At 39.4% G+C, this 140,030-nt stretch overlaps 6 protein-coding genes across 11 annotated transcripts in view; 2 read left to right on the plus strand and 4 right to left on the minus strand.

Annotated features, from left to right (window-relative positions):
* Positions 1-5,877: 5,877 nt before the first annotated feature.
* Positions 5,878-30,494, plus strand: BEST3 (bestrophin 3). 5 transcript variants are annotated; one of them, XM_008926509.4, is made up of 10 exons: positions 5,878-6,030; positions 9,696-9,865; positions 11,551-11,645; positions 12,205-12,438; positions 17,559-17,713; positions 18,413-18,490; positions 18,898-19,050; positions 22,361-22,441; positions 23,759-23,910; positions 26,249-30,494. In XM_008926509.4, the coding sequence occupies exons 2-10, from the start codon at positions 9,714-9,716 to the stop codon at positions 27,156-27,158; spliced, it is 2,010 nt and encodes a 669-aa protein (XP_008924757.1). In that variant the 5' UTR covers positions 5,878-6,030; positions 9,696-9,713; the 3' UTR covers positions 27,159-30,494. The 5 variants fall into 5 exon arrangements, with proteins under 5 accessions (XP_008924757.1, XP_017936071.1, XP_017936073.1 ...); XM_018080582.3 differs by lacking the exon at positions 18,898-19,050; XM_018080584.3 differs by lacking the exon at positions 9,696-9,865 and having other exon boundaries at positions 11,565-11,645.
* Positions 30,495-32,398: 1,904 nt separating this feature from the next.
* On the minus strand, positions 32,399-41,088 carry LOC103760055 (cathepsin E-A). Its single transcript, XM_008926510.3, has 9 exons — positions 41,006-41,088; positions 40,666-40,843; positions 38,528-38,645; positions 37,910-38,028; positions 37,249-37,448; positions 36,471-36,593; positions 35,457-35,601; positions 33,069-33,167; positions 32,399-32,977 (listed from the first exon to the last, which is right to left on the minus strand). The coding sequence occupies exons 1-9, from the start codon at positions 41,086-41,088 to the stop codon at positions 32,798-32,800; spliced, it is 1,245 nt and encodes a 414-aa protein (XP_008924758.2). The 3' UTR covers positions 32,399-32,797.
* Positions 41,089-45,632: 4,544 nt separating this feature from the next.
* Positions 45,633-46,469, plus strand: LRRC10 (leucine rich repeat containing 10). Its single transcript, XM_008926511.3, has one exon. It carries the CDS (start codon positions 45,633-45,635, stop codon positions 46,467-46,469), a length of 837 nt encoding a protein of 278 aa, XP_008924759.1.
* A 2,515-nt stretch (positions 46,470-48,984) lies between these two features.
* CCT2 (chaperonin containing TCP1 subunit 2) lies at positions 48,985-61,331 on the minus strand. Its single transcript, XM_008926512.3, has 16 exons — positions 61,301-61,331; positions 60,423-60,497; positions 59,885-59,950; positions 59,675-59,786; positions 58,739-58,815; positions 57,622-57,734; positions 56,870-57,072; positions 56,567-56,667; positions 56,359-56,486; positions 54,377-54,480; positions 52,753-52,872; positions 52,087-52,215; positions 51,891-51,994; positions 50,763-50,862; positions 49,952-50,093; positions 48,985-49,279 (listed from the first exon to the last, which is right to left on the minus strand). The coding sequence occupies exons 1-16, from the start codon at positions 61,301-61,303 to the stop codon at positions 49,249-49,251; spliced, it is 1,608 nt and encodes a 535-aa protein (XP_008924760.2). The 5' UTR covers positions 61,304-61,331; the 3' UTR covers positions 48,985-49,248.
* A 1,905-nt stretch (positions 61,332-63,236) lies between these two features.
* On the minus strand, positions 63,237-116,222 carry FRS2 (fibroblast growth factor receptor substrate 2). Of its 2 annotated transcripts, none has more exons than XM_018080662.2 (7): positions 116,112-116,222; positions 82,112-82,217; positions 78,603-78,694; positions 76,649-76,835; positions 73,496-73,654; positions 72,457-72,620; positions 63,237-70,905 (listed from the first exon to the last, which is right to left on the minus strand). In XM_018080662.2, the coding sequence occupies exons 3-7, from the start codon at positions 78,666-78,668 to the stop codon at positions 69,955-69,957; spliced, it is 1,527 nt and encodes a 508-aa protein (XP_017936151.1). In that variant the 5' UTR covers positions 78,669-78,694; positions 82,112-82,217; positions 116,112-116,222; the 3' UTR covers positions 63,237-69,954. The 2 variants fall into 2 exon arrangements, with proteins under 2 accessions (XP_017936151.1, XP_029819424.1); XM_029963564.1 differs by having other exon boundaries at positions 82,112-82,211; positions 116,112-116,133.
* Positions 116,223-135,919: 19,697 nt separating this feature from the next.
* The window catches only part of YEATS4 (YEATS domain containing 4), a 13,408-nt gene continuing 9,297 nt past the window's right edge, over positions 135,920-140,030 (minus strand). The window contains exons 3-8 of the mRNA XM_018080783.2: positions 139,863-140,027; positions 139,190-139,256; positions 138,975-139,069; positions 137,433-137,525; positions 137,268-137,355; positions 135,920-136,508 (exon numbers count right to left, since the gene is read on the minus strand). Of these exons, the coding sequence (XP_017936272.2) occupies positions 136,339-136,508; positions 137,268-137,355; positions 137,433-137,525; positions 138,975-139,069; positions 139,190-139,256; positions 139,863-140,027 (678 nt within the window). The 3' untranslated portion in view covers positions 135,920-136,338. The remainder of the gene's footprint in view (positions 136,509-137,267; positions 137,356-137,432; positions 137,526-138,974; positions 139,070-139,189; positions 139,257-139,862; positions 140,028-140,030) is intronic.

The raw sequence follows: 140,030 nt of genomic DNA on the forward strand, positions 1-140,030 counted from the left end.
TGTTGGTTCACTAAACTCACTATTCTTTTTTGGGATGCTACTTTCTCTTTTGTAGTCTCTTTTTTCCCCCTCTTAATCAACATCTGAGAAGTCAACAAATGAAGTTCTGAGGGAAATGTTTAGCATTGAAGTGTGCAAGGGAGGAAAGCCAGTTAGCTTTAATACAGGACTGGCAGGACCACCTGGCTCATGGAGTAAAGTCCTCAATTTTATCCTTTCCACGTGTGTATTAATGCTATTTTTAATAGCAGGAAGTTTTATTATGGTTCTCTGAAGTAAAACTAGATAAATAAGGAAAAGACCTCATGTGAGTTGCTCCCTTTACAAAGAGAAATTCATGGTAGTCGGCCATCTTGACATAATCCTATTTTATGCACAAATACCAATAATCCTATTCTCACAAACACAGCAACAACAACCATTCCAAGTTATTTCCAGACAATAACTAATTCAAAAGAACTTGCCTTTTCCAAACACTTTTCCTGCAAATGCTTTTCTGTCTGTTCTTAGCCATGATCTTGTTCTTGGAATCTCTTCTGTCTTATCTTTCCCCTTTCTCTCTCATACAAGCAGATACTCCCATAATCTCTCTGCCCAAGAGACAACTTAAGAAAATCCTCCATCCTTACAGTCCCCATTGCATTTGCTGGTAACATGACTAAATTTTGGGTTGAGGCCCCCTTTAATTTGAATGCAGACAGTGAAGGGTGTACTTTCTCCTGTGAGTTGCAGCATGGTTTAATCAGGCCTCTAACAGTGTTGTATATGGTAAAATGCACCACAGCTTTGTATCAGTCATTACTTCACTGTGTTATTATCTTAAAGTAGTGCATAATCTGGATCATCATTCTTGCAGGTGGATTTTCATATACACAAGTGAAAATACATTCGTACAGAGAATTTTTTCAAAAAATAAGCAAAAGCGGTCCTTATTAATTATTAAATGGGAGAAACAGAATGGTTTGGTTGTACTGTTATGTGTATTGTCCATTGTTATTTATTACTGTTGTTGTTGTTCTTGTTGTTGTTATTAATATATTTCCATGCAAAGAACAGGAGTTATCATTTGCTATTCTCAGACATGTAACATCACTCACTGAAAACCTGGCCCCTTAAGCCATAAAGAGTATGAATTTATGAGCTTTCCAGTGGTACCTCAAAAACCTTGACTGAGAACACAAATGTGCTTGTTGTACAAACAAAGATGCACTATTAACTCTAGTACAAATAAACACTTTTAGTGTTCTTATAAAATAAACATTCAAATGGGAGAAAAGATCCTTTTTTCTCCAATTTACCCGCTTAAGTAGTGCAGGACACATTAGTATATGTTATAATGCAGAGACCATAAGCCATCAGTATTCTTCAATGTCCACAACAGTACAGAATTTTTTAACAAACTTCTTCATTAGAAAGAATAGAAATTACAGTTTTGCAGCATCCTGCATATACAAAAGGATGATTATGCAAATGGCTGTGAAATCAGCTGCATTTTTAGGTAAGTAAATTATCTAATATCCAGTGCTTGACATTGTGCAAGAAGTTTTGAAACCCTGATCATCTTACAAAGCAGAATGACACTAACTTCAGAAAAGCCAGTGCATAGAGCAAAATCAAACACCTCTTCTTCTGTGATTGCCTTTTTACCATTTAGCTTTCACTTAAGCTGTTAGCATATATTAAATAACCCACCCAGACCATTTCATGTGAACATGATATGGAGCACTTTGGAGACGTAGGTCTTAAGTCAAGAGAAAGCTCTCCCAGTCAATCCAGGCACTGGCTTTTAAGCCCAGTTCCTGGACACCTCATTCCAGGATGCTTTGTTGATCTCATCTTCTGATAAATCCCATGCCATGACATTAGTTTACTTTCATGTGTCTGTGCCTTCTGGCAATAGAAGGAGGATTAAGGCTGATAATAGTCACAATAATAATATTTCTAATACCAAACTCAGCACTACTGCATAATAAATGATGTTTATTTCATGACAGGAAAGTTACAAAGGGAAGTGTTTCTGATCACGGTTTTACACTACTCAGAGAATTGATCTATTGGGACAGCAGGCTTTATCCTGCAGATGCATTCATTTGTAATCCTCTCAAGTATTCTACCATGTGACTTCAGGAGATAAAAGAGCCTCCTTTAAAGTGTATTTCCTTAACCCACATATGATGCTAAGTACAGTGGTATCTCTCCCACTAGATTAACTTCTAATTATTGCAATTTCTCTCATGAAAGAGACTGTGAGATAGCACAGCAACTCTCTACACATTTATTCTCTGGGCAGAGGACATTTTATGTTAATTTACTGATTTATTTTAGACAAGAATTACAGCAGCAAGTGACACTAAGTAGAAAAGTATAGCAAAACTCAATATAGTCTCATCTGAGAAAATCTGACAGCAGCTCCTTTAATACTGTTCTGTTCCCAGCACTTTAATTAGTCACTTCATTTCAATAAGAAAATTCTTTCATGTTGTTCAGACCACATTTCAGCCTACTTATTATGGCATTTCTTTGGATATTGGCATTATGCGTTGTTATTACAGATACTGAAGTGTTTGCTTGAAGCTTCACTAGCACACAATACGAATTAGTGTCTCTTCCAGAAATCTTCCAGTATAAACAGGTTCAAAAATCAAGAGGAAAGAGAAGCAGGAAACATAAATAAACTAAATTACTTTTATTTTATGGATTTCTACTATGATGGTAGTGGAAACCTGTCTAGTTACACAGTGCTAAAATGGTTTTGTCTCTGTGATTTAGATGTGTTTAAAGTATATCAAGAGAAAATGAATGCAATATACAGGATTATCAATGAACGTTAGTAGAACTGCATTTGGAAAAGAACTTCTGAAAACTATTTTTGTAAATGAAACCTCTTAAATTCTTGTCTACCTTATTCACTTGTTGAACAAAAGAACGTCTTTTTTTTCCTGTCTCATGATGATGCAATATTTGCTAAGGATGTCCATCAGAAAAGGTCAGAAAAAGGACAAGAAATAATAAAATTAAGATATTCATTGCAAATGGGAAATACTATTTTACGTATTTTGCAAATCTATCCTCTTTTGGTAACCTTTTGGGAACACAGTGCATACAAAAAAAATTTCTGCATGCTATCTGCAATATGACATGTGATAGCAAAGGTGTGAATACCTTAACAAAATCTAACTTATTTATCACGGCTTGAAGAGATCTTCATTTGAATTTGTTGTTGTCATAAGATTGCATGTAGCTTTTAAATTGTCTCAAATATCTGCAAAATAATTTCTTGTATACGAAGGCAAATATAATTAGTGGTTTATAATATAAAGAGTACTGGAGTTCCAGCAACAGTTTGCAGGTCTTTGCTTATTACTATGAGATGGTAAGAATTTGCTATAAAACTTCATTTGTTGCAGTGGACTCAGTTATGTTTAAAAATCAAATAAATGGTCATAGTTATCCTTTTTCCATATGGTAGAAATAATCACACAGATGATAGGCAATAAAAAGACTCTTACAGGAGTTTTCCTTTATTTTCCTTCAAAATTTCATTTCCTCTATTTTGTAGTATACATCAGCTGCCTATTAGACAGTTAATCAGCTGGCACCCTTCTTTTGAACATATATCTTCACCAAGTAGTGTATTAAAACGCTAGGGAATCACTCCAATTGCGCGTCAACATCATCTGAAACAAGAGGAGTGTGACTATCATTAACCAACAGTTTCTCAATTCTTAGCTTTAGCTGAGAATTTTGACAGAGACTGGGAAAAGCTTTCACTGCTATTTCCTTCCTCACAAGTCCCTGTCTTTATCCTCTGTCTCTAAAGCAGAATGAAGCTTCTAATGTTTTGAAAAAATGGGTTTTTGCAGAACTCTGTAGCTAGTCTTTTATGGACCAAAAAAACTTTCACACCCATTCTGCAATAAATGAGCTTTTGGAGGCTACCACCAATGTGTTGTTAATACTGTGGATTCAAAATATCAATACAAAGCTAAACCGAAGAGCTGCATGAAAACTTCAGACTACCTTAAAATTTACAGTAAAAGTCTCCACTCACTCATGCTAACACAGATACAAGAATCAGCTAGAAAAGGTAGTAAGATCATTAATTGGGAACATTGCTATAGCAATTACAAGCTGTTACTCTCTCTCCTTCCACTTTCAGGTGGACCCAGGTAATCTATGGGGACTAGACAAATGTCCCCTAAAATGAGAACCTCATTATCTGGGAAAGGATGTGCCCAACCAAGTCAATGGGTGAAGTAAACCACACAGCAGCCACTGTTAGAAAGGGCTTTACAGCATTCAAGTATGCTTATCTGTGGGAGGGTGGAAACAGAGGAAGAGAAATAAAAACATCACCTGTCTTCAGGAAATATCCAACAAGGAATTAGGGACATCTCAGTTATAGAAAAAGGAATACTTCCTATAGAACCAGTAACAATTGAGCTACACAGCTGGAAACCTACTTTTATTTCTGCCTCTGAAAACACAGGAGCTCTAAATCTCATGTCTTCTGCAAAACAGCTCAGAGCCAGCAGAGCAATCTCAGCCACTCCAATCTGCAGGAAAACTGAAGAGCTTCCAGGAAAACCACCTGATCCCCACTGACACACAGAGCTGCTATTATTTACTGCTCAGTGAGACCAGCAAGTGATTATACTCAGTGAAGAAAAATGTTTTAGGTCTAAGTAATTATTTTACCAATGACCTTAAAATATCCCTGTTGTTAGTTTTCCTTGCAGAGGTCAGTCTCTGTAATAGGATCAGGCAGTATGTTTCTTCATGCCAAGTCACTGAATGCTAAAATGATTTGTCATCTTTTGCCACAGGCCATTGCCTGACACACACATGCCACAGTCTAATGTCTCGCCTGCTTTGACATCAAAGTGCCTTCCTTCGGCCATTACCAACAAGAAGAAAGGCAAACAATGGCAGAAACTTCTGTTCTTTCTGAGAGAGTTTTAATTAAATAAATGGTCTCAAATAGCTTAGTGGGACTAAGGCAGGGGGAAAAAACCTTTCATCATAAAATGTATTAAATCTATAAATCTTGCTTACTCTCTCCCCATGCAATTTTTTTTATTTACTTCACAGTCACATTATTTCATTCTCTGTAGAGATTTATGACAACATTATATGACATCTCCTGGGCTTTCACAGCCTATCATCTTTTACAGCTCACTCATAATGCCATGGGCCATAAAAGACAGATTTCATCTCATTTTACAAAGGGGAAGGGGGAAAGAAGTCCTATGCAGATCCTCCAGTTGCAGAAAGGTTTTCACATGCTGAAATATACCATTTTGAATTGGTTCACTGAGACTTTTGGTATCAGCAACTCCACCTGTTTTGAGGGATGGGTGATTTCTACAGCATACTCCAGAGTCCTGATTTCCCAATTCAAATCAACAAGGCAGCGATAGAGCAAAAGGTGTGCTCCAAGGTGGGATCAAGGTGTAGCTGGGGCTGCAAAAACTCTGGTTTGGTGGTGTTGTCTTCGGTCTTCCTATTTAGATGTAGTTGGTCAGTGCTATTCACTGATGTGTCTTCACAGAGCTGGTTTAGAGAGCCCATACTTTTCAAGAGAAGTCTCATAACAAAATGCTCCCTTCTTGTCCATCCCATTTTGAGGAAAATAAAATGCAAAAAACTGTATGTGCCAGCCAAACCATTGCAAAATTCTTTATTCAAATGAAAGAGGTCCTTCTGATGGCAAGTGGCGTTATAATTATAGACTAGAAAAAAGCAAGATCAGCAGCTGCTGCTGCTGCTGCTGCTTGCGTTTGTTCCCTCTGTAACTGACAGGACAGAGTACTTGGCAAAAACAGGCTTCCAGAAGTGGAAAGACATTTTAACCCCTGTTCTTGTCAGTCCACTTCTCCTGGGGCTCGGCAGTAGCAACCCCTTGCTTCAGGTTAAGGGAAGAGCAAGGTGACTATTGCAGATCTGAAGGGGACTTTGTTTGGGACGTCTGAGAAAGAGGAAGGGTCCAGGATTTACTTTCGGGCTTGGATTGCCGAATCAAGATAGCAGGTCAGTGGATATAGTGTGAGCTTAATATGTTTTTACAGTTGGCTTAATTCAAATCTCTCTCATTCACTTTCTCTCCTATGCCATGAACCAAGAAATAAGGTGATACAACGACAAGGAGTAGGTCTGTGTAGAGGCACTATTTATTTATACATTCTGTAATGTGCCTTTCATGGTCAGTTAGGGAACACTGATGGCTGTTATTTTTTACTGTGGTTTCTCTCTGAATCCTAATATATCCTGAAATTCTCAGCTAGACAAAAATCCCATTTACAGTTGAGTTCAATATTAATGGGGTGGGACACACTTATATTTTTAGGTGTTTATGGCTAAAGTCTTCTGATGATCTTAGCAAAAGTGGAGGAGTAATATATAACTCACATTTCAGCCTGTGGTTGAGAAAGGTTCAGAGAGGGAATAAACACTGAGCAAAAGGAAAAGCAACATCACAGATATGAGTCAAGGTGTCTACAGGCAGCAAATGGGCATAACTTGTACTATGTCCCCAAAACTCACAAATCCATACCAGCCTAGCCCTACATCTGCTAATGAAGTTAAAGGCAACACAATTAATAGGAACATTTTTCCTAACACCAGTGTCTGTGTTATCTAATGTGCTCTGTCCTTCAGCCCTGGCCGAAACAGTACTCGGGAAGGAATGTGCCAGGGGGCATCATTGTGCTTTGCTCTTCCGGTTCGTCTCAATTTTAGCTTTTTAATTTCCTGTGGCCATAAGTAATGCAATGTTGGAAGGACTCTCAGTCGACATGCTGCCCATGAACCAAGGGCTTGGGACCACCGTACAAGGGCCAGGCTCAGCTCAAGGCTTTACACCAAAACTTCCCATTGCATGGGGAGGCCATACCCAAGTGGTTGTAGTTGTTTCCAGACAACAGAATTCTCCAGAATTCTATCTTTCATAGTTTTGTACAGTCCAAAGCATTCTATAATCACCTCATCTGACCTAATGTATATTTTAGGACATTCAATTATATTATCCTGAAGTCCTTATATGAACCTAATGATAAATGTTAAATAAAGCATTTGCTTATCAGGAAACTAAAACACAGTGCAAAGGCAAAGCAGGGCAAGGAAAGCAAGGTATCAAAGCCTGACATTGCTCTTACAGTCCCACTTTTATTTGCCCCATTTCAGAGGCAGAAAGAAAAAGCAGGGGCATCCAGTGCCTCCAAAGTTAATAAGAAGAGTTTCTATTCAGAGCCAATGGCACTGAGTTAAGCGCTGAGAGAGATGGCTGGGGTGTGATTAAGTAAAATGTAGTTGCTTGAATCAAGCAGACAAATGGATAAAAGCCTCATTTCCCAGTCCAGTGCAGGGAGGAATATTCTTAATCCTGAATCCTATTATCATTAAAGCTCTGCATTTGTGGCCAAAACCCATCCACTAGGCCTTGCAAAACAGGATTTGCTTCAGTAGAGGAGGAGAACTCATTTTGTCCAGCTTAGCTACTGACCAGTTACTGGCAGTTCCAGTCACTGGGATACCTGGGAGGAGTTAATCCTTCCTGAACCCCATGCAGGGGTGCAGAAAATGAGAACTGTGTTTTTGACACTAATCACTGCCTTCCTGCAGAGCTGCAGATGCTGCGAGGGTGCTGCAAGCAATCTTGTTCCCTCCATGATGCACAACAGAAGAAGCCACACAAAAAGTTTAACAGATACCCAGATACTAGGGGAGACAAACAGAGCCCTCAGACCCACCCCTGTGTGTCTCAGCTCTGGGAATTCTTCTGTCCAACTATCTGCTCTCAGCTTAAAGATCCTAAACAACAGGGTGTCTATCCAGTCCTGTGTTCTGACATTTAGTTGCCCCATAGTTAGCAATTTGTGTTTTGCTTCATCCTGTATTTGTCTAACTTCATCGTCTCATCATGGCACTGTGTTACACTGAGGGTCTGGGTTCCTGCTGGGTTGTAAGCCCTCACATTATCAGACATCTTTTCAAAATCTAAGAACTCCCTACATGCAGTCAGTCCCACTGGAGATTTCCATTACAAATTGCATACTAGTGGGAAGATACACACTCACTAATTATATGGCTTGAACACGCACACTCCACAGCATCAATGGCCACGGCCTAAAGTCTCCTAGAGCGATACAAGGAAACTCAGTGTATTTTTAAGAGTATTTTTCTACCCTATTCCTCCCCTATAGCCCAGCCACAGATTTCTTTCATTGTTTATAAAGCCCCATTTCTGATGGAGGATGGACATTTTTTCCATTTTCTTAAGCGTTGAATCCTGACCACAGAATTTTTAGCAGACAGGACTGCATTTCTGCATTCCAGTCAGCCAGTTTGGCTCCTGAATTTAATTTCATGGAGTACAGCAATGACAAAAAAAAAATTTAAAGGTCTGTGTTAAAGCTCAGGGAAAGGAAAGCTATCATTTGGATGCTAAAGAGTAAAACCCATGTGTCTTAAAAAAAAACAACAACAAAAAGTAATCTCCAATCCCAGACTGGTGAACCTCAAGTAGCCATTCTGCAGAAGAAAAGAGACAGCCTGTCAGTAGTACAAGGCTTATGGTGTCTTTCCCCTGCTGATTCCCTTGGCAGCTAAAAGAAAAAGTGGCGCTTTTACTGCTGAATTTTAATGGCATACTTTATGCTCTGCATCAGAGACAGAACCAAGTTGCATAAAATACTACCAAGTCATCTATTAACTAGGGGTTCAGATTTTTTTTCCCAAATATAAATGTCCTACAGTGGCATCAAGAAAATATAGACAAGAATCATATTTGTGAAACACAGTAACTATCTGGAGGTGCTCGTCTTAGTTACTCCCTTTTTACATGCTGTATAAAACTTCTTTCGCCCACATTTCGAGTTGGGATTTTTTTGTAAGCACATCAAAATTTCTGTGACATCTCCCTATACTGGGTAAGCAAGTAACAAACCCAGCACAAAGTATTTTACCTGTGTACTTTCAGTAGTACTTTAATTATACTGTGTTGTACCCTGCCTACCTGAGCAACCCTATGGCCTGTTTTACATGGCCATGCAATGCTGAAATATTGATGAATAAGTCTGGTAAGTCAAGGTGAGAAATAACAGAGTTGTCCAGCTGATCTCAGCTGCTGTCGTAACTGGTAATGAAAGAGGCAGTCTCCAAATCTCATTTGTTTTTTAGATTATTATAATTACCAAGCCAGCTAAAAATACTGGCTGGGGAGGAAGGTGCATTTGTGTAATTTAGCTTTATTTCTCTTACCAAGAAACTGAGAAGTTTTGAAAAAAATTTCAAGCAAATTTCCTTGCTATACTTTACTCGTAGCAGACTGGAGAAACCGAGAGTAACCAGAGACTTCAGAGGTGTAACATGTCTCTGCCGTTGCCACCCAGGAAAGTGGCCACATTCAGTGCTAACTATTGAGTTTGGGTGGTCTTTGAGGTAAAGCTCAAATACAGCCTTGCATCAGTCAATCTGCAGGGACAGACTCAATAGGGCTTGTAACTACAAGATTTTTATTTCTCTCTCTCTTTATATATATATATATGAATACACACGCCATGTATTTATGTACACATACTTTTATATATTTATATGTGCATGTATGTCTATGTATCTATCTATACAAGGGTGCATTCAGGCTAGGATATGCTGTCTAAAATGTTGTTGGTTTCCTGCTTCTCTTCTACTGTTTCTAGGCACAGCCTGCCAAGACGATGACAGTCACTTATTCCAGCAAAGTAGCAAATGCCACTTTCTTTGGATTTCACAGATTACTCCTAAGGTGGAAAGGCAGCATCTACAAATTGCTGTACAGAGAATTTATTGTTTTTGCTACTCTTTACACAGCGATAAGTGTATTATACAGGTACACTCTTTCCAATTCACATCTCATTAAATGTTATACTGCAGTTTCACACTTCCTAGTGTTAGGCTGATGAGTGATGGGGGGAGGTTACTACATAATTATTATCTTTTCCTTGGACTTTTTCTAATGTGCTTTCATTTCCATGTTTAGTTTACTGTTCCAGATAAAGTATGTAGAGTGTAAATTCTATCATATTCAGTTGATTGTATTTTCAGCCCAGCACTGAGCAACTATCCTACTGAAGTTACGCTAAATAAACACTCATAGCTAGCCTGGGTTATACAGCCTTTGTTGTTCTGATATTGAGCTGGAGGAGGTGAGTGTACCTCCCTGCTTTAGATGATCAGTTATTCTCCTTGCAGAACTCTTCAGCTAGTCAGTAGTAATTTCTTTAACAACCCCAAGAGGTAATAAGTTGAGAGTCAGGTTATATAGCCAGGAAAAGAAAAGTTTTGCTTAAAGCTAGAAAGGCATGCAAACCTTATTTTTAGGCTTGCAGAGAACCAAGGAAAACTGCATGGAAACCAGATATGGTTATTATCTGTGTGTCATCCAGCACTTGGGAGGATCAGTTAGAAGAGTTGCTTCTTCCACCAAGGTGTGAATTAAACAGCTATATGACAGATGGAATGCATCAATTAGTACAGTGAAACTTTTAATTGATGAAGTACACTACACAGAAGTATCAAAATCATGATTCAGTTCTTACCACGATCCGTAATTATACCTGTCTACTTTTTATGTGAAGCAAGGAGAAAATGAGCTTCAGTTTGTCATTAATCAGTAATTTTCCAAAATGTTCAGGAATCTATACCTGTAAACTCAGAAAGAAAATTACAGTATTAATATGTAAGGAAACAACAGAGTCTCACATTCATTTAAATTAATCTAGTTATACTGAAATGTCAGGCAATTGAAGACCATGGTAAATACACCATGGGAAGCTTTCTATATGTGCTCCAGCTTTTATTGCACAATTGTAAACAAATCACATCAAATATTTGTTATATGTTTCTTTTCTATGAAATCAAAGAATAACTGTAATAATATTCATCTATAAAATTTTAAAATAAGTTTATATTTAAGCTTGTATTTTGTACATATCTTTTCCCATGGGCAGCAGTTGACATGGTCCACTCAGTTTGCTATAATTTGGTGAATATTTTCCTCACTGCAAAATAAATACAGTTGTTGTATTTTTAATCTTATGGAAAAGAAAAATTTCAAAGGAGTCAGAGTAAAAAACTGCTGCAACAACATGACATTTTCAAATAGGAGCAATTAGAGATTGGTAAACTTTTGCAATTCAAGCAGACCTGAGTATTATCATTAAGTACCCCTCTGAAAAATGAGAGCAAACTCTACTTGCAGACTTACAGCTTACTATCATCTTTGGTCAGTATGAGACAGCAAACTGATTCTCCCCAGGAATGTTGATTCTAATTAGTAGTGCCAATCAACTTAGTAATAAGAAAACTGCAAAGAGCAGGGAATAATACTGTCTTCTCCTCCAGCTTCTTTAATACATGCCAAAAGTGTTCAGCATGTTACCTTTAAGAATTCACTTGAAGACATTAGCCAAGGTTGCTCCCCCTTGCACATACCTAATTATTTATACATATTTGCACTTTGTAGCTAGTGCCAGAATATTATGCAAGGACAAATACATTTTATTTTTGCTGCAGATTTTTTCTTACAGGTAGCCAAAAACGGTTCTTTGAAAAATTATCAATTTACTGTGACAAATATGCTGAACAAATCCCGGTAACTTTTGTGCTTGGTAAGTACCGGTTACATGTGAAATTATTCTCCAATACTGTCTCTGTTCATGCATTTTGTGAATGTCCATGCATGGAAGCATTTCAGAGCTGAGGGGCATGTGGGATGTTAGAGGCTCACAATAAATCATCAGCTTCCAACAGGTCTCCTTAAATTCAAGTTGCTTTTGTCACATCAACACTTATGCTTACGTTCTTAACATACCAACAAAAAAAGTTTCCATATACGTGTGTATATATATATATGTATATATATTGCCAAATAACACTGATAAGTTATGCCTGATCTTTCAAGGCACTAAATCCACTTAAGTTTCACTACGGAAGAGGAAATTTGGAGGTTCATAGGTCTGAGATACTCAGCTGGAATGTGCCATTAAGTTGCAGTGTCTATTAAATAATTAGCACTGATTGCATTCTGGGCTTTGACATGACTTACTGCGTTTATTCTGGGAAATGTAGCAGCTTAGTGTTATGAATAATACACTGCAAACTAAATCAAAGTAACCGAAGCAGAAATCCTGATAGGCACTGGACTTTTTTTTTTCTTCTAACCCCCAGGTTTCTACGTTACTTTGGTGGTGAATCGCTGGTGGAACCAGTTTGTGAACTTGCCATGGCCAGATCGTCTGATGTTCCTCATCTCTAGCTGTGTCCAGGGCAGAGATGAATATGGGCGCTTGTTAAGGAGGACTCTCATGCGTTATGTGAATTTAACGTCTCTGCTGATCTTTCGCTCTGTGAGCACAGCCGTGTACAAGAGGTTCCCCACCATGGACCATGTGGTAGGAGCAGGTATCAGTCCTGCTCACAAAATTGCTTTCCTTTTCCTCGGGGGGGGGGAGGGAGGGCTAAGGGAGGGAAGGAGTCAGACATTTTTATTTTCCTCTGTGGCCTCATGTGTGCCCCATACTAACCCATGTCAAAGCAGTCACCTTTTTGTTAGTGATTTAAATGACAGGACCTTAAGCATGCATCTTTAATACTCCTAAAGTCTTCATTTAGCAACACTATAGAAATCAAATGAGTCTAAGACTCTTATGTGAATCTTTTTTCAGACACAGTGGAGGCAATAGGTCTGCCCCAAATACTCAGGCATATGGAACAGGTATAACGTTCTCTAAAGCATGAAAAATAACAAAGCTGCAATATAGTATGATGCAGTAGGAGTGGTAACTGTACCTCAATGTCTAGGATACAACTTTTTCTCATGTAAGCACTTCACAAGTACAGCTTTATCTCAATTTATTTTAAGTAGACTGCATTTTAAGGAGATTGCACATTTTAAGTGTTGTAATTTACTTAAAAAAACCCTCAGCCCCAAGGGTTTTTTCTTTAAATTTAAAACCTTACCTCAGTTTTTCAGCAATAAGTGTCCTAAGTATAAGCATGTCTTCATTTTCTGTGTTTTGATAACACAGTGAGTGTGATGATGGAGAAGGGAGTTCAGTCATGTAACACTTCACTTGTCTATGAAGGACTGACCACTGACTATTTAAAGGCAAGGTGTGACACTGTGCCTTCTGACTGGCATAGTCAGAGGTAGAACACCAGTGCAAACATGTGGGGATCTGTTTCAAATAGGGGAAGTCATATATTTTTTACTGAATGTCTTTCATTTCTTAAATTTATTCCTCTGGCAGAGATTAATAAGCAAAGTTGCAGCACATTAAAATATGCAGTGTATATATACGTACGCGCATTTCAAATACGCATGAGAACCCTTGGATATTAAAAAAAAAGTCCAGGCAGGATGCACCAATCTTACTGGGAAAAAAATAATTTATTTTGAATTCATTGGATTTTGAAGCTCTTTTCCTTGTGCTCTGCAACAACAGTGTTTACCTGAGCCTGTGAGAGATCAAGGGAGCTTCTGTCGCTCTCCCCAGCAACCTGCTTCTACTACGCACTGGAAAATTACAGAATTTCCAGGCAGTTAATCCAGCTCTGCCTCCCTATTGCTAAAGACAATCTGTTCCAAAAGAGACAGAATGTCACAGTGTTGGACGAAAATTGTAGACTGGAAAACAAGCTTTGGTTGTTGAGTTTTTTTAACAGTGGAAAATATTTCACTATAAACTGTATATCTAAGTATTGGTAGTGGAGTCAGCTCTGGATTTCAGTCCTCTTTCTGTACGTTTTAATGCATATTGTGATGCAGAATTTTTATTGATGCAATATCGAGCACTTCAGGGTATATTTTGCTCCTATTAACATCCAGTGATTTAGACAATAATCTGCAATCATCCCCTCCCTAGCTCCCTGTGGCATTACATATCAGATTGCATGGGAGGGAGGCATTTAATATGAATGTGAGCAGCAGAATGTGATACTTACAGCACAGTCATCATTGAAACAACTTGTGACGATTTTGCATTTTGCTGTCAAACTGCGAACTGCCACAGCATAACTATTGCTACACATTTCTCTTTTCGGTAAATGAACTGCTTAAATTCATAGATTTTAAATCTGAGAACAGTATCACGATAATGTAGTTTGACTCATCTATAACACAAGACACAAAAACTTACTAACAGCATCCTTTATCATGTTGCAGTTTCTGACTAAGCTGTAATATCTTCTAGGAATAAAACCAGCCCAGATTTAAAATTCAGCTGGATATACTGGAGTCTACAGTGCATGCTAGGTGAACAGACATTCAGTGAATTTGCTGTTGAAGAGGGCAATTTTATTCTCAGTCTGAACTTACACAGTCATCTATTCACTGGATTTTGTAATGGGTTTGGGTTCTTCTTTTTTTTTTATTAGATGAAAACACCATTTTCCTCTCAGTAGTGCATAAAGGCTTGAATAGCACTCAGTAGCTTCACTAGATATGGTCTCTCTCTATAGGATATGGACTTCAGTGCTGGACCTTCCTCCTGACTCGTTTTTATATTCTAACATTTTCTGTGGAACTGTAGGCAGTAGATGCAGGCAGATTCATGATACTGTGATGCTGAGTGCTGCAGCACGTATACCATAAGTGTCAAATGCCTAGCAGCAGTCCTGAGCTAGCACTTCTGTTGGCTGCAAGGTGCAAGGGGGAAGCTGGATGCTCAAGATCACAAGTCTTAAAAAACAGAGAAAAGAGTGAGCCACTGGTCAGAGAGCCACCAAAAACAGCTGATAGGAAATGCTGAAGAGAAACATGAGGTGTGAGCTCAACAGCACCAATACCTAAAGATGGCTGAAGTCTGCAGTCTCAAATCCTCCACTGGAAGGAAGCATCTAGATTAACCCTTCCCTACATAACACAGAAGCAGAAAATGTAACTTTTATCTACTTGCTCATTGTTCCTTCTTCTGTAACTGCCAGTATTCAGAATATTTGATATAGGTACCCTGAACCAGTCTTATCTCAAACCGCTCAGTTTTGTGAGGAAAACTGAATACTCTTCTAATCACTTGAGGAAGAGCGTGAGTGATTTTTTTTTTTCCAGCCAGGTTTGTGTTCTCATCAATAATTATCCCATAAGATCTCTTTGGTTGGCATTGTTCACATTAGTGCCCTTTGATTCTTTATTGATTGCACCCCATGTCAATCTTCTCATACTTCCACAAGGATTCAGTGCCCTGTCATTCCTTAGATCATCCTTTTCAAGATCTTGGCACAATATTTGACAAATATTTCTGGTTTTCTGGAGCTGCTCCAGCCTTCCATTGCCTGTCAAATCCAGTGTTCTTTAGAGAGTTTCTCAGTTAATTCTTTAAATACTCCTAAAAACAAATAGTATGACCACATTTAGAAGCCATGTAATTTTAATAACTGAGGTTTGATATCCTCCCCTGTATTTGATGGAATATGAAGTGTTTCTTTACCACTGCAGTAACAGCAAGTGGTTCAGAGCTGCATGTTGTCTGTATTGCCGTCACCTTCACCAGTATTTTCTGCAATAGGAATACTAGGTCTAATGTCAAATTGAACTTTATCGTTAAGAGAACTAGACTTTGTTGAGCTTTCCTGAACAAAAGGTGCCCAGTTTCAGTGGAAAGCTGAACTGATCCTTTGAAACGAGCTTTGCCATTCTTTGTGACACCCCTCAGGCTGTGTCCTTCCAGATAATGACTTCCCAGAGCCTCCAAGTGACTTGCATCCAGTGTTTACTCCAGACTGTTATCCCGTCTGTCTGTTTGAGCCTGACAGAAACATCTTTTCCTGTCCTGTAATGATCAGGCTGGCCAGATAGAAATGGAAGGTAGCCTGAAAGACTGAATTTTAGGAGTCACAAGTCATGACTAGCAGGTCAATTTGTCTGGTTGCCTGATTATTTCTGTACAGTTGATTATGAGAACTGGCTACAAACTGCCCAGAGACCTTTTAAAAGCTTTATCTTATTCTGCTCTCAAATTCCAGGATACTGCAGGAGTACTGTCTTGCTGCTGAACATTTCCTCTATCACAGAATATTCTGTCCTGTCCTTGCCTTCCTTCTCAGTAGTTGCAGTATTTCAAATCTCCTGTGTTAACTTGTTGCAACTGCACAACAGTGACATCTTCCTCAACAACAGAATGTTTAAGAAGGTCACCGTGTTTAGCAAATCTTCTTTATCCTTATTCACATTTTTATATGACACAACTAAGTTTCTGTATATTTATTTTTTTGCTGCCTCATCTATCTTTAGCAATGTTAGCAACCATGGACATCTTCTCACTTACTAGCTGGAGTCTACTCTCAATTCCCTTATTGAATTTTCAGCATTCAAACTTGTAACTGACTAGCTGAGCCACTTATTTTGGGGCTGTCATGGTACTAACTTTGTCCCATTTCAGGGCTAATGTCAACACAGCAAAAGAAGCTTTATCCCTCCCCCCCCCCCGTTAGATGACACACACCTGAGCAAAAATTAAGATCCTCTGAACCTGAAGATTGCTCCAATCCCAGAAAATCCAGGATTTGGACAAAGGAAAATGGGAATTTTCTGAAGTTGCTTTTGTCCAAGGCTAGGTGAAAGGAGGACAACAGAGCAGAGCTTTCTGCTCCAATGGGGTAGAGGTGTTGCTCCAAAGCCCAGCTGCTCCCTTGCCAAGTCCCAGGCAGCAATTGGCTCTGATGCAGGGTTTGTCACACACAGCCCTGGCTCCCCTGATATCTGACCATGGACTTGCTTGCAGTAAGGAAAAGAAGGATTTCACAAGGCAGGGGAACTCTTCAGGAAATGTAATACCTTCCCAGCACCCGAGCAAGGCAAATTGCCAGGCAGAGAGCAGCTTCAGCCTGCAGCCCCACAGCATGTCACCTGGCCCAGTGTCCCATTAGCAGCGGGATTTCTGTTCATGATTCCCCCTCCATCTCTTTGCATGCCTTCATAAGCCCAAAGAAAACATGAAACAATCTGGCAGGGAAGTATTTCGCTAGCAGAAGGTACACTCTCTTGAGCTCTGTTTCATGAATGCACTTGTATCCTCTGTTGCTTGCTCACTGCTTTGCAAATTTACCAAAAAATTATCAGAATCAGAAGGTCATGTAACTGCCCTTACAACATATGTTGAGATGCTGCTGAAAGCTGTCGTTGCTGAAAAGTGATAGTTTTTTGACTGATATATCCTGTTCCTTATTTTTCTGAAAGCAGAATATGAATCTAGAGAGTAATTTGTACAATTCTTAACATTGTATGTATCTACAATATGTCAGCAGTCAGATATGAGAACACAGTAATAGCAAATTGTTGCCTATATTGGTAACGAAGAATTTTGCATAGGTAGTTAATGCAAAAATACATTGTTTCAAGCAAGATCTATCTTGGCAAAAAAAAAAAGCTAAAAAAAAAGGAGTAGGCTACTAGTTAGAATTATAAATTGTGTTTAGAAGAGTTCTATGCAAATATCACATGAACAGATTCAAACATATTCAAAATTTATAGTATCAGTAGCACTGAAAGCACAGAATAAATTGACTTTTTTTTTGGTAAACAGGTTTTATGACAAGATATGAAAGAAAACTTTTTGATGAACTTAAGTCTCCCCACCTGAAATACTGGGTACCATTTGTGTGGTTTGGAAATTTGGCATCAAAGGCACGGAAAGAGGGAAGAATTCGAGACAGTGTAGATCTGCAGACACTGATGAATGTAAGTAGAAAAAGTAAATCTACAGAAAACTAATCTGAAATTGCTATGTGGTAGCTTTTCACTTAAATAATTGATTTTATTTAATGTGCACAGATCTCCTGTGTCATCTAAATTATCTTACTCTGGATTTATCCCACTTTTGATTGTGTACCAATGTACACTCAAACACACACAGCAGCAGTCTGCTGGGATTCTTTTTATATGACTAAGAAGGTATTAAAAGAAGCAATAAATTGATGAATAAAATATTATTGTAACACCACTGTAAGTTCATACTTGTTCCGTTGCTGAGAATATGAGAAATGAGAATAATGTAGCATTTTGAAGATTTTAATATCAGTTACAGGGAAGATAATCTCCCTGAATATTTCATTAAGTGGTAAAACATCCTTTTTATGATATAATATATTCTCTTTCATGTATCACTAGGCTGGGGATAAGATAGAAACAGAAGATAGTTTGTGAAGAAATACATAATATACTAAGCATTCCAACTCCATAAACCAAGTGAATATTCAAAAGGAGTGCTGGATATAGTTATGGTATCAATTTATATATGCTAGACTTCCATATCTCCCTGTCCTTTTTATATGTGCAAAAATGAACGGTCACAAAATATTTATAATTCATAATGGTACCCCATGCAATTTTATTTTGTTGGAGTTTGTTGGGTTTTGTTTGTTTGTTTTTCCCCTTTAGGAGATGAATAAATACCGGTCTTGGTGTAGTCTTTTGTTTGGTTATGATTGGGTTGGAATTCCACTGGTCTATACCCAGGTACTGAGCTATTTTCCTTTAGTAAATTCGAAACACGATTTCCAGAAAGGGGAGGTTGGTACAAAACATCCATAGTCTCAACCAGAGTCTCTGAGCTGTGGAGCACTGGTACACTCCTGCGGGACCGTGGAGGCCTTGCTAACTATGTAAGTCATATTTAATGCAGAGATGTTTTGAAGATCTTGCATAGTTTGGAAGAGGGGAGGGAAGCACTGAAATGTTTCTGTGTTTCCTGGGTGTTCTTCCTGGCCATAATTATACCTGTGGCCTTTCTATTTGCAATACCTTCCTACAGATTCATAAATTACATGGCAAAAGGCAGTCACAGGCCTTTGAGTATGTGTTGCTTTGTGCATAAGATTGTATTATTCCAATGTATTATTTCAATGAAGTTTTGTTCTTTGCAGGTTGTTACTCTCGCAGTCTATACTTTTTTCTTTGCCTGCCTGATAGGGCGCCAATTTTTGGATACTGACCAAGGGTATCAGGGCCATGACTTAGATATTTACATTCCAATCTTCACACTGTTACAGTTCTTCTTCTACGCAGGATGGCTCAAGGTAAACCAGCTTTCTGGAAAGGTGATGGGGGAACCCTCTCTATGGGGCTCGTCAAGGTGTCAGATCTCTGACACACTGTAAAATCACCAGAGATTACTGGAGTTACACCAAAGCTGAATTCAGCCCTAAGTGTTCTGTGGTCATATAGACACATCACGCAATACATCTTTAATTCCACCTGATTGTACGGTAAGAAATGGTCATGAACCTGAAAGAGCCCATTTGAGTAGCACCAATGCAGCCACAACACCGCAAGGGAATATTACCCAAAAAAATCAGGTCTCAGGACCTGGCCTATAAAACAACAGATGAAAGATAAAAAAAAAAACCTTTCTCCCACTCCACTGTTCAGTGGGGAAATACTGCTCCAGACCTGGTGTTGGCTGAAAGGGACTGAATCATAATTTCTTCTTATAATCAAAGCCAGCCTCTAGTATTGGCTGTTAACCTCATCAGATGCAGGCAATTAAAGGTCTCCAGTTCCAGGGGGCTATGAAAGAATGCCAGCCAATATTGGCTACAACTCCACTACATAAAAACATTCATTAAAAACATTTATAGAAGGAATTGGCTGCTGCCCATCAGCCCATTAACGACTGCTAGGTTAACATATCACAATCAGTCCTATAGCTGAGTAATTAAACCAGGTATCTCAAGGTGATTCTCTCCTCTGCAGTAGACTAACTGGAAAAAAGTTTCAAATAAAAATCAAATTGGTACATAAGGGTCTGTGCACATTAATATTTCCTTTTGTGTTTATTTATCATGGCTGGAAACTTAGAGGAATCTTCTCACTTTTCTGTCAGAGGAAACTTCTGACTTTCCTGTTAGAATACACATTGCACAAAATTTGCCAGTTTTAGAGACCCTTCCCCCAGCCAGCTCCAAACAGTAGAGTAGGGAAGACAGCATACCAAGCTGGCAGGTTGTGAGGGAGGCTGCAGGGCAAGCTACTCTAATCCTGTGTCATAGGAAATCAGGGGGAAAAAGGGGGTTGCTGCATAGGAACCATCCCAGATAGGAGCAGCAGAGAGAGGAAGGGAGGCTAGTGCACTGAGGGTAGCAATTTCCCCTGGAGAAAAGTGAGGGTTTATCTCTAGGCAATGTCTTCCAGGGTTTTACTAGTGGGTCACATAACTAAGCTGTTCCTCTTGACTGCCCTTCTGGTGCTCTTGAGGGGCAATGGTTTCCCCTTCACCAGCACCGAAGGATGTTAGTAGCACCTCTTCCAGTTAGGCTCAGGGCTTGCAGCCAACTCCCAGCTACAGCAGGTATGAGATGCCATTGTAACTGAAAAATCTTCTGCATAAGGAAATGGAAAGGAGGAGAAGAAGTTTTAAAAAGCTAATTTGATATCAGCAGTGTTCCCTCAGACCGGAGGTTCATCCAAACCTTCAGTGCCCCGAGTCAGGATATTTCTGTCTTGGTTACAGTCGGTTTCCTGCTGAGTGTGTTGGCCTTTGGCTGCCAGGCAGCAAAAAGGGCCCTGAGATATTGACTTCCAGTAATTTGGCAATTCCTCAGAAATAATGGCTAAACTGAGCTCATTCCTTGGCCTCAAGCCTGGCCTGTTATACCCACAGTACAGGGCCAAAGTTTCCCATCAGGTGAGACACTTCTAAATCTCCATTTTCATTACAGGCATAGATGGACTGTCCAAATACAGAGTTTAGTTGACCAGCACTACATTCCTTTCTGGAAAATAAATCCGTGTCTCACATTCCAGGATCAGGTCAGCCAAGCAAAAGGTCACCAGTGCTGTTCCTTCTGTCCCTGTGCTGCTCACTTTTTTAAGCTCATGTGATAGGTTTTTTGAGTGGTGATCTCTGCTTCACACAAAGCTGATCCAGAGCCACAGCACAGACTGTGTTCTGGCTCCTTCCTGTTGCAACACTTTCATAGCTATACCCAGAACTTAATAACATAGGCCCAGTCAACGAGTATGAGCAGAGGTGCCCCCGTCTTTCTTCATTCCTCCTTACATGTGTTTTCATAGGTTTAGTGTACTCAGTAGGTCCTTTGTTATCTGCCAGCACTGGCCTGGGAATTGGTGGCCTGGAAGAGTCAGCTTACCCATGGGCACAACCTAGAGACACGTAGGAAAAATACCTAGGGAGCAACTACCTTACTGTTATATGTTATTTAGAGCATAGCTGTTCATAGTGAGGTTAATGAGCAGGACTGTTTAATCATGCAGCTTCTTTGCCCATATGCACATTAAATCAATGATTGATTGCTGCTTCTGGTCCTGGTGACCACTAGGAAGGTTTGGAAGGGTCATCAAGAATGTGATTGGCTTCAAAAGCAGGACTTAGAAAGATAAACAGAAGGAGAAAAGCATGGAAAGGAGAGGATATTTAACCTCAGCGTACCAAGGAAGTAAGAAATAGAGAAGCAGACTGCATTTCCTAAAACCTTTTTTTTTTTAATTTTCCTGTTTCATCCTTTTTTTTCCTCCCTCAGCAGCTATGCGCTTTCTCCCCGCTATGTACTTTGGTGATCATGGGGATGAAGAGGCAGTCTCTGGTTGTTTTTCTACTGGATGAGGACAGCCAGAGAGGGTTCTCTTCCCAGACTCATTCCCAGAATAAGGTGCCTCATCACCAAGGTGCCTGAGCTCACTGTTTGCTTATGTCCTCCACAGGATGGGCTTCTGCCCTGCAGTTTCAATCTCTTCAGGTAGAGAAACCCAAGCCAGAAGGCTAAATTAAAGAACAGACTCTGATTCTGTCTCTTGGATTTGGCTAGCATGATGCATGGAGTCTGTTTGAGTCAAGGTTTTTGTGGGCTGCTTTTCCTGAAAAGCTGTGGAAGGGTGCCATTAGGATTAACCCTGATAAAGAAGCAGGGTCTGAGGGCTGAGCTGGAGAGCCAAGCTCTACTCCATCCAGCAAACTCCAGCTGCGAGGCTTGGGAATACTGACCCAATGGGCTGGTAGACTACCATAGATAATAGTGCAGTAACAGAGCCCCTAGCTGCTAAACCATTTATTTAAATGAGCCAAAGACAACAGTAAGAAAAGGTAATGACTGTCTTATGTGACAATTACCATGGGCCAGATATGTCTCAATTCCCAGTAGGCCAGCACCAACAATCACGACTGACAGCACCAGCAAGGCAGAGAGTTATGAATCTATAGGGAAAGCGAGCTCTTCCTTTGCTAGGCTGGCAAAACCATCAAACGGGAAATCGAGCTATGATTGCAAGTGACAGGTAGGGAGAGAGAGAAAAATCCAATCTTACTTTCTCTGCAGCAGTAGTCCTGACATGGCATTCCAACCTCTCTTCACTGTCTCATTTTCTTTTCAGGTTGCTGAACAGCTTATTAATCCATTTGGAGAAGATGATGATGATTTTGAAACTAATTGGTGCATCGATAGAAATTTACAGGTTGCTGTTGTTATTTCTACTTCCCACTTTACTGTATGATAGGTTATCATTACATTTAATCCTATTTCTTAAATTGAGGTACAAATTAGGGCACCAAATGTCAGCAAAACAAATTCTTTCCCTGAAGGTTGTGATCCCCAGAGTTTGTTTCAGCAAGATAATTCATCTTGATTTTGGCATTTGGTGTTTATGATGCCTGACGAAACATGCAAATGGGTGATCTCAAATTATAAGATCACTTTATGCCTGGAAAAACATGTAATGTAGGTCAATCCTGCAAAATCCAAAAGCTGTTCCCACACAGATAAGAACACATTTTGCTAATCTGAATGTCTTGAGATTAAAATATTGCATGTGAACCTTCCTTTAAAAAAAAAGGCAGTGAAAATGCTAAAAAGACCAAGCAGGGCCCTGAACTAATAAGCAGGACCAGTACCATTCATCTTTTGATGCTGCCACCCACAGCAGCATCTGTGGTTGCCACAGAAGCCAGTGTCTTTATTGGCAGGAGTTGTGTGATGACCAGAGTACACATTTATTGCAGATACCCCCAATTCCCAAACAGCCCTGGCTGTTGTGCCATGAAGGAGCTCAGAGACACGAGAAGGCACCTGCTGCTCCCCTTGCATGGAGCCAAGCACAGGGCTGGGTGAGCTGCTGTGGGACTCCACTTTGGCTGAGGACCACTGAGACAGCAAAGCAGAGCCCAGGAGTTAGAGGGAGTAAGGGCAGGCCAAGCAAACCACCATATTAACCAAAGTAAGCAATGCAGATGTGCACAAGAGTGGGAAAGGACTTCATACTACCAAAGATGCTCTCTGGCATAGCACTACTTCAGGGTACTCATGCTAGAGTGCCTTACAGCCTCTTGTATAAAATATATCAGAAGGTCCTAGAACAGGATGGTCACATATTTGGTTCTGAATGTCTTAAAATGGGGATGAAGCTTATCAGAAAGATTCTTGACCTCCAGACATTTTAAGGAGCACAGCTAATACTTGACACAAACTTTTCATAACACATGGAGGATCACATTTAACTACATCACGCGTATGGAAAGGACTGCAATCTGACATAAATATCTCTGCAGTACAGAAGACTCAAGTTACAATAAAATTTACACTTTTGTGAATATAGGTGGATATAGGGGGTTTATTTTATAATATTGAGTCTCTTCCTAATGCCCAGGCCATCACACAGAGCTTATGTTAAAGGGTTTCTGAAAGAAATGTTGACCCAGGGAATATAAAGCAGATTATTTCATATACTGTACTATGCTGAAAGTGACATAATTTATATAAAAAAAAAAAATCTAAGGTCTCACTTCTGGCGGTGGATGAGATGCACATGAACTTGCCAAGGATGGAGAAAGATATTTACTGGAATGATTCCTCTGCTCGGCCTCCCTACACAAAAGCAGCTGCTGATTACTGTATTCCTTCATTTCTTGGATCGACTATTGAAATGGGGTGAGTGGTACTAAGGTCCTTAATGCCATCAGAAAGATCACCACCTCTACAGCCCACGCTGATTGACGGATAGTCAGCACAGGCTGTGACGATACTGCAAGCAGGGGAGATGGAAATGGAAAGTGATATTAGGAGGGAGTGGACAGGCTGGTGTTGGTGGGATGACGTCTCCAGTGGTCCATGTGAACTTACAAATCGTGTACACGTAGCTAAATCGTAGAATTAGTAAATAGAGCATGTTGCAGGGAGAGTTTATTGACAGTCTCTGAGCACTGGATGGCACCTGAAGACAGTGACTGACTTTTCTTAATAATATTTTCTTTACTACAGCTGCTTCATACACCCCCAATTAGCAAAATAGCTATTCCTTTGCTTATTTAGTTAGCAAATGACAGCTAGAAGCAGTCCAGATTTTTGTGAAGATCAACAAAAAATCGTCTTAAATGTTGTATGACTTTTCACTGACCAATAATCTGGGCATGCAAGTTGGAGCGGTCAGATTTTGTGAAGGGATGAAGAGGATTTATTTGCAGAGATCAACGTAAGAACCATTGTTACAAAGGATATAGGATTGCCCCCTGTTGTTGGGATCTATTTGAGCAATTAGTGATAGGCCAGTTGGTTTAGAAGCTGTTACTTTAAATAATTGTGACACACTGTAATATAGACAGGTCAGTAAGTGTAAATCCTATCATGACTGAACAAATACCAGGCAAGTAGATGTTCTTATCTGCAAATCTTTTCTAAAACTTTGCAGTAGCCATTTTGTTAACTTTAAAAATTATCTCAAGATGTTTACAATTTTCCCATCATTTCCCGCCTTTATCAAAATAAATGGTGCTTAATTTTTTTGTTTCATTTGGCCTCAGAATTGCTGGTTTCTCAGTTTTACTTCTCTTATTTTTTCATTTTGCATGCATTCTACTACAAAGGACAATGAGTTTATATGAGTTCCTCTTATTACAATCAACCTCTTCAGAATTATTTACTTCTGGAAAAACTATAAAATGCCAAAGAGTAAAGTAAAGAACAACATTTAAAAAGTAAAGAAGAAAAACTTATAGAATATAATTTATTTTACTGCAATTGCTAGGGGGGAAAGGTTGCAAAAAAGAAACATTAAATCTGCAAACAATCTTTTTAATAAGAAGGACTTCTCACAAAATATGAAGGAAGGAGTGAATAAAAAATAGATCCCTGTTAGCCCTGTGAAATGCAAACAGCTCTGATGTGTTCACTTTTTATTATTTTCTCATCTGAACTGTTTCTCTGTTTATATCTCTAAAAATAATGAGTAGTTCTTATGCAGACTTCAAAAACAAGTTCCAAGGATTCATCCAAGTCCAAAGCAAATATACAAAACTTGAGCCCAAATCCAAAGCCTTCTTCATTCACCTCAAGTAGACATCTGGAACAGGTTGCCCAAAGAGGTAGTAGATGTCCCATTCCTGGAAACATTCAAGGTCAGGTTGGATGGGGCACTGAGCAAGCTGATCTAGTTGAAGTTGTCCCTGTTCATTGCAGGGAGGTTGGATTAGATGGCCTCTAAAAGTCCCTTCCAACACAAACTATTCTATGATCTTCACAAATGCTGGATGAAATTCCTCTGTCCCTCCAGGGTAGTGTTGCCTTGCTGTGCTCCTTACCTTATATTAGGCCCAAGCCTCTTTGCCATTCTTGCCCTTAGGACTGATAACTAGGACAGTTTGGCTTGTCTTCTGGGGTACACTGAGTCAGTAATGTGTACTGAATTGACTGGCAGGTGCAGCAACAGTTGTTCTCATGAACCACCAAGGCTGTACAGGAGAAGAGCACCAGGTACAGGTGAGACATTCAGACACATTATCATGCCCCAGAAGTGAGATTTGGCCATCTGAGTAATTCCAACATTTTTTGAAATTGTTGCACTCTGCTTCCAGCAGCAGCTTTTTCATTGCGTTTAGTTTTGACCAAAGGATTCTCCTGAAAAAAACTACAGCATCAAGTAGGACTTCTTTCTCCCCTTTCTCTCACTCTAAGCACAAGCGTAACCATGTGGAGCTGCCTCAAAGGGCTGCAGCCCAAATATGAAATGGTGCCAGATGCTTGGCTGAATGCTCTCCCAGCCTGATCCTCAGGAGAAGAGGCACCTGGATGTTGAGAGCTCTCTGTGTGATCTGGCTGGTTCAAAGGCACAGGCACTATTTTCTGGCACTCTCATCCTTTTCACGCTCTTTCTTACAGACACACTAGGGCCTTGGTTCCTATGTCTTCCTGCTGAGACAGCAGGATATATGTGCATAAAGACCTAATACTTCCTATACATAAGTGACACCTACTACCTGGCTTTATTTGGCAGGCTGGCTGATACCGAATTCCTCTATGGGGAAGAGTGGCCCTGGGAAGAGGAGAAACACCGAAGACAGTATTCAGTGCTAAGAAGAGTCAAGAGATTTCTCAGCGTCCACGAAGGTCCTTCATACCCCACTCACCGGCGCTACAGTCGGCAGACAAGTGAGAATTCGGTGTTTTTCCCAGCAGATGAAAAGGGGCACATCAGACAGCTGCAGGAAATGCACAAAAGAGGGAGGCACTCTGCCTCGAGCTTCAAGAAGAAACATGAAGGAGTTGACAGAAGTAACAGACTTCATAATAGCCGAGATCTAGGACCCATAACTGAAACCTCAAGGAATGAGGCACAGTTTGGTGACAGTGACACCTCATCTGAGACAAACAAGCCAATTCCTGAGGTCATCATCTCTGAAGCCGAGGAAAATGCACTTGACATGCTGGACAAAGCAGATCTGCCAACAGAGCGCTCTGCAAGCATGCCGGAAGAGAAATTCCAAAGGATCCTAGGCAAGGCAAATGTGACTCTTCTGAACCAACCTTTTTTCCCTCTGGAAATGACTACATACATCCCAAGCTCAGAGGCGCATCAGTCACTTCCTAGTTTGATAGGAGAGCCCAAACATGAGCCCTATGGTAGTAACATTGCTGGTCTTATAACAGATCATGAGAGAAACCTTCAGCGATGGAGTTTACCAAGCTTCCACAGTCCTAGTACAGCACCCAGTACAGCTGACAGTGCACCACCTTTAGCAGATTCCAGGACAACTTCACAACAAAATACCTTCAGTGATGGAAACAATGTTACTTCTGCTGCTGCACCAGAGATGTTTGAGATGCAGCACTTATGGGAAAACATGGACAGTAAAGAAACAGCCATAGTAGAATTTTCTAATGAGGAAAGTGAAAGAAAACTTTGACCGTGCTTCCTCTGGGTTTGACTGAACTTCTTGTCTTCTCTTGAACGTAGTTCTCATACAGATTTGCTGAAAGTGCAGAAGGGCAGACTTGATGCTCAAACAAGTCCTGAGCAAGATCCAACAGAGGATTTGAGACCTAAATAAGAGGCATTGTGGTGACATACTTTAAGCCACTTGGTCGTTAGCTTGAAACCCGTGACCTTGTGGGGAAAACATTTACCAGGAGAACTGGGAGCCCCAGGGGTGGATGCAAACCATCAGTGCACAGAACAGCAAGCTGTGTAGGCTCAACTAGAGGAAACACTAAGGTTATCAGAAGAGTGGAGATGGTTCTGTCCACTTTGGATCCACACTGAACACTGCTGCTTTTGTCCACTCCATCAGGTTCAAGTCCATGACATCCTTGTAAGACCCATGAAGACTTTTGTTTTCTATTTGAGTGGCTCAAAGGCGAGGTGTGGGCTCAATTCCCTCCTCAGCTTGGAGAGATTCAGCCCACCATCTCTTACTGCCTGGAGGAACACTTGAAAAATCAGGCTCCTCATTTGTGTAAGACAATAGCCTGCCCCGCTCTTGCTGAAGCTATGCCACTGGAAAAATAAAAGGATTAAATGCTTAAGTTCATTAAGAAAAATGGAAGAGGTAAAATAGGTCATGGGAAGTCTCAGTCTTGGTCTTTGCTCCCTGGAGCACGTATGTGGCATACCCAGTGGCTGGTTATTGTAAAATGAGGCTCCCAGGTGGCCTCTCTCATGATGACAGGGCTGTGGCACTCTCTCAAGAGGTGGTGGAGCTGCAGGGGCAACTGAGCTTAGAGCTCCAGTCTTGTGGAGATCTTCAGCTGGAAGTGCACAGGTTGCAATCATCCCAGGCAGACAACAAAATGGCCCAGGACTAGTAGCAAAATTGCTTTCCACTTCCCTCTCCTGCCCCCTTCCCATGCTTCCAGACACACCACACACATTCTCCATTAATCCAAATCTGCGCCAGCATTAGGTGGCTCCTGCTGCTCCAGGGGTGGCCAAGCCACCTCCCTAAACCTCCTGGTAGTGACCTGGCCTTTCAGCTGTCACTCCTGCAACATGTCTCAAAGCAGGCTAGGAAAGCAGCAGCACCTCCTTGCTTTTAGCTCTTTATCCACATTTATAAAAACACAGTCCAGAGCATGTCACCAGCATTCTCCCATGAGTAAGTATCTAAGTAGATGGTCTCTCTGGAAAAGGGGGACACCAGATAGCTCAAGGGATGGAAAGAACAGAGAGAAGGGGAGACACAGAAAATTATGGGTCTGCAACAGCCAGCAAAAGCAGTATGGACTGTACAGACAGCAAGTCCACCCAGCTCTCTTGCCCAGAAGGTTGCACTTCAGACAATAAACCAGGACGTCTGCCAGGGTAACTGTAGCCTCAGTGGCTTCGGTGAGTCCTTAGGACTCCCTGAAGCTGGGAAGGAACTCCTGCTTCTCTGAATCACAGCTTAGGTGAGGAGCCCTTCCAGCAGGCTATCACATAGAGCAGGACTCTGCTATCTCATCTGGGTAGTCTTTGAACAAAAATCGACTACCCTTCTGCAGCAAGCCAGCGTTCCGTTCTCAACCTCCCACTTCTACTTCTTCCAGCATTATTTCAGTCTGGGAATTGGATCCTGCTAGTGTGCATTAGGCAGAGTATGAGCAGAGCCACCCTTTCAAATCCTTCAAAGACACTTGAAAAAGCACATGTATCCTGATCAGTTTAGGAAGCAGAGGACACTTGGCCCAAGGAAGAGCTGTTTAAACTCATATTATGTGAATTCTAGGTATGCAGAAAAGCCAAGCACAGTTTTCCCAGGCACCTTTGGAGGCACTTCTTCACACCATGAGATGAGGTGACACTGGTGTCTGACAGTAGCTTAGTGCAGTTTAATCACACTTTGGAGTGAGGCGTTCTGGTGCAACCTCACCCTTGCCACTACACAAGTCCTCAGGCAAATCAAGTTACTATGTTCAGATTTGGCCAACAAAATGAGGAACTCTGTAAAGTGAAATTATGTTGAAATAAACAGCATCTTAGCCTAGCAGTCCAATTTTCTGAACGGCCCTTCTAGGCAATACTCAGCTCTGGAAGCATTGCCTCTTTCCTCCTGATTCCCTGTTTCTTCTTGTAGCTGAAGCCATACTTTTCTATTCAGTATTTTCTCAGTTTAATTACATCTGCAACTGTCAAGGAACTTCATTTACCAATGAGGTTGACTTCAACAAATGGTAAATTTGAAGTATAAACAATACATTTTAAGGATACCCAGACAGCTCCAGCAGCACAGCTAGAAACAAAGTAACTGCTGCTCTCCTCTGTAGCACTTTGTTCAGGTCAGGAAAGCAATACAAGTTTCTGGGAAGTTTGGCCATACACAGTTTGGCTGTGCATGTATAGGAAGGCTTTTCAGCAGCTGCGAAGAAAGTCTGGCCCATTATCAAGCTTTCTCCTTACAGTACATAAGGTTGAGGAACAGTGCTTCCCACTGTAAGGGAATTTAAACCAAAAATCAGAGATGACTGTCAAGTGTCCACAACGAATCTGCACTGAGAGTCCAGTCCCATCACACCTCCTCACTAATTCTTCACACAGCTTCCACCAGGTTTTAAGGTGTTGGAGGAAAGTGCTCTTCCTCCTCAACCCAGATATCTGCATGTTTCATCCCAGCACTGCTAAGCATGAAAGAGCCTTCCCAGCTTCTCATCATCCAGCTCTGCTCATCTCCCATCATCTTCTCAGCCTGGTCACTGCCTAGGATGCACACTGCTGCTTTCAACCAGGACATTATACATTTCATTATACATCAGCAATGGTTTTACTGCCTCTCCCACTCACTCTGCCAGCACCCCCTGTTTTCATTCTTTGATGGAGGCTCAGAGTAGCCCCACAGCAGCCATTAGACAGACAAAAGCTTCAGACCTACAGATGCGACTACTAGACATGTAGACGTGTGTTAAATTAGGAATGACAGCTCTGAAGTCACACAGCACAATCTGCAATAAGCAACTAGCATTTCACACAGTGGACCAGCTCCAAGTTAGCTATAATATTGTGCTCATTGCTTGTAAAGAAGCTAATGCCAGGATGAGTTACCAGAAAAATTTCTTCTCATTTAGTCTGTTATCTCACTTTTGCAAACATCTGTGGACTCTGATTTGTACTACATTATCTTTTGGGATTATGTGCTCTCTTTTTTTGGTAAACTATTTGCCTTAGCATGGTAAATGGATTCTTTTAGCAGACCCAACAATCTACAGTTCACATTCACAGGTATAAGCAATGTTGAATTACTGCATGAATAAAGGCACTTTGAGAAATACCATCATCTTGATTGTACTGAACTCTCAAGAAGCATTTCTGACAAAGGTTTGACCTACCATGCAAGTCAACTTGATGTCTACCAGGAACAATCACACAGATTACAAAAGTTGGCAAAGCTAGAAAAGGAGAGAATAGGGCCAGGTTAGGTCAGAGCAGCAGCTTGCTCCTATCAAATGGTGCTAATCTCGAGCAGGATCAGATATATCAGAACAAAGAGAGGGCCAGTCCCTCTGCATGATGCCTGATTTTCCACCTATTTCTAGGTTGTGTTCACACTCCACACTGAAATTCATAGAGCCAAGACGTCAGTGCTGGGACTGATTGGTTGCAGAGACATGTCCCAACAACCTTAAAACCTTTGCCATAAATAACAGATTTCTGACTGCAAGCTCATGTTTGAGGAATATATAAGTATTTTAGAAATAATGGAAATGTATCAGAGTGTTGAGTCTGCCGCATAGTAGAGAAAACAAAAATACCCTGCTACTGTAAATGAGGGATAGAGCTTTATAGATGTTTGTTTGTCTTGGTTTATGACCAAACAAATGACATTTTCTAAATAAATAAGTTAGCTCATATAAGTTATCCATTCTTAAACAGTGATAAGGACAAAGGGGAATCAAGGCAAGATTGGCCTAAAATACATGATAACTTCACACAGCTCAGTCTTGTCTGCAGAAAGAGACAGCTGGCAGCAAAGTCTTCTTTGCTGGAGGTTAATAGCCTGGATGCCAAATGTGTAACACAATGTGGCTGCAAATAGAGAGTCATGAAAACAGGCACAGGAGAGTATTTCATACTGGAAGGCAAGATCAGTATGTCAGAGACATCTACAGGCAAACTGTCTTGCTTTAGTAATACTTATTGTGTTACAACTGAAGCCTCAAAATCTAAGGGGCTGTGATCATAATGCTGCCAAGGCCAGCAATGGGTGTTGACTTTAGTCTGTGCTAAGCACATCCAGGCAGATGGCAGCAGCAAAGCCCTGGGGGCCACAGACCCCTGCCCCAGCAATGCCACCATGGGGCCAGTCTCCAGCTCCCCACGGCTCTGCCCTACTGGGGAGGTGCCCAGTGTACAGGGCTGGGGCTGCGGACATTTTTTGGTTTTAGGAAGACATATGCCAACATATCACATCTTTCCACTCCAGAACACAGAGCAATATGAATTTTCAATTGCTGTTACACCCTCTCCTCCCCTTCCTCTCCAGCACTGGAACCACTGAAAAAAAATATAAAATGTAGCTGTAACAGCACTAGGACCAAAGCAGATTTTGCTTGTTTAAGTTTTATTCATGTGTAGTGGTGCAGTATCAGTTTTAGCAATCCCAACAAATGCTCCAATGGGTATCATTTTGGTGAATCTTCTTTTGCCAAATCAGTGCAACTGCCTGTGGCTGTTTCATCTGAAACAGCTGCCAAGGCTGACAAGAGGTGGCTGTGCAAGAGGCAGTAGATGTCTAGTGCTGGTGCACATCTGTGGTGGAGGAAGGGAACTGTGCTATGCCTTTGCATTGGCTGCTATCTGGGTTTTGTAGTGTGAATAGATGCAGCTCCAGCTGCTCCCACAACCAAGGGGCAGAGATGTCAGATGCTAAAAGCAGCATCTGACCTAAGGCATGGACATTAAATGCTGAGACCCAAAAGAAGAATAGAAAAATATCCATCAATAATGAACTTAAGGGAAAAAGCAGGTTTGAGTGATGATGTAAGGAGCAGGAAATTGTGTGCAAGGAACAGTAGTGAAAATTAGTGGTCACACAGGCAACAGTCAAATTTCCCTTTATATAAGCTGGTTGGAGCAAGATAATTCAAAGAGAATTTCCTTGGTACTAAGGAAACAAAGTTAAGTAGAATCCAAACCATGGAAAATGATGAGGAAAAAGAAAGCTGAAGGAAATGAGGTGGAAACTAGCAAACAAGAAGAAAAAAAGGATAGCCAGACCAGGCAGAACTGGGAGTAGTTTCCCCCACTCGTAACTGCTGTTTTGTCAGACTGGCACTGTTCAGCATTTTTTTCTTCCTGATCTTTTGCAAATCTGAGTGCTGAGTTTTTCTGCTTTATCCTGAGAGCTGCGCTGTCCATCAGTTACTCAGGAAATATTGTTTCTTGGTTATAAACATATAGATATTGAACCAAACTATATCATTTGGGACAAAGATCACTGCAAAGTCCCTAAAACCTGGAGGGGGGCAAACACAGCATGCATTTAGGTCCAAAGTTTCAGTAAAAGCCCTACTTCACACAGTATTGAAGATCATTACATTAACATTTTAGTTAAGACAGAATAGATGCTATTATGACTCAGTAGTAATCATTCCTGTGAACAGCTTTTGCAAATCCCACTCTGTCATTCCCACGGTCAAAAATGCAGTAAAATGCAGACATGAAGACATCTCCTAAAATCCATAGTGGGCCAGTGCGAGTGGGGATGTCGAGAGACTGAAAGCCACTCATGCAGAAGGTTTGGTCGTCAATAGACTCCTGAAAGGGAAAGCATGTGTCCTTGCAGCAGCCTGCTCCAGCCCCAGCTCGGGAAGCAAGGAATAGGGAGCAGGAGGCTGCAGATACACACCTTTAGGATGTATTGTTCTGCTGTCAGCTTGTACTCATGGTGTCCGATCGTGAAGCTTATGTGAGGCAGGCTTGACAATCTTCTGCAGTCTACAAGAAACTGTATGCGATGCACTGATTGAGATGAGATCAGTTTGTCTTTTTTTAATTATTGCCCTTCGAATTCAAGAGTTTTGCAGCAGGTAATGGTGAATTTACTACGGAGAAACAGCATCAGACTGACTTATAGCCCAAGACTGCCCTCCGGCTTTCCAGTTCCTGTACTTGGTCAATCCAGCCTAGCAGTCCAAACCACTGCACCAAAGCCCCTAGGGACCCAGGGCTGATGAAAATCCTTGCAATCCCAAAGGGAAGGAAGTGAAGGGGGACTCTGATGTCCTGCCTGTACAACTCAGAAAGAAAACTGAGTGTGTGATCCCCAGCAAGTCTACATTAGCAAGGTCTGCTGAGCAAAAGTCCACCAACACTCTGGCCTTGGCCGGACGGAGGGAGCTGCCTCCAGCCACGCGGGAAGCACCCTATGGCTGCAGCTCACCACATGTCCTCCTGTAACACCATCATTTTAGGGAAAAAATAAGCTAGGGAGGAATAGAGAACTTTATACTTATACTCTGCCTTAGAGTGGAATTTAAAGAGCAGAAAGACTAATTTCCATAAATAATACATTCACTTACAGTAACACAGAAGATAATTTCCTGGCCTTTCTAGTTATTTCATGAAACAACTGGTGTGTTAAATGGTCCTGCAGAATGCTCCAAGTCTCAAAGGGATCATTGTTATAAGCTGTAGTGTTTAAAGTCATTGTTTTAGAGGCTTCCTTGAAGGAAAAATCTGCTCTTTGCTGTTTTTCAATCTGCTTTATGAAACCATAACCCTTAATCTTGTGTACACTTACCAGGTGTCATACCATTAGAACAAAATAAACCATGGGATACAGAGGACAAGGGTAAAAAATGCCAGTATAATGGTTTGCAGGATACAAGAAGCAAGGCGTAATTCTTTTACATACAGAAAAAATTACAGGAAAGAGATGAAAGTTCTCATAAAATCACTGATGGATACACTCATTTTTACTGGGATAAATTTGAGCCAATTTACTCTGTCTGTGATTGCTAAAAGATCAGTCATGGAAAGTCTTATTTTCAGGATACTTTTTTTGCAGAATCTGAGATGCCAGCTGTGTTCTTATGCCAGCACTGGAGTATATAAACTTATACTGCAATGACCTGTTCCTTGTTTATATTATGCTAGTATAAGTACATTGGAAATACATATTTTATCTATATTCATTATGTGTGTACCAATATAAAAACAACTTGCTATCAAAGCATACTCTTTGGCATATGTCTGAAAATTTGAACAAAATCAAAATTAAAGGTTTAATTGAGAAAGAATCAGGAGCTTCAGGAATCACACATATGTCACTGGAGTCCTCCTATTAAAAAGCGAGGTGGATTAAGAGTCCACTTTCATCTTTGCTCTTTGCCCAGTGCACTGGGCAACTGTAATACTCTTCATTTTCTTCCGAGAGCATTTTTGGGTCAGGATAAAGACAAATGCAAAGTTAACAGAACCCATATGGGGCAGCTTTACTTGGGGCACTGGCGCTGTGGCAACGTGTTAGCGATCTATGGGAGTCAGCCAAGGGCCAGCAATAAGGCACAGTAGAAGTAAGTTGCCCTTTCCCCGGAGGCAGGGATAGGAAAGAGTGGTGGGGAGAGTCAACAAGGGGGATGCAGGAGAGAGCAGTAGGTAAAGAGGAAGACAGCAAGGGGTAAGAGGAATAAGGTTCAGGAGGAAGAATAAGAGACAGGAAGTCTTGTCCTGCACCCTGTGACTCATCTGCCAGGAGCCACTGTTGTGAGTGACAGTGACACGCACTCCTCCCAGGAGCCCTGCACGACACCACCTGCTCCATGGCAAGGTGACAATGAGAAGTCTTGCCAGTGAAGCCACAGTTGGGCTGTCGTTAAAATACCATTCCCTTTCCATCTGATGCTGAAGTGGCTGGCCATCAGCACCAACCCCCTCCTGTCTTGGGAGAGCCAACAGCTATAACTGGAGACATTGAAAATCTTCTGATCTTCCAAAAGAAAATTATCTCTCATGCAGAGTACAGATCAATTCCTCAAACAAATGTACTCCCTATTTCCTTACATACCAGTTCTGAGTATGGTAGAAGAGGTGACTGTTTGGGAGGAGGCCTGGGGCAGTAATGCAGATAGGTCAAAAACAGATTGGCTCTGAGTTCAGTGCTATTCTGGAAACAAGGCTTTTGTTGAGACCTTTCTAACCAATTATTTTGATTATTTTCTCACCCTATAAGCTCTTTGCACCAAATACCAGTTTCCCTTCCCATCTGGCTGTTTTCTGTCTGTACAGTTTTTACCTCTCCAGTATTTGATGGACTTGCCCCGATATACTCCTGTAATCGCCTGATTTGTGAAGAGGGTCCAGTGATAAGAGAAGTGCCTGAGTCAACGATGGCTTCACAGCCATGGGAGCAAAATGCCACCCGGCCCTGGATCTTTATACTGCAAATGAAAAACAAAGCATCTTTAAGCAAATGGCATATGCACTGTGACTGAAACATCATGTTATTGCTAGCTAAAGTACCAGAGTACAGACTGAAGTTACTCCAAGGTAAAAGTGACAGGGCAAGAGGAAATGGCCTGAAGTTGCACCAAGGTAGGTTTAGATTGGATATTAGGAAAAACTTCACAGAAAGGGTTGTAAAGCATTGAAACAGGCTGCTCAGTGAAGTGGTAGAGTCACCATTCCTGAAAGTGTTCAAAAGACATGTGGATATGGCACTTGAGGACATGGTTTAGTGTTGCACATGGTGATGGTGCTGGGTTGACAGTTGGACTTGATAATCTTTGAGGTCTTTTCCAACCTTAACGATTAAAACTAGCTGCCAAGCTTTGCTAAAGATAAGAATGTCTGTGGATCCACTTTTCTCTCTTGGGACTCCTAATCACTAATCATTTGCTGCCTGCCGACGAATTTGTCCTCACCCACAGACATGTATTCTCATCAATTTAGGCAGCATGCTAGAGGAAGAACAAAGGAACACTGACTGCTTGGACCAAAGTTAGCAGGAAAGATGAGAGCAGGACCCAGAGCTGGATTCAGTTTGTGGGTGCCTTAACCTCTTAACAGTTGAAATATACTAATATGTTCTCTCAGAAACCAGCCACCCATGTCACAGCAGATTTAGAGAGCTAACAAACCCCAATCTCATCCTATTGTACCCCCTCTTCGAGAGGCACAAGGGTAAAACCCTGCAGCTGAGTCCTCTGCATCTGCATCACTAGGTGTTTCTATCTCTGCAGGTTTTACATGGGGAGGCAGATTTCACCAGGTTTTTCATACATACATACATACATACACATATACATACTTGTTCACATGTATTTGCCAGTAGCTTTTCTCAGTGACTGGGACCCAGTGGATTGAACCTTTGTAGAGAGAATGGTCTATCCCCCCCAGAATCAGCTCACCACCATTCTCAGTGTCATCTCCTCTGAAAGCAGAAGACAAGGTAACACAGACATGGGAGTGTGCCAGCATGCATGAGATTGCTCTTAAAAAGCAAAAGACAAATCACATTCCTTTCTAAATTCAGATATGGATGGCTGAAAGGGATTATTCCTAAATTATCAGTGCATATGTCCCAAACAACATCTGAGAAGACTGAGAAGACGTCTGAGTAGGCTGCCAAGGTAGGTATCAGGAGCAGGTTGAGACAGTTGCTACTCTCACCTCAAAATAAACACTAGAGAAATTGGCAGAGTTGTGGCTAGGTCCAGAGTAGGGAACAACTTTTTTCTGGAATGTGACTACTTGGGTGTAGGACAGCATTGCTGTTCATCTTCATGGGCCAGAAGGAAACCTCTGGCAATAGACATGGTGAGTCTGAGCTGGGAGTTTTTCTTTTCTTTGAGACCAGCTCAACAAGAATAAATCTATCCAAAAAGTCATGGTCATCCCCATAACAGTTTTTCTTTTTATGCTATATTTTTCAGTGTCAAATTGGGAAAAAAACCCCAACATCAAGAACCAAAAAAATGGGGGAATTTACTTTCTGGAGTTGAAGCTTTATACAGAGGCACAGTTGTTTCTATCAACAATTAAAATAAATTTACTTCTTTTTTGGCAGTGCCATTTTAAAGACTGACCTTTTCAGATAGAAAGAGAAGACTGGTTCCTCTACCAAGCGCTGGTTCATGATGCTGTCAAACACAGGCAGAGCATTGCCCACTGCTAAGGAGGGGTAGCCTAAGCCCAGCACGCCATCAAAATGGGCAAGGACAAAAGTTGTTCCTGGCTCAAACACTGACTCGCCAAAGTCCTGTCCCTTGATGGAGATGTTACTTATCTGTTTGGTTCAAAAGAAAATAAATAAATAAATAAATAAGAACTTTGAAAGTAATGACACCATCAATTACAAGAAATTAGCCACATTTCAGATCCATATAAATGGATTCATTCAGTTTATAAAACCTGGATATCCTTGTGTGACTTGCATCAATATAACAGGTGCCCATTTGGCGGGTAGGCTGCACCAATTCCTTAGAATGCCTTACTTTTGAGGCTGTTTGTTCATTAACCCAGACAGACAAAGACCCAAGAAGACAAGTAGAAATGAAAATAAAATCTTAGGGATTTGTCTTGATAGCCCAAAGCTGGAGCAGCACCTACACCCTCAGTACATGGCTAGGTGGGACCTCACCCTACCCTTGCCTAAACTAGTCAAAGTTTTCCAGAGCAAGGCCAGTATCTGAGCTGCCTGAAAACAGTTGACCTGGAGGCTGACACCCATTTTAGGTGGATGCTCACCTGCAGCGTGTCTTTGCCAGCAATGCCCAGAAGCTGTCCCGAGCCGTACTGCAAGGAGAAGGCTTCCCCTCCGTGCTCATATGAATCCGACTTGAAGGACTTAAATTTCTGGTGCACCCCTACATGAAACAAATTATATCTTTGCACTGAGGGAAGGTCCCAGCAATGCACCTGCTCCCCAGTGCAGAACCAGATGAGATTTTTGCTTCTCTTATGAGAAAAGTATCTATAGAAATACTGCAGGCACCTCAGTTCCCCTGCAGGGCACACCAGTTTTTTTGTACCTGAGAGGTTATTTTGCATTTTAAAGACAAATTAAAACAAAAATAGGCATTTCCACCAGTTCTGGCAGCTCTCCCAGGTCTATTTTCATGCCTGTTACATCAGGCACCTTGTGGTCTGGAAGGACAGCTGGCAGCTGCAGCTGGCACCTGTCGTGGCTGCAGGATGACATGAGGGGCAGAGGCAGAGGAGAAAACTGGGGAGAGGAGACCAGCCCTAAGGGATGCTCCAAATCCTTCCCTTCCAAACCTCTGCTGCAGGCAAGCTCCTTGGGAAAAGAGAAGTGGTCAAAGTATCCAAGACATGAGGAGCACGAGGGAGAATAATGTTTCTTACTGCACGCCTCGCTGATGCAATAAGCAGAAGGGACCCAAAAATTGGAGGAGCCGGTGTCAAACACGACGGTGAACCTCTGTGGGGGCGTGCCGACATTCACCACTCCGTAGTACTGCGCCTGGGGGAGGAACAGCCCCGTCAGCTCCCAGCTGCCTCCACGGAGCTATTCCTGGGGAAGAAGCACACTTGGGAGCATCACACAATGCTTTCTCAGGGGGGTCTGTGCAATTTCATTTAAATGTAAATGCACACCACAGGCAAGTGTGTCTGGTTCCATGAGTGGCTTCAGGCAGCAGATTTCACTCCAGCTGAATGCACAACGGTGAGGCATTTTTAAAGCCTTTTAAGCAAATATTCAGTTGAGTCAACAAACCCTCTTGCAGCAGTTTCAGAGGTGGCAAGGTCATCCCCAAGACAAGCTCTCACATGACCATACAGTCTTTCAGGTTGTTCCTTACTGATGTCAGTAAGAAATCAGTGTTGCAAAGTCAGCACAATCTGACTCTGCTGGCTTCAGAGGGCTCTGACCGGTGGCACAAACAATCATATGTGACTAGCCTTTTTCCCTTGTAATTAGCATAGCTAGTCAAAAAAGTATTGTGTTGCACAAACTGTTCCTAATGTACTGAACAAAGTTCATCCAGCGGATGAAGAAACCACTGACCATCCCTGGATACCAATTGAGACTGAGATAATCTGTGAACACGTGAATGATGGAGTGCAGTGCTTATCCACATCCCGTATACAAGTGTTTAAGTGCTCCTATCTGGCCCTGGAAGAGCACTTCAGCATTAAGAGATCTATTTTTAGGAAGAGGCATTTCTGGAATTCAACCACAGATAGAAAAGCAATAGCTAGTGCCAAGCTTTGTGCAGCAATACAAATATTTGAATATGTACCTTCAAGTGCATACACTGAAGTTTCTGACCCTGCAGTTTATGATCTGAATGAGATAATCTTGAAAAGGCAAGCAAGCATGCCATTTAAGGGAATATCCAGTTATATAGCAGAATTTTATTCCCTCTTGTATTAAACCTTTATCAATGAATCTGTAAATTGAGGCAGCTCTAAGGGATGTTCATAAAAAAACCAAACAACAACAACAACCAACCAACCAAAATATCAACCAGAAAAACCACAAATACACTGCAATAAAACCTCCACGAAACTGTTCCTGGTGCTACATGGGTATGCTAGGGAAGGGGGTTTTGATTAATCATTTTGAGATTTATCCCTCTTTGAAATAAGCTTTAAAGCAGACTGAAATGTTTGTTCTTCTTCACATAGGTATTTCTTTAAGGCCCTCAAGTGTCAGTTCTTGCTGAACGAATCTGGCCTTCCCTTCCCTTCTGTTCTCTATTCAGATGCAGCCTTTACAACATTTCTGCAACTTAGTTTTCCTTTAGATAAGCACAACACAAGAACCAAGTAAAACAGAAAACAGAGACTATTCAAATGGGTAAAATGCTAAACCCAGGAAAGATACCTTACAAAATGGTTGACCTGCTGACTTGCCTGCCTGAGATCCAATGAATCTCATGTATTTTCTTTTTAAGTTTAGATGGTAAATTCAACCAGGTTAGTATGAGGCCCAGGTCAGTCTCCAGTATTTAATACACACTAAACTCCAGAGATAAAAGCCAAAAATAAAAACCTCTACTTAGATTTATTATCACTGACTCCACATGATCAAATAAATGAGTTTGGGGGATATTTTTTTTTATAACACACAAACATCCTAGTTTCTGATAAATAGAATACCACTAAGTGAAGAAATCAGGTTCTGCTACCAAAAACCTGATAGTTCACCAAGACTGATACAGGCAAACCCATTATTTCTCTGGGGACCCAACCAAGCTGAATACAGATCTATACAAAAATAAAACTTATCACAGGACTATCACTGCTAGACTACATCAGCTTTCTACCCAGGTCACAAGCTAACCTAGATCTAGATGTGCTTTGTTTTGCAGACTGGTAAACCGATTTTTTATAATCTAATATTTATAGCATAGAGCAACAAGACATCTCAAGCCCTATAATTTCATTGAGAGACTAGATTTGAAATGTGCTGGGAAAAAATCTGCCTTCAGTAGAACAATGAGTCCTAATGATTGCATTACCAAAACTGTACTTACATTCATGTAATCATACAGCCTTTCTGAAGCAGTTCCTACTGATAAAGCAATATCTGCAGGGAAGCAATGCAAATATCTTCGGGCAAAAACATCAGGGTGGTGGTTCCTCCAAAAGTCCTCTAATTCTCCCTTTTCTTTCAGCTGTTTCTTGATAGATTTGAATCGAATCAGGGGGATTCTAAGCAAATAAAATAAACACACAAAAAATAACTGGTTCTTCATTCTAGAACTCTCATACACTCTTTTCTTTAAAAAATGTTTCTTTTTTGAGACGAGTAGCAATAGGCACAGGTCACCCTGGGAAGCCAGCGGACACATAATGCCAGATGTGTTTTCTTACCGTTCCATGGCCAGGATGAATGGGATGTAAACCACAGCCAACAGTATCACTCTCATGGTTCCAAGTGGCTCAGAGTCTGACATTCCTTTGCTCAGAAGTCCCTTTTTTATGGCCTGTTGTCAGCAGAGGGCCACTCGCCAGGTCAATCAATCGCAGGAGGTCAGTGCTTTGGCAGAAAACCGATTAATTTACCCTCAGATTAACCACTGGATTGTGCAAATAGTGATGCCCAGTGGAACTACTCAGGCACAGATAACCAGGGCACAGTCTAGACCAAACAGACATTTTCATAACAATCCTTAATGTCTTTTACATAAATATGATATATGGGGTGAGCCTGGCTCCTCTTAGCATGGGAAAGAGGAAGCAGTCCAAGGACTTCATGTTTTTCAAGCTTGCTTTAGTGAGAAATCCCTCAGAAGTGTTCAACATGGACAAAGAGGACATAACATATAACCATTTCCCTTTTGCATGGAGACATTTCAGCAGGGCTGAGCAGACAGACGTTTGATGGGCTTGTGACAAGTCACCCCCTAACAGCTCATGTTTAATTCCCTATTTATGGGAGAACTCCAGTCTAAACATAAATTTGACTGCCACCCCAGAAAATGGGTCTTCAAAGTAAAAAACACAGCAGCCTGCAACATACAGTAATAAACAGCTAGAAGCTTTGCACACCTTTCAGTAAGACATTTGGAAGGGTTCGCTTTGATTTATTTTCCTGGGAGTTTCTTGAGGTTAGTGGCTCCCACCCCTGCTTGACACTTGGGTTCAAGTCAAGCCTTCAAAAAAATAACGGTGTCAAAAAGAGACTCTGAGCTGGCAGACTGCAACCCCAAACCTATTAGCTGCCTGGGAGGAAGCTCAACACTGAGTCTGCAATTTACTTCCAAGACTTTTTGAATCTTTCCTCTGCACAAGAAAGTGTGGTGAGCAACTGCATACTGCAGCCTAGCATACATTAAAGCCAAATTTGAATAAACAGTCATTTTTGTTCAAAGTACTATGGTAGGAGGCTGGGAAAAGACCAACAATATTCTTTCCCCTGCAACACACCATTTATTAAAAATAAACTACTCACCATGTGAAGGTGAACTGGAACTAGATAATCCTCCCAAAAGAGAGCAGATGCGCGACAGCAAGGAGCTAAGAGTGAATATCAAGGATATGGAGGAGGCAGGTGTCATCATCTAGCAACAATGCTCCAGTCAAGAAAAAACAGCAGAAAAAACAAAACACATGGTGTTTGTGAGAAAAGACAGGGTCTAAATGCCTGTCACAGACTTTAAAGAAATGCAATGCAAACGATTATCAGAATATCCTAAAGAAATTCTTAAAAATTGTTCTTTTTAATCTCTTCCCTTGTTATGTCAGACTAATTAAGAATGGGCATGAGAACCTTAAAATCAGTAAGTTTAGAGCTCTATTCATTAGTCCCCTGGATTTTGAAATACATAGTTTGCTTTTTCTAATGTACCTCCAAAATTGTGAGGGCTAAACAAACTCAGCAAAGGCTGAGCATGGTGTCATCACACAGCTGTGTGCAGAGCTCTGGATCTGAAAAAGCACCAGCATCTCTATTACCATATTTTGTTTCAAAAAATAATAGAATCTCAAAAATGCATATTGATTTCTACTTTATTGTGATTTTGTGTTCAATTATCTAGCTCTGAGTAATGTTACCCATTTCTTCTGGACTCGGGGGTTTTACACAAGTTATCAGTGAACATCCACATTTTCTGTCCCACAGTCATCCCAATCACTGAGCTGCAGGAGCTGGATGCTGGAAATGAGACTGGTCAGCAAAGATGTGGCCATTTGTGAACTTCCAGAAAGCAAAGGCATTTCTCAAGGAGACTCCACTGCCACCTGATGCACAGCAAGCCCCGGGGTAGGGCAGTGTCACTTTGACAAGAGTAAGACAATGTCTGTGCTGAACGCCTTTATCACTTGAACTTTTCCTCAAATGCCAAAAATGCTTCTGGGAAGTCATTAATGCTCATGTTGGAGGGCATCATGATAACTTTGAAGACGTGAAGTGGCTTTCAAAACACCACCTGGGCCTACTGAGAAGACTGCCTTTGCCTTAGAGGCTCCACTGAGTTCTTGATTCTCAGAAAGAACATGATTGTTCAGTTTACTGCAAATGTAGCCCTTTATTAATCCACATATGAAGGTTATTCTTTCCCAAATCCTCTGATTTCACAGTATGTTCCAAACAGACATTCATTTAGCTAACAGAGGTACAAAATACAGCAACAGAAGGTCATCATGACTTTTTTTTGATAAGCTGGAATAATGATTAAACTACAATCCAGAGGATCCCTAAGAAACAGTTATCTGCAGCTTAAAAGTTCCATTAAGTAGAAATAATTCAAATAGAAAAAATATATCCCCATTTCTGTCTATAGACAGAGTACATTGTGAAGTTATTTGTCTACATATGGATTATTGAGAAAAATATGCCTACGCTATATTATTAATATATTTGTACCTACACTTTCAGGTTGTTCTGATTAGTAGGTTATCTGAAAAGATTTGTCTAAGGGACATGTCTTCACCATGGATGTAAATTCATTATTATTTATGCCAAATGCATTTGGTTTTCCACAACTGTAACCTACAGTGCCTTAGGAGGAGGGACCCTTGCCTTTAGAAGGTGCCACAGTTGCTTAGAAATGAAAACAAATCCAACAACCCACTGAATGAGAATATTTTCTTAAATGTCAGATCACATTCCAGGGTAACTGCTTGGAAAAGGATGCCCTGCAAAATCCAGAAATTACACATTCCCCACGGTGCTCCTCTGACAGGGCACGTGGTGCTAGAGCAGTAAAGAAGGGACTGGTTGGAGATGTTTGTTCAGTGTGAACTGGCCTGTTGCTGCTGGGATGCCATGCACAGCACGTCCTGCCTTCTGTCACCAGAGAGGGAATTTTCAGCACCTCTCTTCCACAGCACCACTACAGATGAATGTGACATTATCTTTGTTCTCCAGGCTTGATTCTCTGCCCAGCTTTTCCATCCATGCCTATTTTATGGCACTCAGGTCTCAGGACTCATTGTTCTCCATCCTGCTGCAATACTGGTTCCCAGACGCCCTCCCTGTTGTTCTCCTCCCTGAGGGAAGCCCTCCATACATTTCATAGCATCACTCCTGCATGGCACAGCCACTCATCTTGCAGGGAAAAGGCTAGTAAACATCCTATAGCCTATATCCAATTGATAGCTATGGCCTGATTTACATTTGAAAACAAGTTATGGTAGAGAGCTCTCTATTAGATTTGACTAGAGATCCAGAGGCCACCTTAACTGTTTGATATTGCCTTTTTCTCAATCTTCTGTTTGCTCTGCCTTTTGTTTTTCCAAGACTGCGTGGCTTTCAGCAGTCACAGATTTTGGTAGTGTAGCACTTATGCCCAGAAAACAACTGCAGACTGAAGAAAATTTTCTCCCATCCAAGGTTCATGGTACAGCCATAGCCAACAGAGAGGTAGGACAATCATAGAATGGTTTGGGTTGGAAGGAATCTTAGAGATCATGTAGTTCCAGCCCCCCTGCCTTGGGCAGGGACACACATGAATCCCCAAGAAAGCCTAAAAGAGCAGCAGCTCAAGAAGTCAAACTATGCAGAGGTTCCTCCACATGGGAATGTTCCTCCTAGAAATCAGAGGTACTCCTGATCTGAATAGCAAAATGGGTCTTGATGAGAGAAGGAGGAGAACAGTTTACACTGTCATGTAACTTTTTAACATTATATTTATCTCACTCATAACAAGTGAAAATCTTGATGGAATTAAATCCATGGGAGTTTCTTGACAAGTTTAGGTACAGACATGGGAACTACAGTAGCACAGCAGAAAGGTATATGGAGAACAGCCTTGGCAGTTTGTGATAGCTCATTAAATAGGGATTGAGACAAAAAGTAAAACATAATGTAATGAAAAAGGCCAAGAGTGCCAGAGCCTATAATAAATACCATTAAATTGGGAACATAAATAGTAGAACAGGTCAAGATAGCAGTTTACCAAGTATCTGTGTTAAAACTTTAAGATAACTACCGGGTGGCAAGTTACACTCTGAAACTATGTGGCACCTTGCAAAATACATCCCTGAAAGTGCCATCTGTCTGGAAAGTCAGTCAGATATTGACTGGTATTTTAAACAATTTGACTGTATCTGACATTTCTGCTGAAAGTCTCATAAAAGTTAAACATTTGAGTTTAAAAATTTGGCTTTCTGTGGAATTTACTTTACCAAGCCAACCCCCACTGCCCTTACTGGCACACAGTGAGAACAAGAGGTAGGAGCTGGGGCATTGGGGTGACTGTTTGGGGCAAAATCAGAGAACACTTACAGTGCGCAAGAAGAGGTAAGAAGGAATGTTTTTGGAGGCAGTGAGTGGGAGTGTGGGCGAGAGAGGGAGACCTGTCTATAATCCCCATCACCAAACACTCATTCGGTTATCAGAAATATTTCAGAGCCCTTGAGATTAACGGCTGGTGCCCTGTAAACAAAGCCTTATATTGGGAAGACAGAGTTACTGGCAGGCTAGTGCACAGCAGGAGAAAACCAAGGTGGGCCCCTGTCCCTCACAGTCCCGGCCATCCCAAAACAAAATCCCAGGATGGGCAACAGTCTGAAAGCCATAGTTGCTTTTGTGCCCTCCAACAAGTGCCAGAAGTACCTCCTAGAAGACCTAGAAGAGATGCCAGTGGATAAAATGGTGGATCTGAGTGGCAGGCAGCTGAGGCGGCTGCCTCTGCACATTTGCTCTTTTCGGGAACTGGTTAAGTTGTACCTGAGTGACAACAACCTGAACCATCTGCCCCCCGAGCTGGAGCAGCTGCAAAACCTGCAGATATTGGCACTGGACTTCAACAACTTCAAAGCTCTGCCCCTAGTTGTGTGCACACTGAAGCAGCTGTGCATTCTCTACCTGGGCAACAACAAGCTCTGCAGCCTGCCCCTTGAGCTGCGGCTCCTGCAGAACCTCAAGACCCTCTGGATCGAGTCCAACTGCCTGCAGTACCTGCCCGAGGTGGTGTGTGAGCTCAGCCTGCTGAAGACCCTGCACGCCGGCTCCAACGCACTGCGCACACTCCCTCCCCAGCTGCAGTGCCTGCAGGAGCTGCGCACCATCTGGCTGTCAGGTAACCTGCTCTCTGAGTTTCCTCCTGTGCTCCTGAACATGCCATTTCTGGAGGTCATCGACGTGGACCGCAATTCCATCCGGTTCTTCCCCAGCCTAGCTCATCTCCCTGGCCTGAAGTTGGTGATCTATGACCACAACCCCTGCAGGAACGCTCCCAAAGTGGCCAAGGGAGTGCGCAGGGTGGGGAGGTGGTCAGAGGAGACTCCTGAGCCCCGCAAGCGGTCCGGGGCAGTGATAGATATCACGCTGGACGAGAAACCCTTGCTACCTCCTGCCGCCAAGACCAAGCCAGAAGCCGAGCCCTGCTGATGCTCAACTTCCCATTCTGGCGAACGTGGCAGCGCACCACACCACCGCCTGACCTCTTCCTCTTCCTTGCGTGCTGGTGTCCAGGCACCACCACACCGCCTGGCTTGTCTTCAGGGGTAGGTACAGCAGCTTGGAGCTGTGTGACAGCAAAACTCCTGTACAGACATGCTCTTTCACACAGCACCCCTAGAGCAGACTTATTCCTCCCTTTCCTCCTCCTCCCATGACGGGACCACTGAGTTCACGGTAGAGGTGAAGACTTACTTTAGATGTTTTCCATGGGTGGATTGCACGGCGCATGTATGGACTTGCTGCTCTTCACCCATGGGCTCATTCTTCTCACTTTCACCTTGCTGGTGTCTGAGCTCAGCTGGAAGCCACTGCTCAAGGTGATCACTCCTGAGAGCCACAGCTCTAAAGCAACAGCAACAGCATTTGTCTCAAATGACTTATCTGAAACGCAGCAACAGCTTGAAGATTCCCATGCCTGCCACATGGGAAGTGGCAGCGGAGCCCTGGCTGCACTATCAAGGAAACTGCACCGCACGTAGGTAACAGGGAGCTCTGCTCTTATCAGTGCTGCCTTCTTCCTGTAAAATTTGCAACTTTGTTACTGTCAAGCAGCATTTCAGATGATGGTGAGGAAAGTAGAGGCTTTGCTGCTAGTTTTTGTATCCAACAACACTGCCTGTAAGGGCAGCTGTACAGGACAAGTTTTCACGCAGTAGCAAAGAAGAAAATCAAAGTCTGACTCAAGTAGCAAAACCACAAGAGCAGCAAAGGTAAACTTGCATAATAAAACCCAGGGCTAGGAGCCTGCCACTGTAGGCCTGCACATCATCTGAAGCTGAGGCAAACTTTACTCAGTTGATTTCAGCCAGGTATTTCTCCAGGTTGCAACTCTGACCAGTTTAGATGCCCTTCAAACTGCACTGAACTAACTTTTCTTTAAAGGAAACTTTGCTTTAATCTAGTAATACAGAAATCTGGCTCAAAATGAAATTTTAAACTTTTGATTCTATTGAATTTAGTGAAAGACAGCTTTTGTAACGAGTGGAGAGCCCTTGGTGGTGCTCTCTTCAAGTTGAACTGCCTCACCAGTGCAGCCTGTAGAAGGGGCAGTTGACTTTCAAGAAAAGGTTTGATTCCATGCCAGTTTGTAACTGTTTAATGTCATCTGCATGCCTGAAAAACTATTTGGAGATATACAGATTCTGCTAGCACTTGCTGTCTTGTTAAAGAAAGTCCAAATGTGGATTTGGCTGGCACCCATATAGTGTGCTACTAGTCAAATTAAATAAAGTATATTAGCAGCTTACCAAGTCAAACCATACCTCTTTGGAATTAACAGAATTCTCTTTCCAACAATTCCTTCCTACAAAAGGAAAGCAGAAGAGTTTGGGGCTTTTTTAACATCCAAGGTCAATGTTTTATTTCCTACAGAACTGACCCAGTACTGTGTTTATCTGAGGGGAGGGGGAGAAAGTGCTTTCACGGGCTTGTCAATGGTCTGTGTTTCTCACAGCTCTCTCCAGACAGTATTGTCACTTCTGGAGAGCTGAAGAGAGTCTGTGTTGAGAGTTCAGGGGAGCATTCTGTAAGTAGATTCCCTTCACTTTAGGAAACCTAAGGGAGAAAAATGTTTGCACACATACTTCCTTATTTCAAATTAATGTTTCTGCTTTGGCAGACTTGCCCTGATGTTTGCCAGGCACTGCATTATGTGTGCAAGGGCCAGAAGAGTCACAACGCCTGGCAAGCACCTCTGGGCTTCCAGAAACAGGGCCTCCACTTGCCTGTGCTTACAGTCATCACAAATCCATGTACAGACTGCTGCAGGCATCACAGACTTCCTTATGATCATGGATAAAGAAATCAGCCCAATTAAGAAACACACTGCCTTTGCAGCAACTACTAGAATAGGAAAAAAAATATAAAGACAGGCTACAGCAGACATGAAAGGGGCGGTGTGTGTGAAGAGAATGCGAAGCAGCCTGAAACATTTTCTGCTAACTGCCCTCTATTATACATGTTTGTAGTCGTCCAGAGCCCTTCAGTTAAACACTCAGACTGTTCGTGCAGAATGTTGCTCTCTCTCCCAAAACGCATCTTGCTCTCAACTCCCCTCAGCAGAACTCCTATCTACATAAAATTTGTGGTGTAAAAAGCTGTAAAATCACCTAGTTGTAGTTTTGATCATTAGCTAAGGTTCCTCTTTTTTTATATAATGAAGAGAAAAAGCTGAAGAGTAATATTCCAGGACCACAAGAAAAAGATACCACCTAACTTCGGAGCCTGTTTCAAGGATCCCAACTCAAAACCTATGCAGCCAAAACTGGAATACACCACTTAACTAAACGCACCAGGTCAACCCAAACCAGCAAGCCACAAGGGTCTAGTCTCTGCCTGAAGCGTCTGAGGACCAAGGACGTGCATTGCTGCTGTCCTAATGGAACTGCCCTTCCTGGTTCTACACAAAGAAACACAACTTCAGTGAATCGGAATTTTTTTTATTTTTGTTTTTTATTTCTGTGTATTTTAAGTGGAACCTGGAGAGGAACAGAAGGAATAGGGTTGTATAAAACCCGTTTTACTTGAAAGTGAATTCTTCCCACAACACATGTAAGTTCCAGTAAGTTAAAACCAACTGAAGACAGTGCCATTGAAGGAGATCTGCTTGTCTCAAGCTTCTGTTCCATAACCTCACGAAAACTACATCATTAAAAAAAAAATTACTAGGTGAGATCTGGTCCACACATCCTCAGGTACCGAAGAAGATTTAACATGGGCGATGGTCTGGTACACGTTTTCTGGGGAGAAAAAGAAAAATCAGAAAATTCCCACCCACGCTGATGTACACCAGCCCCTCCCCACCCACTCCTATTTTTAATCTTTAGCTGGTATTTTGTGTTCAGTGCCAGCTTTATCTCACAGCACAAAAGGCAGTATCACCTCAAAGCTAACACACCACCTGCAATCATGGTAAAAAAACCTGTGATTCAATAAGCAGAGCAAACTACCTGATAGCAGGTGGACATGGGATAATCTGCCCAAGAGCAGCAACTCTTCCCAAACTTTTTAACAAACATGTTTTTGCTTAAGCTGCAGATTCCAGCTCAGAAGTAGCTGAGCATTCCATTACAATTGTTGCCAAAAGAAAAAAAAAAAGCAGCATGATACATTACATTTTGGTCAGCTGGTTTTGCAGATGTTTCAGTGCTATATATGCCAGGAGTAGCTGCTGATCTAAGATTAACTAGGCATTACTCAGGCACACCAACATAAGCTCACTGATGGCTCTAAAGGTCTGGTCATATTGCTAAAGCAATAAAATTATCAAATATGAACATTAGTATGTCAGATGTCAGGTTTCATTTCAAATAAAGCATTTTTAGAACAAGGTTTTTCTGCACTGCTACTCTTCCACAGGAGGAGGTTACTGTATACCACTGTAACTGACCATTCAGATGCTCAGATCATACCTTGGTGCTGCTTTAATGATGTCATCTACACGAAGAATCATTTCTGCTGCTTCAGCTGCACTCAGCAAAACTTGTCTCTTAACTTGGAAACTTTCTGTTACTCCCAGAACTGCCATGTCTCCAATGATACCCTCTTTCATATCTGGAAGAAACACATTAAGAAGTTGTGGGTTTTTTTCTTAACTTGGCATTTTTTTACAGAAATTATAAGAAGGTGAGAGCATAGTAACTTACCTGCTCAAACAAACCATATTGATAGTAAGGGAAGTATTAAATAAAGTCTTTCACCTCAAGGCTCCTGATTTAAGCCTAACGTTGCAATTACACACAAAAAATTAACGATGAAAACTGTATACACTACGAAGAGGAGATAAGATCCTGACAGGACTCTCAGCACTATTTCATTAGGTATATTAACTTCAGAGTTCTTCACTACAACTTTGTGGTGGTTGTTTTCTTTTTGGATTGGGGGGGGGACAGGGAGGAGGATGTGTTTGCTTGTGCTGGGTTTTCAGTTGCATTTAAAACAATGTTTTTCTTTTTAAGCTTCATGTAACTAGACTCAATGTAAGTAAGGAAAATGTTTTTTTTAGAGGTAGAAACCATCCACTTCAAAAACAAAGGTTTTCACTCTACTGTCAAAAGCCTGGTAAAATGATAAAGGATGCCTAAGGTCTGTGCAAAGCAAACAGAAATCAACCTACTCAGTTCTGGCTGAATATATGCGACAGACACATGTGATCAACTGTAATGAGCCTGATCAGCCTGCCAAACAGCAATTCAATCACAGAAATAATACTGAGCCCCTTACCCAGTCCATAAGTAGTCTTCCCTTCACTGTGAGCAGCTCTGAGCTGAGCAACCAAATCAGCACTGTCATAGCCAGCATTATCAGCTATTATTGTTGGGATCTAAGAGGATAAACACAGGTTGTTTTTAATTAACGCAGGGACTGATCCCTACTAAATATGAAACATACTTTGACATTATTAGTTTACAACTGAATTTCAAGAAGAGGCTTCAAAAACATGGCAGATGATCTACTGCAGTGATTAGAAGACAGGGAAAGAAAAAAAAAACAAACTACCTTTCTAAGGATTTTGTATAAGACCCTGTTGTAAGGAAAGTAGCAGAGAGGACAGAAGCATGTTAGCAGATTTGTTGGTTCATTTTACATGGATAGGGAAAAAAAAAAAGAATCTTGTCTTTCATCAAGTTAGACTACAACTGGAGAAATATTTTAATTTTCAGAATATAAGCCTGCTGATAAGCATTAACCACCTGATCATTCCATTCACTGTTTCAGTGACAGCAGTGCAAAGTAATGTCAAGTGTTACCATGCTCTTGAATTTTATTTTCTTGGCAGAAATGTTTTCCTATAGTCTTTCATTTCATAAGAAAGGTTTTCCCTAAAAATTTCCCTAAATTACAGGAAGGCAATTTGTTCTCAAATAGCACAATTCTATAAATATTTCTTATGACACTCTTATTTCCTACTAAGATGCAATCTCTAATGCAAGCCTAGAAGCTTCTAGATAGTACTGGAGTATGAATACACCCAACAGCAGTAGAACACTAATGGAACAGAAGAGTTGCTCTTTTCTAAATCAGATGTCAACTAAATAAGATGAGATTTTTATGTGCTATTTCTGCAGCACTTTTAGCTTGCAGGTAAGAGGAGCAAAAACCAATCAGAGAAAGGCTAGCATATGAACATTCACAATTCTGTAACACACAGAACTATTAAAATACCAGTACTTTTTCTCTAAGACAGAAAACAACTTTTCCTCCTTTGTTCATCCAAGATGTGTTGCTAAATTTCACTTTTTTATTCTAACAAACAAAATTTTTAAAGTGAAGCAACTATCTGATGTCATAAATTAGTACATTTTGTGAAACTTTGTCTCTTAATCCAGCAATCTGATTAAATAAACTCACCATTCGTAAAGCCTTAGCAAAGGACTCCATTGCAACAGACTCTTTGCCAGGTGTTCTGACAGCAAGTTCTGCAACAGCATTAGCCATCAGCATCTCTGAACAACCTATTTATTGAAGACACACAGATGTTACATATCTGATGAACAGTAACACGAAATATGTATCATGTACCAAGTATAAAGAATGTAATATTCACCTCCACCATACACAGTTCGAGTGTCCTTCACAGTCTGGGCAAGAACACAGAGAGCATCATGCAAAGACCTCTCTGCTTCATCTAGAATCTGCTGTGTTGCTCCACGCAAAACTATGGTGCAAGCTTCACCTAGAAAGCACAAACACAAAAAGATTTAAAAAAAGAAACCACAGACACATAAAGAAGCTATCACAAAGCATTTTTAAAGGTTTTGCTATCACTATAGCAAAGTTTTATATCATTTAATTTTGCGAGGAAAAGAAAGTATGATGACATTTCACAGACAGAATCAAATTATGTACACTATGCTATTAATAGAAAATATTGCCTCAAAACAACCCGTGAAAACTTACAGTATTGGCATTTACTAGAACAAGCTCCCAAGTTCTTAGAGTATGACATGTTGCTACTTGTAAATTTAATCTCCCAAAGCCAAAGTCTTGGTTCCCATCCTTACAAATGGCTCTGTTCACTTACATAACACTAAACATACACAATTTCAACCATGAACATATGTCTTTATGAGATTTTTACTGGAGAGCAAGGCTTTAATAAAAATGGTTACATGAATTATTACAAAATTCCTATGCCCCACTCGTAACTGAATAGCGTTAGCAGAGGGTTAACACAAAGGTTACAACATGTCATTAGTGATTAAACACTTACCCATTGCTACTCCAGAGAAATGAATGAGTTTATCTTCTCCAATCATGACTTCTTCAATAAGCTTGCAGCTTCCTAGTTTTACTAGCTCAGGGTGATCAAAGGTTGATGCAATTTCACCACCTACAAACATAAGACCATATAGAAATCAGAGCTCACAATAAAAGCATCTGTTCAGACAAGGACTAACCGGAGGGGAGGTGTCTGAAAAAAAAAACCACCCTCATAATTGCCCCCAAATAAATTTAAATTAAAAATACCAATAAGCCAAAACTTTCTTATGTCAGCATATGGGACCAGAAACCTTCAACCAATGCTGATAAATCCTCAAAACATCAATGTTTTGTTTCACATCACAAGGACTACAATGCTTTTGAGTTCTGTCTGGATAAGACAATAAATGTTCATCTTCGCTAAATTAAAATGTCAGTATTTTTCAAGTTTTCATAGTATTTACTGATAAAGTACTTAGCAAATACTAAACTGAGTTTCTTATGCTTTAAAACTTGAGCTTGTGACAGTATCCATTTTGCCTGCCTGATGATGGCTGAGAACCAGTGGCCACCACTCTCCCGAATCACAAGTCTCATGCCACACTGTAGCAGGGGTGTTGTACACAACTTGTAAACTGCCATACTGTAAGCAAAACAGGTACTACAAAGACCAAAATGTCTCTGAACAGACTACTGTTCTAATACTTTAATCTTTCTATTAAAAAACTATTTACATGTATGCATTCCCCATGCATGCTCAATTATTCCACGTTAACTTGCAGCACAGCTGTAGTTGTAGCAGTACAAGAAAAAACAAGATTTGTAGTAGAGTTTGTGCTTATTAAAAATTTGGTTTTTTAGCTATACTATTTGATCCACTATGGTCTACAAAATTTGGTTTGAATTTGTTCCAGAATATAAGCAATGTTCCTCTAATCAAGTGTTTGCCTGTGTCAATGTGCCTACAGTTATACACAATTGCTACTTCAGTTTTGCAAAGCTAAACAAGTCAGTGTCAGTTCCTTTCTCCCTGCAAAGCAATTCTCCATCCTCCTCATCACTTTCACAATCAACTTTTTATGATATTCCAGTTAGTTATCTCTAACTTCAGCAATGGCAACCAACTGAAGCATTCCAGATGTTTAATTTTCATTAGTTACTAGAATCACATTTACACTGAACACCACTCAAAATATCCAGGCTGTTCCTGTCATTTGAGGTCCACCTCAAGTCATTGACTCAGGCCCACATTTTTAACAAAGGGTGACTCTTTAGTCTTCTCTATCATTATAATAAAAAACCCAGCCATTCTGGACAAGATGGCATTATCGAACCAAAAACTAGTGCTAATTTGTGGAGTCATCATCTAATTCTTTCTATTGCTAAGTTTCATCTTTTCTCTAGAAAACAAACATTTCAAAAGCTTATCAAGTAGGGACTTAATATTTTTGAAATATGAAAGAAAATTAATAACTGACACTAACTTGCTAAATTGTATCTCACAGTTAGCATTATGATCCTTTATTTACAGATGCTGGGGGAAAAAAAGTATGTTTAAGTACGTTTAACCTTTACTAAAGATCAAACAAATAACATGACCCTCCAAGTTTCACACGACAAGATACTCTACACACCTGTGACAAGAGCCAGACGTTCTACACCAGCAAAGTCTGCATGTTCAATAGCCATGACACCAGCAGCTCCAAAGAGTTGCTCAGGGTAGTTGTAGATCAACTGTCTGCAATTAAAACAAGTTTCTCTGTTACACACAGAACAAACCTTCTAAAATACCAGAGTAACAAGGCCACCAGATTCTCAGAAGCATGGACATGGGGTAGATTTCTGAAAGCTACAAAAGAAGTCAATGTATGAGGCACCTGCCACACACAGAATGTTACACCACACAGAAGCAAACACAGTGATAGGAAAACATACAAAGCTAAATCCAAAAAAATTAATTAAAACTATGATACTTTTTGAAATACCCTTCCCCTGAAGAAACACTATCACACTAAGCACAAGGAGCCATGTGCTTGAAGTTCTAAGTCCTTTGATCCTAAGTGCCTGCTGGACACTTAACTGCCTATTCTAGCAGGGTGTACTAGAACAACATCTTCCCTTATTAATATGTGTACTACTCTCTCTAGAATGAAGTCACCCAAAACTGAATGGTTAATGACCATTCAGGAGTGCTATGCCAAATTATTTTTCCCTTCCAGATTAGAGACTGAGTGTTGCAGAGATTCAGCAGGAGCTGGGAGAAGCCATTTCCATCAAAAAAAAGATGTTTCTAATCTATCTTCAAAACAGACAACTGGTGTTGCTGGGTATACACAGAGAAGATTCTTCCTACTCTGGATCCACATGGCCTTGACCTTTGTCAAGCATCTCCTCAACACAATTTACCTGGTTAACATCTACAGTAAAAGAAGTCAATCTACATCCTATAAGCAGAAGTCAATTTTACCCAGGAATAAATCTGAAAGTTAAGCATCAATCTAACTGCAATACCCCTAGCCTGGTTACATGAGCTTCCTTAGAACAACTACCTGTGTCAGTGATGGAGTTATGCATTTATATTTTTTGCATAATTCAAAGGACTCTTCCATCAATTTGACAACAGAACTCCTGACTCTTGGACTCCGTATTTGTACCATGTTCACTCGACAGAGTGCTCATTTTGCCTATACTAGAACACAATACATATGAAGACATAGATGGAGGGACTAAAGAGATTCATCATTCTTACAGATGTTTGACACAAATTTTCAAGGTGAGTTAGATGATGCACTATGCACTCAGAGTGCAGTCTTTTGCTACTGTGGAAAACAGTGCTACTCTTACAACTCCTACCCTGTGGTGTAGTACTAGCTGATCAGCTTCCCAGTAGACTACATGATGTGCTGAACCAGCAGGTGTCAAATTGCTTGCAACCTATGGTAGTTTCACTTAAATGAGAATTACTGAAAGGCAGAAGTGTTTTTCATCATTAAAAAAATGGGGTTTTGCACTGTGACAGTTCAAGAGAGCAGCACAATGCTAACAAAGAAAAGTAACCTAGATATGAAAATGGCTATCTTTCATACTTTCAAAGATGTGTATAAAAGAAAAGGTTCACAACAGGGTCATAGACATGTCCCAAACCCTCTTGAACTTGGAGCAGTACTCCAGCACCTGCATTTTAATGCAGGAAAAAGCATAGCAGGTTTAATCTGAACTAAATGCACTGAGCAGCACAAACTCTTTTAGCAGCAATTTCCCCCCAGAAGGGGGCACATGGGTTACCAACAACGCTGCTGGTATTCATAACTAAACAAATCTGTTAGTATAAAGCAAAGTGACTTTGCTTCAACTAGATGTAAACATGGCTCCTGGAACAAATATTATCAGTTCATCCTCTTTAAAACAAAACAAAAATAAAACAAATAAAAAGAGGGGGATCATGGTGCAGAAGGGGAAGCACAGAAAACAGCATTGGTGTCAGCCAGGTGACTCAATTAAACACTAGGCAAGAGCACATAATACTAGACACAGGAATAAATAATGTTCTTCACACTAGTAAAATACTAAAATATTGCTACTTTGTAACTCTCTCCTTTTCCCAAGAAATACATACCTGTTAATAAAGCAGTTAATCCCATGTTTAAGAATACGCTCTACCTTCTCCTTCATTTTCTCTTTTTCTGCCTGTTCTATTTCTGCCACTTTCGCTGTAGAGTCCACTCTAACGCGAGAGCCAAAAATCTATATCAAGGAAAACAGAGTTCAGTCTCAAAATTTCATTTACAAGAACACAGTTATACAACAGTAGTTCTGTCACATACCTTAATCTTGTCTGTATCCATACCAGTATTTGCAATAAGAATCTTTGCATTTTCAATTCTTTTTGGCTGATTTACACCAATCTTCTTGTCAAGCAAAAAGCCTGTAGTAACAGAAAAGTCTTGTAAGACTTCAAATTAAAAAAGGAGAACAATTCATTTAAATTACTACAAAATCCCCTTATATTTAGTATTTGTCTTAATAGTAACGTAACAATGTTTCCTAGGACAAATTTGCAGAGAGATGTGCAACTTTTAACAGCTTTATTTCTTGAATGCACATACAGTCAACATACAAAGACTTACCTTCATCTAAGTAGGAATCAGCCAAACTTCCACCAAGTTTCTTAATGACATGGATAGCCTCCAAATTACCAGAACCTTTCAACCTAAGAACAGCTTCTACAGCTAGCTTGACAAAGTGGTCCTTATGGTGAGTAAGTAATTTTGATGAAAGAGTTGTTCCCGCAATGTTCATCAAGTCTTCACGGAACTTCACTTCATCATTACTAAAATAAAGACAGTTCAATTAAACTGGAAAGTCCAAAAGCCTTACTATCATTAGCTACCCCTGAGAGCCTCTGCCCACTTCTTCTAGCCTGTATCTGCGTGTACCATGCTCTGTTTTGAGGAATGCTGCAGAGAAACCCTCCACTGTCCCACAATCTAACCTATTTGAAATACGAGTTCCATTAGGAGAACTTTTGCATTCAGTTTTAGAAAGTCTGTGCTCTCCAAGTGTAAGGCAAGGAAAACAGTCACATTTAAAAATCCAACTATGAAGTCTGAAATAACAGCTCAGATTTTTGTTCCAGGGAGCAAATTATTGCTTGTATTTTGTTTCTGCACATCATAAGTATTTTAAATAATATCATAAAGCTTCTATAATTCACCTGAAAAAAAGGCAGTATTGTTTTCTTAACCGTTAAAATTCATTAACTCAACCTTTATACTACTTTAAAGAGAGGACAGAGTTTACCAGTAGTCTATAACCCTCATTGGTGTTTCGATCTTGAGTAGTTTTTTATAAAGAGTTACAGCAAATGGACATTACTAACCCATGATCCACAGCTGCTTTCAAAAGTGCCTCTCTTGAAGCCTTTGTGGCTGCTCTCCAGCCTGCAATGATGGTCTGAGGATGAATCTTCCTTGCAATCAGTAATTCTGCCTCCTATTTAAAGGAAATTAATAATTATTCCCCCCCCCAAGATACAGTTACACTAACTAGGAAAGACACGACTAAGTACTCAGAAAATTCTGAATAGCAGTAAAAGCCAGAGAGCTATAAAAACAAAATTAAGGTCACCTTACTGGCAGGTATTTTCCATCCTAGGCAAATATGATCTGCCTATGGAATATCACCAAGAAATTCTAATTTAAAAAAAGTTAACTCCAATATGAAGAGCAACCAGACTTATATTTCAAAATAGCAATCTTTCATTTCATGTTTCAGATCAGTTTCCTGTTCACATATAGATGCAATTTAAAGTGTAGTTGGAAAAAAGCTATCTTCTATTTTTTTAGGAATTTGGCAAGCTGATGGATCATTTCTAAGACGCTCTTGATCCCAGTTCCTGGATTTGAGATGATCAGCTTTTCTGGCACAGCTCTGCTAACAAGAATTACTCACTTCTCAAGTCTTTTTCATAGTAATTTCAGGTTTAAAGTTTGCAGTGTAAACTTCTACATACACACAAAACCCATGCAGAGTTTAAAGAAACAGTATGAATTCAAGTTTTGTGCAAAGAACAGAATTTAACAGGGTTTTTTTTCTCATTAATGTTATAGAAAAGGATTTTGGAGGACTGACCATCACAACTAAGCAGTGCTGCATGCTGCCCAGTGCAATATCCAGGAACTGACCTACAAGAGTAATGCTTCTCTGTTTCACTTACATAATGACATAACAGAAGACAATTTCCTAAGATGTACCAACTTAAAATACTTGAGAGTTTATAAATAAGGAACAATAGTCTAAAACAATAAAAAAAATTGCTAATACAATAGCTAAAGATTGTTTTCTTCCCCTATCAATTTCAACAGCAACAGAGCAAGCTATTCCTTCCATACCTTGGGAGCCCTCTTCACAAACATAGGATAACACATCTCCTACTGGTGGTATCACACGAGTACACTGCCAAACAGAAACACATTTGAAAAACTGTAATACATCACCCTCAGTAGTTCAGCTGCCAACACTGTGACAGATGTAGTTCCATCGCCAACTTCATCATCTTGAACCTTTGACATATCTGAAGAAGGAAGACATGGTATTAATGTTCTGACTCAAAATACCATGCTCACCAGTATCAGATACAATTATTTTTCTCTTGTACCAGTTTGGAAAAGAAAAACAAATCTTACTATTTGTTTAAAGAGGGAAGTCTAAAAAAGCCACAGAAGAACATAAGATGCAAATCAAATTCAGCATCCTTTAAATCCATTCTCCAATTCCAGCCTGGTGATGGTCAAGAGCTACTCCCCCCTGTCCCCAGTCCTAAAGATGGTCACCAAAAGGAAGTCTGGCTGGACAGAAGCTCTAAGTTATACATACAGCACCAAAGACTATAATAACCAAGTATGCTACACGAACTGCTGATAAACTGGGACCCAGTAAACATGAAATCTTTAAGAAATTTAACACCCAATCGCTCAGGTCCCTGCTCGTCACCAGAACTAGACCACTGGCACAGAAAAACAGTTGATCAGAAAGGTAAACTCTGTCCAGACTACAATGTTCATTGAGTTATAAAGAGAGATTTAAACTAGGGAGAACCAGAGAAAACCTCTGTTCCCCTGTAGATTTCTGTTCCAAATTTTCCCAGTGAAAAAAGAAGGGTACACAGCTGTCTTTTGTTCCTTCTGACTCCTGGGACAAACCAGGGTTGAGGGAAAACAATATCCCAGAACAGTTTTGAAGAGCAGCATATACCTTAATCTTACTTTTGCGGAGTTCCACAACTCTTGCAGTACCTTGCACTCCTTGCTTCAGGATTTCTGTTCCCCCTCCCTTCCATTTTTCACAGTATTTCAAGAATAATTTTCTAAGAACAAATAAAAACTACATAATAAAGTTACAAATGAAGCAATATCATGCCTTTAAGAACTCACCAACCAAGACCTTGGCAGCTGGGTTGTCAACTCCAATAGCTTTCAGGATGGTTGCACCATCATTGGTAACTGTCACAGAGCTATCTCTCCCAGTACTTAAAAGAATCTTGTCCTACGAGATGCAAGATTTAGAATACTAGTTGAAAACGTACTGTAACCATTAAAGCTAAATTAACAGGTATGACTACTGAGAGCTTGCAGCTGCCTTACCATGCCTTTAGGCCCCAGGGTGCTCTTGACTAGGTCACCGATGGCAATGGCACCAACAAAGGATGACTGAAATGAAAATAAATATACCTTAAGGAACAATTTATTTCTACTCTCACACAAGAGTTATACACTGTCCCATAGCTTTCAAGAAGACATTTTAACGCAACCTTTCCACAGCCACACTTCTCTCAATGGAGGCTGGGTCCAAGTTTCTTAGCTGCTACATTTTGACATACAGATTAAATATACTTAATTCTCACAGAAACCAAAAAAGCCTGCCTCAAAGCCAGAAGAAATGCCTTCCAATAAAACACCAATCTTCTGAGCTACAGTACCAAATTATTTAAATTTCTGAACAATGAAGTTTATCTAATTGTCAGTATAAACAACACTCCTCCTCCCTTCTGTTCACAAACATAACAAGGAAAGACAGACAAGAAGTTCCACATCATCATACACAGAAAGTATTTTTAGCAATAGAAAAGACAAAGTTTAATTATCTCAAGTACTACCAGTTTCTTAAAAGAATTAAACTTACCAACCGAGCTGTTTCTGCCTTCTCTTCATCTGCACCTGCCTTGAAAATGTTCACTGGAGCAAGAGAAATGGATGCCTAAAACACAGTTAACATAAGAATATTCCTCTAGCTTTAACAAAACTACACATTTTAAAAACAAATCCTTTACACTAACAACCTAAACAATGGTTTTAATATTAAAATTACTTCTATACCCTATTTGGTTTTGATGAAAAGCATACTTAAAATAAATTCACCTTGACTCTTTCTTAAAAGTCTGTCTTGCAATCTTGTAGTCGTATGAAAGGACTACAAGACCGAGTGCAACCTACTCCCAGAGGCTGCAGTGCACATTCGCTGATAGGACCCCCGAGACCGAGAGACTCATCACCAGCACCTCACTCCAACATCCGACACCCGCCCGACCAACCATCAGACCCCACAGCCCGAAGACTGGCACAACCAGCCGAACCGAAAAAACACATTAGCTGAGCACAGTAAGGCTTTAGTATTTTGATATCTGGGCGGAACTCTTATTTTCCTTTTTTTTTTTTTTTTGCATTTCAATGAAAATTAATTATAGCAGTGACGAACACGTGCCTTTAAGGACTAAAAAGCACCCAAGGCCTTAAATGCAAAAAGATCAAACACCAAATGAACAATCGTATCCACGCTCCTAGGCGAGTCGGGAAGGATGGCAGCGGGGGTGCTCCCGGTGGGGCCCGGTCCCGCCCCGGCTCCAGAACCTTCCGCGCCCCCCGCGGGCACCGCGTGGGAAGGAAAGGAAGGCGCGGCCTCCAGGCCCCAAACGCGCGCCCGCAGGGAGCGCGGCCGCCGGCGCCCCGCCCGGCGCTGCCTTCCCCCCCCTTCCCCTGGCCAAGGCGCGGCCGCCCCGCTACCATGGTGCCGGTGCCGGTGCCGCCGGGACCCGCCGCGCCCTCCGCAGAAGCAGCCCCGCCGCCACCCGAGCCCAGCGGAACCTCGTCACGGCCGCCGCCGCTTCCGGCCGCTGCGCGGCGCTCTGGGAGCGCAGTCCGGCCCCGCCCCGCGCCCTCCGCGGCAGCGCCCGCCCGGCCTGGAGCCCTGCGGGTGGGACGGAGCTGCGGCTCGGGGGCCGTGAGGAGGAGATCCTGCACTGTGAGGGTGGAGAGGCGCTGCAACAGGTTGCCCAGAGAAGTTGAGGATGGCCCATTCCTGGAAGTGTCCGAGGCCAGGCTGGATACGGCTTTGAGCAACCTGGTCTAGTTCAGGGTGTCCCTGGCCGTGGCAAGGGGGTTGGAATCTTTAATCCATTCTATGATTCTACGATTCAGTTATATTCTTGGAAGTCAGTTCTTAAACAGGTCAAAAACATTTTTAATCACTGCCCCTGGCCTCCAGTGCGCTTGCCAGACCATCCCATATAGCTGCTATGAGATCATGTCACCAGTTAAAAGCAGTGCACAGGAGACACCCCAGGACAATCCAACTCAATATCCTCTTCATTTCCATATTGAAATATTGGCAGCCATTCCTTTGGCAGCTTTGCCAGTGTGAGACAACATCAGAGCCTTGCTTTGTCACTGCTTTTCCTCCACACAGAAAGCCCCCTACTTACCTGGCCATATTAAAAAAAAACAAACCAGAATTCTTTTGTATGATTAATTCCACGAGAATTAATTCCAGCTGGTTTTCATCTTCTTGCTGTCAGATAGAAAACTTCAGATATATGCAAAGTTGTTGTAGATTCAAAGTGGCAGAAATCTATCCCAATGGAGACAGCAAAAAAGAACATGACTAAAACTCTGTGAACTTTCACCTGTATTACTGGTTTTAAGTATGACAATACCTAATTATGACATACCTAAGTATGACAATTAGTTCTTCAGTATTTTGAGCTTTTTGCTCCGTTTTCCTGACAGAGTTAGATATGTTTTCCCTGCCCCCCACTCCCCAAACCTTATTCTGAAAACTGGAGTACTAATTGAATTTTAGCATCTTTAGTTTTCCTGATAGGTATGCAGAAAAGTATTTAGGTTTTGGCTAGCAAATAACCCAGATAAAACGTTAACAGCTTCTGTCTCAGAATCAGAGCATTCATAAAGATTGGCACTACAGCAATGATTCATTTTAATTCACATTTGCTGCTACAGTGGTGTGAGTTGGGGGAAAAATTATTTCAAAGTGCCTTAAACCATTATTTGAGTTATAGCCTTTGGAAGATCAAATGTGCATAGAAAAACTTGCTACAGCAAATTAGTAAGTTTGATTTAAGGAGGTTTTGATTATTGCTAAGCTATGATTTATAATGTGTAAAAGTAGCGACACCAGAATAGGAAGAGCACAACAGCAGGACTGATTCTGGGTTCCTGCCTCTTGCAGCTGCACAAAGTCCTCATCTCTGTTGTGCCAAGGGCAATTTTTAAAGTCACTGTAAGTGAAGGAAAAAAGTGCATAATTTTAATATTTTCATAAATGCCAGTAGGTCAAGGGAAGTGATCCTGCCTCTTTACTCAGCCCTAGTGAGGCCACATCTGGAGTGCTGTGTCCGGCTCTGTGCTCCTCAGTACAAGAGACATGGAGCTGCTGGGGTGGTACATGACAAAGATGTGACAGAAAACTAGCAAAACATGAAACAGAAGTTTGGAGACAAATTTAAAGACTTCAGGTCATCATGATCAGTTTGGGTTGTTTGTTTTTTTTACTACTGAGTAATGAGTGCAATATGGAGGCAAGATGAAGGCAGAGACAGGTACCTGAAACAATGATTTAAAGAAAAGCAAAAAAGGTTATTAAAAAAAAAAAGACAATACATTGACACTAACCCTGCGAACTACTGAAGTAATCCACAGACAATTTTTAATGTAAAATCAATAGTTTATTGCCATGCTACAATTTATTTTTTTTTCAAATGAAGTTGGCACTGGTAAAGGGGGGAAAATGTTTCATAATACATAACACATTTTTTAAAAATGCACATTTGGTAAGCTTTCTCAGTAATGGCAGCTTAAAACAAGTGAAATTAATTTTTTAAGATTAATGTGGAATGACATAAAAATACACTCTTTCTGCATAGTATAAGAAATACGGAATGTTTGTAAAAACAAATTCATTTAACAGGGAAAATTACTTGAAATTTTATAAACAATTTGGCAATGGTACTCCCACTGTTTAGACTTTTTCATATAAAAGAAATAAAAATCTAGAAAGCTACCTTTATACAAAGTTGCTATATTTATGTCTTTAAGTAGGAAAAAACATTTTATAATGCAAATTAGGACATACAATAATCTTACAATATGATACAATGTAATGACAAGAAAGGAACATACAATATAAGATTTTGGCCTTTGTAGAAATGTCTATTTCTGCATTTAATAAATGCATTTGTGGCACACTGGTGACTACTGTATTCTTACTACCTACCAGTCAGCTTTCATGCTAGGGCAGTATTCAGCTGTCTGCAGTTGGGCTGAGACACAGAACTGCTTCTGAGGAGACCAAAAGTGATGCTGCAATGAAGCGAGATGTGAAAAAGGCAACATGCCTGCTGGTTGAGTCCCCATACTGTGGGACACCATATAACACTCTTTCCTTTCATACCAGAGCATTTCTTATACATTCAGTTAAGTACCAAAGTCTTGCAAGTGAGAACATCTGTGTTTGCGATTTGGCAAAATTCCAGGGAAAATACAAAGTTAGTACCAAATATATATTATATATAAAATGTGGGTGTATGATATACACACATGTTCTAATGCAAAAAACTGCATTATTATGGATTTAAATTCGCTGACATCCATTCCTAAATAACATGGCCATTAAAAAAAAGGTGTAATCCCAATCTTTCACTCAATTTAGAATCACTTCCTCTTTCATACAGAATAGTCAAAGCAACATACATGCAAGTATGACTAAGAAATCAAAATTCCTGTAATTATCTGAACTCTGACCACAACAAATAGGATTTGTTTTTCAGTACATGTAATTAAATATATTTATATTTTTACAGTATTTTTAGACCATTCCTGAAGAACCTGACACCAGGTCTTCAGGTGTAACAGAGCTGTCAGCAGAACTTGATCTTGTAGAACATATCCAGTGGCCCTTGAAGTCAACAGGAATCATCTGTTCAGCTTCAAAGGACACTGCATGCAGACCCAACGAGCTCTGGAAGCCCTGCTAACAAGGAAGATTCCCTGATGACACCAAACCTTCTTCTAAGACTTCCTTTCCTATTGTCAAAGGGAAGGACCAGAGCAGAGGATACATGGACTCTGGGCTCTCTGGGTTGCTTGGCAGGTGGTGTTGGGAATGACCATGAACAGCACAGCCCCAGCACCAGGGATTGGCAAGGTAAGCTTCATGGCACCTGTTGCACTACGGCTTCTCATGGGAAGCAGAGGAGCTGCTTCCCCCCCACTCATCGCTTGGCAATTCAGTCACCACGGGTCTCAGACGTGAGCTCTGGCTGGGACCCCAAGGCATTTAGTACTTTGCAGACACAGAGGAAGACGGTCCTTATTCTGAAGGGCTTCAGCCTGTTTTTTTAATCATAATTTTTACATAATCTCCTTTGTATATACACATATTTGCTACATAAAACAGAATTACACCAAAGTAATGGATATAGCAGAAAACGTTGTCACAATATATGTATATTACCACGCTAAATAATTACTAAAACTGCAAGAAAAATTTCAAAAATGCCCTTCATAACATATAAAAATATAGAAATGTCCAACACTTGTTTCATCAACTTTATCTCTCATATTCTATCTGTACACCTACATATTTCCAAACAAAATACTGCGTTAATCTGGAGTAAACACTGTGTTAGGGCAATATCCTCCTAAGACACCTGACAGACTTAGTAACATATCTTATAGCACAGTACCACAAGAAATAATGTATACATGGTCGGAGTTGTAGATGCTAGGTTGCTCTTTTTAGTTTTTTTTTCTTCTGATGCACTTATCTTTTCCAAAAGAGGAAGTAATTCCTAAAGATTGTGAAAGAACCTCAATTCATGACTTCCTGTCTTTTTCGTATATGCTCTGTAAGAAGGACATCAACAAACTTGACTCCATCTTAACGCAGTTTTTTGTGGTGGAATTTCTTCTGGACTTGCTTTTTTTCTTGGAGTGTATATGAATTTAAAATAAACATATAATAAATGAACTTAGGTTTATATTAAGTAAATACTGTCAATATAAATGCCTGAATTGCTACCTCAAGGAAGAGATGGGAAAGATGGTATCATTAAATTCCAAAACCACCTAATTCTATCTATCACACTGAAGGACCAAACTCCTTTAGGGGAAATAGAAGAATTTCAGATTTAAGTCCACTACTAGTTCCTACTCTATCAGTTTCATCTTATTTGCAGCCATTAAATAAATTAGTACAGTGCAGAATTGGAACTTCACCATTGATCCCACCTTACATGAAGAGAATACTGCTTAGAAATAGAGGTCCAAATCAGATACATCATTACATGCTCAAAGCAGTAACTGACATTAATCAGAACTTCCATTTTTACTTCACCGACAGTGAATAACAATCTGCTCTCTCCTAACTCTGTCTCATTGAGAAGTCATTAAATATAAAACAAAAACAAGGACAGCCAGATTTTGAGCCAATACACACTGTTAAAAAACAAGCAAATTCAACTGCTGGTCTGTCACATACCAAAGCAGCTCTGTTTTGACACTGTTTTGGACTTTGTACAGCTTACACATTTCTGTGACATTTTTTACACCCAAGCTCCAGTCAGAGGTGTAAACACACACACAAATATCCAAACATTCAGGGACAGGACACACACACCCACCCACACACACACCCACACCCCAAGGGGTTTAAGCAATTTATTATATGAAATGTCTCCTCGAATAGTTAAGTTTCCTATAAAAGCTCTGCAGACTTTAATAGGAACAGGAATAGTGCTTCAATGCACACCATCACATTCAACCCCTGTCATATGCAAAATGTATTTATTGGGGGAAACAGAAGATTATTTTCCTGATATAACAATAGATTAAATTCTCACTACCTGTATTTCTACTACAATCTTTATTATGTACTTTTGGTCACAGTTTCATCTTTTTTACCAACTCAGTTTCCTTGTTTAAAAGATACACTAATGTATATCTTTCCCAAATCATTGCATTAAAGGAATACCTACAGTTAAAGACTTTCCCTTGTCAAATATGTTTGAAGGGCAGCAGCCAACCACATGTCATGGATGAAAAATAGAACTGATGGAGATGTTACCATTTTTACAGGACCTTGTTTATGTAAACTTAATATGTCTCATTTACTAAAGAAAATAGTTACATATTTGTAGTTTCTTGGTCTATACATCTGTGGGCCCAAAATAAATATGATCTAAATACCGTGGAGAGATTTCAGCTGAAAACTGAATCCTAGATTACAGAAACTAAATCTAACATCACAGCCTTTAAAAGAAAAATTGAAAAAAATATTTACCAAGTCTAAAAGAGTAAAGTGCATTGCAACTGCATCTACTTCAAGGGGCAGAAAATAAGGAATGCTAAAGATGAGTAGTGTGGGTAACAGGGAATACTCAATATGTTTGCAGCATGCACAAAATGAGAAAGCATTATCCCACCTGTAAAAAGTAAGATGTTAAAAAAGTAGTCCTGGAAAATATGTCATCAGACTCGTTAGTATAATTAAGGCTACAAAAAGTTGAAATTTCAGTATGTTCTCAATTCTGGGGACCAGAGCTAGGAAAACATTGCAAAACTTGCAACAAGATAAAAAAATTCTCAGACCATTCCTTTTATCTGAAACTATTCAGACTAAATGCATAGGACAGTGCAGTGGAACTAAGGAGAGATATGTCTGGTTGTTGAAATTTCAGCAGGTTACTTACGATCTACCCGAAACCTGTTTCCATATTTGGCACTTAAGAATATTACTTTCCTGCCTCACATGTGTGTTTTTAGGGTCCAATTAATTTGTCCAAACTATACAGATGAGGACCAAATATTTCTAAGCAGCTAGTTAGATCAAACACATTTGTCTCAAAACACAAGCTGAAGCATTAGTTCAGCTCACAAACTTAAGTGAGCTATACACTAAGAACAAGAATCACACCAGTATTATTAATCCAGTAAGTATTTTGCAATGCATGGTAATTTCTCTTCAGTACAGACCAAGACTGGTCCATAGCATAAGGTGAGGCAATGGCAAAGATGTGTGGGAACACTTACAGAATCACAGAATCAATTAAGTTGGAAAAGACCTCTGAGATCATCGAGTCCAACCTATGACTGAACACCACCTCGTCAACTAGACCATGGCACTCAGTGCCACATTCAGTCTTTCCTTAAACACCTCCAGGGACAGTAACTCCACCACCTCTCTGGGCAGCCCATTCCAATGTCTAATCATATGTTCTGTGATGAATTTCTTGCTAATGTCCAACGTAAACCTCCTCTGGTGCAGCTCAAGACTATGTCCTCTTGTCTCATCACTAGTTGCCTCAGAGAAGAGGCTGACCCCCACCTGGCTCCTTTCAAGAGACTGCAGACCTGTAAAATGTCTAGCTTTAGGTAGTCATTACCTTTTTGAGTACCAAGGTCTCACCACAAGTCAACAAGCCTATCACAAGAATATGCAAAGGCTGATCATGAAATCATTAATGAGGATTGTTTTGGGGTTTTTTTAATTCTCGTTTAAGGTCCTCATAATAGTCTCAGTGACTCCCATCTTTTACTTCTGCAAATTATAGTCTTTATGCATCTGGTATTTCAGTACCATACAGTCTGTAAAAAATAATTAAAGTCAAAGTGAAAAAGTTGCCTGATACCAGCTAATGGTGTGGCAAGACACATGTATTTCAGGTGCTACTACTGATGCCACTACTAAATGAGAGAAGACCAAAGAAAAAAGAGGAACAGAAATACACACCAATTTAAAAGACTGAAAATAACTGTAGTTTTTTTTTTTATAAAACTTCAACTCAAATATTGCATGAAGACCCTTAATGCTTTTCCAGATCTCCAAATGGCTTTTTGTGCATGTTTTTCCTCACAGTTCAGGGGTTATTTTACATCATACCAGTTCACACAGATGTCAGTTCCTTTGCAATCACAGGCTCAAGAGCAATCTCTTCTACTGCTAGTACCAAGGTGTGCCTGCAATACTGCCAGAATTCTAAGATTATTCAGAGTATTAATAAACAAAACAAAATAAAAACTTCTAAGGGTGCATCTGGCGTATTCAACAAAGAACATTCTACCTGGATGTACCTGTAACACTGAGCAGCCATCATTGTGACCAAATTCACCAACTGCAAAAGGAAAAGAATTACGCTTGTAGATAATACTACCTTCAGATAATTTACTACATATCTTTCTAAATTAAAGTATACTATCACCTATGGATGCACACTGCTAGAATGTACAACTTTCTATAAAGAACTATCAAGTCCAGTACCCTGCCTCCCGTGTAACCTGTGTTTGATGCTTTAGAGGAAGACAATAACTGCATAATAAACCTTTCCAGTTGTGCAATAATGCATGCTGCTGGAGAGCTGGGATATTTCTGTCAGGCATAAAAAAACGTAGAACACTGGACAAAGACAACTATTTGACCTTCAAGAGTCTTTCTTTGTCAAATGCAGAGAATAAGACAAACACATATATGACCCTGAACAATAATTAAAGATATGTACAAAATTTTTACTTTTAAAACAAGACATTATGGAACAAATAAAAAAGAAACATACAAATGCAAAGAAAGAAAAGGACAGTGAACTAAGAAATGACAAGAGAGCCTTAATTCATACAGCCCACCTGTGAATTCCTTCACAAAAAACCCCAAAACTCTAATGGGATTAAAATTTTGCCAGATTTCACAGGGAATTTGATATGCAACTCGGATTTCTATTGTAGCGAAAGGAGCTTAAGGCTGGATTTAGATGTGTTTATAGCTCTCATCAACGAACATCAATGTGACCTCTCAAAAATCACACAAGTGGAGAAAACTGTCAGGAATTAGAGGCCTTCTTGCCCACAGGCAAAAAAGGTGTGGTGTTTGTATTCCTTGAGATGAACCAATGTATCTTGTGTGTGTCAAACTGAGTGAATTAGTGTATTACATACATTTCATTCTGGAGGAACCACTTCAATGAGAAATGAATGTAAGATATGTATATTGAAAGATTAGGTTTACCTGCTAATAATGCACATATCAAGAGGCTTTAAAAAGTGTTATAAATGCCATTAATGAGTATAGGCACCAGACCAGAATATTTATAAATTCAAAACCAGCATGTCACTCAGACTCTAATCAATTAAAGAGGCACTGTGAAAGGTGGTGATGCTGCTATGCAGTAATTACTTCTACTGTAGAATGAAATAGTGTTACCTAGATGAATACTTGCTCTACATTAATTCCCTTTAGTTAGACAAGTACATGAAGTATGCAGAAAAAGTTCTATTAGTCTATAAAAGGCATTAGTGTTAAGAAATGCAAAGTACTCGCATCTTCAATGTTATAAACTTCACAAAAGGTGCAAATGATTCAATGCTTCCCAGGCTCACATAGGCAGGTCAGTACTGTTATGTCTAGTTTTCCTAGAAGTACCATCATCTCGGGGCAGTGCTTTTTGCAAGCTTGACATAGCAGCAGTTCTTTCAATGTCTATCACAGCATACAGGTCTGTGCGCCTGGTTGGAGTTTGCGGAAGTGGAGTGGTGGGGGTTTTTGGAGTCTGAGGGTTGTCAGAGTCACTACCACCTTCCAAGTCAACCTGTATATAGTTGAGCTGCCTGTGTTCTAAACTTGGACGCCTAATGTCAAAGTTAAAGACTGTTGGGGTACAGTCCCGACGTCGTGCAAATTCTATTTTATGAGCACTTGCTGGTACTGTTACATTCTCTGTATTGACATAATTATGCATTAGATCTAGGTTATTGTGGTAGCCATTCAGAGATGGGGTCTTTGGTCCTAAACTGTCATCTTCATCTCTACTCAGCTTGCGAGCTTCCCAAACAGGAGGCAAGGATGGCAAGTTCTCATAGTTCAACAGCGCAGTTCTCCTCTGAGCAGAGTTGTTAATGTTCTGGGTGTCTGAGGTACTGGTTGATGTCAAGCGACCTCTCCTGACCCCTGAGGCACTAGGGATTGATAACCTATTTATATTTTCATACACCAGTTTATTACCAGATGGTGTTTCTCTACGTTCATCGCTGTCGTACCCAGTGTCCCATTCAGTGTTGTTTGTGCTGCTGCCACTAACTTGATCTCTCCCAAGTTGCTCCAGTTTCTCTCTTTCCATTAACTGCCTTTGAACAGGTGTTGGTCCTAAAACAAATTTGACTCCTTCAGGCTCCAGGAGAACCTGAGCATCTCTGTCATCAGTACACATCTGATCTTCTTTCACTTTAGTTATTTCAGTGTTTGAAAGCTTTGATTCCAGTGGCACATGCACACTCAATCGATTTTTTCTTTCTTCTTGTACTCCAGTAGTGTTGACATAAGTGTGCACCTAAAAGAGGAAGAAAAAATGAGGAAATTCAAATGCTCTTTGTGCCTCTTTTTCCCTCTCCAAATTTCTTTCCTTCTTAGCTCCCCACTTTTCTAATAAAAATACCAGAAAATAAAATCTTGTTATGATAGGTGTTTAAGAGTAAAGGTCACCTCTCACATTTTGTTGAACTGTGGTCAGTTTTGGGTTTTTTCCCTGAAATTTTGTTGTTGGTTTTGTTAATGTTACCATAACAAAAGAACCGAATTTATATTTTAAATTAATAATTAGTTTTATTTGATGTTTTATCTCAGTTGTGCTCTAATTCTCACTTTTCAGGTTCTATTACAGCTCTGCTCTGATCAGGGCAAACTTGGGACGCTCCTTACTCCATTACATCCATTAGCTTATTACTTCACACGGACAGATTAGTGAGAGCTTTACTTTTTTGTCCCTTACCATGACAGCAACCAACAGTTATTTTCCTAAATTTGTCTTTGTAATTTCTACATTGCAAAGGAAACTTGCAAATCAAAACAAAACAAAACCATAGAGAGACCTAAAAAAACCCTCAGGCTCTTGCCTTGTGTACTACTGCAGGAAGAAAAAGAGGGGTTGGGTCTACTGAAAGAACAGTCAATTCTTTCTTCAAGAGCCAACAGCTTCATAATAACAGAAACTGAAATAGAAAAATATATAATTCCATATGAAGAGTGGAATTAAGTAGAAGAATTAAATAGAAGCAGGAGTTGTCACCATATGCTGCTAGGAAAGGCAAAAATACACTACTAGGTTATCCCTCCAATTTCCCAAAGTGGATCAACACAAGGCTGAATGGGAAACACTGGATTCTTTCTCTAAATTTTAATTCTATGTCTGGATACTCAAACAGCAAAAGTAGTATTTTACAGTAGACCCTTTTTGGAGATATTCAGCAAAAGGCTAAGGGGCAGTGGACAACAGCTGTAATAAGAAAAAATCTGATTACATATTAGAGAGAAATGTTTTCACGACAAAGGTGGTGAAACACTGGAACACATGGCTCAGGTTCTGTGGAATTCCCTTGTTTGCAGTATTAAAAACATGACCAGGACAAGGCTCTGTGCAGCTGTCTCTAACTTAAAAATTTGATCTGGAGGACTAGAGGTCCCTTATAACCTAAAATATTCCATGATTTCTATTTGCCAAACAGAAGACTTACACATAAAGAAGCTTTTTGACCAGGATCTCTCATTATAATGTACAATATGTACATTATAATGTACAATTACTTGTGTTAAAAATAATTACTGAAATTTTTGAAAATAGTATAATGCAAATACATGCATTATACTATACATGCTTCTATATTTTATTTGTATATAAATACGAAGTTATCCTACAAAGTATCATTTTAAAGAGGCAAAATATAATAAAAATTATATAATAAACACTTTTCTGAGGTAGTTAAAATACAGTAGAAATACATTACACCTGATACTGAAAAACACAAGTGAAAGCCTACAGAAAAATCATTATAAAAATCTGAAGTAATGTGGAACCTAAGTTGTATGAGGGGAAAAACCCACTCACTTGCTCTTCTGCTACAAGTAAAGGATGTGTTGATTCTTCACCGACAGAGGGGAGGCGTGCACTTCCCACAGAAGGATGTCTGCTGGAAGGATGTGATGAAGCATCTCCAAAAGATGGGTATCTGGGATAGCCATTAGGTAAACTTTGTGCATTGAACCCAGGAGCTGATTCAATTAGAAAACAAGCAAAACCATATTAAAATAGAACATTTTACTGTATATTAGTAAGATGCTTTATATATTCATTTTCAATTTTCAAAAGGGAAATTAAAATATGTAAAACAGTATTAAATATTCACAAGGCTCAATTTGGCTTGGAGGAAGGAAACAGACAGCAGAGAACAGCAACCCAGTATTTACTGGGAAACATGTCTGAAGCAACTATGAAACCTGGGTGTATTACACACTGCAGCCCTCCCACTTAGCTCCCTATCCAACTTTCTATCATTAACGTGTCTCCCTGACAGAGACTTATTTACCTAAGCTTCCATTCCTCTAAAATCATCAACAACTTAGAATTCCTAGTTTCAAATATCAAGCCATCTGGGTGAGATTACCTAAAATCTTCTGGTATTTCTGAAAGCACTCCAGTCTGCCCATCCTCCCACTTCGAGCAAAAGAAAAAGATTCCAAAGCCACTGTACACGTGGTTTTACCAGTATTTTTTTCCCCTAATAAAAAGGTTGGAACACTGCCCAACATTAACATTTCTCAGAAATGCTACAGGTAAAACATGTTGATATATTATAAAGCAATTCAGTAGGTGTATTTGTAAGCGTTCTCATGTAACAACTAAGTTCCCAAAACTTATTTCATAGAGGTGAAGAATTTTACTATGGCAGTTCTGCTTCCAAGACTTAGGGTTCTCAAAAGAGAATCCTCAGCAAGTACCTCCACAGACTACATTACTGGTAGTTAGTCTCAGCTTTAAATTAGCTTTCTTTTTAATTATTTAAAGATTAAATGCAAATCAAATGCTATTTTCAGCTAAGTACCACATTACATTCAGGTATGTCATCTGACAGTAGAACCATACTTACTGGTAGGTGTTCGAGGAGTTCTTGGAACTTCCAATTCAGTTTGATGATTATTCCTTTCTACTACTGGTTCCTCTACCACATTTATGCTATTATTCTGCATTATCTCTTGTAACATGTTAAATAGCTCTTCTGCCCGGGCACATTTAAAGGCAAAGATTCCTACAAGTACACACACACAAAAAAATTAAAAATCCTTTAACTAAGAAACATGCCTTACAATATATATAACTTTCAAGAAATAGAACTGGAATCCACATAAAGAATACCTGTTAAAGAAGCAAAAATGTTATGAAATTTTTATTGTACCAAAACACACAAAGTTACTGTGAGAACCTTTAAAGTGGTTATCTTATAGAAGAATAAGATTCCCATGCACCAAAAGTGCATGGGAACAGAAAACTGATTCAGTTAAGAGCAAAACTAAGTTTTGAGTGGTAAATGGGGGGGGAAAACACCACAAGGTTCTTTCTTTTAAGCTCATAAAAAGGATACCTACTAAATAAATACAATTTTTAAAAATCTTCAAATGAAACTACAGTGGTGCTACAAGGTCATATTTCCTAAATCGGATTTCTATTAAATTACCATAAAAAGAAGATACCTGCATAACAAAAAAGGATTTAAACACTGAGTAAAAGCTTAGTTTCTTTAAGAGGATTAAAATTAAAAGCTAGTAAGACAAACTGTGTGAAACAGACAGTAACAAACTAATTGCTTTAGGCTAATAGACACAGAACACAAAGTTAGCAGCAATACCGACTATGTTGTGTGTGTATTGTGCCACTTTGCCTTTGAACAGCAGGGAGCGTCCCAACTTACCCTCACCAGCAAAGTCGCAGCTTTGGGTTATTCTTCCATTGAAAGCATGAAGTTAAAGTTGACATGCTTGTTAAACGTGGGTGCAGGTGCTCATTTTTCAAAGTGAGTATTACAATCTTAAAACAGTCTTTGCTAAAAACTACCTATCTATATAGCTACTCCAACTGGAAATGCAGTTATGTGAATATGCTGGCAATTACTATCATCATGTATTTATTTAGGGACGCAGGACTGTGACAGATCAGAACTACAAGAAATGCTCCACATGGCAGAGGTTCACAAAAACCCAGCTGGGAATATACCAAGCGGGCTAGGAGGAATGACACTCAATGATTAATATTGAGCTGGTGCACTGAATAAGCTTCATGCTTGTAACACTGCAGCTACAGAGCTTCTACTACTATATTTCCCTGACCCAGGATCCAGCTCAAGTACAATAGTCCATGTTTAATATTTTGTGTGTTTCTGAAAATTCACACTTGATACTTAAATCTTAAAAGATAAAAAATAGAATTTAAAAAAATCTAGGTTCACAAGCTTGTAAAGCTCCCAGTATGTTTCCAAGAAATTCAGTTGCCTTTAAATACATTCACATTAAATACAATGTGATCTGTCACACAACATGGTGACACACCAGGTTCTCCAAGTTTTCTATCCTGAATTATCTATTAGCTGTGCTCCTGAAACATGTCTTCAAGTTTTTTAACACCTAGCACAAACTCAGTGTTTCACCATCAATGCACTCTGACAACTACTCAATAGATATAATTTGAGATTAAAGGGAAAACACAAACAAGAATACTGACTAATGCAAGAAGTTGCTCAGCAGTATTCAGTGAATTCTCAAATGAAAAACTCAGTTAATACACAAAGCGAAGATGAAGTTTTGCAACTGTGCCCACAAAACCCAGTGTAGGTCTCAGGAACAATGCTCCATTGCAAAAGGACAGCAAAGAACATTTTCTGCCAGATTTCTTTTTTCTCAATATTCACAGTATTTTAATATCACATAAGGAAGTCAAGAAACAAAAGAGGGAGGAAAGGGTTGCTGCTTACACAGCCCGCTTAATCTTCTCTGTTAAAAAAAAAAAAAAGAATAAAGCAATTGGGAGGAAAGCAGAGAAGTCAATTAGACTCGGTGGAAAATTTTGCACACTTGCTAATAGACTGTGGAAAAGAACCTTCAAATTAGTATTTTCAATTAAATATTATTAGTATCTCTTTTCAATGTTTAAAAGAAGCAATAAATTAAGCCTGCAAAATCAATTACAGTGATTATCTTCAAAACAAAGTTTATTACTTTCTGTTTAGAATTCTGAAAATTTATTTTAGTACTGTGACATTTGAAAACATCTCCATTTCTTATTAGGAGACAAACTGAGAATGTCTTCTAAAACACTTATAAAAAAGAATTTGTCTGCTTGGACAATGAAGATTTACCAGGTTTACTTATGATCAAGTTCTTTGATCTTCCTGATTTTTTTACAGTGAAATTAAAAACCAAAAGTTGCAGTTTCTAAATATTGTTATTGATAAAAATCACTAGTAAATGCTAAAAATTTGTAAAAAAATTGCGACTTAATTTCACAACATATGAATACATAAGAATTCCAGCTACGCACAGCTACTTCACAGTAGAAAGATACAAAATGAGGCCAAGACCTCAACCAAAACATCCTCCCCAGGGACTGCTGCAGTGAAGAGAGAAAAGCCTGAATCTTCTCAGAGGCAGCCAACCTTGGCCAAGGTAGGCATGGTCTGGGAACTGGAAAGGTAACTATCTTCCAGTGAAAGCCACACAGAAAATAACTGAGCATAGCTGAACTATACACACTTCATACCAAAACATGTAAAAATTTGAGAATTATGTAATTGATATAATTGAAAGTGGTAATTTGCTTTAGGAAGAGGATGAAACACAAGTATGTTACTGAAGATAATAAGGTGGGGACATCCAGTTCACATCAGCGCTCTAGTCTTTTAAAATCTAAAAATAAATAATTCTTTGAATTCTGAAGAGATTCCTCCACAGTTCCAGATTCCACTGCCTCCCCCTGAAAGTCAAGGCAACCTCTGAGGCAGGAGAATTTCCCTGTCAAAACCACCTCTTAAGCTGACCAAAAGTATTCACACATAGAAGCTTCAAGTCCTCCAGACCTACAATGCCAAAAACTATGTGCAACTCAAATCCTCATTCCTCATGAGGTAATTTTTTCCCAGAAACCACACTCACATATAAAACTATAGCCTTTATAACCCTTGCCAAAGGACCAGTAAATATCTTCCAACATCAAATAAATTTCCAACATCTTTATATACAAAATTTCCACATACCTTGTCCAGTTTGACACCTTCGACCACTTTCAAAAGAAAAAAGATTTGAGTCATAGCCATAGCGACGGAGACAGAGGTAGTGCCATTTTACAGAGTCCCTTTTACGGGTGTACAAAATCAATTCTGTATCTGTAAGTTCCATTATGCCAGAACCCAGTTCATTACCATCATCATCCACATTAATAACCTATAAAAAAGAAGTTAAAAAGTATTAGGTAAGTACTCTTTTGAGAAACAATACCACTTCTAACAATCTAGTTACAATCCTTGAAGTAAAAGTTTTTAAAAAAAACCAACCAAACAAAAAAAAGAACAGCTCACCAAACTAGTTCCTTTGCTTCCCCAACCCAGAATTAAAAAAATTAAAATAATACTTATTTAAAAGCAATACGAATGAAACTGCCTAACATTACTGTAAAATCTGGTGAGAAATTTAAAGTAGAAGAGATTCATAAGTCAAATACTTTTTTTTAAACTGGCTTTATGTACATATTCAAGTATTTCCACATGCATAAGGCATTCCTCAGATAATGGAATCTCTCAGAGCCCCATTTCTAAAAAAAAAAAGTATTTGCTTTGTCATATAATCCCACTTACAGTTGGGAAAAGGAATAAAAAAGGGTAAGCGGCTCCAGGATAAAGCTTCCTTCACATACATTATAGCCTTACACTGTGCTGAAGCACCCAACAATTTTAGATATTTTGCTGCCTTTTTAAAGTCAACAAATAACTCAAATACTCTGTAGTTACCTTGTGTGAAAACATGGGCATAAAGCGTCAACTCTCATTCTGTTCTGCGTTTAAACTATTTTGAGGTCATCTGCATCCTTTATGGAATTTGGACAATATATATATTTTCCTCTGCATGTATTTTATCTCACAATGCTGCTTTTAGTGCGATTCTTTGTTATTCATTAAAAAGCTACCAAAAATTTTCCCTATGGAATTAATGTTACTCCTTAAAGAGACATTTTCAACTTGAAATCTAGTCAATTGAAAAGAATTAGGAATAGTTTCATCTGCCACTGAGGCTTATGCCAATTTTCCTCGTTTTGCAAATTACATTCTTTCATCTTCTCCCTCCTGCTGCTAAATCAGCGATCCAAACAATAGAGAAATTCTACAAGGAGAAAATTAGGAACTAATTACACAAAGTGATGTCAAATGCATAAAGAGCAAGAAAACAGATAAATATTTTATCCTTCAGCTTTCTTTACTGACAATATTAAACATTTCCCTAAGGCAACACATGAATCATTTTTCACTATGGAAGCATTACATTTCTTTGTCAACTCAGAGTTTGGAGCACAGAAGCAAATCTGACTTGTGTGACTATGCAAAGGTATATTTACTTAAAGTCACTGACTTCAGCAGCTTCATGTTTAGCATGTTAAGCACATGAACAAGTGTTCACAAGCTTATAAATTCCAGAGATATATGGGACAAAAGCACATTTAGAAATAAATTTCTTCCAAGTAAAGGGTAAAAGTTCTCAAAATGCTACAATCAGTAGTGACCTTCAAGTAAAATCAGCCATCCTAAAATTTTCTATTGCTGACCCCGCATCCAGGTTCACAATCACACTTCTCTAATAGTTCTTCCCTTATGCTTACAGATACTTTCCTAACTTCTGTAACTTCCCAGAGACAACAACACTTACTTGGCCCCTACCAACTGAAATGGAGATGGATCAAAGCACAGGGCTTCTTCTCCTCCCTAAAGATCAAAACTGTCCTAAAAAGCCTACCCTATCTGGGCAATTCCTGTCACTACTCATAAAAGAGGATCCCTCAAAGGGGCAGAAGAAACCTGTAGCCACAGACACCTGCAACTCTGCAATGTTTCAACTATTCAGAAATCTGCACTCTGTCTTCATTTAATTTTTTTTCAATCCCAGACCTACTCTGCAAGAAAGCAACAAAATAATTCACAGCATACCATGTAAATTGCGTACCTTAAACTTGTTTCGGTGGTTATCTGGGACAGTTTCTTTATCTGGACAGCTACAACAGCTACCCATGACTTCTTTAGAAGACCATCTGATCTCTAAAGGGAAAAAAAAACCCAACCAACAAAGTCATTTAGGATAAGTAAAAACAGAGTAACATCAACAAAACAACCAAATGCAAATTACTCTCTGAAATTACAATTCTTCGTGATGAATTTTGCAATCATAAGTAACAAAAAGTCAACAGAGATACTACAAGTATAGTAGTTAAGTTAGATTTGGCATTAAGGAGTGGCAACACTGAGCTGTTAAAGTCCTACCAATAATTCAACCTGAGGTTACTACCAAACAGACACATCTGATCTGTCACCTTAATTCCCATGGTAGCAGCTTAGGGGAAAACAAAAACCAACAACTTACCGAGTGTGATTTTCATCTCCTAAACTGGGGCCTAAATGATGACTCCCTGGCTCAGGCTGCTGAGCACAGCCCTAGTGCCGCCCCTAAAAGCCCTGGGCTGTAGGAGGTTACCAGGCACAGGCAACACAAAGAGCACACATGACAATCCTGAAAGGCTGCCTTGGCTTTGGCAGCTCCAGGGCTGCTTTGCAAGGGAGGGTGGAGGCATTCCAGGCCTGGAGGCAGCTGTGTGCAAGCAGCCATGCAGTGAAGTTCTGTGCTTCCACTTTTGAATATTTCCCATATAGCAATGTACATCAAATTATGTAATCAAAGTCAAGGAAAGGAAAAAACTCACATTCAACACAAATATTTTTAAATTTGGGGGTGGAGGGGAACCTATTGAGTACCATTTGAATTGTTATACATTTGCTATAAAATAGTAAAATACGCAACTAACGCAGAACTGCATGCCTAAATTAATGAAACAAAAAATAAATACTTGCTTTTTTTGATATTTTCATTTAAAGGTTTTTCTATATATGGCAAAACTTTCATAAAACAGTACGATAAAATGTTCACACAACCAAATCTCACAACTTGCTGCTTCTCCCTCTATCACCATGCAGAGAGGGGTAAGCCTTGTATTTCTTAAATACGAGGAAGTCAGACAGAAGAAAACTTAACCCATTTACATCATCTTTATATTGTATAAGAACTAAAATTTTCACTACACAAATGAAAAATGGGACAAAATCCTGGAAGAAAGCTATTAAGTCAACAAGAGATATGACATTAGGAATCAAGAAGAAAGAATACAGAATGGGTTGATAACTTTTCCTGACTAAAGAGGGAAAAAAATCCGATGTCACCTTAAGAAAATTATGACTTATTTTCTAGACAGGCATTTCTATTAGCATGCAGCAGTAGTATCCACAAAGCGTTTTAGTCTGCTGAGAAATAAGGTGTAAAGAATACAATGAAGAGTATCTAACTCTTCCCCTCTTCTTGATCAGAAAAGCCATTCACAAGAGATACTTCTACCTTAGAGACTGTACAAACCTTTATAAATCTACCACCAACCCCTTGCAGAGGTGAAGCAAGAACTTAACAGAAAGTGTAACAACATGGCTTGGATTAATCCAGTCAGAAGGAGGCAGAATGTCAGACACATAATCAAAATCATGGATTCTTTAATGTCATTTCTCATCATAACACAAAAATATGCGTTTATTTGACAGAACTTTTTTTCCAAATCAAGATGAAATTGGAGGGTTGCTTGGTTACTTCTGCTGTAGAGAGATGCTATGTCACATATAACAATTTATTTTTATTTGCACAGAATCGTTTAGGTTGGAAAAGACCTCTGAGATCAATCATCGAGTCCAACCTATGACCTAACATCACCTTGTCAACTAGACCATGGCATCAAGTGCCACATCCAGTCTTTTCTTAAACACCTCCAGGGATGGTGACTCCACCACCTCCCTGGGCAGCCCATTCCAACGCCCAATCACCCTTTCTGTGAAGAACTTCTTCCTAATGTCCAACGTAAAGCTCCCTTGGCGCAGCTTAAGGCAGCGCCCTCTTGTCCCACTGCGTTGCCTGGGAGAAGAGATTGACCCTCGCCTGGCTACAACCTCCTTTCAGGTAATTGTAGAGTGATGAGGTCTCCCCTGAGCCTCCTCTTCTCCAGACTAAACAACCCCAGCTCCCTCAACTGCTCCTCATAGGACTTGTGCTCAAGACCCTTCATCAGCCTTGTTGCTGTTCTTTGTACTCACTCCAGCACATTAACATCATTTCATGTAGTGAGGGGCCCCGAACTGGACACAGTACTCAAGGTGCGGCCTCACCAGTGCTGAATACAGGGGGACAATCACTGCTCTGGTCCTGCTGGACACACTGTTCCTATACAGGCCAGGATGCCATTCACCTTCTTGGCCACCTGGGCACACTGCTGGCTCGTGTTCAGACAGCTGTCAATCAGAACCCTCATGTCCCTTTCTGCCTGGTCACTGTCCAGCCACTCTGTCCCCAGCCTGTAGTGCTCCATGGGGTTATTGTGGCCAAAGTGTAGGATGCAGCACTTGGCCTTGTTGAACCTTATACGGTTGGATTTGACCCATCTATCCAGCCTGTCCAGGTCCCTCTGCAGAGCCCTCCCACCCTCCAGCAGATCAACACTCCCCCCCAACTTGGTGTCATCTGCAAATTTGCTAATGGTGGACTCAATCCCCTCATCCAAATTATCAGTAAAGATAATAGACAGGACTGGGCTCAGTGAGGAGAAGCTCTGAATGTTATTAATCAGTCTAATCACTCAGTTACAGACCACTTTTAATAATCTTCACACACACATCCCATTGTTATTTTAACTACTCATTTTTTTTATTATTTCTTTCCTGTTTTATTTAGAAAGGGAGATACAGGTGGTAATAGCTAATAACCAGTAATAGCTAACTACTGGTTTCCTGCCCTGGCACCCCACAATGCCTCACTACAGTAATGGTCAGATGTTGTTCTTGTTAGCCCACTGCCACTGCCCTATTTACTGCTATGAGGAGCAACAGGTCACAATAGCTGCAATGCAGATTAACAGTGAATATATAAATTTGCAGCAAAGCTTTTCAAACTCTGTTCCATACAACAGGTTGCAGCCTTCAGGCACAGATGCATGCACTTAGACCTCCTCAAGTGTTTTGACAAAGTGTAAACAAAACTAGATAGTTGCATGATGTTTGTATCATAACTTTCTATGCATTCAGCATAAAATAACTGATCAAATCTGCTAAAGGCAGGTGTCCAAAAACTTTAAAAAAAACCTTCAAAACTTAACTGCAAAATGGTTTTGGGAAAAAAAATCACTGGAGTTGCAAGAAAAAAGCTGTAGAATATGAAAATGTATGAAGTACAGCCTCAGTATCTCAAGAATGACAAAGAAAGGCTATGTAATCAATAATCATACAAGTTCGTTATTTTGTCTTAAATATATTCTAATATTAATATTTCAGAAAACCAAGAACTGCAATGCTGCTTCAAAGGAGAGATATGAACCAAGGCTATAAGGAAGAAATTAAACAGGTAGGGAACTGGTAGAATTAAAAATCACTCACCTAGATTTGGCCATTAATATTCCCAGCCTCTGCTGCAGCATCAGGGCTTCTGTCATACTCAAAGTGTCATGCTGTCTTGCCACAGAACTAATCATTTGACCTAGAACTAGAAGAGTAAATCAATGTCATATTTTCTGGTTTTTAAGATGCTGGTTAGTAAACTAAGAAAAATACAGACTTTTGTTTATTATCATTTTGTCAGTGTTATGTCAAGTGAGGTCTTCATGACTAGGAGGCACCTGAAGTGATGTTTTAGACAAGACCAATCTCTTGGAGCTTTTGTGCCTTGGAAGAAAATAATTTGGCATTCCTTTCTGCAGCACAGCCTGTCACGCTGCAGACTCCATTCATTCTCCACTCACTGCTTACCCAACTTAGTGTGTGGAAACGATGGATGCGAAGCTCCCGTTATCCTCAGCACATACTGAACCAAACCACAGCCGACAAACAGAACACACACAACTTACTCTGTGTAACTTCCCCTTGCTTATTCTAGCGAACCTACACAAATGCTGACTTGTATGGCTAACACATCACCCTTTCTCTGCTTCCCTTATGATTCTTGCTCCATGGCACTAACCATAAATTGCTTGCTTTTACTTCCCCTCACCCCCTGGATTATTCTCACACCAGCTATCCACTCACATTTAACACCAAAAACTCAACTGCTGCTTCCATCATGTGAACAGTTGGCAGCCTCTGTTCTGTGTTTGTAAAACTGCCAAACAAGCACTTTATGTTTCCTTTGATGCTGTTTATCAAACTCAATAGAAGGGCTAATTTCTCAGAAAAATGCTTTATTATTAGTCTTTCTTATCAGTCTTTCAGGATGTCTACACAAACTTCTTTGAAATCACTGCAGCTTTGCTTATAAATTTTTTGCTGCAATTCTTTATATTCATCTGCTGTCCTCTGCCTTGCACCTCGATTAAAATCATCTTGGGAAACCAAAGTACTCTTCTTTTTTGCTTGATATCAAGAGTAAGATAGTTCCAAATTCATTCCAGGTCCTAGGCATCATTACAACAGTTGCAAAACTCTTTTACTGTGAAGGGATTGTGCAAGAGAACAGCAGAAATTCAATACTGGCAAATGCAAAAATAACACACCTAGGAAAGGAGCTCCGTCTGCTAGGAAAGATCAGTCACATAGTCATGGAGTTCAATGAAAATGCTAGCTCCATAGCTATCATAAAGAAAATGAGACATAACTGTTTGGAAAGAACTAAAAGAGCCAAACCAAACCCACAACTGAATCCACAGTGCACCCCCAGACATAGTAATATATGCAGTCGAGCCTCCCCTGTCAAAAAAGACAGAGTAAAACTAGAAATATGCTACTTATATGGCTCAGCCTAAAAAAATGGAGCACAGAGGTCAGAAAAAATGAGTATGGAATTATAGGTGACACAGAGAAGATAAATAAAGCACAACTATTTTTCAAATGCAAGCACTAGGGAACATCAGTTGACATTAAGGAGCAGGTTCAAAGAACTAGATAGAAATACTCTACATGGTACGTAGTTAAACTTCGTGATCCACAATGTCTTGTGGGAATGAGTTCCAAAAATTTACAGGCTCAAAAAGCAGTTGAACAAATGCAAGCTCCATGAAGAGCTTTTAAAGGCAAGGATGTCACATCTGGCTCAAAAAGTCTCTAAGCTGCAGATACTTCCAAGTGTCTTAAAGACTGATCATAAAATGTTTCTTTTTATTATTCCCTTCCCTATATATTTACTATTTGCTGTTAGAATTTACTATTTACTGCCAGAAACAGAATGCTGGACAAGCTGATACTTCAAGTGTGACCCAATAAAGCCATTCTAGTTAATGTAAATGGATGACATCAATTCAGCATAAATTTTTGAGTGTACTGCCATAAGACACCAAAAAAGAAATAACTAACAACTTAACTTGAAACTAAACCCTAGATTTCACAAAGGTACACAAAAAAACCTTATTGAACTGCTTGATATGTACTTTTGCATATAGTTCTATTTAGGACCTACCCCTCTGCAACATGCACAGGCTCTGGTTCTGTGTTTGCCCTACCCAATCTAGCTGGCATTATTTAACCATGATTTTTGTCAGGTTAGATTTTTGCTTGCTACTGTACCAAGTCAGCTCAGCAAAGAGTCTAGCCAGTGCCAGACCAGCTGGGGGCAGAACCTCTGCCTTAGTCGCCTCAGCCCAGCTTTCAGAAAAAGGAGCCCCTTCACTATGACTGAGATTTAAAGTTTACCAAATTCCCTGCTAAAATCTTCAGGACACAAGAATAGAAGAGGGAACAGAAAGCCTGATCCACCTACTCTGGTGGAATCTTACAGGTAGGCATTAGAAAAATAATAAAATTGAAAATTTTCACAAGCAACATACCCTATTGCAGGTATGTTTGCATTAGTCTTTACCTAGCAAAGTTTTAAAGCTATCACATGGTTTGGTTACCTAAAGCAGACTAGCCTGTTTCAGTTCCCTAAGAATGACTCTTAAACAATCTAAGTAGAGTTCTTGACAATTAAAAAAAGTGCACAATTTTTATTTTTTTCTTTCACAATTTTACAGCAGTTAACTTTTTTAAAATGTAAAGCAGTAACAAAATTCTCCAATCAGGTGCTTCCAATTACAAGTTGGCTATTTACTTTGTTTGAAATTTTCTTAAATCTTCCCAGATTGCAAAATATTTACCAAAAATTAAACATACAAGGAGAAGTAGACATTTTCACAATTACAACTCTAAAACTTAATCTCTTCAGTTATGTCTACACTGTCAAATTTAGGAGCTGTGATTTGCCATTCAAGAAGCATCAGTGGTGGTTGGGTGCAGTCATGCAAGGAGGGGGAAGAGGATGGAGTGCAGTTTCTGCTTCTCCCTAACACATTTATTACTGCACTGCAAAGTAAAAATCCCAGGTAAGACAAACCTGCATAAATTGGGAATTATATCCTCTATTCAAAAATTCACCCCAACCAATGCCAAAATTTGCATTACCTTTACCAACCCAAAATCTTATGACAGCAGCTGAAGCTCGCATACTCAATTGCTTTGAACACTTGCAACTCCATTCAGCTTGTTTTGTTTTTCTGATTTCCCTATGATCAGCCACACAGCATAGAACCTGTCCCTCCCTGAAGTTCATTCCAGTATATCTTTCTGCTCTTTTAAAGTCCCACCATTGGAAATACTTGAAGAAAAAACACAATCAAATCCCTGCAGATACATTATAACTAAATTTCTCAAGAGTTTTTGAGCACTTGTTGATGTCAATGATTCTTCTACAGGGAATAATTTCACCTGGAGACTGTTACCTCAGAGATTAAATAGAAACAGAGTATAAATCTGACCATTTCAGGTTATACATAGACAATTTCTAACTAACTCGTTACACTCTCTGCTCATTAACTGGAGTTGTCACTGCAGCAAAGCAGCTTTAATCTTTCTGCACAAAAAGTTTGGATGAAAGTGGAAGACAGCAAACAGACAAATAAGAGAAACCAACCCACCAGGTAAGAAAAATGTTACTGAGTAAAATAATGACTGTTTTATTGGCATGTTATTCCTTCCAGAGGATAGGTGAAGGAGGCAGAAATGGTACTGCAACCGGTCCTTTGACTTTTGCTGGTAGCCAAATACTGCCCATTTCATAACTAGCTAACACAACGGATTAAACAGATAACCTATTTATCTGATGTGGCATATCCTGCATCTTCAGAGTCATGATGTAATCCATGGTGGCAAATTCTATAGGATTTAAGAATCCTGGTATCCTACTTAGGACTTAAAATAACCCACACTTTGACCTTCTGTTTATTTTGGCTAGCAATTCTGCACTGCCACGAAGCCAAGTTCTTTCAATTGGAAAACAAAACTTAGGTTTCTGGAACACGGGACTCCCACGTACCAGACCTCACACGCACAGAAGAGATGCAGCATCAAAATAAAGCATTTGTCCTGAACTAGTAATTATTAAGTCTGGTCAGATCCAAGAGCCTTATTTCCCCAACAGTCACAAAAAGGACTCCCTTGCTTTATAATTTCTCAAGGGGGGAAAAAAAAATCTGTAAATCAGCAAAGACTTTAATGTTCGGAGACAGAACAGACCTAAGAGGTGCCAAAGCCAGAATGTCCTCCTGTGGAAACACAGGGGTTTAAAGGGATATCAGCATTGAGCAGAAAAGGAAGAAATCCATGAGAGATACAGCAAAAGGGGCATGAAATGGTCTCCTTGCCTGCCCATGCCTGCCACTGTCACCCAAATCAACTCATTTTCTTTCAGGTGTCCTGGAAGGCCCTTGCCTTGAACAAACAACGACGTAACAACAATTCACCCCCAAAAAGCGAATGTGTTTAGGGAAGAAGGCATTTTAATAATAAAGCAAACTGAACTAAGGTCAGACATAGTCCTTACCCTTCATTCGCTTCACAACGATTACTAAGAGAATTAATATTGAAGGTCCAACGTACTAGAAGGACAAAAAAGCAGCAGTACTAGCAGACCATAACAGAGTTAAAAGCTACAATGAAGGAGATCCAAGAAGAAACTAAACATGCTGAGAAAGAGTTTGGTGCCACTGGCTGCAATTATGGAAAACAAACTATGAATGGTAGAGGTGAAGTTGCAGAACCTAGTTTATAACTTTGCTCATGCTAACAGGTGGAGTTTTACCTCAAGATTTTTAGTAAATGAGCATGTTGTCAGACTTACGATTAAAATACAGTAATAAATGTACATTCCTTTTGTCTCTTTAGCCCTCTCTGAAATAAAAAAAAAACAAACCCAAAAAAACAAAACTGGCAAAGCCCAAGTTAAACTGTAAAGCCTTCTCGCTCCAATGAAAACAAAATTATTGCAACCACACACAAGCTTCAGCACACAAACTTGCCGTTTCGGCACATTGCCCTCAGAACCCTCTTTGAACACGCAGTGAGAGGCTGATGCAGGATTATACCAAGAACTCGCACTCTCAGCAGCATTCCTTCGCTAGCACCTTCTGCTGCTGCCAACTGCCTGCTCCTCAAACTCACAAGAGGCTTTCTTTTTTTTTTCTTACTCCTGCTTTTTAACACTCAGATCACCTCACAAGTCAATCTGGTTTGCTGTATATGTTTCTGTATATTTGGAATCGAAATTAACAGCAACTTCTTATTTCTTCCCCTCACCCCACCCTGCTTTAGTGCCACCTAAAAATATCCAATACCATTAAATAAAAATAAAATAAAATAAAACATAAAAAAAGCAAATTAGGAGCCTTGCTGTTTGTTTAAATTCAGGACTACCAACTGATCTTGAAGAGTCATTATGCAAAACTTTGAAATTATATGCTACTATTAAATTAATTCTCTACAGTTCTCCTTAGAAGTGATCATTTTAGCAAAATGTTCAGACTTAGGTGAGTTAGGAAGGAAGTTGTAGGAACACTCTTCATCAGTAATTCCTCCAAAAACCATGCTCATTCTGACAGAAAAGCTCTTATATTCACCACAATTACAGTAGAGTTTAATCTTTAAGTCCAGCTCAAACAGCTAAGACAGAGAGAACTGCAGCAATGCTCTGCCAATGCTAAATTTGTGATGTTTAAAACCAATTTATGTAACGCTGATCCTACACCTCTCCACTTTGCTCTAGCATGACATTCTAAGAACTGCATTCCCTTGTCCTGAGGTGTCGTACCCCATATTTTGGCCTATCCTAATGCGATATAAAGGGTAATCTCACATTTCATTCAGGTACTAGGTTGGCACAACTGTTCTATTCAACAGGTGCACACACACACACATATACCTATACAGCACTAAATGGAGTTTCAAATTTTCACCTCAGTGCATTTCAAAGACTCCAGGTCTTTAATAAACATGCATCTTGAACAGGAGCGCAAAAGCTGTTTGCTCCACCATCCCCATTAATCCTTCTGAGGATGTGGGACATCGTTCCTTGCTCTACTCTTTAATCGCTTTCCAAAAGACAATCCTCTTACTCTGAACTTCCAGAGAAACAAGACTTACGTTTTACTTGGTATCATTTTTAAAACAACTTACACACATGCAAATATTTTTCAATTTCTTAGTAAAACAATTTCTCCAGATCCACACAACCATACTGTTTTCTGTGAATGTCTGCCAGATTAACTACATCCTTTTAAAAGAAACAGCCAGAACATCAAACTCCAAACCACAACATTAGGTTAAACAAGCAAGCGCTACTAAATTATTTTATTCTTGGAAATTCTGAATCTCTTTTAAAATGTCCTCTAAGGAACAGCATACACAGAAAACATCACTTTTACACAACAACAGACCAGAAGAAATGGGACTGAAGTTTTAAGTGCAGTGCTATGGAAAAGCTTTTTGGATACAGGATCAAGGAGAAAGGAAAGAAGATGGGAAAATAAAGTGGAAGGCTACAATAATTAAGTCAAGTAAAGGGGTCAAAGAAGAAGAGAGAATCTAGCTTTATTCTTGAAAAGGAAGCCTGGCTTGAAATTGTTTAAATAGTGAGTCAGCTCTCCAATATTTAACCACAAATGCCTACTAAAACTTGAGGCCCACAGGTCTTGCCAAGTTTTCAAAGCCAGCAAAGTGCCAAATTTTGTAATTAAGTAAATGGTATTGAGTTTATATTTTGTAATATATTAATCTCTGAAACATTGCTCACTCAAACATTTTATATTTTTGACATGTTTAGCACACAGTCTTCTAATACACTCATAGAAACAATGCTGGAAAGCCTACAGGGTCTTTCTTACTGAAATACTAAGCAGATTCAGTAAGATGTTATCCAAACTAAGACCATGACACTGTGTTTTATAAAAATAAATAAATACAGTATGTATTCTCAATATGTGCCCTTCTTCATCCATCCATTGGTTCCTCTTTCACTATCAGCAAGTTCTTAGCACTTGGATACAAGGAACCTGGCCTTACCTGAACATCAAGCTTTTATATGTGGCTTTTCTTTCTCGGAAAACTGATATTCACATCCTCCCAATATCTCATTAAACCTGTGTTCTTTAAAAAATAATTTGCCTTCTGTATTTACCATTTTTCGATTTTCTGCATAGAACTCTTTCCATGACTTTTGAAACTCGTGATTTTCTTAGTTCTGTTTACATGCCTCCTGTGTTCCTTGTACATTTTTTTCTTCCCACTTTAAGCAGAAACTCGAATAATCATTTAACCTTATCTACCCTGTAGCCCCAACTTGTTGTATAAAAGGGAAATATTAACAACAGCTAGTTACACCTCTAAATCAAAACTATGTAGATCATTCAGTAAAGTAAAATCCACAATCTTAGGGTATCTTTTGTCACCACTGAACTGCATCTGCCAAAAAGCAGGTTTAGGTTAATTTTTTTTTCTTTGTATTTGCAAGGAAGAAGAGCATTAGAACATTTACTTAATGCAGCTGATTTGCTAAATCACAGTAACTTGACTGCATAGATGTCTGTCTGTGCTTTGGGCTACACCAACTCATAAAAATTCTGACTATTAGGATCTGTGTATTTCTACTGGAGATGGAAGTTACCAAAAACTAGTTTGATCTATCTGTACAATGGAGAGCAAAGTTTCATTTAACAAAAAAGTCTTTATTCATAGTCCTTTACAATTAACACAGCTAAAAGGTCTGTTTCCTCGTATTATATTTCCATTTTTTTAGAAAAGCTCCTTTTAGAGTCTTATAAAATGTGTCCTTCTTGATCACTTCTGAAACACTACAGAAATTTCTGTAATAGCCTAGATCTCTGAATATAGAGCCCTACAAAGCTTTATTTTATTAGATGACTTACACCACATTAGACAACTGCTGTTCAATGTTAACATCAGGCAGCATTTTCTTTTAGCAAAGAATAAACACACCTTTCTATAGAATCCATAACAAATTGTCCACTTTGTATAACTCTCTTCCTAGTATTTTAAAGAGCTGTAAAAGTAGTATTAGAAGAATATATATAAATGGAAACATGGGTGTTAGTGTGTGCATGTGTATATCAGTGTCTACACAGCAGAACAAGGAGCAGAACAAAGATTAAAGCTCAGTTTGTCCTGATAAGGAAGAGCACCATTCCCACAACACCTATTCCAGCAGTAAGGCCTGTTCTCTGTTTAGAACACATGCCACTGGAAGAGCTTGCAGCCTAACATAAGGACAGCACTGAGGTTGCATCATACTGTACATATTGCTCCTTTTCCTGTTGGTGGATATTCAAAACAGAGTATTGACACATATTTAAAACATATTAAATAAATGAGTGCAACAGACAATTAACAGCTGCCCCTCCTAAGATTGAAATGGTGGGGGTGAGGGAGGGGAATCTGATTCTAAGTTTTCTTTTTGTAAGACTTAACTCTTTGCAAGACATTACTGAAGCTTATTCTTCAGGCATTTTACTATTCCAAATTTTTAGTTTGGAAGACTGTTTGTACAGTGAAGATGTCCTTTGGAAAATAATTTCTGTGCAAGGTTTTCAGGATTAAACTGTCCACCTTGTGTGTCACATGACATTTAAAAGCACTGGTACCCTTCAACTACACAGAAAAATCATATTCACCTTATTGAACTGAAATTATCCCCTATTATCTTTTTGGATTCTCATTTTCATAACACAGGCATGTTTTCTAATCAACAACTATGACGTCTGAATACGTGCAGCACATGCTCTCACACAGCAATCATTTCCGAGATCTGAGTTCATAAGTACATATGAAGACTCTGAATGAGCAAGAGTGACACAACTCAGCTTAAAAAGAAAATCCTAAATGAAAGGCCTAAGAAGTGCACTGAACTTTCCTGGTGCAGGGACAGTAGCCTTAAGTTTCAGCTCCAGATAAACCTCACGCACCTCCTCTTCTCCTTGATTATGAAGAATTCCCAGCACTGCACACTGAAACACTGTACCCCTCAAAACCTCCATATAGATGTTTTGTTTCTCTACAAACTGCATTCAGTGGTAATTTCTAAATATGAGTTCACAATGGCCATATGTTTCTGTATTATTTTGTGAGTGAATGTGCTGCAAACTTCTGCAACCTCAAGATACTAAGAATGAGGTTGATGCAGTTTAAAATACCACACTAAAACTCCAAACATTTTTGCATATGGAAGACAAGCTGATTTGTTTTATAGCTTGTCTTTGCCCATCCATTTTGTTAGCACCTGATGGCAGTATTGAATGCCCACTTTCTCTCATAAAGTATTAATTCTAAAGACTGCTGAAGATGTCAAAACTTTCCTACCATTACAAGCCATGCCTATGTCAAAGCAGCATCCATTCGAAATGAAGCATGAAAACAGGTTTGGTAACTGTCAACTGCTATTATAAAGTGTGAGACACTTTACAGCCATACTAAAACTCCTATTTGCTACAAATATTAAAAATTCTAAGGCATCCTTAGTCTTTGAAAATGGTATCAATTCCAAAGCAGGGTCTTGTCTTTACTTGGGACTAAAGCCTCCAAAATTTACCCTCCACGGCTACACCATTTGCTTTTTTTTTTTTTTCTGATGAACGTCCACCGTGGAAAACATATACATTGAGGCCAGGGGAGACACCAACCAGTTTGTGTATTCCTATAGTATACTACATTAATTCTTCATATTTATTTCATACTCTCTTTCATCAATAACACTACCAAAGCAGATTGCACTCTCAATACTCTGTGCCAGCTGTGCTATATAATGGATATTGAAGTAGTACCACTTGGTAGAGTACATTAGCTTAAAAGGTACAAACAGAAGCTCTTCTGTTATATTTTTTATTATTAAACTTCAAAAAGGCCTTGAAAACAAGAAACCAAAACAAATGCACTAATGATGCTCTGAAAGCCCTGCAGACCTCCATGTGCGTTGGCAACTGAAGTATTCTTGACATTAACTGTTTCATTGGCTAAAGCAGACAAGTTGTCTCATTTATGAAGAGTCCCTATTCATAAGTCAGCCACTGCAACTCCTAAAACAGCTTTCCCTGAACTGTAGTCCATAAGCTCAAGGCTCATTTCACCCTCTGTCTGGGGTTACACAAAAATTCTGGTATCCAGCCTTTCTTTTTTCTTTTCCCCAAATATGCCTACTAATTTGGACTGTGAGGGGAACTTGAGATAAGGGTGGTATTATCATCCTAGGACAAGAATGTATCCACAAGTGTGAAAGACTGGAATGTTGAGGACTCAGACAACCAAGGTGCAAGCTGACCACGTGCAAAGTAACCACCCAGGTGCTAAAGGCATTCACACCTGCCACCTCAGGCTACAAGCTGGGTGTTGAACAAGAAAGGAGAGAGGCAAATTCCTGCTAGTCTGGATAGTGTTTCTTTGTCTTTACACAAATGACTCAGCTGTGGTAACTGCCCTCCCGGAAAGCATCAGGACAATTTGCACACAGTCTGAAGTTACTAATCTCTGATGCTGGCCATAATGGATCCACCTGTGCTGACATAACTGGTAGCTGTAACATCTTAGAAGATGTCAAAGACTCCCAAAATATCCCGTGTTCTAGTATTACATCATCCAGAGAAGGTACTGCGGGCATTCCCACATAGCCTAAGCCCAATAAAAGACCACACTTGGACTTCACTCACCACGAGGTTTCTTCCCTCACCACACAGGACCTTCCTCACCACCCAGGGCTTCCACCACCACCTCGATGGGTGCAGACTGCGACCACTTCAACCAACGAACATCGAAATTACAACAACCAAGTCTCGTTGCTGGATCCAGTGGGTGTCTTACGGATCCTTCCAGTTGCCTGAGGGGTCCGCAGCCCTGCTCCGGCTGCCTGTACCATTATCACAGCCTCACTCCAGCATCTGCTGGTATCAAATTCCAGCTTTCCATCGTTTCCTGCCAGCACTGACTCTCCAATCATTCCTGCCAGGTTTCCCAGGTGTGGGGGAGGCAAACCACATGGAAGGGTGGCCACCTTGTCTCTGTCCTATGGCCGCATGTGTTTTTTCCAGCCACCATCTCTTATTTGGTCCTTGGGAAGTTTCTCCTCATCACTTAGTTTAACCCAGTTTTATCAGTATTGTTATTAGCATTTCTTCTTGGTAAAGAGTTATTTTTCCATTTACATCCAGGTGTACTTGGTTTCTCTCTTAGAGAAACCAAGGGTATTGAATCTGAGGGAGAAAACTTCTGCCCGAAGTCACCACCCCTGCAAATCATCTCAAACTGGGACACCTTCCCATCTCTCCTACTCTCTCCTGCAGTTCAAGCAGCACTTTGCAGGAGGCAATGGAGAATTGCAAGGGTGCCAGGAGAGCAGAGGGGAGGGGTGATTGACTAAACCAGGCAGGGGTAATGCACCAGCAGTGTGGAGGGACAGGCGGGCAGTGCATACAACAGGAGCAGAAGGGCAGCAGGGCTGATTAGAAATATATGCAGCTACCTTTCAGGAGGTCACACTCCTGGTGTTTGGAGGCTACACAATAACAAAAGTCAGACCCACGGCGATGGGCTTTCGGCTGCTCCGGGCCACAGGTGAGCTCTGGCTTCCATCAGTCTCCACAGTGAGCTGCCTCAAGGAGCAAGGCCAGTAGAAAATATATATTTGGAAGGTTACAATTCAACCAGTTTAGCTTCCTGAGCTGCCTTTCTGCTGCCCTAATTGACAGAGATGGTAGAATCAGGAGAAGGCAGGGATGTGCAGGAGGGAGCAGGACTGCTGGCTGCATGCTTGGCTCAGATGGGAGTTCAAGCCATACCCAGATCACAGCTTCCTTAGGTCAACCTGACCAGAGATAAACTGACTTATGTTCCTCCTCCATCTGTCTCTATCTAAACGTATGTAAAATACAATTTTTTGCAACTGAGAAATAAAATACAAACAAAAACTAATAAGAAAATTCCATACCTACCTGATTTTTGGCTATCTCAGGTTTCACCTTCTAAAAATGTTTCTTCAGTTACCCATTATTTCCAAATATCAGTATGCCACTCCTAATAGATCTGGGTTAAAAATAATCATTCTTTTCTTTGCTCAGCTATTTTTTAATCTGGACCAGCTTCCTGATCAGGTTCACCACATGAACACCTGAACCAAGTAAGGGGGTGGCACTGTTTTTATACCAACAGCACCAAAAAGAGAAATGTTCTTTGCAACTATGCCCACAGTAGTTACTCTTTTTAGTAGTTACTCTTCAACTTAACTGTTGTAGTTAAATAATCAGTCACACCTTACTATCAAAGAAAAATCACTGAAAACCTGAAAAAAAAGGACAGATTTGGGCAGGTTCTTTTTAACAAAATCGTTTTAAAAGTTATGATTCTGACCCATCCATGGGGCTTGCAGCTTAATTTTAAAGCAGTTACAGCAACCAAAATGCATACCACCCCAATACAACAACAATTTTCAAGGAGGGAACAGATAATTTATTACATAGTTCAATCAGCCAATTTGCTGCTTCAGAGTATTAGAAATCTACCCAAAAAAAGATACAAAATCCAATCATTTGCAAATGATTGGGGGCGTCAAAACTTTGCCATCCCTAGCAAACCAGTGCCATTTAAACTTTAGAAACATGACACGTAATATGATTTGGCACAAAATCCATTTAAATAACAAGCCCATAAAGCTTGCTGGCACTTACTTAGACAAGAATGGAAAGAAAACAAAAATCTGTTCTAATTCGCTTAATTCCAAGAACTAAATTTGTATTTTAAATTTAGTATTCATACATGATTCAAGATCTTAAACTAGACTTCAAGTACAGATGACTGCAAGTTAAAAAAACAATTCCAACAGATAACTGACTTACTTAGCCCTTTTATTCTCTAGGAGAAAACTCAAAGCAGTAAAATATCTAATATACTGATTTCCTTTGTTATGTTACTCTACTCCAGCTTTTCAGTATTTCTGTTGTGAACTACACATTTTAACAGTTTTTTTTGAAGTAAGGGATATTGCTTGTTACCACTGTTAATATTCAAACTCCTATAAAGTAGTTACAAGATCTTCTCACTCCCTATAACACAATTCAATGGCTCAGGAAAACCCAGAGAATGATATATAAAATTTCTAAATCACCTAACCGGAACCGGCATTGTCCACAGAGAGGATTGTTTTTTACTAGTTATCATAAAAAAATATAGCTATTTAAAAGTAATTTCTTCTGAACACCATGCCATCCAAGACCCCTGTGTTTTATTCTGTGAAGAAATGCAGTAATGGTTTTTGAGGTGCTCTCTTCTATATGAGAGATGTGGAATATTGCCAAATACCAGAGTGGTTTTATCCTAAGCAAGTAAATTCTAGGTTTAGAAGTTAAAGTAGTAAATATTTACACTGAAAAAGTCATTGGTCAAATGAAAAAAAAAAAAAATTACACTTCAAGATGAGATAACTTGATAGAACCTTTGAGAATTAAAAAAAAAAGCTTTTAAAAACCATTAAGTACAAAAACCACCAAATAATTAAGCATAGAATAAACACATGGCAATTAATGTCTGTAATAAGCTGACAAGAATACTGGTGGAGCTTTGATGTCTTGAAGAGCTTCAAAATCAAGGTCAGAAAACTTTCTGGTAGAAAGTTAACTGCTTGCAATAAATGGGTGAGACGTAGTATCTTATCAGAACACAAAGGAGTCAGGCTAGGTTCATCCAGGCTAGCCTTAAGCAACTTACAACTAAGAATAAACAACACCCTTCTACAATATTTGAAGATTCTCAAAAGTAGTTTTAGAATAAAAACTCCCTTTAAACTTGGTGTTAAAATATATTGCTGACAAGGACTATATTTTAGCATATCACCACATTACATACAAGAATGACATAAATTACAGAAGTGATTACTGAGTATCTTAAAAAATGAAACCATGGAAATAACACCCATGAACACAAATGGTTTGAAAGTATGTGGATCTTTGGACGGAAAAATCAAAATGTTTGCTATGTAATGAAGCTACAAAGTCTGAAGTGTAAACTTTAAGGTTTCATCAATGTAACTGGTACTTTCGATCCAGAACCTTTGATAATGACTTTCACCTATTCAATAAAGGAGAAAAACCTCACTGTACTGTATAAGAGGAGGTTTTCCAGAAGCACACAGTTCAGGAACAATTTTATATGACAATTGATTTGTAAAGCATGATTACCAAACACAGTGTTCCTTCCTTTTCTGTCTACCTTAATTACTTTTTCCCGTTTTTCTTATAGTGTTCCATTTCCCATCACAGAGACCTCTGCTGAGAGATACCCTGAAAATATCAACTGACCCTTTTGTACCAATTTTGGGTTAAGTTAATCAGTAGAGTGATCAGTAGCAATCACCTCACTGCCAATTATTCTGTCCAGTGGAGACAGCTAGTCAGATAAAGCCAGACAACTACCCCTGGGGTCAGGACCAGAGGCAGGTAAGGCCATGACCTTTGGTTTCCAGGACACTGGGAAGAATCTCCGTACAGCTCACTGACTGTGTTTCCTACGTTGGCAATGTTTTCTTTCTGTTACAGTCACCACCTCATGCACTTCCTTGCATTACACCTCATCTCAGTTATCTGCCTCTTATTCCGTTTTCTTTGTTCAGCTCATTCCTAGCTCGTATCCAGGAACGTGCTACTACCATTGCTGTCAACCTACAGCCACTTACGTAGTACCCTTTTTTTTTTTTGCATGCCCATCTTATCCATTTAAACTATAATCTATAAAGAACAGTTGATAATACCCGCCCTAATATTTATACTGCAGGTACCACAAGAGATGTAATTTCAGCTGACCATTACACACACTGTAACAGACATGAAAACTTTTAAGTCCAGCCACAATCCCTTGGCAGGAATACCTCTACCAGTCTAAACTAGTATCACCATTTTGGGGCACAGCTATCTTGCTGCTTTTGTCTGTTCCTGTGCAATGAAAATATTCTCTGTCCAAGAACTGGCAATTAGCAGACTTATTTCAGCAATGTCAAAACACTGTTATGCTTATCATCCAATTGAAGTGCCTTGCACCTCACCCTTAATTCAAGTACAAGTTATGAGGGTTTTTTATGTGCAATTTTACACTTACAAAGGTATTACTTGGTATTGTACTGCTTATAACCCTTCAAACCTTCAACTGTAAAGGCACCAAGTATACATCTGATGGGTACAGGCTTGGAAAGGGGAACGGGTACAGTGTGTTAGTAAACATGACTTAGACAAAGCTTCCTAAGAAAGTCCAGTTATACTTTACTTACAATCAGCACAGTGCTGACAAATCCACTTTTTTATTTTTACATTTAAAACTTTTCTCTGCAATAGTTCAAGAGACAAGGAAAGAAAAAATAACGGTGGAAGACCTCAAAATGAAGACATCCTCAAGACATGCTGTACCAGAAGCAGTTTACTTTTTCTACTGAAACTGTATTCCTAAGAGTTAACACAACTAGCAAGTCCAAAGGTCCATATATAGGACACTTAATCATGTGAGATTAAAATATCTTCTGTAACTGTTTTTAGAGCTTTGCTCATACAAAGGCAAATGAAGTACCTGGTTGAAAAGTCTCTCACCATTCCCTTACTGTCTGAAGACTATGCAAGGGAAAGTTTGTGTGGCAAAGAAAGAAGATGGGTCAAGAGAACACGTACCTATCAAGCATTTCAAAAAACTTACTCCATGGCAAATGAAGTTGAACACTAATCACTGTGGATTACACTGTAAATAACCGCTGAGACCTTTAATGAATAAACAGTCATTAGGATGATAAGACTTATTTCTACCAAATGCACAAAAATTATCTCATCAATCTGCCCAAGTGGCCCAACGAACTTGTAATTTTGGATACTGGCATGTATACACATTGACAAGTATGCTTGACTGGTTCAAAGAACTTTGCTCATTTGTATTCCCAAAAAACCCAGAATTATCCAAGTTAACTGTCTCTAATGCAAAAAGTTCAATCTTTACCAAAGCTACACAATAAACTGGCAGACGGCCATGATCATTTGTACCCATTGGCATGATAATACAGACACAGAGAGTTCCTGAGCATGTAGTTTCTCTTTTCCAAAGCTTTACTACATACTAGAACCTGCAGTTTCCCAGTGTGACTGGTTTTAAGCAGGACAGATTTGACATGTGGTCTCACCACATAAAATTCAGCATTTGCTCCACTAACTCTGAAATAGGTTGTTGGTCTTCACTTTGTAAAAAGGAATAGCCTCTCTCTTTGAACTTTCCAGAAACTCCAAGGCACCAAGTGCCTGCCTGTGCATCCATCTCACCACTGCTATTGCTGGCTGTGCTAGTCAGATAAATCCTCCTACCTGCAAAAATAAACAGAGATTCTCAAAAAGTTGTACCAGATCTGTGAGAACTAACACAAAGATTATCATTTCACAACAACTTAACAAACAGCCCCTTCAAACCACCACTAAAAACAGCCAAACAAATTAACAATAGCACAGGCATGTGTATCATACTCTGTGCACATTTTCCCATAGAAATTTACATATGTACCCAATAAAAACCATTAAAGGATGCCATTAAAATTTAAATGTATTTTCCAAGTCATTCCTAAAAGCCACATCTTCTATTATCAGAAACTAATTCTTTCAAATTCAAAATACTGAAGTGTTCTTGCTTAGTCTATCCAGAAAAAGACACTAGTTTGAAATGGCAAATAGATGCTGCTAATAATATCTAATTAACATCACAAGCTTCCTACTGATTCAGTGCAACTCCGGAAACCTGGGATTTCTGTTGTCTTCATGCAATGGGGATAGATAACAATGTTTCTTTGGAGAACAGAGAAAAGAAGTCCTGTGAACAGCTGTCTAAGAACACCCCTCACAATCAGTAAAGCTAGAAGTTAACATTAAGAATTTCAGTTTCATGTTGTAATCTTCCCATCATTCTGAATTTAACAGTGAGGAGAAATCCCAAATAATTTTGCATTTTAATTTATTCTGCACGTCAAAGCAACACTACCAATCTAGGCAGAATGTAACCAAAAGCTCAGTTACTTTGTAGGTAGCAAAAAGTATTTATAGTGAAAAGGAAATACTAAGATTAAAAGAAAATGGCACTTTTTCTACTCTTATAAGCAGATGCTCATGTTAATAAGGGCCATGTTTTATGTCAAAGATTTATGTTACTACAGGCAGACAGCCTTCAAAATAGCTGGAATTGTGAAAGCTCTTTTAACCTCAGACTCAAGATTAAAGCTAAACTTTCAAAAGTTTTGAGTTTCTTTTAAATATTCTCTTTCACATTTTTTTTAAAAAACACATGACATTAATTGCATCCAAGTAGCCATATTTAGGTACATGTGATCCAGGAATGAATGGGGAGAAGAATGTGAAAAAAATCCCATATACAGAAGAAATTCAGTTTTATTCTATTCATATATAATTTTCATTATGAGAAGTATCTGTGTACTTCAACCAGAGCATTTGATATTAGCTACATAAAGGGAGTAACTAAGATGACTCTACATCATTAAAAAAAAAAAAAGCCAAAACACTGAATACTGGTAAGCAAAATAGTTGTGTAACTCACTAAGGATTAAATACTGGACTACTCCATAAACTTTTAAACTGCCAACCCCTGCTTGCTTCCCCCCAAAAAACCCCAAACTAAAATAATTTCTTACTACTGTTGTGAAATCACAGAGAAGTGCAAATGACTCACTACTAATATTTACATACCTATTCCCACTCAACTTGTTCTTCTTTATAGCTCAAAAATGTAAAAAAATAAATAATTCTTTAAAATTTTTAAATTTTCTCTACTAGAATTGTGTCTATTAGAATTGACATAAGAGGAGTTAAAAGATAACAAAACCCCCACCTTTTTCAAAACCAAGCCTGTGTTTCTGAGATAATACAAATTCAACTTATAAAAAGGACATATTGTTTCCTCCCATGTATAGAAAATCGATGCATGGTTATAGAGCAGTGTGAAGTTTTCCTTTTGTAAATTAAAGAGTCACTGTGAGGTGCGACATTTTAAATTAACTGCTTTTCTTCCTCAAAATCCTACTCTGTGTTATCTTCAGCTGATCTAAAGGTGACTGCAGGTAAAAGACATGGTCTTTCCTGCCCTGGCTATGTGGTAATTAGCCAGACAAGCTTCAATCCAAACTACTGCACTGATCTTGCAGATCCGAGGACCACACTATGACTAGTGCCAACAAAAGGAAGGCTGGATCATGATGCCTATGGAGAAATCTTACTCTTCTTTTTTTGCAATAGGTCATATTTCAACCATTTTAAAGTGGTCATAAATACAGCTTCATTATAATACAAGAAGATACTACAAAAATCTGCTAAAATAAATCACCTGTGTGTCACTTCTACAGAACCCTACAGAATACCTAAGGGAAAAGAAACCAGTCTGTAGCTTCTGAAAACCTTCTTTCAACATACTTCATGCAAAGCTAAGTTCATCTAAAGCTATAGTTATGTGTGAAAAGTGTAATTTCAAGAAAATACTGAAATTTGTTTAAAAGTTGGGAAAAGAATTACATACATACAAAGCACAGTATTTCAGTTGCAACATCAAGAATAATATTGATAAGGCTTATTAAATCTACACTTATTCAAGCAGTTTGTCGGCACTCTACAACTTCTAACAGCGTTATTTCTAACTTCCATTTACCCTGCAGTGTGTCAAAAATTCTGCACAAATACAGCTTCGAAAGTTTCTAAATGTTTAGGAACAGAATTAGTGACCATTTAGCCAGCAGAGATTTTGTTTTTTAAAGAAGTCCACTTAATTTTGAATTTTCTTTAAAATAAGAACACAGAACTTCACTTCAGTGTGCAAATTAAAATTAAGCTCCTGACAGTTAAGTTATTACTGCTGACTGGTGGAAGTAATTTGTATCATTTTTCAAAAAAATCAATTACAGATATCAAAACCCTTACATAGTCCACCTCAAGCATTATCCAACTCAGTATTAAATTACGTAAACACGTAGTATGAAAGCTTTAGAAGTCTGTGATTTGCTCAACACGACCACTAAAGTGTTAAGCAACAATAGCTACAAATGGTAAGATTTTTGTCCTTCCCTCTGCAAAAGATCAATAGCATAAAATTAATTGAGAGTAAGAACATAAACTTTAAGCCTTCACATTAAGTAGCACATTTCAGATCTGATTCCTGATGGCAGTGCAAGATAAGTGACTTGCTTTAACTTTAAACTTACTACTGTCCTAGTTTACTGAATATTATGTTTTAAAAACTTACTACACTACTTAGTATTTCAAGTTAAAAGCATATCTTTGAAATGATAACTACATATTGTCTGAAAATATTTTGGCGCTGGCACAGAATCTGCAAAGAATAGCCCAAGCTTTAACATAATTATCCTTTTACAAGAATTGTGGTTTGAGAAAACACAACAACTTCATAAATATAATAATCACTAAGCATAATCGCCTTTGGCAATAATGTTCCAAAGCAAGTTTGGATATCCAAGATAAACTATGACTCCTATTCTTTCTCTCTGTACTTCTGCAGCTAAAATAAAACTCAAAAGCAAATGAAAATGGTGTGTCTCACACAGTACAAGTAAACAAAACACAAGTTTCTGTCAAAGCAACACATTACATCTAGCAATAATTGAATTAGTCAAAAAGAGTATGTTACAGAAATTGCAATCCAGCAACAAAATCTGCAAAAGTTTCATTATTTTCTAGAACAGAAACAGAAAGAAACTAAAGAAAGTTTAGATGCAGTTACGGAAGCAGTGTGAAATAATCATTATGTTACTTACAGTGCACTTTATCCCAGAGATGCTACCCACTTATTGCAACCCCTTCGTATACACTGGAAGACACCCAAAAGCACAGAAACACTTATCCATGCCTCACAATACTGCAGGTATTTTGAAAGTAATTTAGAACTAAGAAACATGATAATTAGCTAATGTTAATATAGTAAAACAACGTAATTCAAATTCTATATGTAATAGGCAATATTAGGATAAAGTAAGTCAAAATTCAAAATATTCCCAAAAATCAATCTTCTTCCTCTTTCTTTATCAGTTCCCACTCAATTCCCTATGCTCATCCACTGCCTTACCTTATGTTGCCCAGTTCCTAAACTTCTGTTTAACTCCACCAACCTCTAGGCTGCTCACCTATGTGAAACACTACATTTCCACAGGTCCAGTTCTACATCAGAATTGGATGTATTCTCTCTTATAGCTGATCATTAAAATAAGCAACTTATTAGTGTGTTTCTAAACATACGTGCTTTGATACTGCTGTACAACTCCAAGTAAATTATTTAACTCCAAACATTCCAAATATTATTAACCCAACATCCCTATGCTCCTTCATAAATTCCAACCCATTTATATAGACATCTGAATAAGTAGATCAATTTCTGTACATTACTCCCTAAATTACAGCAAAAGAAAATTGTTGGGTTTAGTTAAGAGGTCAATACTGCTTAACAAGTATTCTGGAAAATAATTAGAGAAGCAAGAAAATTATGGGAAGTGCACCAACTGATGTTACTTTCCTTGGGAAGAAGAAAGGACTTTTAACTGACCTATATTTAGTCAACCTATATATATCTATAACATCACAAGTGAGAGGGAAGCGAACTGTAGTGCAGAAGGGAAAACAAGCAGTTAGAAAACTTAAATAATACATGATAGAACCACAGCAACATTATCTTCATCCCTTGCTCCTGCTGTGCCAGCAACTAAAAGCCTGTGGTATGCTGCAAGAAGGGCTGCTGTCAAATTCTGAAACCTGCCTAGTGCTGCAGCCTAAAACTAATTCTATTGCAGAAGAGACAGCAACTTCTGCAGGCAGCCCTATCACACCAGCCTACTTCAAACAGGATCATGAGCATGTTAACTTTGCCCATTCTAACAGCCTCACACAGCAGCAACGTGAATCACTTATCCCCAGTGGTGTAATTTTTACATTTTTCAATCTAAATTGCATTAATTCTTGGCTGCCAAGGCAATACATTTTTGTCTATTATATTCACTGAGCTATGGCCAAACCGGATAAAACAAATTTGTATAGGTACATTAATTTTAGCCATTTTTGTAGCTTACTATGTACTGAAGCAGGAGCTGAGTTCTTTGATCTCTAGCACATCTAGGCTTCCTTGATGGCCATCAGATAGCCTAGGAAATCACAGGATTAACTCTGTCTGCTACTTATGTGGCACTGTACTCTCATTTGAGAGTTTCCCTAAAGAATCTTCTACAGTGGACACTTTTCAGAAGTTTAATTACATTTGCAAAGTGTTTAAAATCTCTGCCAAGTCACTACGATAGACATATGCCATCACTACTGAAATATAACCCTAGCTGAAGCACATCTAGTAGCTTCATTGATTAAAAAGAAAAAAGTATTAAAACAGAGGTATAAATCATGCTTAAAATGTATGAAAATGTAGGGCACAATAAAACCCACTGATACAATCCATTACTTAGGAACAGGTCTAATGTCTGCCTATGAATGCACACGCTTAATAGGGAAGCACTTACAGTTTTCACGGAAATAAAATGAAGTTCTGGGAAGTAGCAACCAAGAAGTCAGCCGATAAATTCACTGTCCTCACTGAGTGCCAGCCTCCCAACAAAATCCAGACCTTATTCAGGAGATAAACACTGAACTACTTAAGAATCAGCTGCTAAATCGCTGCAGTTCACATCATGGCCTCTTAAAGCAAACAAACAAAAAATATCATAAGGCATACTCTAAACTCATTTACAAATAGTTTAATCACGGTGTGCGCAATTGCGCAAAATGAACTGCAGAAAAAGTGCCCCAATCACTATTTTTGACTTAAAAAAACCCCAAACCTACTGACATCCAGTTTAACTGTTAACAATTCACCCAAATGTACAGCAGCTGGGCAGAACTGTGTCATTCAAACAAATTAAAAATATATTTAGAGGAGGTAGGAATGATCTACTCACTGTGCATCTGCACCAGCACAAAAATTCAAGTCTTGGTAATAATGTGTTTCTATAATTTATTTTTTTTAAGCAAAAATCCCTAGTCCTAAATTACACATTATGTAACAGGGGAAAAAAAAAGGCATTTTCTTCTTCTCCATATCTTGGTTTGGAAAGAAAGTGTGATGGGCACAGCACAAAGAAAACTCAGTTTCTAGATTTCTGAGATTTTTACCAAATTTCCATTTAACAATGGTTTTACTTTCACCAATAGCATAAAAGCAATATATTCACAAATACAGATTTGAAGCCCAAAGAAAGTTTAAATAAAGTTTGTTAATAGGATTAGCCTATCAGTATCTCAGCAAATAGTGTTTAACATAAAAATTTAACATCAAACATTTTGGTTACAATTCTTAGTAACAATTTAAGTTGCATTTTATTTGCAACCCTGGACATGTATTTCAAAGACAACACTCCCTTATTCTTTCTAGTTTTACATGCTATGTAGTAACAAAATTTCCTACAACTCCCCACCTCAAAACAGTCCATTCAAACCGAAAGGTGATCAGTGATGTGACTTAAATGAAATTGCGTTTGGTATTAGAATTAATTCATAGAAAGTCTTCACAATGAATGCAAACCAAGATCTCTCACAAATCACAGTCAGCCCACAACATTTACTGTTCGAACTACTACGTAAAACACTTCACTGTTCACCACTGCTAGACTTAATTATTCCATCACACAGGCATTCTTCTTTCATACTTCCTTGTTTGGTTTGAAGTCAAGAACATAGACAGTTTTTTGAAGCTATATTTCCCTGGTATAACACACTTGAGAAATAATATTTGACACAGAACAAATTTAAAGTCTAACTCCTTTAAAGCCTCACTAATACATGTATGATAGGACACTTGATAAGAATCCAGTACACCCTCCTTAATGCACTGCTCACTTCAGAAGTCAGCACTAGTGTCAATCAAATAGTACAACTGCAACCAGTCATTTTATAACCAAAGCAGTTTGACATATCACACAACAACTGATTAATATCACTCTACTTATTAGTATAAAGTATCCCACAGTAGTCATCAGAGTACACTACTTATCATTAGGTACTTCAGTCTGTCCTCAACGCCTCAGCTGAACCAGTTTCCTTCTCTTCAGGTATCTTCCTACTCCAAACTACAAAGAAATCATCCTTCCTAAGGAGAGCTTCTAACCAGTAAATTCCAAACTGACCAGCATATGCTTAAGTTGAACCTTATTTTTCCCACGTGTGTCACTAAATTTGGTCACCTCTAGTTCAATGAGAATCCAAAACACTAAGCAATATCTTACATGAATCAGGATCTAAATAAATAAAGAGCTGCTCAAAACTGTGCTGCAATTTACTTACCAATAGATAAAAGTATAGGAAGCTATCAGAGGTGAGATGTGAACATAAAACTCCTTGCCAAATGATTTTTTACACGCTTGTACCTGTGAACCATAACACTTAAATATTTCAGCCTTGACACAAACACAGCTTGCCTTAGGCTGAGCCCCAGCATAAATCAGAGGTGCTTATATCCTTGGGAAGGGTGAAACAGGTTAGGGGACAGGTTTAAGTATAAATAAGCATTATTGATTTATTTTACATGAAGAATTTTAAAATGAAGAATTCATAGAAAAATGCTAAACTGATATAGTACTGGTATAATCAAACATTCAGAAAGGTAGTTTTAATTTCAGACTACTGACAATGTTCAACAAGTTTTTACTTTGATAGGAAACTGTTTTAGAACCATACAATTTACAATTATTTACATCCATTTAACAAATAAAATTCTATATTATAGCTGACATAAGAAATACAAACTCTTCAAGAAAAGTAAATTTAAATTTAGCAGACATACATGAAGTTGTGTTCTATGGGACTAGTTCAGAATAAAGAACTCTGAGGCAGAAAGACAGATTTATTAAAGAAATGTATTTGCACTTATGGACTGAAGTCAGTAAAAGAAAACACATTTGTGAAGGTCAGATGATCCACATAACACTGTAGGCAGAGAAAATCCAAGACAAATAACTTGAACTTTAGAATTTGAAGGGAACTTTGTTGCCCTTTACTGGTAGAAATATTTCAAGACCCTAAGTGGTCAGAAGTATCTTAAAATAACAGTCATAATGTACACTTAAACCCAAAGAGTCCTACAGAAACTAGAAGCTTATCTAAGTTTCTGGTATATGTTGTACCTCTGAGACAAAACACACATTCCTCTAGAACTAAAGAGCCACAGGACAACATGGAAATGCTCTGCCCACCTCTGTTATCAGAAGCAGTTCTGGAACTTAGGGAGTGAGGATGTAAGCACTGTATAAGAAAGGTTTACCCACCTACCCCTCTACTAAAAAAAAGGAGGAGGGAAGAAAATACAAAAAAATAAAATAGTTTGTCTGAGGCCTGTGTAGCACCTTCCCTTTTTCCGTTCCTGTACACATTCTTTTCTAGTCCAGCAATTTTTAGGAATGGAGCACTCTCTGGAGTTGCAGGACTGATCAACTGGCATGAATCACTCAGGATTTCTCTAAATATAGGCACAACACTGTTGTTATAATAAACAAATACCACAAAGTTCGAGTTTAGAAAACAATTTATTGGATCATACTGTATTTAATATTAGCTCGTTCATTACTGTTTCAGATCTAAAAAGTCTGAACTAAATGCCTTTTAATAAAAAAGATTACCATAATGGTATCCTTCCTAGCAAAACTGCAAATGCAGAGGAAGCTCTCTCAGGAACTGAATACCATCACCTAAAACTTGTACAGCAAATGAAGAAAGAGGTAGCTATCAGAAAAATAAGAAAGCAGGCATTCACATTCACACAGAGCATCCAAACATTTGCCAAGTAAATGCTTTTAGGAACCTTAAAGTAGAGGGCAATTATTTAAGAATTTAAGACTATCTCCAGCCTAGCTGCACAGATACTGTATAGGCAGGCAGACAGATACTACATAGACATCCAGCTCCCTTTAGCATTAATATGGGTACATTTGAGAGAACTAACACTAACTACCACTGCCCTACTCCTTTTACATTTATGGCAATACAGACTGATGAGTAACACATACACTGCATTCTCAATTTCAAGGCATGAAAGTCTATTCAGTAGATTTTAAGAGAAGGAAGCACAAGGCAGCTGCCATGATGCAGGAGATTCACAATGACTTTACTATCCTAAAACATTTCTAAGACAGGTACAGCAAGCTATATGTTAAAACTTCTTATTTTAGCAATTATTTCTGGTTTACTTCTTCATTGTATTACCAGCCAAAAGCATTCAAATAATAAGGAGCTGCAAAAGTTTAACTTTCTCCAAAATAACCCCCTCCCAAAAATCACAAACAAAATCCAAAACACGAGCCACAAAAACCTTGTGACTCAAAGTTTCATGAGACACAAAAAGAATTATTTGAGTCCCTTGGCTTTCCTTATTAAGAAAAAAATATTACCTCTGTTAATTTTAGCTTATTTCTGCAATAAGTCAAGCATAGGACATGGCACTTACTTTGACTGCCAGTTTAAATTCAATTTGTATATAATTTCAATAAAAGTTTCAGATTGCATCTTATTTGCCTCACCAAAGAAACCTGCCAAGTGCAGAAAAAAATATTTACTAACTGAAATCACATAGGATAGTAAAAATCCACAAAATCTGACAGGGTACTCACACAATAGACTTCAAAGCACGCTACTGGTGCTCTTTACAATGTATAGTCACTAGACAAGTGAACCAGATTTCAAAGATATACAGCAACGTACATTTCACAGGCATCTATAAGAAAAGATGCAAAAGTAACAAGCATCCCTGTCAGCTTGGGTAGATAAAAATGTAATTCATCTGTATAAGCAAAGAGACAACAGGATACTCTAATACCCAAGAAGAGAAGTTAGAGGTGCAATCATTTTCTCTTGTAGTAGTATTAACACATGTGACATACAGTTATTCTCAAAAGTTTTGTAAATCAAAGTGAAGGATATGACATGAAACAGAAGTAAAGGCAGGGGAAGGGGAGGGAGAAATAAAGACTGATTTGAGCACCAAAAGGAGCAAGGAAAAAGAAGACTATGATGCAGAAATATGCAGTGTGAGTCTTTGAATTCAAAGACAATACGCTAGCTTTAGCTTGACGAGGAAACTAGCACTCAGAGTAGGGAAATGTTGTACCAGCTCTATTTTGAACAGATTGCAGAGATAAGAATATCAGGAGAAGAGGGAGAAGGTACTTGTAGTACTCCAGGTGACAGATACAGAAGCTTCATTTGCAAAGACAGAAGAAGAAAATGTGGTCTTGAAAATGTTCTTTGGACAAGGAAGAAGGAGCACATGAATAAAACATGACCATGGACTCAAGGAGAAGAGGAAAAAGAGAGGGCTACTCCCAAAAACAACTGCTCTTCCTGGGTGAGATTAAACCACTATCAGCAGTATCCCAAATGGCAAGTAAATGAGTTAAGTTTGAGAAGGAAGATAATGAGCTCTGAAACATTCAAAATTATTATATTAATAAGAAACACTGCAAGGAAATGGAGGGCTAAATGAAGGCACGTAAAGAGCCATAAAACTGTAGAAAGAAATGCAGTAACATAAATAAAGGAGATAGCCTGCAAGATTCCTATGAATGCTACACCCCTTGGGATTAGTGGGAAGAGGGTACAAAAGAGGGAAGAGGCTTGCAGCAAGCAGTACCATAAAGGCAGAAGAGGTCAAGTTTGTGACAGCCAGGCAAGTTTCTCTACATCATATGTCTTCTTATTCCCACAAAATTAAAGCAGCTTAGCTATATGTTTTACAAAAAGCCCAACTACACTTTGAAAATCTAAATAATTTTTAATTGTATTATTGTACCACCTGAACAGATGCACAGTAACAGCTACTTTAAATTACAGTTATTGTTGTGATTTAAAAGCAAGAGCTTATTTTATTTAAACTAAAATTTGTGTTCTAACTACATGCTTCAATCAGTGTTTGAGTTACCAAAAAATATAGACAACTAGAAAGAAAGCAGCATTACACCCCTCTATTTGTAATGGTTGCCTGAAAAGGCTAAACCTGTTAAGTGACATCAAGGGGGAAAGAAAAGTCCCCTTGTGTTACAGTGCGATTTTCTTAAAAGAAAAACAACAACTGTGCTTTAAAGGAGTATTTCAAAGAGATTAAAAGAGAAAAACAAACAAAAAACCCAAACTACAACAAATGCTTATACGTCAGAAGAATCTTAACATACTTCCATGAAGAAGTAGCCCTCCCTGTGTTTGCTTGGTATCTTAATTTGCCTTTGGTTTCAAAACCCTAGGCTTGCCAAGAGCTATTCCTCTCAAAACCTCAGGAATTCCATTACTAGTTTTAAGCTAAATTAAAGGAAAATAGAAGCATTCAACGCATTGCAAAAGTATGTACAAAGTGTTTGTTGATACTCATAAATAGACTGAAAAATTTAGCCATGTCTGAAGGATAACTGCTGCACAGTCAACTTTGTTTTGCTTTGCTGTGCTGCTAAGCAAAAAGCTACTGCTGTCAGTTCAGAGAAGCGCAACGTAAGATACGCTGCTACCAAGATCAAACACCAGCACTAGATCATTCATTTTTCACTTCAAGTTCATATATGAACTAAAGTTTGCATTTCTGCAAAAAAAATAGTGGGAGTTTCCCCTTTAAAGCAACTGCTTCAACATCTCCATTTGGGAAAAGATTTCACAGCGTCCTAAGACATGGCAAAACCAGTCAACTCTATACCCTGTCAAACATCTTGCAAGTAATGAAACAAAGACGTTAAATCTCAGAAATACATCTAGAATTGTGCTGATGAGTATCCTTCCAATGTTCACAGAATGTGAACTCATGATATTTTATGATTTTAAACAACCACTACAATCACATTTACCAACTAAATTATGGTAAGAATGGAATGCCCCCACCTGCATATCGTGCCAAGTGTCATAATAGGGCACAAGAAGACAATATCCCTGTGCAAAGTGTTTAAGAAATCTTCTTGAAAGATAGATGTTTCATTTGTGTCAAGGTGAGCAACTGGCACAGATAAGAACTATTATGCAGTTTAACTTCTTTGGCAGCAGCGATAGGAAAACAGTGAAAATATCACCACATTAGTGTTAACTGCAGCTCCCGCGAGAGATCCAAGACCTGTATCTTACACTAGAAACACAGGAATCCAGGTACTGGCATATAGGATAGAGAGCTTATTTTACCCTTGAAAAGGCAGTACATTAAAGCAACTTTTCACCTTTGAGTCAGGAGCACACAGTAACAGATCAGGGGGTTACAGTAACTGTCACCACTGTGGGAATGACAGCAGTAGCATCTCAACCCTGCCAGGACCAAAATCACTATGAAGGAAAAGAAGTCAGTTCTGCAGACTAAAAACAGAGGTGCCTGAATCTCTCCTGAGTTGGGTATACAGTACAGGAAAACTATCACTATCTCAGATACACCAACTGCCCTGTAGTTCACAGCTTTTGCTACAAGCATAGATACTTCATACACGTTTTCCTCAACAGCAAAGTAACAGACATAGCACAAGAAAAAGCTGAATAGCAAGATATACTTGAGTGCCTTTGCTATAAGATACACATTTATCATAAATAAAGGAAAAGGATAATTCTAAAACCTACATTTGGGTTTATTTTTTTAAATCCTAGTTCAAAAACGTACCAACACAGAGGTGTTTCTACCATCCAAAACTGAACCTGAATTTTTATATAAAACCAAAACAAAATAAAAATAAATAAATAAACAACAACAACAACAACAACAACAACAACAAAAACACCACAGTTCAGTGAGAAGAAGTGGCAGGTCTAGTAACTGTGGCTGACTCTGGAAGCTGAAGTAAATAAAGGTGGCCGTCCAGCACAGGCAGGTGTTATAGCAATGACAGGCAACAAAACAATCTTACACTTGCAATAATTCAGAGGAACATACTGCCTAACACAGATACTAGTATTATTTCATTGACTGAGATTCAGGCAAAAAATTTAGGGATTACCCTGGAGAATCTGAGAAGTCAGTGATAGATTATATGTCACTCATGTGACAAGGAGCTTCTCATCTCACTACCCCACATATCGATGTGAAAGCATTTTAGAGAAAGAACAAATAGGACATGAAATCTAAGTACTCTAAGACATGAGAAGGAAACAGTCAGTAGTCACAATGCCATTTCCACTAATTAGAAAAGAATGTATATAGTCAGTCCCAAACATGCAATAATCATGATTTTTTATTGTATAAACATCAGAAACAAGTTATTCGCTCTTTTTTTTTAAGCCAAGGGATAATAATTCCTGTTGTCATTTGAAGCTTGAGGGGAAAACTGAAATTCTGGAGAATCACATGGTTGCAGAATGATGGATCTCAATAAAGAGTGAACTAAATTGGTTGTCATGATTGTTGCCACCCTGCCAGATGCAGTGAAGAGGAAGCTTTGAAAAATACACCATACTTGGAGAATACATGATACAGACACACAAATTTATATGCATACATATTTATAAGAGAAAGCACCACACACCTGTTTATTACCAGTTCAAATTCAAAAAGAATCTTCACATCTAACACTGATTAAACAGAAGGGCCAACAAGGAAAGATGATGCTTAAGAGTGTAAAACTGAAAGTCTATTAGGACTGCTGTTCTACAGCTTGTATACAACCAAGATATTATCTGCATGCATTGTGTTAAATTACACATCTCTGGGCAGCAGTTTTCAGCCAACAGCTCCTCAAATACCTCTGTTAAAAAACTATCTTATTCAGTGGCAGACAAAAATAAAACCCATTACACTTGTTACAGAAAACGTCACTTAAAGGCTGCAGATAGGTCATCACTTCCAGCAGGAGCTACTGCCCAGAGTTACTCACCACCATCCAGCAAAGAGAGTGAATCACATCAGAGCACATTAACTGCCTTTGGGAAAAATTAATCAAAGTAACTGACCACTGAAGGCAGGTTGAGCTAATACTGTCCATTTAACTGCTGATTATGCCTAAAGCACATAACACTGCATACAGCTTCTCCTGAAAGGGTCATTTAGCATGGTAATCTACAGCAGAGAAGCACAGACAAATGGCTGATGGACACAGTATCTACAATTTTCACAGATATTTGGGGGGGGAAGATAAAAATCAATGCCTATCCATATCTTGAAACACTAAGTACAACTTCAGTGATAGGCTGAAAGCCTTAAGACAGATTTTGAAAACCACTAACCATTACAGTTACTTAAGAATTCACAGACTGCCTCCCCAGAAACTGACTGAAGTTATAATGTATGTCTTAGGGAAGCCTCACAATTTTTGCAGATTTGTTCAGTTTGTTTATCTACTCACTGCTGCAAAATATCTTGCAGTTTTCTTAGTGGACACTCTGATCACTATCTTTTCTTATTTAAGTCTTTTAAATTTAAGAACTCAATATACATGCTGAACAAATTTGTTGCAGTAATTTGATGGATGAACAGCAGTTATAAACAGGAGCATATTTTCCCATTAAGTACCTCTAAATGAAACAATAGGTACCAAATTGAAATATTTTTAAAAATTAGTTACTATACAAAAGGCCAGACTCTTCCCTCAAAATCCCTTCAAAGTACATACTGAAATTAGACTGTGGTTTAAGGGGTCTTAGATGTAAAATATGCCCATGAACCATAACCAAACAATGTCTTCAAACTCTCAATGCAGTACCAGCTTAACCTTACAGAATTAGGCCAGTATCAAATATACTTTAAACTGGCATAATGTGTCACTGTCACCAAAAGAAACAGACACACCCTGCTCCCCTTACTGCTTGCTTCCACCCCCATCTTTGAGCCAGCACAAATGTTTGTGCAGCAAACTGATCCAGCTCAAACCAAACCCTCCCCTCCCTGCCCCTGCCCCTCCCCCAGGTTAGTTCAATCCTCAGCCCGGCTCACCACAGAACCATACAAGTATTTGCCTGCACAAAGGAGGAAGCAGCAGAGTGGGGTGGAAGCAAACAGGACCATGTTTTTCAATGGTGGAGCTGATCTACACCAGCTGTACACTGATGCAAAGCAGGAGCAGGTCGCAGGCTGGAGTCCTGCACCATGGTCCTGACAGATGCAGGCCTATGAAGTGCCACTGTTCCCTTCCTCTCTGGGATCCCACCTCTTCACTCACATAGCCACTGACAGGTATGCAACTGCAGGTTGAGTCGGTTCAGGGTGCTGAGTCAACTAAATACTAATTCTACCATGAAAAAAAAAAAGTTGCTCATTTTCCGGCAGTTCAGCTTCCTGAACCAGCTCCCAGTGCAATCCTTACTGGCACAAGGAAGGAAAAGAAGGAAAGAGCCTGGGAATGCAGGAGGTACAATTTTGATCAGTTTGTGATGCTGTGGAAAGGCACTCATACACCGCCACATTTTAAATCTAAACGTGCCTGCACATCTGAACGTGATTATTTTAATCAATTCGTTCCTAAGATTATTTCAATTTTTTCAGAAACCTAGGTGGCCACAGTCCACTTGGACACAAGCTGTAGGAAGAGAGGTCAGTTCACTACATTAACTAATTTCACCCTTCATGTTTAATAAAACAAAGAGAGAACATTACTTATTCTAACTTAATGACAGTTTGACCAGATATTCTTTTAAACATCACTGATTAAATCACCTCAGGTATTTGCACAGGAACAACACATACAAAATAAAACCACTGCAGCCATGCTAAATATAAGCTTAATATTTTAGTATTTACAAGGAATTTAAACAATACTTTTGGTGATTAAAGTGATCTTACAAACCGGCCTACTCCGGAGTGAATTCCATCCATTATTCAAGAAATTGTTTTGCTTAAACTGCAAGTCCCAGTGGTCACGGAAGTGAACAAAATTAATTTCAATGCATTCAGAATCAGACACCTAACAAATACGGATGTAGCTACTTTCAAGATAACTTTTTAACAGTGAATTATCATAAGTAGGAGTACAGACTGTTAGCAGTAGTCTTGCTAACTTCCTAATAATAGAATTTATTACTGGATCATTAGATTTAGCAGAGAACTGCTTCCATAGGAAGTAAATGTATCTGTTTATGTTCATCCAGTTGACAAAGAAAAGAAACAATTATATCAATTCAAAAGATAAGGCATATCAACATTACAGTTCAAGAACTGAAGTGCAGAATCAGATGCATGTATCTGCAAACCAGTCTTCCCAAGTACCATGTCTTATATTTTTCCAGCTTATGAAACTATTTTTTTTCTCACAAAGCTAGATTCTTCCACAAACTACCACTTGCCCATTGCAGTAATTTAAGACAACTGGTCTTCTCTTCAACAGAAATTTCTTGTAGGATGAAAAAGTGTTCCAAAGCACTCTGCCTGTAAAAATTACACAGAAGTGAGAACAATTTATCTTGACTACAATTCACCACCAACATTTGAGACAACACACTGAACTGGAAAATGGAAACCCCTTTAACCAGATATTCATACAACTGCTGGTGTATTGTTTCAACACACATTTTCAAAGCATTCTTGACACAGAAGTAAATAGGGAATCTCAGTCAAGGAATAAAATTCTTAATTTCTTTCCCTTTGGAATGGAGTTAGCAGTTTTTGGGCCTGACCTGGTGATTTATACTGCTACAAGTTTCTTTTCAAGCAGGCATAGATGGGTGCGCTGTTCAAATGCACTTGCTAACCAAGGAAAACAGACAATGAATTTCCCTGGCAGTTCTGCTGACTTTAACAAGATAACAGAATGCTTATTGGATCTGAACCCGTATATCTTAACACCAAGCCATTTTTAACAGAGCAATAAATGTTAAAAAAGTAGTTTTTCATTACCCTAAATATAAATACATTGCAGAACTAGCAGAACAGATTTAATGACAGATTCATGATACACAGTTACTGCTAATATTACCACCAATTAAAGGAAAGATAAAAAATACTTATTCAGAGAACTTTTTTGCTCATTACACTAAATCTTGCTTTGTCACTAGGGCTTTAAGTTAAAAAAAAAATAAAGGACTATTCAAAAAAGTCACAAATTAAACACTTGTTAAAAATATTATTAATATCAAAACACAGTTGGCAAGATTTTAAAATCAACCCTGATTTCTACAGCGTAATTCATTGTAATAATAGCATTAATTTCAACTCACAGTCCAACAACACTCCTAGTGATTTCTAATGATGATTATAACATCTTATGCATTAACTTTGAACAAGATGCAGTGACCAGGAAGATAAGAACACATGCTTTCGTTTAAGAAAAAATTAAGTTTAGATGGAGAATCGAGTCAAACAAGTACTGAGACACCTCTGCGCCTCTTCAGATCTATCCTTGGTGCATTCACGTCTAGGGATATGTCAGGAAGGCAAGTTTAAAATGACGAGGCAGTGAGCTAGGTATAACTTTCATTCATACACACAGCACCACTTTGAAGAGCCTGCAGGATCCCCTTCCCCTGGCAGACTGTCTGCTGGTCCCAACCCACTGACCCGCCAGAGCTCTCAATTAGTCTCAAGGCTTGCACCTCTAAAGCCCCTGGGCTTGCTCGGCGATTTGAACAGCAAACGCGGTTGTCTCGGGAGGCATGTGACAGACGCAGCTGACCTGGGGGAAGGTGCGAGCGCTTGACAGGTCACACGGGATGAGACACGACGGTCAGACACGCCGAGGAGGCGGCAGGTCAGGCAGCCGGGACCGCTCCCCGCGCCAGACCTGCCTCGGGCACAGCCACCGCCGGGACAACTTTATCGCCTCCTCTTTGTTTTTAAACTCACACTCCGCTCGTCCACCGCCGCTCCCGCCCCAGCACCAGCCGCAGAACAAGGCGACGATCCCCCCTCCGCCCCCGCCGTCCCGCCCACAAACAACCCCGGCCGCAGCCCCCCGTGCCCGTGGGGGCGCCGCCCCCACGCACCTCCCGCACCCGGACCCACGGGGCAGGAGGAGCAGGTCCTACCGCCGGCACATCCCAGCCCTGGCTCCCACGGGAGGAGGCGAGGCAAGGGCTGCTCCTGGGCCCGGGAGGCTCCGCTGGGAGGGGCGGCAGCGGAGCGCCGGGCACCCCGCGGGAAGGAGCCGGGAGAGGGGGCAAGGACCAGCACCCACCTTGGCCATGAGCCCCGCGCTGGCCGCCGGGCCGGGCCGCCTGTGACGGGCGAGACGGCGCCCGCGTCGGGCTGGGCACGGCTGCGCCTCCGAGCGCGGCAGCGACAGGGCGCGCTCTGGGCCGGACCCTGCCCGGCTCCGCTTCCGGAGCGCGGCGCGATCGCCTTCCGGGCAGCCCCGCGGAGCCGCGGGCGGGCGGGGCGGCGGCACTGGCGTCGGGGCCGCGCCGGGAGCGGCGCCGGGGCCGCGGGGAGGGAAGCGGCTGCAGAGCGAGTCTTGCTGCTTCCTCAGGTTAAAAGAAAATAAAGAATTAAAGCTGCAATTCCGCGCACAGCTCTGGGAAGCGTTGGCTCGGATTGGCTTGGTTCCATGTAAGTTTTGTTGTGCTCGGTGTCGCCTCTGTTATTGCACGCACTGCCACGGTAGCTCCTCACCTACAGCCGTCGGAGCTGCGCTGTGTTCGTGAGGTTGCACTACGTGCGACGGAAAGCAGAGGTGGGCACGGTGCACATTAGAAACAAAGATACAGCAGAATTAATGTGGGAAACAAGAAGAATGGGAGGAGATGCCACACCTGCGTGTTGTGCAGGTTTGTGGAAATGCTCGACACTGCCGTTAGCCAGTGCAAAACCCTCCGCACACGTTTGTTCACTTACCTGCACATCACCGTGTCTGTTCCCTGTTTACAGCCCAAAACGTTTTGATCTACAATTAATCTTGAATATGTAGTTTTTGTCTGACACACAAACACATTGCTCACAGTTAGAGCAGCCGGCAGCCTGCACAAAACTCTCAGCTTTGTCTCGTATTATGTTACGTATGTTCTCTTATTATTCAGCTTCTCTGGCCTTGATCTAACTTCTGACCTTTTTGTCAAACAATGCCTTGCACTGAATTGCTTCACAGAACAGGTCTGTCTGTGTATCTGACTTTCTCAGGGGTTGTGCAACTCCTGTTTTGACTGTGTTTCAGTTATCTCATGACAGGGAGAATGGAGAATCTTACCCTCAGAGTTGCTCACTTTCTTCCCTTCCCTGGACAGTTACTGCTTTGTAGCGGAAGTGTCAGAAGCAAACAGATAACAGTACTCCACTACCCCATCATACATTTAATCTATAGATTTTGTGAGAGCTGGAAAAGCTGAAGTCCATGCGGAGATTTTCTTCAGGTGTACATGCTAGAAAGGTGATAATATCTAGAAGGAAGAGGGGACTGAGGTCACTTGTTCTCTTCGGCCTGGAGATTGAGAGACTGAGGGGAGACCTCATTGCAGTCTACAACTTCCTCCTGAGGGGAAGAGAAGGGACAGACACTGATCTCTTCTCTGTGGTGACCAGTGACAGGACCTGAGGGAATGGCCTGAAGTCATGTCAGGGAGATTTAGGTTGGATATTAGAAAAAGGTTCTTCACCCAGAGGGTGGTTGAGCACTGGAACAGGCTCTCCAGGGAAGTGGTCACAGCACCAAGCCTGACAGAGTTCAAGAACCATTTGGACAATGCTCTCAGGCACATGGTGTGATTCTTGGGGATGGTCCTGTGCAGGGCCAGGAGTTGGACGTGATGATTCTTTTGGATCCCTTCCAACTCGGCATATTCTGTGATTCTGTGAGAGAGCGCACAACTGTGGTTTGGCATTTGTACTATTGCAGCTGTTGGCTTCTGTGCATGTGAGTCAGCACTCAGAGAGCTGGATGGATAAAGCAGAGCAAATGGGATTTTCCTGCAGCTGAGTCATGTAATAGGTGAAGTTGTGTAGCAAACTCTGTCATCTAACATACCCTGTGTGCTCATATGCCATAAACATAATACACCGATGGGCTACAAAACATTAAGCTGCTCTTAAGACAAACATCTGCAGGATTCCTTTTGACCTTCAGGTCACAGGGCTGGCCTTAAAGTGTGTTCAGATTCAGTTGTTGATCCCAATCTGCGAGTCCACATTCAACTAAGTACGGTACCTTGCAATTTTTCTATAGTCATTTCAGCAGTGTCTTGGATGAGCAAGGAACAAAGTTTTGACATGTCTCTTCTTCTGGGTCATTTATTTTTCTCCCCCTTGAGCTTTCACCATGCCTTCACCAGTTCATGTGAATGGCTGCACTTAAATTTTGTGTTAAATTTGGACAGCAGAACATCTCTGACAGTCAAGTTCAATGTCTTCATCCAAGGTGAGGTGCTGGTTTTGTTCATGTGTGAAATTAATCATCCTTACTGTTTACCTGAGTGTTACCTTATCCACCTTACCCAGATTTACTGACAGACAATTCAGTATTTAGATACTGGAACTCTGCTGCGTTTTGTGGCTGTTATTTATCTTTCTCCAGGTGATTTTCTGGCTTCTTAAGACCTTGCTGTGTTGCATTCCTGCTGAGAATTTCTGTCACATTGTTGTTCCTTCTCTTTCTCACTTTGTAGATGTTTTGGATCTGTGACATACCGGTTGCTGCTCGTAACTACAATCATTTTTGTCATCCCAAACTGAGACTATTACAGCTGTCTTCAGATCCCACATAAGTTACTAGTCTTTCAAAGATTACATGGCTGCTTACAGACTTCTGCAAATTATGAAATTATATCTGTTGAAGTCCTTTGGTGGCATCTTTTAGATCTTGCTAAATTTTCTTTACATCAACTTTGAAGTCAAAGGCTTCCTCTGTTGTTTCACTATGGCTCACATTCTCTCTTTTTAGAAATTAGATACTGCTACTGCTTTTAAAGCTTTTCCATAAGTGGTTAGCCCATAGCTAAAATTTGTAAAATTATTATTTTAGTAACTAAACCTTTCACTTTGTTTGCTTGAGCATTTTTTATATGGTCTTTTACAGTGGCTACTGGGTGTGCTAAATGCATGGCTTTTTGAGGCAACAGAAGTAATCATGCATTTCATCGTTCTCTTGATTCATAACTGATTTACCAAGTTGAATGGTCATTTTAAAGGTCTTAAATTTTACTACTCTTTAGAATTTTCTCCTTTATTAATAATTAAACTTTCACCCCAATGAAAATTTTCAGGGTTTAACACCTCCTTTTTATTTAAAAATTAGGTCATATAAATATTTTGGAAAGATTCTTAGTCTTTGAAGATGAAGTAAAATTCAACTGCATTAGGTATATTGTAGCTTCTGTTTCCAGAAATGCTCATTGCACTGCCATAATGTATTTCCATGTTGGTTCATTGACCCCTATTGTTCCAGTTTCTGGATTCTTACAAGATGATACCAACATGTTGTGGTGGGTTCTATCATGAAATTTGAAGTCTGCAGGTGAAGTGCTTTTGCCTATGACCTATGTTGATTTAGGCAGTATTCAATTGTGTAAGCAAGAGTGCAATCTGGTCACATACAACATTTTAACAGCAGATTTTCCCCTGTACTCAGCACTGGTGAGGCCACACCTCGAGTCCTGTGTCCATTTTTGGGCCCCTCACTACAAGAAAGACATTGAGGTGCTGAAACGTGTCCAGAGAAGGGCAATGAAGGGTCTGGAGCACAAGCCCTACAAGGAACAGCTGAGAGAGATGGGGTTGTTTAAACTGGAGAAAAGGAGGCTCAGGGGTGACCTTATCACTCTTTGCAACTACCTGAGAGAAGGTTGTAGCCAGGTGGCGGTTGGCTCTTCTCCCAGGCAACCAGCAACAGGACAAGAGGAAATGGCCTCAAGGTGCACCAGGAAAGGTTCGAATTGGACATCAGGAGGAAGTTCTTCATGGAAGGGAGTGTCAATCCAGTCATGTTATATTCTGTGTCCCCTCGTGTGGCATAAGTAGAATAACACTTTGTATATCAGATCCAGAAATTTTTGTTTTCACAACCAAACAAACCTCTTGCATACAGTAAGGGCCATACAGCAGCTACTTATAGCCTGATCCTGCACTTTAGAAAGCACACCTCCCCAGTACAGTTAATAGTATTTTTTTCAGAAGAAGTGCAAGACTAAGCTAATCATTATAACCAGTTCACTGCTTCATTGAGCATTGTCATCGTTAGTTGTGATTTCAGTTAAAAGTGGAAAAAAAGTTCAATAGTAAATAAATGTGTTTTGCAGCTGGACATTTTAATTCACATAGTGATTTTTTTCCTGAAATGATTGCTGGAATATGACAGACTTTCTGCTCTGATTCCTGTGGTAGCCAGAAAAAAGTCAAGCAGACCTGGTCATTCAGGAATTCTTCAGATGGCTATTTGTATTGTAATCTGTTTTTCTTCAGTTGTATAAATTGTCTTCCTTATACAAATGCACCACTGATATTGTTAAAGCATCTGCGAGCTTCAAGTAGTATTCTATGGAAGACAGGGTACTTCTTGTGACAGTCAGTTGGTAGACTTTTAAAGATAATACAATGATTTTAAACTTAGGTATTTTTTCTGACCTCATTTTAGACTGAGCTTGCTATCTGAGATACTATGTCATTTACTCTTTGAGATGTTAGATATTTGGTGCTTTACCATTTGAATATTCAAAGCCTGAAAAACATCATTGCAAGTGAAGCTGCTTTTTGGACCTCACAAATATATATACTCATTCAGTTCTTCTCACAAATGAATGTTCTACGTAACCAAATTGAGCTGGTTTCATTTTCCTAACAAAGGCTGTTGCATGCAATTCCTGTAAGTTCTCAATGATTGTTTCCCTGGAGGAGCATCTATGTGTTGACTGTAGAATGTACACACGTCTGTTTCCAACTAGCCTGTAATAACTAAGTGGGTCGTAAATCTAATTAAATGCAAAAAAAATCCAGTGTGTTGCAGTAACATTCAAGATCTGACTTCAGCTGACAGCATTTCTTTTCTGAATGAAGACTGCTCTATGACCTTACTTCACCCCTTCGTATTTCAGAGTTTCAGGGCTTCGGAACTGTGCACACTTGACTATGTACTATGTACAAAGCAATGTTCAAAGAGCATTGTCACAATAGCAAACTTAAATATTGGGCAGCTTGTGCAGCTGTAGTTTTGACTCCCTTGTGGGCACCAAGTGTGATAGAATTAAGTAGCCTATCATAACCTACCGTTTTTCTATTTTTGCTTTCAGGACACAGAACAGATACCTCTCACAGAAGAAAACAGCTGGTTATTTTAAATCTCTGCATGCAGCAAGTGCCCTTTGCTTTATTCATTTAGTGAATAACTACTTAGGTATTCTTAGGTCATTTGTCATTGTGTTAGTTGATACTTCATTAGCATTAGTGGAATTTTTTCTGTGCTTCTTTTTCAAGACAAGAAATTTAGTTTCATTTTACTTCCAAGGAAGTGTGGAGGTATATACGAGCAATACTGCACTGCTTGTACTTGTGGCAGTTAATATTGGAGAACCTTGGTGGTGGGTGAAGTCAATCACAAGTAGTTCTCTGTCCAGGTTTCCTATACAGTGCATGGCAGAAGGAAGTGGAGGAATGGGATCATTTGGGATCCACTCTGAAAAAGAAGCTGGCTAAACTTCTCACTGTGAAATGACATTTATATGACTGAAGTCACAGTGACTAGGGGTTAGTGCTAAATAATCTTATTGGATGCTGGCCTTGTGTCAGTTGTGTCCTATGAGTCAGTATTATGACTGCTATTGGAAAACCTGCAGGTGGACTATGCACCTTTACCTCAGCCACAACAGTGCTAATTTGGGAATGTTCAGTTAAGTCCACACTGTGAGTTCATAACCAGGACGCTGACAAATAGTCCATTTTGCCAACACAGCTACATGAGAGGTGTTTCAGTGCAGAGGGAGAACAGGCAGGCAAGTACAGCTGCAAAACTTTAAAGTGTGTCTCTCAACATCCTCAGAACTAACAGAGTTGGAAGGAGCTGCCTCCTCTACCTGGAATGCATGCCAGTGAACTCTTTTTTGTTAGATGCCTAAGAGGGCCTCCTTTATACAGGAGATGAATATTTAAAACTAGGAGAAACCAGCCTGTCCTTTTCTTATAATTCAGTGATTAAAACCCCCAAAATTCAGCATGTGGGGGACCTGGGTTTCGTTTCATCCTCAGTGTGTGATCTTATAAATTAATATTTTCCCCCCACACTTGGGATGTGCTATAACCATCATACAGTTATTACAACTTCGTTAATCCTATCCACTGAAATTGTTTTATTGACTGTGTGGGATGGACTTTTAGGAGTAGAATTTACTTGCTGGGAGGTACATGTGAAAGCGGTCAGAGCTCTTTCAGGAACCTTACTGAAATAAGAATTTATGGAATGTAGGCAGCTCCATAACCGGAAAGCAACTGTATGAGAATTTTTAAGACAGTAATTTTGGATTGAAGGCTCAGAAGTGTTCATTTTCAGCATCTGAGTCCTCTTTTTGGTGAGAGACTTGTTTCAGGTTACACAAGCAAATCAGTGACAGAGCTGGGGTGAGGCTTCAGCATACAGACAAATACGTCAGACTGCAGAAAAATCAACATGGGTTTTTGTAGATAGAGAAGCTTTGTCATAATTATGAAGTTCTTTGCTGAAATCAACAAACTGATAAACCAGGGTGATACATTCATTGTAGTGATTTCAAAAGAGCCTTTGGCACAGTCCCTTGACAGTGCTGCTGTCATATAATAACATTAACTGTCATAGGTTGGGGAGGAAGCGTGTCTCATGAATTAGTAACTAGCTGAAAGAGAAGGGTTAAGTGGATAGCAATAAATACTCATTTTTTACACTGTGGGAGAGTTAGATTGGACTCCCGCAGGGATTCATGCTGGGACCTGCACTAGTTAGCATACTCAGAAACGGTCTTGGAAAGAGACTGAGTAAAGGAAGCAGCACAGTTTGCTGCTGATGCAAAATTCTGTGCAGTAGTGCCCTATGAAGCTGACAGCAAAGAGTTTCAAAAGGATCTCATTGTGCTGAACAGCATGGGTGTTAAACTAGAAGTGGAAATTCAGTCTCAATAACCGTAAAGTAATGGATACAGGCAAGATCAGTCTTAATTATATGTGCCTAGTTGTAAGTTCTATGTATGCTGTTATTGCTAAGGAATGAATTCTTATTGTTATTGCTAAGGAATGAGTCTCTATAGGTAATTCAGTTCCAACTCAAAAACACCAGGGATTATTAAAAAAGAAAGACAGAATGGAGCAGAAAATGTTGAGACAACTTTATGTATACTGGTGGTATGGCCACATCTAGAGAATAATGTTAAGCTCTGGTTTTCCAGGTCAGAAAGAAGGTAAAGGTAGAAAAGAATAAAAAACATAGAGAATTGCTTCTGTTTAAAACATGACTACCAAGACTTGGAGTTTTCAGTTTGAAAAAGAAAAAAGTGACAATGCTTGGGCAACTGAGGGAAGATGATTGAATTGTATAAAATGGTGTCTTGCGGAGGGAAGGTAAGGAGCTCTCATTCACTTTTTCCAGTTAAGTGGGCATACAGGAGAAATAACAGAGAATAGGTTTAAAACAACCAAAAGGTTTGCATTTCTTTTCAGAAGCTGCAAAACTGAAGTATGAAGCTCACTGCTTCCAGAATTGTGGAAGCTAAAACTGTCAGTTACTTTCAAAAAAGGAAATAAACTCAAAAGGGAAGCAGTAAGTTGAATGGAATACAGTGGCCTTTGGTTCTACTTTTCCCTAGTCAATGATTTACTGAAAAGTGAATATATATCGAGAAGGATTGCTCTATACCCAACCTATTCTTTATACTCTCTTCCTGACTCTTTAGTCCTGGTCATTACATTCTGAAGTGAGTTAGAGATACTTGTGTAGTCTGATACAGTATGGCCATTTTGCAGCTAGTATAGGAGAGAGACACCAAGATGGTCAGAGTTCTGGAAAAATGGTGTATCAGAGAAGACTGAGAGAACTGATATTATTCAGCCTCAGGGAGGTGGATAAGGAAAGATCTTACTGCTGTTGTTTGCATGGAAAACTGAGCCAGATTCTTCTCAGAGATGCACTGTGACAGGCTGAGAGGGAATGGACAAATGTTAAAAGATGGTAAATTCTTCTTAGGTACAGTCTCTCTCTCTCTCTTTTTCTGTCTTTCTTTCTATCGTGAAGGTACTCAAATATTGTAAGAAGTTTCCCAAAGAGGTGCTCCGTCCTTTCAGGGAGATACTTTAAGTTTGACTAGACATGGTCCTGAGCAATCTGCACTGACTGGCCCCAGTTTGAGCCTTAGGCTCTCCTAGGTGGCTTCCTGAGGCCCATTGCAACCTACATGTTTCTGGCTTCTTAAGGTGGGTCCTTACCACATGCTTGTGCCCCAACTGTACATTATTTCATATGGCATACTGATGACAGAAGTGGAATATATTTGGTCTGGGTTAACTATTACATATTAAAACTCAATGCAAGAACATAGTGGGGATAAAGACACTTTGGATTTGGCATAAAGCAAGCAAGAGTCAGCTATGGTATTTTCTGTCCAGTGGTTTGACAGTAGTCATTAACATACTTTGTAAAAGTATGTCAAGGAGTTGATTGTCAGAGTGCAGCTATAGCAGGAGATAGTAAATGGTACTGTCATCTATGCTTACAGTTTTTGAGTTTATTACTTCCAGTGTCTTCTTTAAACAAATTACATATAATTCATTTGTCAGATGCTGAATGATGGGTAAGAGTATACCCAGTATAGCATGTGCTGCCATGTCACATGATGTGATTGTGCAGGTAGGTATTCTCTGCATCTGTATCAAACCTGTCTGCAACAAGAAAGTCAGTGATAAGATATTCTTCACCCTGATGTCTTTAACTAGGGTCGGTGCTTCTCAGTACTTGGGTTAAGATTTTTGAAAGATAAGATAGTGTTGTTTGTGGCTGACTGCTTCTGTTCAACATCTGGCACGCATGGCATGAACAAACAATTCAGACTACAGAAACACCCACAACTGCCCATCACTGTTTTCTCCTGTAATAAGAACTTTCATTTGTAAGCTGAAGACCCTGCTATAGCCCAGCAACTTAACAAAAGTGTATTCACCAGCAATACTTATGGAATAAGCTGAGTCCTATAGTTTTAAAGAACAAATGCACTTCAACTTAATTACAGTCAGGCCTGAATAAAAATTAAAGGGTTTGCATGTCTGTTAGTCTGTATGTGGGTAGAAAGGCAGTGAGGTTAAGGTAATAGGTTCAAAATGTATTCTCAGAAAACATTTAAAACCACAGCAGGGTGTGATTGTATGCAAATAAGTATTTTTGCAATAGCAGATTAAACACCTTATGGAATTTGTATGGAAAACTGCATGCTTGTACATGATGCGAAGTATGATTAAGCGCCAGTGTGTGAAGTTTTTGCCTTTAGTCAAAAATTAAGGCAGATTTAAATCAATCAATGGTTTTCTCAGTCTTTTCACAGTATATGTTGTAAGTTATGAATGGTGACTACTAGAGAGAAAACGTTAAAAATAACACTACTTTTTCCTTGGGGCTGCATTCTTGCAAGAATATGTCCTGCTATGGTTTCCAGTCAGGAAAAGCATGGCAGTAGCAGAAAGTCTGGTGACTGGCAGCATGGCAACATATAAGATCTGAGACAGTGAGGGAAGAAAAATAGCAAATTGATGTAAACTTTTACTAGAATGGCTGTTCCTGTATGTATTTTGCCATCAGCTTACAGAATGCTTTTCATGAATGGATGAATTAATCATTCCAGGTTCCAGGACTACATTTAAATAAACTTCTTTTTCACGCACAAAGATTATTAAAATGACTCTGAGGAGACCTGGTGCCCACAGGCGCAGCAGGTACCTTCTCAAAAATGTAAGTTAGCAGTGGTGGAAAAACTTGCATCTATCACAGGCAGATAATTGCTGCTCTGCTTGGTCATTTGCATAACTAAGGGACACTGTAGTTGGCAGAATAAATGAATTGTCTTTGGGAAATGGTTTTCAATGTCAAATTCTAATCTACATTACATACCAGTGTTACCTCTGCCTTTCTGAAACTCCTTTCTCTTACACAGAGTTACTGTGTCCTGTGCAATGAGAGTGATACCCTGTCTTTTTCCAGAAAATTGCCTTTGGGTATGATCAGGAAGAATGTTTAAAGGAACATTTAAAATTGCAACCTGGATTCTTCCCTTACCAGTGATAGACCTGACTTAGCAAAATCAGATATAATGGTGTTTGTTTTAATCCAGTGGTTTTCCTATCTAGAGTAGAAAAGATAAAATACATTACTTCAAATTAACTTCGGTGTAAATAGTGAAATAAATTGGACTCAGGTGACATTGTGCAGTTTCTGTGGGGTCATGCAAGAAATGAAAGCTTCTCTGAAGAAGTCAAATTGTCATGTTGAAAAACAGTAAAACACGCTCTCTGTCTTCCAAAACAACTCTGCCTACTCATCAGTAAATCTGCAGAGGGAATCCAAGCTCACACTGCAGGATTACTCTTCTGCCTCTTAATCATAATTTGTTAGTGAAAGCAGTGGTCAAAGAAAGTGCAAGATCAGCTGTTCTGAACACTGGTAGAGCAGGCTTTGCTCTCCTTCATTCATATACCTTTGTCCCACGTACTCCAAAATCATATCTGGACACGAGCGGATAACTGAGCATTGTGATTTATATGGACAGATGAAAATTGAAGGAAGGACTGTGAAAGATATCATCTACCCTCTTCTTGAAGGGTCTCACTGTTGCTTGGAGGAAGGCTCAGTTTATGAAGCTGCTGCTGAAGTACTGATCATAACCTGACGTTTTAAGGGAAGAAAAGCATAAATGCCAGGGTTTTTTTTTATTTTTCCCCAGTATATAAGGAATGGACTTCTTCAGGAAAGCAAGAACTTTATTACCATGTGGGCAGAAACCACCAAGTGAGGGTAACCGGCCACCAAAATGAGCAACCACTCCAACCCTTGAAAAAATAACTTTTGAAGTTAGAGCTGAGACAGCCAACACAAATCTGTGAAATAACTTTGGGCATGTTCTCTCAGAAGAGGCATAGAAGAAGAAAAGATGAAATGTGGCAAAGCAGAATTATTGGTAATAGAATGTAAAGCTGCTTTTACACTGCCTCATTTTGCATCCAGTGTATTATTTCTCACTTTCAGGACTGTCTGAATTCACACATAAAGCCAGTAGAAGCAAACTACATAATTGTTTGAAACAAGGGAAATAAAAGCAGACTTTCTGATGTAGTGGTGTTTTAAGCAATGATTATTTTAAGCAGAAATAATTAGTTTTCCCTTCAGTAGCATATAATAGCATATATTTTAAGCCAATTTAGGGACAAAATCAAAATATATATCAACATTATTCCCTCACACAGAAACAAGTATGGGGAAGAGTCTGAAGGATGGAGACCAAGGAAGTGCTGCTCATATAATTTTTCCCAAAGCAGTTTGATTCAGGTAGGACTAGCTAACTCTATTATAGAGAGAGATTTGTCTCAAATGCATTTGTTATTCCATATTGCTTCTTAGCAGGATGAGGGAGAGATGACAGAAGAGTTTTTGCTTTAATGAAGCGTTTTTAAAAAATGGCTTGTGTTTACACTAAAGAAACCCAACGAAACAGACCTTCAAGGTGAAGTGAGAAATGCTGAAGTTTATGAGCCTGACTTGTGGAAGTTCATTCTACTGCTAAGAAAGCTTCAGTCCCCTCATGACAGAGAGCTTCATTATGGCAGAAGAACCAAACTGGTAACTGTGGACCATAGATGATCTTTGATGTTTTTTTCCTTCTCTCTGTCGTACTCTTGGCCTTTCCTGAGATGTTCAAATAGTTGTTGTTTGTGTCAGAGCTCAGGGCAGGCTGGGTATCCTGGTCTTAAATAAGACCCACTTGTCAGTGCAAACTTCTGTGAAGCAGCCTGAAGTATTTGAGGTTTTTGTTCTGCATTCAAAAATTGCAGCTACAGGCCTATTTTGTCAAAGTAACGAAGCAAGATGCTTAGAGATTTTATTCTTAAGCTTTCTTCCTAAGGCTACTTAGTTCTGTACCAAACAACTGCATACCCACTCCATACCTCAGATCAAAGCCTTTTTGCTGCTAATGGGAGAGTTTCAGAAAAATTATGCTCAAGTCTTATTTCCAGCTCTCCTTTTTCAAAATCATAAGAACCATTGCAAGTACTTCCTGGAATACTAATTTTTTTAAATTAGTCTAGTTTGTTAAAGATGGTGAAACTCATAGACAGCAGTTGCTTCACTTGTCCGCTATAGTCTGAATGAGTTGTGTTGCGACAAGATGAGAACTGTACTGAGTACTTCTTCAAGTCAAAGTGGATGAAGGGTATAATTTTGGAGCTGAAAGACATTGCTTACAGTGGAGGTAAAGAACTGCAATTTATTATACCACCCATCCTATATTGCCTGTTCAGATTGCAGGCCTTCAGGCCTGGAACTCTGCCTGTGCATTTTACATGTGCAGTATTCTCAGGATACAATATAAATAATAATATATCATCAGGGAAGGGAATAGCCCAGTGGAGCAATCCACAACTGAGTGAACCTCTCAGATATTATGGAACAAAGCCAGCATTACTTCAAAAACTTTTTTTTTTTACAAAGTCAGTCAAATGCCTAAATTAAAATCCCACTCAATTGCTTTGGTCTTATCAGATTAAGTATCTGTGTGTTCATTTAATATGCCTCTCATGCATTTTATCTTTATGCTTCATTTAAATATGAGAAGCAAACACATTTTATATAGTTGTTATTCTCCAATTACTACAAAAGCTTCTTGGAATCTTTGATCATGAGAACGTTATTTCAAATCCAGTTCTGCTTCACAATTACAAAGTGTCTTTACTGAAGTTATTTTGGATGCAATTCTAATCCAAGTAGAGTAAACTACAGTCAGTCCTCAAACAAGTATGACTATGGAGCAGTAAAGAGATCAGAATGAACCCAAGTACCTGAGTTGATTTATGTGGTGGTAGAGTTTTTTAGACAGAAATTCCAACCAAAGCTGTAATGATAACAAGCATCTGATGCAAAACATCAATGATTTAGCATTAGATGGTGTTTACAAAATGTTATTATTATTAAAATACAGTAGATTGGCAAATTTTATTTTTTGTATAAGGGACACTATGATAGAGGTTCAGCCACGGGGTTTTGGTTTTTTGGGTTATTTTTATACAAGACCACAGAGAAGTGACACAGGTATATATTGGCCACTAACCAAGTTCAACTTGCTTGAATGTGGACAGCTGTTAGATTATCACAAAGTATATTCAGAGTTGTCACACAAACTGTCTCTAGATTTAGGTAAGACTGAAGCTTGCACTCTACAGCATCAGTGTCAAATAAAGCTCAGGAAGTAACAGCAGCAGAAAAAACAAGTTATAAGTTGCTTTATGTCTTACAGATCATTTCTCTCTAGTCTTTTTTGAGTGCTGAAGGAGCTGTAGCATAGAACTGAGGAGAGTGATGGAACTTATGAAGGGTAAATCTTTGGGCAAATGTACAAAATGTGCAACAAGGAAATAATTTTACTGCAAAGTCAACAAGAGGGCATGCAGTAGCAAATTGAAAAAGGGGTTTGTTTAAATTTATATGTACAATATTTTCAGATGTCCAAAAGCCTTAGCTTAATACCTGTAAAGAAATGCTGTAAAGTCTTAACTATCAAGAAATATAAAACATTACTAAGTGACCCTTCAACTATTAAAATGTGGTTTCTTCATCCGCTGATTTTTTACCATCATTCGCCAGAGGTCTGATGGAAACCCACTCACTTCACAAGGATTGAAGGTAAGGTCTATTTAGTGAAGTACTGAGCATTTCCAGCTCCAAATGCAGAGGCAGGGCACTTGCAAGCATTTAGTACCACATGAGATCAGATTAAAATATGAGGAAGCTCTTTTCAAACAATGAATCCATGAAAAGTTTTACTGCATATCCATTTTAAAATACTCATAGTGTGCCAGCCTGTTCCAAAAAAGTAATTACTTTGTTTCTGCCTTTTATTCTTGAGGGGGAAAAGGATACTAGAAAGAAATCACAGTCTTAGAAATATATCTTCTCTATTCTCAGAAAATGCACAAGGACTAGGACTCATTTCTTGTTCATTGATAAAAAAAGATGCAAAACTCAAAACACAGTTTATTTTAAATTCATCTAGGCTGTGTTTGCTATTTGAAATTGTAGACTCCTGACTGTTAAATAATGTAAAATGAATATATCAGGACACGGGACTAGCAGACTGATCAATGATGAGATGCTCCAAGAGTAAAACTACTACCTGAGAGGAGCATGGTGACCTGCAGGCCTGGCAGTTGAGTGCATATCAAATCAGTTTTGCCCTCTGATATTGCCCACAATGTTTAGTCATAAGCCAGGGCAATGCCCATGCTCATCTAACACTGCAACTCCTGGCTGTTGCTGATAAGGACTATAAAAGGAAGATTCGGAGCAACTACAAAGCTTTGCAAAGCAGTGGATGCTTTGATCACTTTAAACACTATGTAGTAGGGTGCTGGAATTCAGTCTGTCTGGTTTAATCCTGCTTAACCTGTAGCAAGAAGGAAAAAAATCAGTTCTAATTTGTCCAATCTATACATTTATTCTACAATCACTAAAAAGTTGTGTAACTTCTGAAGGTAATGGGAAAACAATTTCATCTAATTTAGACATTTTATTTACTAAGGATATAACCCTTTTCTGAGATGGTGGCTTTACTCAGCTTGAAAAAAAGCACTCCATTTCTTTTTTCCAATGCCCTAATTGCTAACTGAGGTTATAGTTTTCCTTCACCTGTTCCCTATCCGGTCCTAGAGAAGTTGCAGAGCTGACTGTCACAGCTCACTGTGGGCAGCAGCACTGGAATACTCTCATGATCTCATGGTTAAGAACTTCTAAAACTGTGTGATGCAGGTTCAGTTTTCCTTGGGAGTATTTAGCTTACCAAGAAAATGCTTCAACTATTGCATAAACTTCCATACAGAAACCAGGAAATAACACCAAAAGTTAAATGCAAGCTCCTCAAACCTAACTTCTCAACATTCTCCTTATCACCTTCTCAGAGTTCAGGTGGCTTAGGACCTGAATGGAGCTTTAGGTGGGACACAGTTATCACTTTAATCAGGACAGTGATTAAAACAAAAATTACCTGGATTAATTCTTGCCACATGTAGGTCCTGCTACATTCAACAGACTTAGTGCATGGAACAATACAGTGGTGCAGCACTATTCATTCTCCAAATTTTGAGTCCAAAAGTAGTCACCCTTGTTACATGCAGAGACATAAACCTTGTTGGTTTTACCCACTTTAAATACTTATATTTACCCAGCATGGTACTGCTTAAAGATGCAAGCTTAGAAACTATGATTTAACTGTGAAATGATTCTATGATCTACTGTTTGGAGTAATTTCAACTGAGGTGCAATTCTGTCTGCTTAATTCAGCGGGTGAGGAAGACCTTTCTTAGTCACATGTCCTGTTTCTTGATCCTAAGATTAAAGATAACAGAATGTTTCACTGAGAAACTTAAAAACCTGTTAAAATAAAACCCATGCATTTTATTAACATTCTAGATCAGAGGTTAAATAAAATGTGCTATTTGAAATAAAGCTGATTTGTAGACTGAAAAAACCATGAAATCTGCCAGACGTTGCAGAAGTAAGACATCGAAGAAAAAAGATGTTGAACACTTGAGGTGAAAGTATTAGAAAAGCAGCAGCCAGTAGATCAGGTGAAATTTGTTTCTGTCCTAAAGTACAGAATTCCCAACAGCTGTGGGAATACGAAGGGCCAGCCTCTAGTTTAACAAATGAACACCTTACAAAGTATAGTAATTATTAGGGGGCTAGTAGGACAAATACTGCATATTGCAATGCTAATTACTTCTTTTTATGGCCTAATCACCTGGCATTCTTGAGCGTTTTCCTACAAAAATCTAAATGTAAATTTTAATTTTGGATGTTTACTGGCTATTGCACAGGCAAGATTGTTTCACTAGAAACTTACGTGATTTCATGTTCTAGTTTAAAATATTTTAAAATGGAAATAGTATAAATATATCATAAATGAATGTTAAATAAATCCCAGCCAAATACGTAATACATAACAGGAATCTTTCATTGTTGCTATTCTTTTCTACCATCCTAATTCTCTTTTCTTTCCCTTACTTAAGCTGTTCTTCCCTGCTATATTCAGGAAAATTAGAAGTTTCAACACACTTGGAAGCCAAAGGTTCATTCATAGTATTCATTAAGCATTAATTAGTCAAAGAAGCTTATTGCCTTTATTAACATTAAATTTAAAAGATTAATTACTTTTACTTGTGGAAAATCTTGCCATTTTGTTCCTGCAATTGAAGTACAAGCAATTGAGTGCAAGCAAAGCATGCAGTCCAGTAGACTGCCTAAGTTATGTTATTGTCACACAATCTTGGCCTGAAAAAGAAAAAACAAAAAAACAAACACAACAAACAAATCTAAAAACAACCCCTAAGATTTGCATTTTGAAAGCTGCTTTCCTTGACAAATGAACAAAATTTGTAAACAAACACTTTTTTTTTGCTTCCTGGCACATCACACTCGATTTGTTGACAAGGCTGCCAAACAGTTTCATAACATGCAAGAGATAATTTGGTCATCTCTACAGAAACAAATACAAGTTGTCTAATCAGATGATCAAATCTCAAAGAAAATGAGATCAACCAAAGATATCACAGATCTTCCAAAATCCTAATAATTAAACTGCTGTTGGGACTGGAGAATATTTTGGACATACCTGCCACCTGGTGTTTGGAAAACAACCTTATGTGTGAAAACAACCTGAAATTCTCTTAAATCTGTACCCCCATTAAGAAGTAAACAAACACTGGTATATTTATTATTAATTAAATGCATAAACAGCAAAGAGTTGGTGTTATTACCAGCACCTGTCTAGAAAGAAAATGAAGAGGATGACTTAATATTCCTTCTAGTCTTACTAGTCCTTCTAGTCCCATCTCTACTAACTATAAAAATGCTCAAGTAAATCTTTGACTTAACTGTATCTACACATCTCCTGTATCTACACATGTCCCTCTTCATGGGAAACCTCCCAGGCAACAGCCTTACTCTAAGACTTCACAGTCTTAGAGTAAATTACAGTGTGCCAAACTCAAAGGAAAGGACTAAATTATATGAGATGGAGCTGGGTAAGAAAAGGACTAGTGATACATAACACTGGGTAGTGAGTAACCAGTCAGTGTCTGAAATTACTGTGATGAGTGTTAATTTGTCTTAGCTGAAACACTTAAAACCCCCAAGTCTTTATAGTGGAAGAGGCAATGACACTACTACTTTACCATATTTGATGCCTGAAGTAAACATTCTTCATTAGTAAAATAAACCATGTTTTATCTTTACCTACAAAAGGGTTACTTCAAGTGGAGCCTAAAGCTTCAGTGTAAAAAATTGAACAAGTTACTGTGCGATTCAGCAATATCAAAGTGTACCTACATACAGCACAGTGAGAGTTTTTTCCCCTCCTTTGCAAAGCAAGATTTAAATACATTTGTTCACAATTTTAACTCAGGATGAAACCACAGTCTGAAGTCAGTCTCAGCAATAAAAATAGCTAGCATTTAAGTTAGGACCCTGGTAAGCACAAACCATAACTATTTGTCTGGAACTTTGTAGAACTGCCAGCAGTAAAGCAGAGCGTAGTGTTTGTGTTTTTCTTCAAGGCAATGGAGGTCAAATGCAACTGTGTCCTTAGGTGCCCCACTCTATTTCAGTTCTAGTAACTTTGAAAATGATATGCACTAGAAGGTCAGCACTTACTGTAGATCTACGGCGTACACACACTCAGGTGTGTGCATCAACAACTCTTATAGGCAGAGCACAGCATCTAAAGAAAGTATTTTCCAATGAAAGCACAGAACATAAGAGGGAACTTTGGAAAGCACAAGATAGTCTTCCTGTTGTCTATCAACAGTAACTGATCAGCACAGACACGTGTTAGGACTGTTTTCTTGCCTTACTATTGACAGAGGAGCCTAACGATTCTTCTGTGATCTTTGCAGAGAGCACAAAGGAGAAAAAAACCAAAAAGTTGAAAGAAAAATGGAGGAAAAGAAGACCACTAACCACAAAGAAAAACTACATCACTGGTCAAGCATGCTGATGGTTACTAACAGTGGAGCCAGGATCATTGCTTCTGTAAAGTTGGATAGGAGGCTGTTTATTGGATGTTATTAAAGATGTAAACAAATAGAATACTTTAGGCTCCTACAAAGACATTGGATTCAAAAGGTTCTATTCTTTCTCGGTCTGTTCAAGTCTGTTTCAGCAGACCTGTTCATGTTAGTCACAGCTCTTGCAGAACTTGTTTAATATTCCATCTGAGTTAGTCCTCATTAGTAGTAATTTAACTGACAAATCTAATGTCACATATAACCTAGTATCACCAAAACTGTGCTTTCCATTACCATTTTTGTTTCAGCATGCACAATATACTGTGACCCATGCCAATCTTATTTTCAATGCACAGCTCTGGAAATGGCATTCTGCTGAAGTGAAATTCTCACATTCTTCTTCAGCTGCTGCTTAAAAGGAAACTGGCTACTGAATCAATAAACCAAAGCACTTAGCTAGCCAGAAAAACGTGGATAGTGTGCGGTGCTAGGAAGGATCTGTGTGGACACTGCTGGTACAAGCTGTTCCTCATCTATGTCTATACATACCATAAACCAAATATGCCAAGTTTGTTACTATTCTTAATGAAAAACTGAAGTCTACATAGTGAGTGATGAAACTTAAATTCAGTTCTAAATCTTTACCAAGCCACAGTAAAAGCCAATCATCACTTGTTTCAAATAGGAAGAAATGAATGCTTTGTTCTCAAAGCATTGCTAAGATCATGTACTGATTTTTCAGGGGGAAAACATGTTAGTGACTTAAGAATATGTACTGGGTTTGAATGGCAAGGTTTTGGTAGTGAGGGCACTACAGAGGTGGCTTCTGTGAGAAACTGCCAGAAACTTCCCTCACGTCCGACAGAGCCAACACCAGATGGCTCCAGGACAGATCTGCAGCTGGCCAAGGCCAAGGCCATCAGCCACGGTGGTAGGGCTTCTGAGGTAACAGATTTAAGAAGAGGGAAAAAAAAAAAACCTGCTGTGGGGAGAACAGGAGTGGAGAGAGGAGTGAGAATATTTGAGAGGAACACCTGTTCAGACACTGAGGTCAGTGGAGAAGGAGGGAGAGGAGATGCAGAGATTCCTGTACAGCCCATGGTGCAGATCATGGTGAGACAGGCTGCCCCTGCAGCCCATGAGGGTCCACGGTGGAGCAGAGATTCACCTGCAGCCCATGGAGGACCCCACACCAGGTGGATGCCTGAAGGAGGCTGTGACCCCGTGAGAAGCCCACACTGCAACAGAGTCCTGTCAGGACCTGTAGCCTTGGGGAGACAGGAGCCCATGCTGGACCAGGCTTGCTGGCAGGACTTGTGACCCTGCAGGGGACCCATGCTGGAGTGGTAGCCCATTGGAAGGACTGACATTGGAGAAGTTCCTGGAGGACTGTCCTCTGTAGGAGGGACCCATGCTGGAACAGGGGAAGAGTGGTAGAAGGAAGGAGCAGCAGAGACAATGTTTGATGAAGTGACTGTAGTACAGTACAAGTATTAAACTCCTACAAATCAGGACTGGAATAATCTCCTGCTTCTGTGCACAGCTTGTAGAACTGATGCACTTATATATGTTGGAGCAGCTTTGAGGCTAGAAACTCTTACCTGTAGATATAGAAGTTATTTAAAATCCTGTTTTCAGAAAGTGTTTTCACTGTGCTGGTAACAGCCATGCCAAAAATCACTGTAACCAGACTTAAACAACTTGCGTTATGACTGTATTTCAACCTCTGCTTTAAATCAGGATATGCTATTTACAATTGTTCCTTACAATTCTGCAGGTGGATGGAGACAAAATATATTAAAATAAAAAATTGCATATTTTATTTTTAGCTCTAAAGATGCACCTCTAAACAATCAGTAGAAAAAAAACAAGTAAAAAAAGTAAACACCAGCATTTCGTAAAATAACATTGAACTAATACAAGACTTAATACAAAGTTTTCATATACGACTCAAACGCAGTTTAAAAAAAAAAAGAAGTAAATCTGGTCTCTGAGACCCCTTCTACTTGAAATAAGTTGTTAAGTACCCACAGATTTTAACTATAAAACAAGGATACATTCTTTCTTTTTTCTTCCATTTGTAAAGTTGATTCCCACAAACTTCAATAACTTGCCAGTGAAATTCTCATTGTCTCGATTATAGAACTGAACTCATACAGTTCCATGACTGAAGTCCTCCCATTTTCAGCATAGGCTCTTTATCAAGTCCACACTTGTCACATATCTTTAGACTGATCATCTTCTTCAAGTTTTCTGATTTCATTCTTTAAACAGTTGATAGTTTCACGACTTGCTTTTAGTCTTTCTTTAAGCTCAGCGATTTCAAAACTAGTCTTCTTTTTGGCAGCTTCCAGCTTTTCCCTGGTTTTCACTTCAAGATCTGCAACTATGGTGGTGATAAAGAAAAATAAATATTGTAAATACCACGAAAAGTTGTAATTAATTTTTTTAACTGAAACAGTAATTTTGATGGCGTATGTCCTGAAAAAAAAAAATCTATTGCTGTTAGCCTTAGAGATTCAATGATTGTAATCAAAATGGTATCCAAATCAAACCTGGATTTAAAAAAACTCAGAAAGTTTGTTTTGTGGCTTCATTCAGCCCTCAGCTCAGCAGTTTTGTGGATGGAGTTACACAATTCATGAAATCATTTGCTTTTTCTTTAAGATTAAATAAAACCTGACATGGTGACAGCAAATGGGAAATTAGAGACAACTATGAGTATGTGAAGCCTAGCAACAGCACTTGAGGCCACAGGCACAAACTGAAACATCAGAGGTTCCTCTGAGCATCAGGAAACTTTTACTGTGGAAGTGACCGAGTGCTGGCATAGGTTGACCAGAGAGGTTGTGGAATCTCCATCCTTGGAGACATTTAGAAGCTGTCTGGACACAGATCAGCTGCAGGTGGCCCTGCTTGAGCAGGTGGTGGACATGATGGCACTAGAGGTCCCTTCAAGTCTCCACCATTCTGTGGTTCCTTTTCCATGTATTGTAACCACTGAAGTTAAATTTAATGTAAAAATACCACTTTTTATCAGCATCCAAATCCATTGTACTGTTACAGCCTGGGAAAAGAAAAGTAATAAAATCAAAACCAACTACTGTTTATTTCTAAAATTAAAATATTTTAATTTTCAACTTACACTCTGTTTCATGCTTATAAGCACCTAGTGTTAGTTGACGAGATGTTGTTAACAGCTGCTGCATCATTGCAGTAGGATCTTGAAATATCTAATGAAGGAGAAAAATACATAGTATCACTAATAGTCTTCAAAATAAAGTGAGGATTACATTAAAAACATTCATACCATTTCATCATAGAATTCAGAAACTACAGTTTTCTTCCCCAGGATGGCATTTGTATCCGACTGAAAAAGCTTCAGCAAGTGATATAAGGTTACCTATGCAAAGACAGAATTTTATTAGTTTAACAATTGTAGGGAAATAGAAATCTTGTTCTAGATATCAACAAGTAGCATTCGTTCCTACAAAACAATTGTATAGGATTTAAAAATCTTTTAGGAATGCAAAAATAAATGTCATATAGCTTCAGTGGAATTACTTATATTCAGTATTAATTGTTAAAACATGCCAATTAGCCAAAGGTTTCTTGATACTTCAGAAGTGTCTGGGCAAGTGGCTTAGGAGTGTTGTATAAAAGCTACTACTACTACCACCTTCTCTCAAACATTTCCAAATTGGTCATTTAATTCAAGCCAACTTTCCCAATTCATCAGTTAGAAAGTGCTTTCTGTGACCTTATCATCCCTTCTCGTGAAAGAGAAACACCGGGGGGGCTGTGAATAGCTTTTTCTTGAAATCTCTCTTTATGAAGTTACTCTTCCATTACTGCACTGCACATGGCAGGGTGGAGAGAGGAATGGAAGCCCTCTCTCCAGCCCTGAGGAACCACTAACCACTTGGATCATGGCCTGGGTAAAGGACACACAGCCCACAGTTCACTCCTTCCACAAACAGGCCCCATGAGTGGTCTTGGAACAGAGCAATACCTTACTCCACTTGGTACTTCCTGGAAAGGAAGAACACGACAGGCTCTGAAACAGCCTTCCAAGAACAGCAGCAAAGAAAAAAACACCCAACCAACTTTAGGACAGCTTGGTCAAGCTGTGAACAGAATTAGGATAAGTCACGATGCTACTGAGTACAACAGCACAAGAAGCCCTTTCTATCAATCGTCACATATTCAAGAAAAACATAAAATTCAGTTTCCCTCCCATTTAGCAAAAAGTGGATATAGAAAAGGATTGCTGCAGTTCATGCAACAGAAGTAACTCAGTCCTTCAGAAATAAACATCCTCTTCCCCTAAAACAGGGTAATCGAGTTTCCTACATAAACCTGTATAAACAAACCTACAAGATATGTCTAAAATGCAGGAAGGAAAGAAAATTAATTCCAGTGCTTTATGCAACTACAGGAATGTCTTAACCTGATTTCCTTAGGGCAGAGACTAACGCTAGCATAGTACCTTTACTGCTTTTTGACTGATTTTGATCTGACCAAAAAAAGTTAAAATATTCATATATCCTAGAACTAGGAAGCTACATGGAAGAGAAAGCCTCAGCGTGTGCTCAAACCAAGTAAGGTGCAACATGCAGTCACGTATTAGTAAATGTGAGAGAAGCCAAGTGCAGGAAAAGCAGTCATGAATGCCTGTAGCAAAGCACAGAAACAGGAAAATGTGGCCAGTCGTTAAATTCACTTTCTGCAAGAACAGGCTTTATTACTTCCATGGCTTATCTGACTTATTTTGACCAGCAATATCCTAGAGCACAGCTTCAGGCCACCATAATTAATTATTTAAGTGTTGTTAAAAGTTCAATGTACTTACAGGTCTTTCATTTGGATCAATGAAAAATATCTTAATGATTATTTCGAATTCACCCCAGCCTGTTTCGGTGATTTCATATGGTGGTTTGGTAACAACTACAGTAGGAAACACAGAAGTGTTAACCCAATGACAGAGCCTTAGTGGAATAATAAAAGGAATAAAAAACTGGAACAAAAGCCCAGTTCTAGGAACAAATGCTCAAATGCAAAACCTACCTCTTAAAGGATTACCATAGCTTTCATGCAACTTGAACTGAATTTTTTTCACATAGGCAGACATGTCCTAAAACAGAAACATTGGTATTTCTGATTATTCATACAGCACACCAACCTACTCTTTAGTCATCTATCCTACATGCCTACCATTCCTTCTGACACAAGCACAGGATTTCTTCTGAGTTTAAACACAGACAGAAAGCAAAATGGTGAATCCAAAAATTAGTACCAGCACACAGGTCTGTCAGTACTGTCTCCCTAAATGCTCTCCACTCTTTCCCCTAACCTGGAAAGATTACTCCAAAAACGTAAAAAGAAATATGTTTTCCTCATCTTTTTCCCTTTGGGAAACCCACCAGCCTATTAGTTTCCTCTGCTTATGCCACGAGGCCTTTCTGCCCTTTTCTCAAAGCCCAACTTTTCAGACCCCGGCCCGTTCCAGTGCTGCTCGCCTGGCATTACCCTGCCCGCGCTCCCCATGGCACAGGGCATGGCTTGGGCTGGAAAACACCTCTAACGCCTTAACCCAGCGCTGCCAGGGCCACCACTAACCCACGTCCCTAGGTGCCACATCCACACGCGTTTTGAACACTCCCAGGGATGGCGATTCCCGAACTTCCCCGGGCAGCTGTTCCAACGCCTGACCCCCGTTCCCCGAGCAGCCCGGCTATACCTCGTTCCGGTACGGCTTCACATACACCGTCCACTGGTGAGTGTGGCCATCCTCCTCCCTCTTCTTCCCAAAATACCGCGCGACGTTCCCGTACACGATCGGCTTCACAATGGTAACGCCCTTAAACACAAGGAAGACAACCAGGCAGGCACAGTTAGAAAGGCGCTG

Source organism: Manacus vitellinus, unplaced genomic scaffold (genome assembly GCF_001715985.3).
Source record: "Manacus vitellinus isolate BGI_N305 unplaced genomic scaffold, ASM171598v3 scaffold_5_pilon, whole genome shotgun sequence".
Taxonomy (NCBI): Eukaryota; Metazoa; Chordata; class Aves; order Passeriformes; family Pipridae; genus Manacus; species Manacus vitellinus.

Coding starts and splice junctions, on each gene's coding strand:
- BEST3 (XM_008926509.4), top strand. CDS start 9,714: ATGACAGTCACTTATTCCAGCAAAGTAGCAAATGCCACTTTCTTTGGA. Junction 11,646..12,204: donor CCCGGTAACTTTTGTGCTTG/GTAAGTACCGGT, acceptor TCTAACCCCCAG/GTTTCTACGTTACTTTGGTG. Junction 18,491..18,897: donor TTCCACTGGTCTATACCCAG/GTACTGAGCTAT, acceptor TGTTCTTTGCAG/GTTGTTACTCTCGCAGTCTA.
- LOC103760055 (XM_008926510.3), bottom strand. CDS start 41,088: ATGTCAGACTCTGAGCCACTTGGAACCATGAGAGTGATACTGTTGGCT. Junction 38,029..38,527: donor TTGCATCAGCGAGGCGTGCA/GTAAGAAACATT, acceptor TGTTTCATGTAG/GGGTGCACCAGAAATTTAAG. Junction 37,449..37,909: donor CTGGCAAAGACACGCTGCAG/GTGAGCATCCAC, acceptor TGAACCAAACAG/ATAAGTAACATCTCCATCAA.
- LRRC10 (XM_008926511.3), top strand. CDS start 45,633: ATGGGCAACAGTCTGAAAGCCATAGTTGCTTTTGTGCCCTCCAACAAG.
- CCT2 (XM_008926512.3), bottom strand. Junction 56,487..56,566: donor TGGATACAGACAAGATTAAG/GTATGTGACAGA, acceptor TCCTTGATATAG/ATTTTTGGCTCTCGCGTTAG. Junction 50,094..50,762: donor GAAGACTACTTATGGACTGG/GTAAGGGGCTCA, acceptor TGTTTCTTCCAG/ATATGAAAGAGGGTATCATT.
- FRS2 (XM_018080662.2), bottom strand. CDS start 78,668: ATGGGTAGCTGTTGTAGCTGTCCAGATAAAGAAACTGTCCCAGATAAC. Junction 73,655..76,648: donor AAGGTGTCAAACTGGACAAG/GTATGTGGAAAT, acceptor GTGTACTTGTAG/GAATCTTTGCCTTTAAATGT. Junction 70,906..72,456: donor TACTTGTAGCAGAAGAGCAA/GTGAGTGGGTTT, acceptor TTCCTCTTTTAG/GTGCACACTTATGTCAACAC.